At 40.9% G+C, this 115,725-nt stretch overlaps 1 protein-coding gene across 2 annotated transcripts; it reads left to right on the forward strand.

Moving 5' to 3' along the window:
- The first annotated feature begins 21,764 nt into the window (after positions 1 to 21,764).
- Positions 21,765 to 107,879, forward strand: foxp4 (forkhead box P4). 2 transcript variants are annotated; one of them, XM_041980332.1, is made up of 18 exons: positions 21,765 to 22,288; positions 53,534 to 53,713; positions 69,408 to 69,497; positions 79,405 to 79,527; positions 82,591 to 82,731; positions 86,371 to 86,509; positions 88,970 to 89,171; positions 89,651 to 89,749; positions 91,073 to 91,171; positions 93,816 to 93,903; positions 94,998 to 95,081; positions 96,813 to 97,038; positions 97,246 to 97,322; positions 97,409 to 97,510; positions 100,318 to 100,439; positions 100,959 to 101,025; positions 101,862 to 102,034; positions 102,324 to 107,879. In XM_041980332.1, exons 2-18 carry the CDS (start codon positions 53,543 to 53,545, stop codon positions 102,469 to 102,471), a joined length of 2,151 nt encoding a protein of 716 aa, XP_041836266.1. In that variant the 5' UTR covers positions 21,765 to 22,288; positions 53,534 to 53,542; the 3' UTR covers positions 102,472 to 107,879. The 2 variants fall into 2 exon arrangements, with proteins under 2 accessions (XP_041836266.1, XP_041836267.1); XM_041980333.1 differs by having other exon boundaries at positions 86,374 to 86,509.
- Positions 107,880 to 115,725: the final 7,846 nt, after the last annotated feature.

Genomic DNA, 115,725 nt, shown 5'->3' on the forward strand with positions numbered 1-115,725 from the left:
TATTTACCCTGAGATAGTCAGTGAATGCTACGTGGTTGAGACAAAAGGTTCCAAATCTTAGAGTACATAGTCAGTCTAGGCTAACAATGAATGAATGAACCCTGAATAAACTTTGTGTTGCAAACACAACAAGTTCGCTCTAGGATTATGAAAATTCTGAGAAGACAGCGTCACAACAGCCAGCCTCTGCAAGTGATGGATCAACTTTTCCAGTTCTGGGAATTTACAAATACATAGCACAATTTCATGAAACCGACTCAGTTTAGAGAAAGTATTTGTATTTTCTTTTAGATATAACTCTGTACATTTGTAAGTATGTGCACCCTTTTGAAATTTTGTCGAATGTTCAGTATTTATTGTGGCTTTTCATTGATCTACACCATGTGGGTATGAGCAGCATCTGTCTGCCTTTCTCCACCTGAAAAATTAGAGATACTTGAAAGTTTTCCCACCAAAAATTAAGTTATCCTCAAAGTCAAAGTGACAGAAAATGTTTATGGCAGATAGTAAATCATCTGCAGTTCAGATGCACTTTAGACTTGTTCTGCTTGTTGTCTGGAGGGAATGATTTATGATGATAAAGGGCCTAAAGGTTTTGCACAGGACTGTTGTAGGCATGCCGAAAAAAGAAGCACAGATGGTTGAAAAAACAAGAAGGGGAAAAAAAGGTAATCAACAACTGGACACAGAGTAAAACTGGTTAGGCTCATTTTAATCAGTTCAATAAAACAAACATTGTTTAGTGACAGGCACCAGGGTGTGTATGGGCCTGTTTGTGTGGGTGTTTATTTAGACTCTATGCGGCACCATGGGAAATGCAACAGGGAGTGTCACAAGACAAACAAAACCCTTAACCTCGATCTCACAGAGACCTTTTTTTTTTTATGGGTCATTTTCACAATGGTAAAGAAATAGTTTCTTTACTGTATTAAGCCACACAGAGCGACAGCTTTACTATTTGTTGACTAATTTTTGAGAAAATGTCCAGAATCCAAAGGAGATGAGCAAATTTTATTGGTACTCTTTGAGACAGATAAATGTTTTTTATGTGTCTAAGCAACTCCCTATGAGGTGAAGTGTATTTTATCAGAATATCTATTTATTTAAAAGCCATCAAACTTTTGTTGCATGGCGTTTTAAATAAGCCCATATAATGTTCACTTATACTTAAATATATATATATATATATATATATATATATATATATATATACATAGTTGTAGGACATTTTGTTACCTTCTCTCTAAAATCCCCCGAGGAGCTCACCTCCTCCTTTGAATTATCAGCTGATCATGTCGAAGGTGATTGAGTGTTTCTGGATCTATCCACTTATGACAAACATTCAGGTGGATTTAAACAGAAAAGCAGCAGATACATATTTCTGAGAAAAAAATATTAAGAACATTACAATGGTAAGAACATTGTAGTTTGGTTTCACAAAATCTAAGAATTATTTATTAAATTCCTTTTTTTTTTTTTTTTTTTTTTTTTGCTTACTCTAAAGATTTCCTGTTTCCTGTTTTACTTAGTTGTATTTATGTCTTTCAACAATTAAAGTTAAAATGATGTCCTGCAGATGACTAATTAAAAATCTTTGGACAATCAAAGTTGAGCTCTGAAGGTCTTCCACTCTTGAGGCTGCCACTGCTTTTTCACAGCCCCCTTTCCCTTTCCTGTCCTTTCCATCATGCTGAGCGACAGGGGTCTTTTCACAACTCATGGACACACATATGTAGGAACACATAAAAAAAAAACACATGCACACACGCACACATAAATGCAGTGCACCTTATTACTCTTTATTAATCTGCAGGGCGTTAATTGAAACCCCCCCTGAGTCGGAGCTTTACCTGCATTGCCTCTCTCATTATCAGTGAAGGTGCCTTTGGGGGATGCAGAGAGGGGGATGGTGTGGGAGGAAAGGATTCCCTGGTCTCTTGTGACTGGGCAGTTGCACCTCTGCAGATCTGGCTGAATTAAACTTAAGAGATGCCTGTTTTCTCTTTTAGTCAGGAAAGAAATTATACCTTGAGCAAAATATGCTAATTCATAATTCTGTGAATCCATAGTGTGTGCTGCTGTTGTTAGTGGTGGCCTCCAACTTGCATTAGTCTATCATTCCCTCCTACATGTGAGATCAGATGCAAGAAAGCCTTCTGAACTGTGAAATTATTTGGAAATCATCTTCTCTGTAAGACACCTTCGCTAACATTACACTGCTCATATTGTAATAGAGAGATCACAAATTACACCTCTGAAAACTAAACATAACATTTCACATCTGTTGTTGACATAGTCATTATCAAAAACATTCCAAACTGCAAGCAGGTACAATTTGTTTAACGTGATGTCTTTCTGTTTTTTCTCCCTCTTATGAGACTGTCAAAACACCAGCTGTCAACCAAGGTCTTCTGACAAGTGACACAATCACTGTGTCTAAAATTTCCCTGTGAATGTTTGTCAAACCTGAACCGAATGCATCTTTTTTTTTTTTTTTTTTTTTTTTTTATTGTTTGTTTTGTTTTTTCAGTATGGTTATTCTCCAACACCTGTAACGCATGACTGCTACAAGAAGGCTAATGCTATGAGAGTCTATGATAACTCAAAAGAAATTTAGAATAAGAGAGTGGTCTTTGCAGATGCAAGCCAAATGACTTCTTATCACAGGAATGGTTTGTTTGAGACAGGTTTAGTAAGGTTTGTGGTTTGAAAGAGCTAAAAGTGTTTAATAATTTATAGTATTTAAGGAGAGCAAATTATTAGAAGACCTTGAATAACTGCTAGGTTTTCATCTCCAGTGGATCATTTAAAAAGGTTTTAATGCAGTAATCGTCTTAGATTTTGTCATTAGCTGCGGTCCAACTAAATAATTTATAAACAAGGTAAGGGGTTAATTTTACACAGGTAAAGCTGGATATTAAGGTGCAAATATGTCATATAAGAGAGGAATAAGAGAGAATAAATTGTGTGCTTGCGATGTGTGCATGGATGTATACCAGGAGAGAAGAGGATCCGATTAGTACTACTCTGAAAGTAATTACCTTAATTAAAGCAGTAATGTGTGGAGACAGAGGGGAGGAGAGGAGGGGGGAGGCAGGGGAGAACCTGCCATCTTTTATGGGGCAGTTTAGGGACTCTGTGATTTAGGGGGCACACTCAACAGAGAGAGGGAGGAAGGGACAGAGAGATAGCTGAAAGAAAAATCAGGCTGAGAGGAGGAAAGTGGGACTTTGTTTTGTTTGTTATGAGAGAATAAAAAAACTGATGATAGACTAGTAGGTGATAGAAAAAAAAGATTTTTGGAGAAAAAAAACTTCTTATAGATTTAGCTTTTAAGACATCTTAACTTTTCTCTTATTCTTCTGTTGAGAAGCTTTTGTTTTTTCCTTACTGCTAACTATACTGTCTTCTTGAATTCATTAACATGAACACACACAGAAATATATATACACACTGGGATTCAAGTCATGTTACAAAGCACATTTGCTGGGTCTTATCTGGTCGAAGACATTACTGCACCCTGCTATAGCACACTTGCTAAACAGCCTTTTTCTTGCACTGAATCTCACACATAAACACACACACATTGCATGGACAGGTGCCAGGAACAAGGTCTGCTCAGATATTGTTCTACTTGTTTCACAAGCATGTCTTTGTTGCTCTGTGTGAGAACCAGGTAAAACCTGCAGGCCTTTATTGAGGTGAAGCCTGAAGCACCATCACAGCAGGCATGTTGTAGTGTGGGCTAAACATAATTTTATACATTGAGAATGAAAGAAATAATAATAATAAAATAAAAAAAAAATGAAATTGTGCTGGTGGTGCTGGAGAGTTGTGTAGAAGGGGCAAAGCACAATGCCATCACCAGCTCACTTTATTACAGATAAAATATTTTCTTATATTTTGTAAGGATGAGCATGTCATTGTTTGCATGTTTTTATACTGTCCAAGGTCCCACTCTGTGTAAAGTCTGTGGTTGGCACTGACCTTGCATGTGTGTGCTTACTTTGGGACATGTTTGTGTGTGATCTCCTGTCTTTAATGTCTGTACTATGTGTTCTGTAAAACAGACAAAGGGACAGAGAGCTGCTTGCACATTTGCATGAGTTGGAGGTCTCATTGTAATAGCTGGTTAATGGAAATCAAATAACAACCTACAGAACACAGTCAGCAGCATGTCCTTGCATCGCATACTATACAGCTTACAGGTGTGTGTGTGTCTGAATATGTGTGTGTACATGTCAGCATTTGAATCACATCTGAAATAGCATCTTTTTGATAAAGTGATAATGAAAATAATAACATCCCTGACAAAATATTCATAAAGGTAATGATGAATGCCATATTTCTCAGAGAGATACATCAGAAGCGTCTTGGTTAAAAGAAAACAGTGTCCGGCGTCTCCCACACCCTCAAATTATCCGCTGCTTTCATATTTTACTGATAGCATAGATGAGAGCTCAGGAAAATGGACACACAATTATGCTCACTTGTCGTATATTAATACTGCTTCTTGACATCTTCCATGGACCCTGAGCTGTCATCTCTTTGTCTGCTTTAATTGAAAATTAATGGTTAGTGCGTTGCCAAGGCAACAGAGGCAGTGGTGGTGGATAGCAAGCCACTCTCAGACAGACACCAGTGGCATTGTTTGTCCTGTCTGACCTTGGAAGTCAGAAAAAAGAGAGAAGAAAGGCTGAGGAGGACAAAAAACACATTAAAAGGAGAATAGAGATCTAAGGGTTGAATGTTGTCCATTGGAGCGAAGGAGAAAAATAAAATAAAGTTATTGTGGCCGTGTTTTGGCCAGGTACAGAAAGAGAAACTGTGGTGGGGCAACTGAAGATATGATGTCAAAATGCCAAATGGGGAGAATTATGTTTGAGTAAGAAAGCAGAAAAAGGCCTGGTGATTCTTCTCTGGAGAGACAGGATTACCTTTGTGCTGATGGAGTCAGAGGGCACTTTATAGCCCAGTAATCATCTGGACACAGGTGTGGGAGAGAGTGAGAGTAAGAGAGAGAGAAAATTGTGTGTGTGTGGCTTTGAGTATAGACATGTTGGTCCTAATGTTTACAAATCCATCAGTGTGGCCACAGTGCCAAATGGACACTGACTTCAAGGCCACGCATCTGTAGATTGACAGAGAAGCTTATGAACATCACACAATTTACTTTTGTAGTAAGTTCTCCTGTCCAAGATGAGCAGAGATGCGAGAGGTTACAGTAAGAATGATGAAAAACAATTTACAAAAAAATAAAAATCATTCACAGCTCGGATTTACTTTCAAAGACTTCATCTGGTACTGTCCTTTTCATCATTAGCAGATATAAATAAGGTTTTGGGAGAAAATAGATGGTACAATTGAATACATGTTCAAGAGGACTTTTTTTTTTTTTTTATAAATTCAAGCATGCAATAAAAAGAAGAACATTTTCTTTTACAGAGCATTAAGAGCTCATCAAAGGGACCAAGCTTCTGAGATGTAAAGATAGACAGAGGTTCACAAATCTGCAATAAAGTAGGTCTAAAATTGATAGAACAAGTTCAGAAAAATGTTCACCAACATAAAATTGCAAAGACCTTGAAGAGTCTACAATCTACAGTGTATATTATTATCAAAAGGTTCAGAGACAAGGCCAAAGGTTAAAACTGGATGCTTGTGATCTTAGGACCCCTTAGCAGCACTGCATATAAAGCAGGTTTGATTCTCTCCTGCAAATCACTCCATGGGTTCAGGAGCACTTCCAGAAATCAGTGTTTGTGACAGTTTACTCTGAAATCCACAAAAGCATGTTAAACTTCTATCATGCAAAGAAAAGTCTTATGTGAACATGATCCAGAAATGCTGCAGTCAACTCTGGACCAAAGCTCATTTTAAATGGTCTGAGGTAAAAAAGGAAACTGTTCTGTGGTCAAATGAGTCAAAATTTGAAATTCTTTTTGAAAACTACACAGTGTAGATGAAAGATGAGAAGGAGTATCCAGCTTGCATCTCTGATGGTAAGGGGTTGCAAAAGTGCCTATTTAGGCAGCTTACACATCTGTGAAATAACCATCAATCCTGAAAGTACATGGAGGTTTTAGAGCGACATCTGCTCCCATCCAGACATGTCTTTCAGGGAAGGTCTTGCATATTTCAGCAAGGCAATGCATCCATTGCACATATTGTATCCATCACAACAGTGACCTGTTTGCTGTCCAAAAACATTTGGGGTATCATGAAACCAAATAATTAAGCAATGAAGGTCTGGGACTGTAGAGCAGCTACGATCCTGCATCAGACCAGAATGGAACAACACTGATCTCTTAAAACTCCAGCAACTGGCCTCCTCACTTCTCAGTTGGGATGTTGTGTAATATACATATATATATATATATATGTTTGTTTTTTTTAAACAAAAATAAAAACATAATGCAATGATTTGCAATTGTCATTAAGTAATATTTCATTCCCAATAGACAGTTCTTAAAAGTAGAAAAGAGCCTACACAATGGTAAACATCACTCTGCTCCATCTTTTTTTAGGTGTTTTGCTGTCGTCAAATTCAAAATGAGCTAATATTTTCCATGAAATGGTAGAATGTCTCAGTTTTAACATCTGACATGTTGTTTATATTCTGTTGGGAAGAAAATATGGTTTTATGAGCTTAACAAATACATGATTTCTTCTATTGAACATTGAACTCAAGTTACCTGGAAAGAGTAAATGAAAAAAAAAAACAGAGACCAAGATTAGAAACTGAATACAACAAAAATAACACATCTGTGACCCGTAGAAAACTTGCCAAAACAAAACTTTATCCAGTAAACCCAACCACGCCTACTTGGTAATAAAATGACGCATGAACACCAGACTGTTTTTAGTTTTGGACCTTTTGAGCTGTATCCATCTGCATTTCTCCATCATTGGAAAGAATTTCGGCAAAATTAAAAAAAAGTTGGAAGATAAGCAACTAAGAATCATTGGAGCACTGCTGCAGCTATGTTCAGGAGGCAAAGGCCACAGGCACCACAGACAGAGTGCTATTGGACAATCCAGCTTAAGAAGTAAATGCACAAAGCGTTTCAGACTAGGCACCAGGGTTATTAAAGGGAAGATTCTGTGGTAGCTCACACAAAGTGAAAGATGCTGCTTGACATCAACTAGTCAACTCCATCCTCGACTGCATGTTTGGCATGAGCCTGTTTGGGAGTGAAAACCATGACCTGAGGAGAAATATTGCTGACTTGAATCTGATAGAATGTGTTTGGTTTATTTGAAAGAAAAAGGCACTCTGCACACATGGTACCATTTTTCTTATGGTCTTGAAGATTATTAAATAAAGGCTTATAATACTGTGAATCTAACAAACTCTATACATCAGGGCTAGTGGTCAGTTGTTTGTATTAGTATATGTTGGTGTGGAGAGATGTGTAAGTGTTTCTCTGTCCATATTTGTGTGTTGTCCATCACTGTGGCTAAGATTGAAAAACTCTCCATGGGCTGGAAGGTCATGGGACATTTATCGATTGAAACTTCCTTAAGCAGACGTATTGTGAAGGATGAGCGCTTTTCCATTCCCGTTGTGTATTCTGTTATAAATGTGACAGTACACTGCTCTTGACAGATCAGTTTGATTTGTTTTTTTTCTTGATTAAACTTTATAAGAATTTTCTTTACACAAAGTTCTTTCTGCCACAAGTCAAGTCAAAAGTACAGACAGTCTGTAACACACTCAAATTACAGGTATAATGTACAGCATCCAAATGTTAACGAAGCTCAGCATGTTCTGTCACTCTGAACCAAAGACAGCATCAGACACTTGATAAATCCTGAGTGACACCCTGACAGGCCACTGGGGCTGATGCATTTATTTTTGGTTTTATACTTATGTGTGTATTGCCTTATTTCCCTCTGCAAGGCTTGTCTATCTTTGTTCATGACTCTGAAGATCAATACCTGCTGGGAAACTGATGCAAGACTCAAAGATCAAGATAAATCTAAAGGTGGGCATAAATCCCAAAAAACGTTTGTGTGATATCCATCCAAAAATTTTATAATGGAAACATCTGTCAAAATTCAAACAAATTTCAAGTGATTTACTCCCTCTTTTATCCTGTATAAATAAAGATTATGTGTGTTTAACTGTCAGCGTGTGTGACCACAATAGATTAATATTAAAACTCTGAGAATGATGTTGTACTCTTGAACGGATCCCTTGGAAACCATTTTACTGGCATGTTAAACAGTTGAGTGCAACAGAAGAGTCTGATCAAATGTTAATTTAAGGAAGTCATTAACAAGTCTAACAAAGAGAATGAGCCTATTTAAAACAAAATTCCCCTTTCGTACCTTTATAAGTGAATTAATGAAATTAATGATGGATAAAACGTGACTGTAAAAAAGCATTGCTTCTGCAGCTGGAACATTACTGTTTTATTTTTTCAATCCTTTCATGAATAAACTATTTTTTAAAAGGGGTACTTTTTTGCACATACAATATTTTACTTCTAAGGACATGTGATATGATGGTAATATTTGTTATAATTTTAACATTTTTTTATTTTTATTTATTGGTCAGTGGATGGCAGTGTATTTGATGACTCAATAATATCTGCTGAAATGACTAATATGCAAGTACATTAACCCGATCCATGAATATACCAGAAGTGACGACTATCCATAAACAGGTTACGGTAACCAGCAGACAACAAATGATCATTATACAATAAAAAACCTTTTTATTGAGAGATTAGTAAATCTGACTCAGTTTACAGATCAATAGATGACTTGAAATGATGATGCACTTACATCACACTAGTGACAGGCTAATGTTGCTCTGCAGTCTTTGCACGCACTACGTAAATATGCATCCAAACGTGTAATCATATTTACTTTTCTCCCCCATAACATCTGTGTGAGTTTGCGTTGGTTACCTGATAACAACTATAGCAATCATAGAGTAAAAAGCAATACATGGCAATTACCTTTGCACAAGCTAGCATCAACATGTTAAATTTAACTGCAGTACAAGTAGCACAGTAACAGAGAAATATACACTATACAAGGGCATTTATGCACCGCACAGGAAAGCCTTTGTCATTTGCTCCTGAATTTTACAGTGAACTGTAACATCAAAACTACATGTTTTATTTTATTGGCAAAGTCAGACTTTTACAAACCAAAGAGAGTTGAAACAAAATGTTTTTTTAAGCTTTAAGTTAGTTTGTTACTTCACTTGTATTAACTTTCTGTTTGCTGCACTTATACTCGATCTCTACCAATATGATATCTTGCATATGCTATCAGTTCCATCAATAACTTGAGCAATTGAGATTAGAGAGTGAAAAAAGTAAAGAAAAAAAGAAAAAAAAGTCTCTTGAGATAACTGCTCATCAGTTTCCTTACAGGAAATGTAACAAATAGATAGATGTTATTAATCGAACGAAACTAAACCCATATTCATGCAATTAAGTGTTAAATAAAAAAAAAAGACATAATCACAGTATTAATGGTTTGTATAAATAATGACTATTATAATGTTGATAATAGCATCTGTATTCTACCTATGTATATCCATCAGTATGAGCAGTTTACGTTTCTTTCCTGCTCTGCTCTCATATATTGCATTTTAATGCAACTGAATTCCTTATAACTTAATAATGAATAATAGAATAATAACAATAATGAATAAGTAATAATGAATTCTTAATCATTTTACCAGACAACACAAAACACAATGAGTCAGAAATGACTGAAATAACAATAATCAGCAGTCTCTGATTTTACAAATATGGCATCTTCTGATAAAAACCTCCGTTACCAGCATCAGTGCTTTGATTTAACAATTTTGGGCTGAATTTGGGATGAGGGACGGATGTTTGTTAGTCATGATGACTTTAGAGAAAAATGAATGGGTTCATCTTCCAGTTGAATACAGACTGTCTAAAGCTTCTTCCAAATATATTTAAACTAAGTTTATTTAGGACATTTTGATTGATTGCAATCACACTCCTTACCTGCCTTGATCATTTTGATCTACTTGTTCAAAAATTAAATACCAGGATGTTGACTGAGCGATCCACTTTGATTTGATTACAAGTTTCATATACATGAAGAAATTTGGTACATTTAAATACCAGGTGTTGGTTCAAGATGTTAACGTACATGTTCTACTTATTGTTTAATAAGTCATGGGATCCCTGTCAAGATAAACAACTGCAAATTTAAGATGACATTCATTTGTTAGTGGTGGCAGTCATAAAACGTTTTGCCACATTAAATGTTTTGCCAATATCTTTAATGTCTTTTGAAAAACTACTAATAAAATTTAGCCACTGTTAACATCTGCTCTCTCTCAGCATCCATCTCTATTTCTTTAAGGTAAGGTAAGTAAGGTTAGGTCTTTTTTTTTATACTGGAAGGTAGATTTGATTTGCAGTACAAAAGAGAGGCCAGCCATTGTGGTGACAGGACATACATGCAAAAAAACAAAACAAAACACAGTAATAAACAAATCAAAATAACAAACACAGAAACACAAAACAAAGACACAACCACAAAAAAGTGGCTACTTGTCTCATCTAAGGCCAGGCCATACATGCACAAAAAAAGTTTAAAAACCATAAAGGAAGAATGAATAAAATAATAATTTACTGTTTTACATTGAAATACAAACATAAAATTCCACCTTTTCTTGGTTGCTCTTTGTGGACTGGATGTGCAGACTGGTTTATTTCCTCTACTGTGTCAGGGTCATATGGATTCATAACAGACAAACTGTACAGTATTTTTTCTCTTTTGTTCCAAAACTTAAGACATTTGTGAAGAAAATCACTGATTTTGTTTCCTACTGTTTTGTTTCCATGTAATAAACTCTACAGATGTGCACCAGCACAAACACACTGGGTGCCAGTAACAGTCTGTGTGAAACACAGTGACTACTGAGCAGGAGTGTAGTTGTGTGTATTATAAAGAGCAATAAAACAGCTTTTATTGTTGTTTATTTTTGTTTGTTTGTTTGTTTTGTTTGTTTGTTTGTTTGTTTGTTTGTTTTGTTTTTGTTGTTTTCTTTTGTAAATGAGTTGATTAAGTTACTTTGTGAGTTTTCAGTTACAGCCTTTACTTTGGCTATAAAATAGGTCAGAGATATTTCACTCAGTTCAATAACCAGTTAATAACCTATTTAGTTTAGTTAATATTGTATTAAAATATTATATAATCATGTCATAAACATATAAACTGAATTGTAAATTTACTAAAAGTAAAACCAAGTATAAAACTTATTGATTACAATTGGTAAAAACATTCAAGAAACTGGCCAACTTCAGCATCAAAGCAATAATATGTCAGTAATGTGAATACACTTATATAATAGAGTGTGTTCATTTTTAAATGCATCATTCTGCTTTAATTATAAATTGACCCTGCTAGTGTTTGACTTTAATTATGCAAAAATACATTTAATGCTGCACAAATGTTGACTTTTAGTTCCAGTGAAAAACAGGTTGATATTGAAAACCAATAGGAGAACATCAGCCTCTAACTTTGGACTAACGCTGAATTTTGATAAGATCGTTTATAAATAACTAAATGGTCTTCTGGTAATTTGACACTGAAACTTAAACCTAATAAAAATTTCAGCATCTGATACCAATTTGATGCTTTGTGGAAGTTGCACCATGATGTATGGCAGACAATGTGCTTTGGTTAACATTTCTTACCACTACAGGCTGATACTCTAAACTTAGGTGGTATTTTGAGCTTTTGATGTCTCAAGTTTAAATGTCATGCTGTTTTCAGTATTCTGCATCAAATTCTCATTGCCATTATATATTGCCCTTACACTGAGTTCTAGTGCACAAGCTTTACAGCCTACATTTAATCAGATCATGTTTAATGACATTGGCCAGCTTTAATTTATGAGTTAATGACCCTTATTTGCATCTAATCCTTTTTCATTTCTAAAAGAGCAAAATACCTCTTGCACCTCTTGATCCAAACAATGATTCTTGCTTCTGTGTATAGGATAAAAAATACTTTACCTGCATTTCTTAAATTCTATATATCTATTATTATGAGCACATTGGGAGGATTAAGTGTAAGATTTCAGTGTCTACCACAAAGACACATCGACATGTGAACTGAAAAGGCAGAGGATTAAACTACTGACCCTCTGCTTACTGTACAAGCTGCTTCACTGTGTCTCCTTCAAAGAAACGCTGAGACACATCCTCATAAAAAAATTTAAGCACTTATATGAAACAATCACACTGAGACACATGCAGCCATGTCTTACAACAGAATGAGAAATGTTACATCCAGAGATCTAAAATCACCACAGTTCAAACGTGATCATCCTCCTAATTCCAAGCAAATATGAGCAAATTTGCATTCAGACAGCTGTAGTTCTGATTCAGTGCTGCAAAAATAACTGAACAACTGGGATGAACCAAAAATAATAACATCAAGCTTGGGATCAGCACTGATGGAGTAATTGTAAGGAAATTGTGCTCAGTTGGCAAAGTGATGCCCAGTTAAGTGATGCAAATGGTGTATGATAAAAGTGATCATTTATGTTACTGCAGATACTTTGGCAATATTCTTAAAGATACACAAATGAAAGATATCACCTTGTTTAATGCCCACACTGATACAAATGCTGGAGGAAACTTTTTTGTTCAACAAAGTCAATACTTTTAAAAATTTATGGAATATATATAAACTCCATAAGGATTCAAATATTTTGTTTATTGATTCAGTTTAATAGATTGTTGATATTCTCTCAGTTGTACTGCAGCTCCTTATGGTCAAACTAGCCAAAAGAATCAGAAAAGCAGGAAGGAGGAAGTGATGTGAATGAATTAGAGGGGAAAAAGTAGTTGCATGCTGATGATATGGGAGTCTGAGGTAAGGAATTGGGGATGCAGAGATGATAGAGGGGAAAAAAAGAAGGATGGATCACTTTCCCATATTGCATGTGGAGCAGAATCCATCATCTTGGGGAGCCAGATGTGCGTCATTCACATCAAACTTTCCAAATTAAAGGGCCACCTCACTCCTCCACTCCCCTCTCTAATCCCGTCTCCATCTTTCCCTCTCTAACCAGTAAGTCTCATTTTGCTTTAACACACACAGACTAGGCTAGCAGACTTTGGTGCATACATGGATGCGCGATGTACTGACTTTTCTTTTCCAAGGAAAGTTGCTGAGAGGGCTCATTTGTGCTGTTTTGCAACAAAAGCGTAGCCTTAGGATGCAAAACACATCAGATGAGGCATGGCGGTTTATCTTATCTGATTTTAAAAAGGGTGGTGAATGTTATTTGCATGCTGCATTGATGTTCATATAGCAGTTTGAATGCTTCCTCAGCAGAGAAAGACTGTGATTGTATGGTTGGCGAGCAAACAAGTGTATCAGATGATATCAGCCTTGGCCTACTTAACTATACTGGGTAAGACATGAGTCTGTACCATAAAAACTTCACTGGGCTTATACTTTACATAGATCTTTCTCTAACTCCACCAACAGCTTTCTGCAGAGTAAAGTATGCGCATGTCTGCTCATGCATTCAAGTTCCCTGACCCCGCATCTGTTGCACTTTATGGCAGCTATATGTTAAGTACCTCATATTACAGCCATAAAAGGAAAGGTCTGTAAGTTGTTTGATGCAGTTTAAAGCTGCAGAGGTAATGCCGCTCTCTTTAGCCCGACACACCAGACACACACATGGCCCTGTTAACTGCCAAAGGCCATGTGTGCTGGTAACATGCACACAAAATGACAAGAGTGAAAGAAAGACAGAGTTGAGAGGATGGGAGATAAGTGCTTGTGGACAAGAGGAGAGCAGAAACAAGGAAAAAAGATGAAAGGAAAGGTGGAAGAAAGACAGTAATAAGGAGTTGAAAGTGTCTGAATAGTAAATGAGGAGATGACACTCTCGACAGCAGAGCAACTGGATGGACACATGATGGAACTTTCATCCATATCGTGTCATTACCCTGTTAAAAGGAAAGTGAGAGACATGCTTTTTTTCATTTTGGACCCAATTTTAGGTCCCAGAAAGGCCAGCCCCATGATAAGTGAAAAAGCAGAGAAACACCCTTACCTCAGGATCTCTTCGAATCTTTCTCTCACGCACTGACACGACCACAGTGATGAGACCAACTTTTCCTTACTTTGAGGGACTACTCTTAAACTGTACAGCCAGATGAGATTTGATACCTGCGATTCCCCGTTAATCCTAGTTAGAATTCAAATAGCAGGGAAATCATTGTCTTTCTCTTGCTCTCTTTTTCACTCTTTCTCCCTCTCTCAATCTCACTCCCTCTCCTTTTCTCTGGTGCCGGGCACAGAAAAAGCCTGACCTCTGCGTTTTCTCCCGTCCTTAAGATTGGTTTTAAATACTCAGCAGATTAAAGCACAGGCATGAAAGCTCACATTAGCTATATATTTAAAAATCCCCCTGGCCGATAATCCTTGTATTTGTCAGAATCAAACACAAGGGAATAGAAAAGGGACCAATGACATGATGAGTAGTCTGAGCCAGATGTATTGTGAAGGGGAATTAGAAAGAGAGAGATACATTTAGGAGAATGTGGCCCAAGACGAAAAGTCCTTCAGGATGATTATTGAAATTCACTCAAGACTGGCTCACACCAGCATTTGACAGGACAAAACGAACTGTAGCAATTTGACGACCTCTGATGGCCTTCAGAGTCTGTCTCATTTCTGGAGTGCGCGCACACACACACACACACACATACAACTGCCTGTAAATCTAATGCTTTTTTTTTTTTTTTTTGCATGGCTGTTCTTTCAGGACTCTCAAAGATGCATAAAGGTTATTGTTAATATGCCACAAGCCTGGGAACTTTAGCAAATCACTGTGGTGTTAAAAGTATTATTAACCCATAATAAACAAAATGTAAATGGTTAAGAATTAGCACTTGCTTTAGTTGAAAATTTGGGCTTCTTTTGATTATCTTATAATTAATCAGTCTTTGGAATAGCTTATTTTTCTCTTAACTTTTGCGTCAACACTTTATTTGATGCAGCTACAAGCAAAAAGAAGAGCTGAATAGATTAATGATGCAAGTTCATTTTTATAATTCTATGAACATTTGCAACAAATTACAAGGACAAGCTAGCAGATTTTCTTTTTTCTTTTTTGTTTTACAAGACAAAAAAAAACCTAATATTCATAAACAGTTGTTAGTGAAACTACTGGCATTAAGCAGGAGTGGGAAGTTAAAAAGAAGCAGATGAATAGTCTTGGAAGCTGACTTGTGTAGATCAAAAGAAATCATTGAGCCTTTCACAACTACAGTTCATATACACAAACAGATAGCATAAATGTCAGTAACCAGTCATAGTAAATGCTACATCCAAACTTGAATGAAAAGCATGTTGCTTTCAGTGGTGTGAATCCTTCAAGGTTGTGAAAACTACAGGACATTAAAAGTTTTTTATTTGATTTAGCTCAAATGAACGAACTTGTCATGAACTGACAAGAGCTTTTGATAACACAAGGAAAAAACAGAGAAAAGTGTGATGTCCTCCTCAATGGGTGGAGGGGTGAAGGGTGGAGGGAGGGAGTGACTTGTTTGAAATAAATTAAAAGAAATCTATTTATCTTCAATGTCAACAACATGCTTTAGTCAAAAGTTGTTTTTTGTGTGTGTATGTGTGTGCAGTGTCAAAGGGCAAAGAGTTGTACAGGCAGAGTGAAGTTTTTTTGTGCTGTAATGTGGATGTCTCATCGACATGGAGTTAACTATTATTATTGTTAATATCAATGTTTTATCACTTAATTCCTGGCATTGACATTCTTAAATTTAAGTTTTCTTTGATGATTAAGTTCCTCACCATACATTCTGACACAGTGTACTTTTGAATGTGCAAACACTTTCAGCTTTCAGTAACAAAATTCTGATCTGATTTTCGCTTTCTCTTCATGCATTTATGGATATGTTGCTCAGTATTTTGTTTCTTCTATCAACCATCTATCAGCCCATCTAGTCTTGAGCTGGCGATCGTCTCAGGGTTATTGGATATGTCAGCTTAAAACTGACAGCATCTGCTTCTATTGCATTAAAAATCTCCACCACAGCAAAGACCTGCTGCACATCACATCATCAGGAACACATATGCACATCCCCCCCCCCAACCAAAAAAAGAAAACCATGAAGCCAATTCTTCACAATCCCTTCGCTGCATCTCTCCATGCCTTCTCTCTCTCTTTCATTTCTTAAACCAGTTACTGACAGCACACAATGCAGAGGTAAAATCGCAGCGGCTTTTCCACATGTTCCTCTGTGTGTGTGTGTGTGTGTGTGTGTGTGTGAGAGAGAGAGAGAGAGAGAGAATGAGTGTGTGATGCTTTCAGAGACAAAGACCCCTGCTGTAGGGAGTCCTGTGGGAAAGGCGTGCGGCCGGAAGATGTGAGCGCGCTGGCGAGTGATAATGTCAGCTGGAGAGATACGGCGTGTCATTTTACACAACCACACATCAAAAAAGACAGTGGGGGGAGAGAGAGGAGAAGACAGCATATCATTTGTTTGCTTTGATACAAGATCGCAAGCGGGAGGGGTTAGAAGGCTCTGCAAATGCATGTGTGTGTGACTTTTTGACAGTGTGTTTTTATGTCCTGCATGTGAGTAGATGAAGGGAAAAGATTTTAGGGATATTTCGTAAATTTCTTGTATTAAATTACATTTAAACTGACACACATGATGACTGGAGCAGTTATGTCATGACTGGCTTGGGAGCTCCTCAACCTGCATGTAACATCACGGAGGCCCTGTCACACACAGCTTTAGTATTATGGGGCTTTTTTTGTTTGTTTGTTTTTTGTTTTTTAATTTTGTATTATTGTTATAACATATAAAAATGTACCAATCTTATTATTTATAGTATTATTTTCAGAATTTATTTTTCTAAAATCAAACTACTTGTCCTGAAAGTTAATCAAGTTTTTAACAGTGAATATTCACACTGCTGAGAACACTTGGAAATCAAAAGTGTGTCCATTCTTCAAATAACATTTGTTGTGACTTCTTTGCGATGCTGACTCAGTTTCGCTGGTGGTCAAAGTAAAGCTGTTGATCCTGATGAGCCATAGTGACACACAACAGAAGTCACTGTTGATGCAGACACAAAAAAAAAAAAACAATAACTGACATACATTCCCTGGGTTACATTTCCTCTGCTCAGGTCAGGCTGAATCAAACATGTGACTCGTGTGAGAAATTTGTGGTCCTTTTAACTCTTTGGATTGTGCAAATTTTAAGGTCGATAAACTCATGTTAGCAGTGAGTACTGCTCTGCTTAAAACAAAGTGATGCTTTTCAGTTACACGTAAGTCATATAGGAGACAGACTTCCCTTTCCTGACCTTTGGTACAAAAAACATGAATCAATGTTTCTTTAATTTGAAACCAAATATAGTACATTTAAATTCAATGAGCATATATCACAGCAATATATTCAATCTGAAATATGGTTATTTTTATATTGTTGTGGGCACAAAAAGTTCAAGTTTTACCTTAAGGCTATCACAGCAAAATTGTTAGGTGTAAAATCAATGAGTGTGTGATATTAAAATCTGGAACCTGCAAGAAAGCAGTGGCCAAAGGTGCAAAATATTCAAGCGTGCAAGAGTAAACTTGCCCATTACAGCTGAAACTCTGGCAGTTAAAATGAATAAAAGTAAAAAGCAGTCATGACATGCAATCAGACATGACTCCATCAGCGTTAGTTACAGTTAATATGCAGCGTGCATGTTTTATTTCCAACTGTTTGAAGTGAAATCATACCTGTCAGATAAGTTTTGCAGAGTTCAGAGTGCAGCATTTCCCACCTGAATACAGTGAAGTTAAAGTATAAACTGAAACTTAGATGCTTTAGTATGGTGCACATTCTAACATTTGTTTTATCAAGTATAATGTTTGAATACATTTTCTTACTTTTACTTGCCAATTTACAAAAGTTGAGTAGGTTGTGATGGTTTGGAACATTTTATAAGAATTTTGATTTTGGATGATAAACAGTGTCAAAACATCCAACATTTTCTTTAGAGTAATAGTAACACAGTGTAAACCCTGAGATTAACCTGTACACATTTCTCTGTCAATACTTAAAATCAAATACCAAATAACTGGACTGCACAACCGTGTTAAGTTTTGCATGACAAAGTACACACGGAAATTCAAGAATAGAAGCCAAAGAAGTAAAATCAATTAAGATATTAAAAGGACTTTTTAACTAAATCATAAAAAAAATCCAGATATAAATTTCTATTGTTCATTGATTCTTGTAAGTAGGCTGTATAATGCCAAAATTAACTCTAAACAAAGGAAAGTTAAAGAACTATTAGAAAACCATGATGACTCAAAAATTAATAATGAACGGTGGAGCTTAAAGCTCAAAAAGGCAACGCTGAAAATTGACTTTTCGTAAGAAAGTTAAAAGAAAATTACAGTTGAAATCCTTCCTCATCTTTAAGTCAACAGCCACTTGGACGCTTAATCCTTCATCCCTGCAAACGTTTCTTCTTTTTTTCTTAAGTAAAGATTCTGTATCTTTTTATGCTGACAATTTTGCTTCAAAGAGAATGAAGTTTCTGTAACTTGTGTCTTCAGTTCTGCTTTTTTTTTTTTTTTTTTGGTCTGTTATTAGATTTGCACACCAAACTGTTGGAGACTCAACTACTGGGCCAGAATTGCTTTAAAATGGAGTGACTCCTTGAGGCTTAGAATAAGCTCTCTCCTTGGCTGTTGCTGCATATGGAGAAGAAGTGTGTGTGAGTGTGTGTTAAAACAGCTTGTTAACACGTACACTACCGTTTTGGCTGGGCCTCCCTAATTATTGCCTTCTTTCAAAAGGCCAAGACAGAGAGAGAGCACTGATGAACACATTTTCTGAGCATGTCTCCCCCCCTTATTTCACCTCAGTGTGTCTATATGTGTGTGTGTGGTTGTGGGATGTGGAGCAACAGTGACAGTAAACATGTTTGTGAGCGGCTAATAGGAATCAGGTGATGAATGGTGATGATCTTCCCACCAACAATTGTGTATACATATTCAGAGATCTATGCAGATGCCATTGTCTGCAACAAGGCCACATGAACACAAATACACTTTGTCCACAGGTACTGTACTACAGGAGATGTGGAGAGCCTTTCTCTCGATGCCCTCGGTCAATTTTTACCTTGAGATGCTGTAGTTGGGTGCTTTACAGCCACAGTCTGCTGCTGTCTTTGCAAAACCACAGAGGCAGCAGTGGTATGTTTGGATGTGTGTGTTTATGTGTGCATATGCTGCCTTCCCACTTTGTCTTTATTTGTAAACATGCACACTCATATGTGTACCAGAGTGGGTGTGGGCACATCTAAGCGTGTTTGTGAATGTTTGGATAATTTGCTCTGTGCACTGCATTCCCGTTTTGGCTCTGTTTGTTTGTATGTGTGTGTGCTTGTGTGTGTTTGTGTGCATCTGTGTATGTTTGGGATTTCGCTTCAGGCTTGACTCTCAAGGCATTGTGGGGATTTTGTGGGAGTTGTTTGTAAACATCAACAGCTGTAAGTTTTATTTTATTGCAGCTTTATTTTACGACATTATTCCCAGATGGCTGTTTAAGCTCGCTGTTTTTCAAATGTCTGCCACACATCCTGAACTCCTTCAACTCTACACCGCCTCTCACATGCTTGTTGCTTTTGTATGCAAACAAATTACATGATTCAGGTCTGTACACAGCAGTGCAGAGTCAAAATACACATGCAGGCCAGAAACTCCACCTCTTTTTATCAGTCCAAAATCTCATGTTAAACTGATCAGAATGAGTTATTCAAGTTGGTGGCAGGAGGGCTTTTTTTCTCGTTTATACCAGCACTGTGACACTGTGGGTGAGCACTCCCATATTTCTCTTTAATTAAGCCAGGAAAAACCTTGTAGTACAGCCAACCCAGCTCATGTAGCCACTTATGTTTTAATTTAATTACCTGTCCACTTTGATAATTATTCCCTCTGATTAACAGAGAGGGAAAGGTTCCTAAATGGGATGGGAGATGGGTTAGAAGGCCAAACTGCATTTTCCTCCTTTCACCATGAATGAACAAGAATGAGGGTGTTGAATTTAGATGTTCAGGTCAGCTCCATATGATCCAGTTTCATATCTGGCCTTGCACAGTTCTGGACTGGCTCAGATGGCGCAGAAAACCAGATCCTCCTGAGCTTCTTGTGTTTTGTTTAATCTTGCAATTTTATGCAACCAGAAGCAAAAACAGCCAAACAACAACAACAAGATCATGATTCTGCAAGCAGGCGGTGGTGATTGATACTGTTAGTCAAAATGTCAACTGTTACACAACAACAAGCACAAGAGTGATTCGTTCTCTTTGCTCTCATTGTCTATCACACATTTACTCACTATATGCACAGCTGCTGGGATTTAGTAAACTTTCTCTTCATCACACGTTCTGACCTTTTTTTAGATCAAACTTGAAAGTGCATCTTACTGATAACAGCCACTTAGAAAAGCATCACTCATCACCTTCCAGTTGCTCACATTACCACCAATCAATTCTCCAGAGTTACTGAAGACACACGGCAAAGTCTTCCTGGCAAAACCTGTCATACTCAGAGGGGAAAGTAAGTGAGCAAAAGAGCTCACACACACAAATACACACCCAAACATCATGCACAGGCATATTTTTTTAGTGGTATTGATCGTCCTAATGAATGTGTTGTGATTTACTGCAGCCGTGGCTCATTGTTGGGTGGTGCTGTGATGGACTGACATCATTTTCTAAAGGTAAAAGCTTAGATAGGAAAGGCAGGAGGGCAAAATCCCATTTAACAGCCAAAGCAAAAATGATTCCAGGATCTTCTTTTGAATTATGGTATTTTTTTCTCCCTCTCTTTTCTTTTTTTGCAGTGACAGGTATGATGTAATTTCCAAATTTCATCAGTAATCTCAACACTGATTATGCTGTCAATTAGTAAATGAATGTGGTGGCAAGAAAAAAGAAGGTAATAACTCAGCAAAGGAGTTGTCAAGCCTCCAAAATACATAAAGGACGTAGTGAGGAAGGCAGAGAGCAAAATTTATGTAATCAGGATAACTGTCTAATTGCAAGGTAGGTGTATCACCAAAGGGAGCCCACTTAAACAGATTTCATACCTTTTTTCTTTTTTTTTTTTTTTTTTTTTTTTTTGTGGATTGAAGCATTTCTTACATTGGCATTAATCTTTGTAGCATAAATCAATAAAGTCCATCTTTCAGTGTTTGAAATTAAATTTATTTAACAATTCTGTCATGATGAATAATTATTTTGAAAGATATTAGTTTAGGTCTATACTTTTTGTCTCGAGCTAAAAATTGGGATTAGTTCCAGTTTTTGCTTTTGAAAAGCGCGGAAAGCCAATTATTTAACAGTAGAGTTGTGTTTGTGTGATCGTGCTTTGTTTCTGGCGATTTCTGAGCTCAAACTTTGTGGAGTGTAACATCTGTTCATCTCTGCCTCCACAATAGCGCAACTCAGCAAGGATGCAAAGCGAGGTCAAAAGATCAGTGCCTTCCCCTCACACACACACACACACACACACACACACACACGTTGGAAGAGCCACAGAGAGATGCCTCTCACTGGATGCTGTTTTATTGTGCGCCAGAACTTTGCGAGGATAGGCCAGCGTCGAAAATGCGCACCTGCTTTAGAAGCATTACGGTAGCGCAGCAAAACTGTCCCCCTGTAACACTCACACACACACACACACACTCGTATACACACACATACAGCTCTAGTGATTCAACCCTGATTTCCAACGAACGAGCGAGCAACAGACGGGATGCCAAAAAGTGAAGACCGGAGGAGAGGTTATACTCGCTGAATGAGCCTCCCGAAGAGATAGCCAGGGAAGCAGAAGCAACTAAACAAGAAGAAACCGCGTTGTTTCTCCGCGGCAACTTGCGCACAGTGCCAGAGTTTTAGCGGCAGTATTGTTCTGACTTCACTCCAGAGGGGCCACTCCGAGGAGAGAGACGCACACAAAAGGGAAAAGGAAAGGACTAACGACCACGCTTTGTCGCTTAAAGTAATGGTCCTGCGGTCTTAGTTCCTAGATTTCTCTGTCTCTCCCTCTCTTTCCTCTCTGTTCTTTTCCATTTTTTTTTTCGTCCCGTCGGTTTGTGTCCCCTTTGTCGCCGTGAGAGAGTGGACGCGTCGGGGTCTGAGGAGCAGAAGCGGGCTGTCCACATGGTCCAACCACTGGCGTGAAAGTTGACTTCTTCAGAAACCAAGAGAACAGGTTGATGCATTATCTACACTTTCCTTTTCCCCCTTTTATCTGACTCACTCTTCCTCCTTTCTGTGTTTCCAACGAAACTCTTGATACACGCATTTCTTCAGGAAATAAAAAAAGAAAGAAAAAAAAGAAAGAAAACGGCCGAACTTCAACTTTTCATCGCACATTGCTTTTGAAAGTCCTGCAAGTCTGTCTAATAAGATAATGGGCTATTAGAGTAGGTATTACTCAGCGGCCACGTTCAGGTTTTCCTCATCGAGACTTTTTTTCCGCCAGTGTTTTATTCTAACTTTTACTACTTTCTGAAGCGAAACTTTTTAGCTTTTCTAAACCGCTTGCAGTCTTTTGTTTGTTTGTTTTGTTTTTAATTACTAATCTTTAAAATATAACTGACGTCTCAACCTCATAGCTACTTTTTTAAAAAAGTCAAACATCCACTTTAGAAACCTGGGTTGTCTTAATAGAACATTGCAATTTAACACCTTTAGTTTATTTCTTAAAATGTTAATAACTCGTCGCTTCCGAAGCATGCTTTGATGAAAACAGAAAGTTTTCTTATTCTTTCATTTTTCGCCCCGGTTAGGAGAAACTAAGATTTCGGGAAATGGTTTTAAATGAGGAAACAAACTTTAACTTCGCCTCTTTGACAATAAGATATGTAAAGGGGATTTGATCGTGGGCAGCGACTGATAATGTGGTGATAATTTTACACAAACGTCCACATCGCGCTGAGAATTGTTTGATAGCTTTCATCTTTTTATACCTTTTTATACCTGCGCGGTCTTTTTACATATTTTTTTTTAAATCTAATAATTAAACAAAAAACGTTTAAAAATGAAAAAAGGCATTGGACCCGCTCACTTGAGATAATAGAGCCCTTGTCTCAAGAAGAGAGGAAAAAAAGCTTTCTTGAGTTGACATGGTCAATAGGTCTGGGGGACAATACTTTCTTTTCAAACGATTTTGACTTTTGAAACTGGAACCGCTGTGTGAGACCTCACCGAGGTTTGATGTTTCTGTGGTATTTTTCCTCAGACTTCTCCGGATTAAATAATTCCAGTCATTTGCAGCCGGTTGTTTTAAGAACTGAACGTGGAGAAAAGATGTAAAACTTGGGTTTTTATCGTAAATTTGGAGTTGATTAAATCTGCAGAGTGATGATGAGTGTATTACAGCGTCGATGCGTCATAGTTCTTTTTAATAATGCCTTCTGAGACTGATTGGATAAAGAAGAAAAAAATAGATAAAAAAGAAGAAAACACACATACGAGACTGCATTTTTTGAAACAAACTGCACAATTCATCGACATTTGGACCTGTCTTAGACGTATTTTAAAATATTAAGCTGATGATAATTTCAAGTCAAGCCTCTGAACCGTGTTTCTCCAACCTTTTAACTTACAAACTGAGTCAAAGTAGGCCTGCACCACCAAGGAAAATATATTTGTGTCCGATAAAAAAGGATGGGGGAGATTTATTTCCGGGATTGTGTTTATTTTTTCAAAGAATATATTCATGAGATAAACAGACACATTAAGCTTTTTATATATTTATAAATAGACGCCGAACCCAAAAGTATTAAAAAAAAACAGGATTAAGTTTTTATTGGAAAAAAAAAAACTAAAGTTCTGCAACTTTTTTTCTCCCGTAAAATTCCAATAATCAAATATCGAACATCTGCCAGAAGATTCCCTAGTGTCAAACTGATTCAGTTCCCGCATGACTGAAAACTGCAGACCCCCAAAAGAAGGAGAAATGAAATGACAATTAATTGCTGTTAGTTGTCCGTCATTCAGAGAAAAGCATACAGGCCGTGTGGGTGCACACTCTGACACAGGCATTATTGCCCTGTGATTGATGGGCGCGGGGGCATTTGGCATAATTAATTTTATTTACTGTGTCCTCTCTTCAGTTACCCCACCCCCCCCCCCCAAACACACACACACACACACACACACCCTCCCTGTCCTCTGTTGCGGCATTTTCGCGACGTGATGACACACTTTTAATTGCACTTTAATAGAATATCCAGCGGGAATGAAAAAACTCTTAATCACGTTTTACGACCTTGTCACAGTTGGTGTCAAACCGGAAAGCAGGTATTTTGTGGTGGCGCGTTGCCCCAGGTGTGCGCTGGAAGCCGAATGGGAAGGGAAAACCAACAAAAAACAATTAAAGATAGTTTATTTTACCCCACTGCGTTACACAGCAAGCTGGTGGCTTCATATAAATCTACACATCAGTTTTTTAGGGTACAGTCCCTCACATCACTATGATGTGGTTTATTTAAATTGTGAGAATTGGAACTTTCCTTTTTTAAAAGCTTGTTGATCTATTAATTTTCTCAAAGACTAAACACCTTCAATATTTTTTTCAGCAAACTTTTAGAAGTGCATACTCTTAAAATATTTAGCATTTCACTGTAATATTTAAAAAAAAATCTTGTTTACCTTATTATAATTTTAAATGAGATTAGGTTCATTTAAATGAGATTAATTGTTTCATAAAATCTGTAAAATATTTGTGAAACTGAGAGTTAGATTTTTCAAATAATAATTTTCATGGCTGCATGCTCGCTTGTGATTTATTTGTCTTTGAAGACTCAGCAGCAGAGTTTAATGGTTTGGATTTATGGACTTGAATTGCATGTATTTCACAAAGAAAATTCTAGAAAAGATAATTAAGTTCTTGTGTGATTTATATTTACAGTACTGACTATCACTTGCAAACCTCAAACAGAATCTCACAGAGTTGCGAGACACTGCTGAACAATAGAGGTTTCAGCTTTGATTCAAACTTAATAGCATTTACCAGCAGTATGAAATCACTGTAAAGTTGTCATTAGGTAATTCATTATGTCATTATGTATGTATGTAATTTGCTCATGGATATGCAACCTCTTCGGAGACACTACTTTTCATGAAAATATTTAAAAAGAAACAGTGAATTAAAAGAATGGAGGCAGAAGTAGTTATTTGTTTTTTTAAAAAAAAGGAGTGTATAAGTCAGAAGTGTCAGAGACAGATTGACTCTGCTCTCTGTCGGCTATTGTGTGCCCGAGTCTGTGTTTGCCTCAGCTTTGCCACCTTTTTCATCTGACTTGCTTCAACACTTTTCCGTCTTAGCTGTTTTTTTTTTCCTCCCCTCTCAACAGCTGTGTCTTTTCCATGTCCTGTTTTGATTCATTGTTTGTTGGAGTTGGTCATGTTCTGCAGATTTTTATCACTTTCAGCTTTTTTTTTTTCTTCACCAGACGATTGTTTCTGTTATGCTTACTGTCACATAATTGAAATGATGATTTTCAGCTTGGTCCTGTGTGTGTGTTTTAGCGTGTGGCAGGGTGTGACTGGAGCCATGTACGAGACTGTCTAGAGACAGGCAATAATGGCTGTGAATCTTATGTGCTTTCAAACCCCTTCAGCAGGATTAAAAGCCACCAACATGATTGTATTACTCCATAAACTCACTCAGAGAGTCCTTACCTACACGTGAATGTACGTGTGGAAGAGTGTATATATCTGAGTGCAGAAGAGAGCGTGTGTGTATGTGTATGAGAGTGCTTTTTTCTCAATTCACCTGTCCTGCTTGAGTGAAAATGGACAGTATTTGAAGTTTTAAATGTTCTGTGCGTCGGTAGTATTGATAGCTTGCATGTCCGTTTCTACATCTCTGGCACTCTCTTCATTAAAACCCTCCAGCTATCCCAAACCCACAAGTCTAAGTGGGCTTTTGGCTCCAAAGTGATGTTGAAGAGCACCTCATATACAACACATATACATGTAGGGTTTGACCTACAATAGATTTACTTCGATTGTATCATTTAAAGCATTACATGCTTAAAAGCTGAAATGGTTAAATTTTCAATATCCTTTAGGTGGGATTTGAGACGTGGAAAAAAAATTTTAAAATCTGCGCAGGCATTTGAAGTGTTGGTCTTGAAGCTGACATTATTGCAGCGTGGTGAGCTGAATATGGCTTTAGCTCTGTGGGACAAGAGCGGTAGATATTTTATGACAGTAAATTTGTTATTTTTTTTAATCATAATTAAACATACTTCAGTGTATTGTTGATTTTCTATGAAACAGAGCTGTTCTTTTTTTTCTTGTCTGTAATACCAGAAGTTATTAATTGAAATAAAATAGCGATTAAGGCTTGTTACTGCTTTAAAAAATGTTAATGAAATATAATTGAAAATTTAATGAGTGTTATTGCATATGGGCAGCCAACAAGTGGGGGAATGTTCTGGTTTTGTACGGAGGTGATTGACTGCACAGTGAAACTGCTGCCACATTGCTTTAGACTGAGGCCTGATTATACATGTGGTTCTAATTGAACCTGTTATTTAGGAGAAGCTGAGGGTTGAACACTTGTGTAAAAGTGTGTGTGTGTCTGCATGTGCCTATAGTAAATCCACACATTTTTCTAAGATTAGATGTGTTTTTTTGCGGTGGCTCACAGGACGATGTGGTAGAAGTAAATCAGCTGATGGACAATAGGGGAGGAGGAGAGCAGTGAGATGCTTCAGGAGGTTGACCACCTGTGAGATGGAGAGAATGTTGCTTAGTTCATTTTTGTTTTGCCTTTTGTGGCTTTTGAAAGAGCTGTCATTGGTCATGTGGTGACAGCAACTTTAGCTTAATTTTCTCACATTTAAGCACTCTCCTCTCTGATTGATAAGGTGATCATTTTGTCTGACAGTGGTTTAGTTTGTGGTCATTATAATTTTCTTTTTCTTTTTTTTTGTAATTAAATTTGTGTGTGGGGTGGCTGGGATGCAGGCTGGCTGAGAGATGTTTCACCAGCTCTACCAGAGCATTGGCCCATTAACAGCTGATGGATGTGGGAATAAGTGACCCAACAGTTCAGAGCGGAAGAGATGGTTTCCTATGGGTGGAGAGGGGGTGTGCCAGTAGGGACAGATAGAAAATATGAGGGAAAGCTGGATGATGTGAGGGAAGCAACTGTGTGAGGGTTACAGACGTAGGTTATTATAGTTGAGGAAGCATTAGATCAGCCTCTCCAGAGTGTGTTTGGCACCTGAGCCTGCAGCAGAGTTTGAGCTAAAAGAAAAGGGCTGTGGTGAGAGGTCTGGTAGTCTTAAAACATACCATGAAGTAAGACATTCAGAGATTAGTTTGATTTTAGGGAGATGGAGAGGAATTGGAGTTAAAGGGGATCTGAAGGTTAGCGGCACAATTCAGGTGGAGCACTTGAGATGGTCAATGCAAGCAGTGGTATACAAGAAAAGAGTTGTGCGCAGGCACTGAGAGGACGCCTGTTGTGTTCAAGCAGCATCTTCATGAAAAAGCTCTCATCGGTCGTTGTGTCCCCTGCTAACTCTGCATTGCTTCTGACAGCTGTATTTGTGTTATGGATTTTCCTTCACTCTATCCCATCTCTCTTTCCTTTTCCCCTGCCTCCCTCTCTCAGTAGTCGGCTCCCCTCCTCTCCGTCATCTCCACCCTATGACCTTTTGTAAGCACTTCATCAGAGAGCCGTTGGTGTTTTCTAAAGCTCCGCGACAAACTGACAGGGCAGCCGTCAATCGAGCGGGTAACCGAGGGAGCGGAGCAGTGGAAAGCTTCCCTCTGAACAATGTGCCTAAACTTTCTGCAGTGCTGCTTTAATGTGTATTGAAAGGATGGCAGAGAAGGGCTGGTGACAGCTGTAAGGCGATAGATTCTGAATACACAGACTTCCACATTTTGCAAATTTCATAAACCTTCTGGATTGGCATCATACAGTTCTTGAATACTTGTTTGTCTATCGTGCTGTGGCGAAAAAGAAATCTTCTGAGCAGATGAGTGAGTGTCCTGATGAAATGCTGAGATTCATAGTAATTACATTCAGGATTCACATGAAGGTCCATAAAGTCAGTCGCAAACTAAATATTCACTTCAAATATGGATTTCTGTGCTCATCAGTTAGCTTGTTTCATTCCTCTACTTTGCAATAGAGTTATCAAATAAGTTCAATCTAATGTATTTTAGCATTTTGGGGGGTTTTGATTTGCATCAGAATATTTGAATTAATTCAACTTGGAAGACTGCAGATTAACATATGATGATAGGAAATGAGCCATGCTGCGTTTCCCTTCATCCTAGTTCCTAACCGTCCTGTGCCAAAGAGGTAATAACCATTTAAATGCATCTCATTATGTTTTCTAATCCGTAAAGTATCGAGATGTTGGCTAACACAGGCGAAAGTGAGGCTGGAGCACTGGCGTGCTCTGCTCTTTTATGGTATTAGTATTTGTGGTATTAGTTCCAGGGGACATGGGATGCCTACTTAAGCTATTAGCATGTGAGGCGCCGCGGGATGATCCATCCCCTGACAGGACGAGCTGTTAGCCAGTGTTAAACCAAATCACAATAGACTGCCTGGGTTGACGGATTGACAGAGCTCCAGCACACCACTTGCCTGGCCTGCCCCTTCCTTCCTCCTCAACTACATAACATCATAAAGATTTATTTACATTAAATGGGAGCAGAGCTGGGGAATTTACTTTCTTTTAACTTCTGGAGAAAATAATCTGAAATATTCTTTTAGAGTAAATGTGATGCATGATGATCAGGCCTAAATGCAGTGTCTCTCTAAACTTCCTTCATTTTCCTCGTCTTCGTTCTGCTTTACCCTGACAGAGAAAGGAAGATGTTGGCTTTGCCCAATGGGTTTGGGACTCACTTAGTCTGCTTTCAAAAAGGGGACATTAAGGACGGATAGAGACTGCTGGAGCCACCGCTGTTGCTATTATTTTTAGGGTATTGCTCATGGATTCAAAGGATGTTAATGTGATCGGGCTGTGCTTTCCCTTATTGTGTGTGTGAGTGTGTGTGTGTACATCTAGCTGCAATTAAATGTCAATCAACTGGTGACCCTCCACCTCTCTCCTCCTCAGACAGAATTCCACAAGTTTTAGGTTTTGTTTTCCACACGGCTGCCGGATGGAAATAAAGCAAACAGGCCATCACTGCTCCAGCTTGTGTGTTTTTTACACATTTCATTGATGAGCAGAAAACAAGTTGTCTGTCTTTTTATATGGAGATGAATTCAAAATCCTTCAGAAGGCCAAAAAAAAAAAAGTTTTCCAGACAGGCCGAGGGAGCTGTGTGGTAAAGCAGCTCGTGCTGGTTCATCTGGAGCCGTTTTTTTTTTTTTTTTTGAGCGTGGCCGCTCGCTGAGCATTGAAACTCTGTTAGTGTGTATGCACATACACATGCACGCCTGTGTGTGGTGGGCATTGTTGACCGAGGGACATCTGCCACTAGATTATTCCCAGCTGTTATCTGAATAATTGTGTAATCCCCCCACCCCTTCCACACTCCCTCCCTCGTTTACTCCCTCCTCCTCGCTCTCCTCCTTGGCTCCCTTATTGCCCCCACGTCACTTCTTCCTCCAACTGATGAGAGGGAGAGTGATGAGTCTCTTCTCTGGATGGCACACCGGGCTGTTTCAAGAGTGTTTATGAGTGTGTGAGTTTTCGTCTGTGTATGTGTAAGTGTGTATCTCTGGTCACTGGTCGTTGTCTGACATTTGTAGAAGGATTTGATCACCCCCCCCCTCCCCGCCCTCTGCCCCAACATGCTCGCCTCCTTCCATCTCCTGCTTTCCTCCCCCGTGGCTCTCGGGGAAATAAAAGTAGCCTAATCCTGCCAGATCAAGACTGCTGTCCACCACAGCTCTACCAGCCTGTGAATTAGAGCCAGCTCTCATGTTCCTGAGGACAGAGGAGGGAGCGCATGTAGGTGGGTGTGTTTGCATTGTGGGCTGTTGGCCTGTGAAGCAGCTCTGTTTGCCGGGAGAGTCTTGGGCAGACGGCGATGGAAAGCAAGGCAGAGAGCAAGAAAAAGGAGCTTGTGTTAGTGTTGTTAGATGAGAAAAAAAGAAGGTGCTTTCTGTGATTTAAAACAACTAAATTCGACTTGCTGCATAAAAAACAGTTATTATATATATTTCTTTGTAAATAAAAATTTTCTGATTGTTTTTATATACATAGTTTTTCTTTTAAAACTTGCTTTACAATAGAAAAAAGTCTTTTGAAAGAATTAAAACAGTTTTTCTTAGGTTAAAAGAGAAATAAAACAAATTCAAACATACTAGTTTCACAGTATCTACAAAGGCACAAGGTTTAAACATATTTCCGTCACTTCGCTGTTAACTTTTTAATGAGAAATAATGAAAGAAAGCCTTTTTATTTAGATTTCAATAAACAGTCTGTTGCTTTTTGCTCTGCTTGAGTCTTCTCTCACTTTGCTCTCTAAAACATGTTAGGATAAATGTTTGTCACTCATAAGGCGACACACACAGACACAGCGTGTGTGTCTACAGATGCCGTGCTGCATTCATTTCTGATTCGTAGTTGGCTGGAAAGCATTATTTTCCCTGTTGGTACTCCGACGTCACTCAGTGTGAAGGACTGAACACTTGCCGTCTCTATTTTCTCCTTCTTGCTTCTTTTTGTGGTACACTTTCTCCTGTCCGTATACTCCCCCCCTCCCTACCCATCTCCCTCCCTCCCTATCCTCTCCTCCTCTCCTTGCCATGCCTGGTGTATAATTATCGATGCTCTGTGTTCCCTCTGCACTCTTCATTACATCCGAGATGTCATCACAGTTTACCTCCAACACTTGCTTCCTTTACTCAGGCCATAATTTAACAGGAATCTTTTTTTTGTCAATTAAATGACATACGTATGAGTGAGTGTGTGTCTTGGTGGTTAAAAAAAGAAAAAAAAAATTAAAAACCTTATGAATGATTCAAGAAGTGGCATATCAAGTTTTTTATGTTTAAAACTGTTAAAACATTTTGAATGACAAGAAAATGGAACATATTTAAGAAGGCAGGTAAATGTTACTGTCAAAAGTTATTTAACCATACTTCTACTCACTCCATTTTGTAAATGTGGTACACTTTTTTGAAAAGAAAAGATTGTTCTTCACAGATTTTAGCCAAGAAGTTCTTTACAAAAACGAAACCCTAAAGAAAGAAAAAAAAGATTTCTGCTTTGTATATGCAATGGATGATTGCGAGGCAACACAATGTTTATTTAAGTGGTGGAGAAAACACTGGGAATTTTCTTCTAAAAGTGAAGACATTTATTACCGGCTTGTAAGGTGGCCTCTGGGTTGTTAGATTAGCAGATGCCAGAATGCCCATTTGCCCACTGAAGGTCAGCTCTGCCAGATGCAACCTGTAGCCCTAATCGGCAACTTCTGCTGCAGCAGGTTTCCATTGTCTAAAGGTCAGTCAGGAACTGTGCGTTACCCTCGGAAAGTAGTTAGCATAAACGAGGGAGGGGATAGGGGGAGGAACCAAGGACTAAAGTACAAAAATGAGGACAGGAGGGAGGGTGCGTAGCAATGAAACCCCGGCGTGCTTTGTGGTGTCAGGCAGGCGTACGGCTTCTGGGGGCTTTGTGCAAAGTTTGCCTGCAAAACTTTGCTTAGGGCTGGGTTTGGTTTTCAGCAACTCCCCCGGGGGTTTGCTCAGGGAGTGGTTGGAGGGGAAAGAGGAGGTGGTAAAGGAAGTGAGAATGCAAAGAAGAGGAGGAGAGGGGAGCTGAGCATAAAAAGCAGGCATGCCATCATAGTTGTCCCTTGTAACGGGGGCGCAGGCCCTCAGTCGCTGATCTAAGAAGCATAACTCCTGGATCTGGTCTACTCCTCAGCCCTCCTCCTTTTCTGTGTCCTTACACTCCTCCCCTCTCTTTCACTCTGTTTTCCTTCATGCCGACCAGCCTCTCTGTCTTAACTTCAGCTTTCCACAGATCTACGTTGTGGTTTGAGCTCTACCGATTTACATACAGTCTTGCATTAGTGGAACACAGGCTGGGTCTATTTGCTGGTAATGAGCATAGGGGGCCTGTGCTGTATAGTAACTTATTTGACCTCAGATGGTAGGGTCAAGTTTGTCCTGAGGGGTTGTAATTCTCTCTCTTCTCAGCCACATGGCTGTGGCCTGGAGGAAGGATATATGGAGGGAGGGGAGCCGGACCGAAGTGGCCCTCTTCATGCCAAATTTGAATTTTTTTTTATCCCTTTCTCTGTTCTCTCCTTCCTCTCCCTTGTCCCCTCTCCTCCCACAGGGTTAATTGAAGGGGAAATTGATAGTTCTGTGCGGTAATTGTGGCTTTGAGAATTCTCTGACTCCCACAGAGAGAGATGAGGGCAGCTGTAGCAAAGACAGAGCAATGTGCTGTAAGAGAAAAATGGGGAGAAAAAATATAGTAAGAGAAACAGATGGACAAAAAAAAAAGACCCCATTCCTCTACCCTAGCACCCCCTGGGTGGGGGTTTGATTGGTTGATGAGGGAGCAGGTTGATTGGCTGATTGGTTGATGAACTGAGAATTTTTTGCGTAACTTTACTTGCTAGGCTCTAATAATCAATTCATTATCCAATCAGAGCAGCTCGCCACACTGCTTTGTATCCATACTGATTCTCCTTTTGACCCCCTCCTTCTCCAATCCTCCCATACCTCCCCGAGGAGTCCAGGATGGACAGATGAGCGGAGTGCACTGTATCTGTTCGGTTCTGCTCTGCTGCTTGCCGAAGCAGAGAGACAAAGTTATATTCCACTGATGCCAAAGCTGAATGGACTCTATGCCTCTTTCTTTCTCTCCTTCAAGAGGGGGCTTTTCTTTCCCAGGGGCAGAGCTTCGTAATTAGTCTTCTTCCAGAAATAGAAAACTAGTTTTCTGAGGTGAAGTCAACCTCTGATGCGTGATTTTTAAGGCACATTTGATTTGATAGAATTTGAAGGAAGGAATGGAAATCTGTTCCATATATTAGTAGGATTTACCACATTTCACTTATGGAATCTTAATGTTTAACTTTCTCAAATAGGCAGGTTTTTTTTTTTTTTTTTTTACAGATAAAAATGGCACAGAGTAAACGTGGTTACACATAAATTTTGCTCCTGTAGTAACAGCAGGTCTTGTTTTAGCTCCTGGCTTAGTTGTTTAGTCTCTTCTCAGGCCACCCCAAGGCTATCACCCAGGCAACATTGTGTGTGTGCGCTGTGTGTACTTGTGTTTCCATCCTATTATTTAATTTTTATCATTGCATCCTAAAATTTGTCAGTGTATTCATTTCTTTCTCAGACTTTATCTTTACCATTGATTCAGTTTTCTCTACCCTGTTTTTCCCACCTAACCCCCCCAAACCGTCCTTCAGCACCCACAGCCCCCCTCCCCACCACCTCTGCCTCTCCCCGACGCTCTCCTTTTCTCTTCAGCTCTTCCCCTCCCCTCTTCTTTCGCTTTCTCTGTCCGTTAATGAGAATGTGTTAACGAGAAAGAAAGATCTATTGGGTATAGCACAATTTATCAGAAAGGCAGAGGTTTGGTGGAAAAAAAAAGGCGGCGGGCCCTTCAAAGAAGTCCTATTCTTGTGGTTGTGAATGTTTGATGAGACAGTGAAAAGTTCCCCCTCTAACGTCATGGTGTCTGAACAGAAGAGAACAGAACCGTTCTAATCATGCCGCACAGAAAAAATGACTTCCAACCCGATTTAATTAACTGATAAGAAACGGCTTCAAATTAATTTTTCAAGGATGTTAGATTTTGATTAAGAAACTCCTAAAAGAAATAGACGAATAATCAATTTTTTAATCAACTTACCCAAATGGTAACTGGTTAATATGATAATTCCAGCAATTAGGGCAAATATTGTCAAGCAGCAGTTTTCTATGCATCCTGTTAAAGGAATTATAATATCTTTACATCTAATTATCGTGGTGATTTAATTTTTTTGTATGGCTACCTCTCAATTTTACCATTCATTTTTTTCATCCACCATAGTAGGGATAATCAAATGAGAGTCAAAAAGCGTAATAAGATGAAACTTTCATAAGGACTCCCCTGAATAAGGCTTTTTTGGATTAGATAGATATTTAGGAAAAGGAAGTGGGTTGCTCAGAATGACATTACTTCTGTTAGTTTAACATGCAAAGCTGAGTCGAGATCTTTAGACGTATGATTGTTGTATTTCATCTGCTGATTAAAGTAGCTAATAGTTCCTGGATTCTCTGTGTGTATTCCCTCTTATTCACAAGCAGGTTGGGCAGATCATGTATATGTTCACAGTTTCAAACCCAGAAAGTTTAAAATAATCTATTTAAGCCTGGGAGAGAAAAACAGTTTCAACTCTGAATGAAAGATAGATTTGGCTGTTCGCTTGCTAGTGGATATAAAATGTTGGGGATTGTAAGTGTGTGTGTGTTTCCCTAATTGGACAGGTATTGTAGCAGAGGTGAAGAGGGGCAGTTAAAGAGGAGGGAGGGGATCGGGGGGGGGGGGGGGGGGGGGGGGGGGGGGGGGGGGGGGCACAGAGACAGAGCTAGCAGGGGGTCTGAGGCTTTAGGAGAGCATCAGAGAGACAAGGTTCTTTACTTCAAAGAAGGCTTACAGCCTGGACAAACTCTAACCATGCTCATATGCTACCACAACACACACTCCACATCCAGTGGCTCTTTTACTTGTCATGAGATGAAGATCCATCCCCTCTCACACTCCTCTCTTGGTCTCCGCTGTATCCCTTTTGCTCCCTGTGTGCTGAACATCAGTGGAATCGTGCATTCAGAGGGAAATATTGACAAAGCATTTGGAGAGATGGAATGGCTCTTTTAATTATATGCTGCTCTTATGATGCGTACTGTTCCTGTCTGGCTGCTTACACACACAAACACATGCATGCATATACGCACACACTCAGGCGAGCTGATCAACTGAATAGGTATTCCTGGCACAAGCCCCTGTACTGAGCACACATATTCAATTAGCAAAACTCATTAGCAAAACTTGGCATTTGTTGTTGTTTTTTTCTCCTCCTTGCTCAGAATTAATGGTTTTGATATGCTAATTAGCGGGTAATTTAATTTCAAAAGGCCTCAATTAACAGCAGCGTTGTGGACACGAGGAAGTTAAGCAGCATAATCTAATTTGCATTAGTAACGAGCAGGGAGTAATTAGTCTCTAATTAGCCACTTCAGACAGCACTTGTGTTTACTTTCCTAATGAAGTGGAGGGGCTTGCTTTTTCATACAGGGAAGCCTGCATGGGTACATGCAAGTGTGTTTATGAGAGGACATCTGTGCGTGTGTTTTGTGCATGAATGGTAAAGGGGGGGGGGGGGGGGGGGGGGTATTGGGGTGGGGAAGTGGATGGCACCAGTTCCAAAGTGGCATATGGCTTACAGTTTGGCTCCAGTTACACACATCCACACAAACTAACACTTCCAGAAACATGAACACACACAAGGGTCAGCCCCTGCTGTCTTATGTGATTGGACACATACAATCAGTAGTTTACAATCCATTGAAACATCTCTGTGAGCTCGCTTACACATGCCACAAGGGATTGATTGTGTGTGTTTGAGGGGGTTTATCTCCATAGTGTTTCCCCTGATGTCATTTTCAGTGTTGCAATAGCTTGCAATGTTTTGTTTATTTCTCTTTTGTGTATCCAGACATTTGATGCATTCTGTCCCAGATTTTTTTTTTATTGTGGAAAGTATAAATTGTTGTGATGATTTTACAGTTATTGGCTACTGGCCGATTAAATATAGAGTTTATTTCAGGATATGGTCTGCCTGGGTTGACAACAGTGGAACTAAAAAAAAGAAGGGCAAAAAAGCAAGATGCATGAGGAAATTGATAAACAAAAATGAACTGCTTTACACCAATATGATTTTTTTCCCCATCTATTAATATCTTTTAAATGTGCACATCCTGGGCAAGATTCAAGGAAACAGTGTACAAACAAGTGCAACTGTTTCTAAATAGATGATCTTAAGAGTTTTACATTCAGAGCTGTTCAAAAACAGGTTGAAAACAACAGCCTTCCTTCTGAGCCCCTCTTTTTGGAAAGGGAGACAGGGTGGAAGGGTTTAAAAGGGAGCAGCCTAGTGGGCTTTGGGGAGGGGGACCAGCAGCTGCCCTATTAGTCCAAATCTGTTGTTCAGAGAAGGTGGGAGGAGGGTGGAGCAAAACTGCTGAGTTTCCACAAAAGAGTGCACACACTTTTTTCACTTTGTGTGCATAAAAGGCTATGTTCTCAGATTATGCCGCAAATTAAAGTACGTTTAACCCTTAACACCTCTTTGGGCGTGGATCTTGTCTTATTTTTACCCATAATCCAATGCATATAGGACAGAGGAGACCATGGGGACCCCAATAATTGACAGCTGCCCTGATGGAAGGTGTTTTTCTGAAGACTTTTCCTCAGCTGTCCCGGGGTTTATAATAAGAGAGGTCACCAAGCTGGGTGACTTCCTGCTGCAAAGAGCAGGGTCAGAGCGCAGGCTGGCAGAGGTTGTCAGCACTCTGTGGACATGACCAGGAATGCACACAAAAAAACACACACAGTGGACATCAAACCATTGTGAAGAACTCATATGATTTACACGATCCATGAGCAGAAGCTGGAAAGACTTCAATAAATATAATGAATGAAGGCGCTGTGGTGATTATGAGCCTATTTCCAAAGCTGACCTCTACCCGAACACACATCCTCATAGATTTATAGGCACAAACATCCACAGATATGCACATATACACACAAACACTCTCATACACATCCATAAATAGGCAACTGATTTACAAATGAGCTGACCTGTGTGTTGGCCTTGCTCTCAGATAGGCTCACACCCCCGCCAGGATGCATAAATCACACTGGATATGCATATGCATGAGCATCTGAGGAGGTGGGATAAGTGTGTGTCTGTATGTGCAAATGTGTGTGTGAAAACCAGCCAGCAGCAGCGTTTGTATCGATCATTGAGGCTTAGTTAAGTGCCTTTTATTTCACTGAGTTAAAGTCAAGGACCATGGACAGGCCTCTCTCCAGTGTGTGTGTGTGTGTGTGTGTGTGTGTGTGTGTGTGTGTGTATTGCTTTTAAATGGAGAGAAATTAAGAAAGCAAGAAAAAAGAGGAAAAAGAACACTTTAACTGTTCTTTTCTCCCTCTTTTTAGTGGCATCTAGGAAAAGCACATCACATTAATGGAACAGAGATGACGTTTCACATCTTGTCTCTCTCTGGAAGAAGTTGGACCTTTGCCTGATGCGTGTGTGTATGATGTGAGCTGCTTTAACCTCCTCTTGTTTTATGGACTTATACATGGCTCTGGATCTCACTGCTGCTAGATTAATTTACACACCACTCACACATGCTTGCCAAATCTTCCTTTCTTTCTCCCTTTCTCCTTCTCTCTAAAGACAGAGCAGAAATTGCCTGGTGAGGTAAATAAATTACTTCCATCGATTGTTGTAGTTGTAGAGTGACTTTATCACAATTTGACTTGTCCAGATACAGATCAGCAAGTGACAGCATGTTTTTATAATGTGCCATTCTCTCAGTCTGTGTGTGTCTTAGTTTAAATGTGTGTGTGTGTGTGTGTGTGTGTGTACGTGCGTGTAGGAGTGTCTGCAAAATCAGAGTAAAATCGAAATGATTGGTATCTCAACATATTAAAAGTTATGCTAAGGTAAGTGTGTTGGCCACAAGCTGTGTCTGAGTGTGTGCGTTTAACTGAAACAACCTACCTTGTGCATATTGAACAGCAGATAAATTAGTGTGGAATTATTACAACAGGACCTTACAGCCCACCCTGTGGCCATGCAGGTTGTTGCACTGGTCTCTGATAGCCTTGCTGATAGATAGCATCTTAATGCACCTATGTAGATACCTACCTCTGATCAGTTTTATCTGCATAATTGTTATGTGTGTGAAACCTTTTAGGCATTTTACATTTTACTTCAAAGAGAGAGGTTGACCGTTCGCCGAACACTGAGGTCTCGAGCGGGTGCGCTTGTGCATGTAAATGTGTGTAGCTGTGTGGGACACATGCTGTTTTAATAGTTGCCCGCTGACGTTGCTGCAGAGGCCAAGAAGCCACCGTTAAAATGACAGGATTTGGAAAAACATTGAGGAAAAGCCTCATTTGTTTGTATTAAACTGTGGAAGAACTGACCAGTCAGGCAGCAAATGAGCGGCAAACAGCTGAAATATATCTGATTTTCTGGCTATGACTTTCTCTACGGCTTTTCCTCCCTCCTTCTGTTTGACTTAAATTGATCAATAAGGACTTTTTTTTTTTTTTTATCTGAACAGTTTTACTATTTTTCTCATGTAAATTATAAACATTAGTCAAACATTTTCTTTTTATTTACTCTTGAATGATATTCTTTGTATTTTGCTCTGATCAGGCTGTCTGTCATTTACACTATCAGGTTATTTTCTGAATCAGATGCACCTGATTGAGAATTAATTAGGCAGTGCAGAAGCATCCGGGTTGGGAGTTTAGGTTTGTTCGCCAGCTATTTTAGTAGCTAATTACTGAGGGGGAGAGTGTTAATTGGAATTCTCTTAGATAATGTGAACTCCTCTTCCCCTTTCTCCCCCTCCTCTACTTAAGTTTAATAGAAAACCTCATCACTTAGCAGACTCTCCTGCTCAGACTTTATCTTTTATTTAAAATATACATACTTGTATTTGTGTTTCTGACTGAGTCTCAGCTGTTGCATCGTAAGATATGTTCTGATCATGATGGATCTATGCATGTTTTAATACCCTGTAAAATAAGTATTCATATTTCATAAAAACAGGTGATGGATGGGGGTGTATATTTTTATAGACAAAGGATTTGATTAAGATCCTCGTAAAATTCACAATTAATGTTAATTGCATTCAAATTCATGTAAAAGCAGAATTTTAATAAAAAAACCTTTTGAAAGGACATTCAATTTATTTATTTATTTCCTTCTTGCTTAACTTTTGCTGAACATCTAATGAACAAAACCTGCATTTTGACTTTCTCCATAGCCTGGGGAGGAAGGGTAAAATGCTAATTATGTGGGAAGTTGGAGCATAAAAATACAAAAAAAAAAAAAAGATTTTAATTTAAAAAAAGGTTTCAGATGAAACAATAGTTGCATTTGGATGTTGTTATAATTGGAGCGAATGGCTGACTAGATAAACAGACTTCTGATGGTGGTGTAGGGGTGCACACTTGGGGGTCTTTTTCATATCTGTGCTCTGTTTAAAAATTAAACTCCTAACCAGCATAAAGCAGAGAAGGAAAAAATTAATATACAGCGAGAAAAGACTAATCAGAGATATGTGGTTCTATTGTAGTTCCTCTGTTGTGCTTAACTGTAACAAAAACATAATTTAACATCTTTACCTCAGCTTCAGCCACTCAGAACGGCTTGGCATACACACAGAGAACCTTACAGTATTTTAATATCACTGCTTGCATATTCTAATCCTGACACCTCTTGAAATATAATTCTTTCCTCTATTTTAAATCGCGGATGTGAAATTGCATTAAAGCAGGAGTGTGTGGGCATAAAGCAGGGATGTTAAATGGACATATGAATGCAGGGGTGAATCCTAACCTATTAAGTACTTTCCTTATTATTTCTGAAAGTGGAGCGTGGTAATTAGTTTGGTAGAAATCCTATAGTGGGGTGGAGGTATGGGTCTCAATAGTTGAGCCAAATTAATTTCTTCTGTCACCTTGAGCATACGTTCCTCTTAATAGGTTTAATTTATTTCATGGTGATTATCTTTTTTTTAACACTTGACTGTGATGTGCATATTCACAGCAAAATCCACTTCAACCCTCTGCACATGAATGGTATATTCATACCTAAATATGATATATCTACACATTGTCATTTCTTCTTGGCTGCTGAGTCTGTGTGATCTAAGCAATGGCACTGTGCCGTTTTCCCAGGGGTCCATGCTGCTGCAGCCTAGTTGTCTTGTGATCTGTGTGTCTGGCTATGAGCTCTGTTTTTCTCAGGAGTCACTCCAAGTCTTTTTAGTCCTAAAAGTTAACAGTCATTCTTGATGTTAAATCCATCAGAAACTTCCATGTGCCACGAGGTCATCTTAATAATCTACCCTGTGAGTTTGAGTGTGTGAAAGTGTGTGTGTGTGTGTGTGGGTGTGTGTGTGTTGGGGTTATGGTGGGCCATGGGAAAGTGGCATACCTACATGGATTAAAATGATCCCGTGGACACTTTCCGTGGGACATGCTAAGATTTCTTGTAAATTCAAGCACATTGTCATTTCTTAACATCTCACACACCCGGGGCCTCTTTCCATTCCAAACAACCTAAGTCGCTGTAAGATGAGTGAACGTTGATGGTAAGCTGTGTGTGTGTGTTGTGCTTGTATTGTGCCCCACCCCAGTGTGTTTAGTTCACTTCTGATCTAGCAGGAATCACTCCGCTTGCCCTCTCTGGTTTCAACTTACACTGGTAAATTACACCCAATCACTGAAATTACATCCTATGGACTCTCCCCCATTCTGTGTGTGTATGCGTGCATGCCGTGATTGTTGACGTCACCTCACAGAGCTGTTCTCGATGTCAGTTTTGATTAGGCCGAACGAAGTCCAACTGTTTTTGTGTTTTCATCATTTAGGGGAAGTAAAATGGAAACGCAGCTGTTTAGTGTGTGTGTGCGTTGGAGGAAATTGCTTTGCGTTGTGTGGCGGTGAATGCGTAAGACTGGTTGTCAGCCGGTGAGCACTAGAGACGCTGCATAGAGAAGCTGATGCACGAGTCTCGATTTTCGTTTGAGTGGCCGCAGTACAGGAAGCTTGAAGGGACAAAACTCAGATAGAGGCTGCATCCTGCCAGTTAGCACACCAGATGTCAGTTATTGTTGGACTAGGATTATGGCAATAACTGTAACTGGCTGACGCTTATGAGCATGTGTGTGTGTGTGTGTGTGTGTGTAAGTGAACTAACTCCAATGTGATCAATTTCAAACGATCTTCTTTTCTGGACGTGCTCCTTTTTTTATTACTCTTCTGGCACCTGCAGTGTTTTTTAGAATTCCGTTTCTCTTCTTCAGTTTTTCAGCATTTTGGAAATGTAAACACTTCTAAAATACATCCAGATGTTACCAGCTGTGCTCCGCCACCACAAACACTGGGCAGACAGTGTATGCGCGCGTGTGCAGCTCAAAGACTTCTTTCTCAGCTTTTCATTCTCAGACAGTCAAAGTGATTGCCTGGTTTTGTCGTGGTTTGCTGCTGCTTTTCTTGACTGTAAGCAGGTTTTTACATGTGTGTGTGTGTTTATTGAAGATGATTACAGTGGTTGTTAGGAGCTGATGTGTGGCTTTATGAAAGAAGGAAAAGTCATAAGTGACACATTGTGACAAAGGCAGTGATTTCATATGGCCATTGACCTTACGGCAATCCCATAATGTGTCTCTCAGTCGCCTCCTATCCTGTGCTGACTCACACACATGCACATCAACACTCAAACTCTAATGAAACAAAGACGAGCATTTTGAATGGCTTCTCAGAGATTTGTTATTATAAGATATTTGACTCAATGTTGGCAACACTGAGAATGGTCTTTTTGTAAGATGACAGGTGAGAATGTGAGTTTACAAAATGCCATTTAACATATCTACACATGTATAACTACACACACACACACACACCTGTGTGGCATGGACCTAATTAGCAGATGCCCTTATAGCATCTTATAATGATATATTATTCCTGGTATTATTTTCATCTTCCCTTACACAATTGCTCCTATACACAACAGGTGAACACACTTAAATGTCAGCATCATGCGGCTTCAGATGTTTCACCGTACTGTATGTTTTTGTGCATGTGTGTGCACACAAGTGTGTATTTATTCATGCACCATGGTCATGCTGAAATCTTGCTCCTTGGGGAGTAATTACAGAAGAGGTTTTCTGGCCGTTTTCTCTCATTAATGTGAATATGGAGGGGAGTCGTAGAACCTTACTTAGCATGTGCAGCACACACACAAAACACACATAGGCGCGGTGTGCGTTAGGCACAAGTCCACACATGAGCACATTGCTGGAGCTAATGGCATGACTTAAGTCTGGAGGTACATGGTGCACTTCTTTCACCACAAGTCTATTTCAGCCATTGCTTCATTGTATACACTTGCACTGTGTGTTTGCACGTGTTTGTGTGTGTTTCTCCTGTTCTGCAGCATCTGGCCAGAGCCTAACTCGGCCCTTCAATTCAAACTTCAGGTTGTTTGTTTGGGTTTGTCCTTGCAAACACACCATTAGTCCTGCCCTCCGCGTTGAGGACTATTCCTGGCTTCGGTTTGACTTTAGCCCAGGCCTGCTGCCTGGATCCCTGGAGGTCCCTGGAGGCAAACTCCAGTCCTACTAGAATCCAGGAAGATTCGAACCACAGCGAACCGCCCAGCCACCACAGTGAAACTCTAGCAGCTTCAACCGGGGCCGCCCCACAGCAAGCCTTAAATGTCAACTGAGGGCTTCAATGCGTGTTTCCTACAATGTTTGTTTTCTGTTTGATGGTTAACAGGTCACGAGGCAACAGGTCCACCTATTTAGCAAACAAATAGGAATGGACAAGAAATAAGTCTGTGGCTAACACTCAACTGATGGAAAAAGATCTGAAAAAGAGACATGAAAAGTAAAGGGAAAAAAGAAAGAGAGTGAGAGTCCACAGAGAGAAGGAGAAAACAACAAAGGTGGTTAGGACAAAAGCAGAATTGTATCACTGAAATGACTTGCGAGTTGAAAGCCTTAAAAGTCCTCCCCTGAGCCAGATCATAAAGCCCATAGAGGGGTTTGGCAGCCGAGCTCAGAGCCAGACAGGCCTGGCAGTCGAGCCCGGAGAGCTTCCAGTAACAGGAGATGTAAAAATCAATTTGCCGTGAAAAGGGTAAACAATCGGAAATGACAAATATGCAGGTTCTTTCCACAACTCTTTTTTTCATCACTTTTAATTTTCAGTGTTATTACAGAAGACAAATGCAGGAGAATGACTAGTCAAGAGGGATGACAGAATACCCCCCCCCCCTCACCCCCACCCCCACCCCACTACCTTGAATAGTCAGCCTGACTTTTGGAGTTATTAGCTGAAATACACAAATCTGTATTAGCAGAGATGTCATCAGCACACCTCAAAGCACATGAGCATCGGTCAGCACTTCTGATTAAGAGGACAAGGTCGATAAAATCATGTGAATAGAGAAACAACTCAGGGATGAGGAGATGGCAGAAAGAAGGGGGAGTGAATCCTCGGGGGCCTGTTTGGTGGTTAGGGGCCCTTGGGGGTCCCAGAGGAGAGGTCCATTAGTTGAACGATCTGAGCCTGGGGGAGCTGGTACTGTGGCAGGCCTTCAAGGCAGGGGCTAGTCTGTTTAGCAGCAGTTTGTCTGCATTGCTCATGACATTGATCCAGTGTTGAGCTGCAACCGTAGGAAAGCTCTTTGCTGCTGAATAGGCCGAGCTGCACAGTATTGATAAGGCAGAGTGGACCAGTGGAGATCCCTGCACCCTGATGGTCATTTAGTTAAGACAGACAGATCTTGTTCAATACATACACCCCACAGCTACCCTATGGCATGTTAAATTGGTGCGTTTCTGTGTGAGTTAGTTTCTTTCTCTTTGTTATTTCTATTTGACATGTCAGCTGTGACAAGCTGGAAGAGAAATTAAAAGGGGGAAAATGATCAAGTGAGAAAATAAACATGTTTCCCAGGCCCATTATCCCACTTCTATTGCCCCAAGAAATTCCCCTACACACATGCACACACTTTCTGAAATTTGCTGAAACTTTAAAAAAAGGGTCACAACGGGGCATTGTGACTTGAGAGAGAGGTGAAGATGACGGAGGAGAAATACCCATTAGTGTCCTCTCTTAAATCTGTGTGTTTTAGATTAAAACACATTAGGAGGATGCTGTTAAACAGCGTGTGTGTGCGCATGTGAGGTTTCTGCTCTCATTTTAAAGCACCCATGTGGGTTTCCACTGTAGAATATGTATGTTTTGTGGTTGTTGTGTTTGTACAACATGAGTCGCTGGGCGCTCACAAACAAAACAGCTTGAATCCTCTGCACAGAAGCCATCAATTCTTAATGAGATAATGACATGCTAACATCCTCACAGCAGCAGCTCTGTTTACAGATGAAGACAAACCACAAACAAGACACAGACACACTGAGCCCTTTAAGCTTTCTTTCTTCACAGCTTTCTTTCCCCCCCTTCCCTTCTCTCTTGGTACGACTTTGTGCATTGGCCAAAAACCTTGTGAGGATAACAGGTGGAGAACATCTTGATGGTGTATGTTTGCATGTGTGTGTGTGTGTGTGCATGTGTGTATGCACAGTGTGTCTATCTAATAGGCAAGCACATACACAGTAATGAGACAGGCGCTGTAATGTGGCTGCAGACCAGATTCCCTAATAAGAGAAAAATGTTGTCCGTGGCATCCAGAGTTTTCCACTGGAATCACACATTCATCCAGCCTGTTTCCTGCCCTGAGGTCTTCCTCTCAACATGAGGAGATGAGGAGAGGGAACCCTCTGTCTCCTTCTCTGGCTCCCTGCTCCTCCCACTGTCCCTCTCCCGTCCCTGGCTATATCCTTTTTTTTCTCATCCTTTTCATCACTTTTTTCCACCCTCTTCTATCAGTAAGAGTTACTTAATGTGGGCTATTGAGCTCTGTCTTCTCTTTCTCTCTGATGGATTGAGTTAGTCAGCTTCTGGAGTGACACAAGCACATGACTCACAAAGTGAGTCAGGCCAATTCAGGCTCTATTCCTCAGGAAGTGGCGGTGGATTAGGCAAAAAGGTGTCTTTCTCAGACTGGTACAGGAAAACACACACATATGCACACATACAGCTAAGTAAGAATTAAAAAAAGGTGGTTCACTAAATCTTGGAATTAATGAAATTCTTAGTCTGGCTGCAGTGCAACTTTAAACAAACCAAGACAGAAGTTTAAAAATTCACATTCAAATACTTTAACCTTGAAATCTCCCCTTGCCAAGGCACCAGCTCCCTCTTTTTTTCATCTGTTAAATGTTTGAGTGTTTGATAGTTTGAGGTCTATAGCAGAACCCGCCCGGGAATTAATGTCATTCATATGCCCTGCGGAAATTACTTTTGAAATGCATATAATCTAAAACATGCAAATGAGGCTGACTTTGTGCACCCTGTTTAATATGAATTATCATTTTGTGAATACCTATTATTACTGCGTACATTTCTCCAATTATATTGTTCTTTTTTTGTCACTTTTGCAAAGGGACGCACATGAGCACATCACGAGCGCCGGGAACGAGCACATGCACATGCTTGGTCACATGCAGCAACTTTCACACTCACATACACACATGAAGAAATGTCTTTGTGATGGGTGCATTTTAATGAGTAGTAATAAGGATGGTAATGACCCAGTCCACTTCTCTCTCCCTCTACTTCTCTGCATCTTTTGCCCACAGCCTGTCACATGGCTGTTAGTTTACATAAAGCCAATGGGAAGAGATCATTTAAAAACTAAAGGCTACATGTAGCAGCATTTTGCAGATTTTGCACTAATTTACCATTCAAAAACTCTTTTAACAGCAAATGAAAATAACAAGGCAAGAAATACAAGTGTTGCTCATCCAATTTTCATTAAGTGACTGAAATATTGATGTGCTCTAAAAGTAAGCAGTGCATGTTTAGTTTGTCTCTTCCTTTTCTGTTCTGGTGAAAGAGCACTGTTATTAATGTCCTTGTCCAAGAGGCAGACATTTTTTTTTTTTTTTGCTCTCTCCTCCTAAATTGAATTGAAGGCATCCCTTTTTCAAATGCATTACTCTATTAATTTATTTATACTACGCCATAAATTATTCTATTAATATTAGCATGTTCCAAATTAGTATGAACTCTCTCAATGTTCCTTCTACTTCTATTAATTAGTATGCTTGTCACTATAACAAAGATTTTTCTTTCTCTGATAAATTATAAAGGAGACATTTTTTAATACAATGAGAACTGCCTGAGAAATTATTAATATTTTAGTTGCGGCCTGTAAGACAAAAGTAAGGAGAAAAGAGCAAAAAGAACAGAAAACTAACAATAACATGGAATATATTATAGGCTGGCATTGGTATGCAACAGTGTTGATTTTTATTTTGCTTTTTTAAAAGAAATGGGGTTGGGAGGGGTGGGGGATGCTCCCATGTGTGTGCTCAGCCATATTGAATGCTCAGGGATATCATCTTGTTTTAGCACTTTTGGATAGGATGTGAGTTAATTACCTCTGTAACAGCTTGGACCAAGTTCAAAAGTACTAAAATTCAATTAATTTGAGAACTGGACATGCTATCATTCTCTCTGCATGTCTCCTTTAAAGTCTAGCCTGTTTTTACTGTGGACTTATTCAATTATATTTGATTAAACTCGCTCTGATCCAATCTATTAATTAACTAGGAAATGCAAAGTGCCCAACTTGAAAGCCGATGTATAAAATTATATCATGTCCACTTTGATATTTATTTATTTATAATTTTTTTTAACACCACTATTTTTAAACCCGTTGTAACCCTTTATTATTGTACGTTGCTGTTGCCCATTTTTCAGGTAATATTAAATCTGTTCATTTTATCTGCCTTGTAATGCAAATTTTGATCATAAATGAAATTATTTCTCTCCTAAAGGCAACTGCGGCACATTTACGTCTTCATAGAAAACGTCTCCCTTTTCTGTTTCTTTCACAATTTTGCCTTTCAATAAAATATAATTTGTCCCATGTAATTAAATTTAGGGACTTGGTAATGTATTCAGTGACGGTAGAGGAAATCAGTGTCAGGAGTGGATCACTTTCTTGTTAAAATATTAACTGAAGGAAATTCCACTTTTCACACACACCTGCGAAAGACATGCACATGCATTTCTTTCTATCAGATGTAAAAAAGACATAGGGACTCCAGCCTGTAATTGTGTTTGCATTTGGGCATTTATGAATTCTAGCTCCGAGAATCAAATAGTTCACATTCCCTACACACAGTTTACATGTCACATCTGTCGCTCAAACACAAAAATTAAATCTCAATCCACTTAAGTTTGGGTTTATTCATCTATTTTACGTTCATGTCACGTGTCCGTTTCCCCACTGACGCCTTGCCTGTGTTTTCTGAAGAATTTCTCTTCTTTTCCCTTTCTCACCCCCCCACCCTCTCTGCCCCACAACCCCCTTTCACAGTGAAGGTCATTCTAATAAAGAGCTCTCATAGGACAGAGCTGCTAATTGCTCCGCGGCACTCTAGCTGGTTTCAGATCTAAATAAAGGCACATTGCCTTTTTTTCAAAAGCTCTTTTTCTTTTTGCCCTGCATTCCTTCTCACCCCTGTTCCACCGTTTTCAGTACAATCTGAGTTACATCTGTGTGGACTGTCACACCTTGACCATAGCCCTCTCTGCTTCTTAGGACAGAGGGGAGAGATGAAGGTGGAAGCTGGAATTTTTCACCTTCCTGATCACAGCATGGTTTTCAGTATGCAAACTAGAGCACACACATGCACACGTCTGAGCTTTACCTCTTTAGGAATGTACAACCCGTGATTTCGAGCTCAGATAAATGAGGTGTGCATGAAGTCCTCTCCTTCTACAAATATTTGTGTGTATCTTTGTGTCTGTCTCCATTATTTTGAACAGACAGCAGTCTGCATGCTGGTAAATCACTTACTGCACTCTAAAAGAAGGGTCGAGGTGAAGGCAGGAGTGAATGTTTGCCCCGGTCATACACACATACGGAACGATCTCATCGGTGCGGAATGTGCTGTGTGTTTACCTATGGCTCCAGAACCCACCTGACCGAGGGAGGCTAATCTTTATGGGCTCTGTAAACAGGGACTTTGTCTTCAGAGAACTGCAGGCAGCCAAGCAGACTCCCAATTCACACATGCGTATGCATATACATATGACTGCTATAGTGGAGGTGGGGGTGAGGGGTGTGGTGGGAGAACAGATAAAATAGATTACTGTACAACAATACAGACAGAAACTACAGACAGTTGCCAGGAATTTACTTACATGATTTAAAGCACTCAGTCAAAAGAAATGCCATTAGGTGAACAGTCTTGCAAAAGTAAAAAAGAACTCACCATTATAACTTCATGGAGGATTGTCTTATCACAATCACCTCTTCCCTTTACTTTTCAGCATAACCAGTGGTATCTTAGCCAGCTGCACAACACACTGGAAGTCATACCTGCATACCTGTAGGTCAGTGCAGCTTACCTCTCTTTCGATGTAGGTGATACTCTTTGAAGCCAGCCAGCCAACCAGCCAGTTGTACATATTGGCCCACATCTAACCGACTATCTGTCTGTGGGATAATGGAGTTCACCTGTTAGCACTGGAGCTGGGCCAGGGCAGCCACAAACATCTTGTATTAGCCCTTTGCTGTTAGCCAACCTGTTAGCGATGGCTGGCAGCCAACGTAGCCTGGAGCAGTACTATTAGCTGCTAGCTGTAGCCCCGTCTGCAAGTCTACCTGGCTGATCTGGTCTTGTATGCTGCTGCAAATTTGACGGGTTTATAGTTACAGCCAGCTGCTAAAGAAACAGCCCAAGTTGGGAAGGTAAATGATGGAAAACTATTTTTTGCACTGTGATGACATGTGTATGCAAACTTCTGTGTTTTATTTAATTTCTTTTTACTTTTCCCTGACCTAATTCTTTTTTATTGATGCTAAAACATGTTAGTTCACAAGCACCACATAGATGTCTCTAATCCCACCACTCTATTTCTTTTTCTTCCTTTGTCATCCGTTTAAAGTCAAAGAATAGAGTTGCTGGGATACCTAGATTTTTTTTTTTTTTTTTTTTTTTTTTTTTCTTGTAGACAAAAAAAGAAAAAACAAAACAAAATGACTAAAAGTCATCTGTATCACAGCAATGCAGGTCTGGGTCTGGGAATATGTTTTAAAAATGCATGAAGTGTCTGACAGACATTCATTTAATTGCATTAAATTGTTGTGAACAACTCCTTTCCACATGCTTTGGCATGCACATAATATCCTTATTAGTTAAATAGTCAATTATCCACTTGCATGGGAAGGTAAAGAGGAAGGTGGTTGTGCAGCAGTATATGCTGTTTAAGAGCTTCAGAGCTGAAGTCAAAACTCTGAGACTATGATTGTACAAGAACGCCTCTCTTTAATGGTCAAATGGTTGCTACTGCATTTGCAGCAAAATTAATAATGCAAGACATATTTACTCATTTTTTGTTTTCTACACACAGCACCATAACGTACTACAGTTTTCCTTTAAATGAAATATTTTCCTAGATCTGGTAGTTGGGTTTGTTCTGGGGTTTGGGGTTATGTTAGATTCCCTCAGGGCCAGTGTAACCGTTTACTTAGTGGAGGATTCTTTTCCAGATTGCAAAGCAAGATTGGGAGAATGTGGGTGAGTGACTTGTGTTTATTAAATTGTGATCGGTCTTTATATGTCAACATTCATGTCCCTGTCAGAGCATATATACAGAAGAGAAGCTAAGAATCATTGTAATGCCTCTTCAGAGACAAAACCCCGAGCTGCTCTACTGACAGTTAATAGGAGATTTTTGTGGACACAGTGATGGCAACCACAGTTATTTCTTTCTTTTTAAAATCCATGATTGCTAGTTGTAATGAAATTAAGTCCCTTTGGGTGTAATAGACAAATGTTTTATAAATCCACAAAGTCCCTCACTGTCAACAGAGGCTCCTCAAATTTCTGTTTCCTGATTACAAAACAGGTTAGAGCTCCTGCTTCTCTGATACGTTGTCTCTAGAAGAGTGTTTCTCTTGCTCACAAATATTGATTGAACTATCAGAGATCATAGGAATAACCTATGTGGATTCTATTTCAGGGTGATGACTTTAATGTTTTCCAGGATTGAACCTGCCACTATAACCAGAGGGAGAAAGACAGCAAGCAGAGTGCAGGAGAGATAATTCAATAGTCAGATGAAAGTAGATGGATGATGGAGTGTAGATACTGGTACAGACATTTTTTCCTAACCCCCTCCCTCCTCTGCTCCCTCTGCCTCCCACCCTTATTCCCTTAGTTCTTTGCCTAATAAGCAGCGTTCCTGTGAGCTGATGCAAGGCGGAGGAAACAGAACAGGCGTTCTGGGACTGCTGGAAATATTCCCACATGAGGCATAACATGATAAAGACTTATTATCTCACTAAGCTGCTGTAAACACAGATGCACACATAAATACTGTACACAACTCCCTCTGCTTCACACACAAACACGTGGAAAGTGAAACTGGCCCAGCTTAATGTTTCTGACGAGCAGTGACCAGGAGGAATCTGACAGAGCCAATCCCTCGGACAAAGCCTGAGAGGCAGCCGTGGTGAGCCTGCTCACTGGGCATTTGGCTCGGCTCGTTTGAACTCCACACACTGAGAGTGGTGGGAAGGAACAGGGAGAGTTGAGTTCTGATTATTATTAGGGCAACATTTTCGGGAACTTCTGAACAAGCAACGTGTCTTAACAGGACTCATCTTAACTCCTCTCCGCTCATCAATCACACCAGACACACACATAAACACATGCACCCAGCATTTGCAGTGAGCTAATCCATTAAAGTACAAAGGTAGGTGTCAGCCTCTTAGACAAACACACACACGTATACATACACCAGAGTCATCAGAAACATGTTGAGTCCCATTTCCCTTCTTCTCTTCTCCATCCCAATTAAAAGGCAAAGGAGGCCTTTTATTTTCCTCTCTTCCAAACACATTCTTTATCTCTCTGATCTGCGCTCCTCCCTCCCTCGCTCAGTCCCCTCGGGGTAGTGGGAATGTCTCTCCCCACACACTCTCAGGTCAGGGGTTCAGCTAGAGAGGGTTTGAGCTTGTATGGGATTGGGAGTGCGAGAAAAAGACACAGAGAGAGTGAGCAGCGGGTTGAGGCAGGCCTCTGCATGGGCAGCTCCTCTTTGCTGCCAGAAACACTTAAACTTATAGCTCTGTGCGTGCGCGCGCATGTGCGTATCATAACCCTAATCAGAGACTTCGGGGTAGATTTATGCCCCTGCCTTTTTCTCGACCTCCATTACACTAGCTTATATACACCCATTACAGGATATGACAGAGTACACACCCTTTAGACGAGCATACCACCACACTGCCTGCGTGTGAAAAGAGGGCACTCCCCATTTCCCCATTAGGTCCTTGTCCACCTGCAAGCTCTGTCTCTTGGCCTGTCTTTATCTCTCTTCCCCTCATTGCTAATAAGGTCAATGAGAAAGAGTAAGAAGCAGATGGGTTTACAGTACATTACTGCACAGCACAGTATAGCTTGGGCTAGATAGCGGCTGATGATTCATGCTTAGTGAGATGTGTGATGATGTGAGGAGTTTCTATTGCAGTGCAAAGTCACTGGACTGTGCGGCAAGATCTGTTGATCACTCAGCACTATGCACTGCTTCCTAATATTACCTTAGGGAGTAGTTTGAACTATCAGGGGTCTGGATGAAGTAGGAAGGGGATGGGAGGAGGGAAAATGAATGAGGAAGAAAAAAGGAGTAAGGTGGGAGATTAAGTGACTAGCTTTAAATGTCACAATAACGCTCTACTTCTCACTCCTAACATCACAGGCGGCTGGGTGCCAGGAGGGAGAGTCAATGGGGAGAAAAAAATATTGCTGTAAGATTTGTGGCTCTCAAGTGGTGCGGCTTGTTGGGGAGAAGCCTTGAACTGGTAAAATCTGTTAGCAAATCAAACAGCTTATTATCTTTAGAACAAGACATACAAAAGCTCATATATGACTTTGTACAGAGCCGTTAACAAAGATAGTCTCACCACATAGTCGACTCAGTATCAGTTGTTTGCAGTTTTAGAAGGTTTCACTGTTTAACATCTTTTGTGGTTATCTAAACGAAGAGCATGTAAAATCTCAGACCTTTTCACTGAAGCAGTGATGACTGCTTTAGGCATGACTTGTCATCCTGATCAACATCTAGATGGAGGTAAGGCTTGTTGTTTTTAAGGTGCAGACTCATGTTGATTTAGCATATTGCCTGCCTATTTCTTTACGCAAAAGAGTTACAAATTTTTGGTCATTTTACATATTTCTCTGAGGTGAAGCTGAGTATCATTTCCCAAAATAAGACACATACACGGTCATGTTATATCTAAAAAAAACACTTGGAAAATATAACCAAGCAATTAGCTTAGCAAAGTGCAGCTTGAGTAAGAATAAATATTTTTGTAATTTGAGTGAAGAAGTTTTTTTTTTTTAACAAGTAAGCCCACCAAACTATCTGCATGCACACACCTGTATCACACACATACACAAACATGCTCATGTTCCTGACCATCTGCAAGCATCTGGCAAAATTCCATTAACAAAGCCACCAGCGATCTCTCACACCCTCACCTGCTGTCAGTCTCAACAGATTTGAAAATATATGCATGTACACACACATACACACACACAGAGGTTCACACACTCTTGCCTCAGAGGAAAAGAAAAGTTAGATTCTCTCATGAAATGGCTTTTATTGTTTCCCCAGAAGGCATGGGTTGTGTGCCTCTGAAACACACACAGTCTCACACAGACAGCGGGTAGAATGCCTCGATGGCGTTTTGTGTACCCACTCAGGGTTGCCGAAATAAAAGCTGCAGAACTTTCCCCTTTAAAAGTATGCACTTGTGTGTGTGTGTGTGTGTTAATTTCTAAAACTGGATGAGGCAGAAAGACGAGATTGAGCTCGTCATTAGCTGTTCACAGCCTGCGTGCTTGTATGAAGGTTTGTTTTGTTTTGTATTAGCTGACTCGTGTGTGAGCTCTGCACACGGAAATGTGTGTCTCTGTGTCTCGACTCTCCCACGCTCAAACGGCTAACGATGGCAAATGCTCCTGTGTGTTTGTGAGGCGTTGTTTCTCAAAAACAACAACACATCCAGGAACAGCTCGTTTTGTCAGGTTTTGTGGAAGGAACACGCTCTAATTAGAGAGGCCCTCTGAAGGAGCATCAAATAGATCTGTCTCAAAGACCAACCTACTCCTGGCTCACACACAGCGCACACATGCCACCTCTGATTATTGGAGAAATGTGTGTGTTATTTAACTATATAGCAGAGTATTAACAGCCTTGTCAGTTTAGATTTGCTGCTTATCTGATCCTAATCCATGAGTGCGTTCCTATACACACATTCACATGCATACAGAAGAGTGTCAGCTATAGGTGTTGCTTTGTGACCTCTTGGGGATGTTTGTATGTAGATGGTTCATGACCAAAAGCCCTTTTTAACAAAGTAGACATGTGCACGTTTAAACACACATAATTCAACTCTTTATCTTTTCTTATAATTACTTTCGTTTGCTGCTTTGTTTGTTTAAACAGGTGAGAGCAGGCATTCTGCTCAAGCTGCCCAGGCCAGTTTTGTTCAATCTTTGCTGTGTTGTCATCCACTTTCCTCTCAGGTGCCAGTGATGATGGTGGAATCAGCTTCTGAGACCATTCGAACAACACCGTCCAACCAGAACGGAGTCAGCAGCCTTAGCAGCCAGTCAGATGGAGGGGGAGGTAGAGAGGGTGGGTCCAACGGAGACACCAATGGAGAGATCAGCCCGGTCGACTTACTGCATCTACAACAGCAACAGGTGTGTGTGTGTGTGTGTGTGTGGTGCTTGCTGATTGCGCATGTTTCGAGGCCTTTGTGTGTTCTTGTGCGCATGTCAAGCATGCATTTGGGATTATGCTTACCAGGTGGACATGTTTTGCAACACCTCCCAATTGTGCAACTTATGAACAAATGTACTTTACATTTTGTAGGACAGCATGTACACACTGGGTTGTTATATAACATACAGATGTGTCAACCCTTATTTGGCTAGACTCTGGTAACTGTCACTTTTTCTTATACGTGCATTGAAAAGCTCTGACAAGTTGGCTCATCACTGCTTTAATTATCCACTTCATAGTCTGCCAGCTAATTCCACTGGGACACAATTCACCATAAGAATTCATACACATGACGTTCTCACTCATATATTATTACATTGTGTGAAAATAAGAAGCAGTACCTGTTTAGATGGGAAAAAAACAGGTTTGCATTGTGGGAATTGCCCACACACAATCCATGTATACCAGACTTGGCTGCTTAAGGAGTGTGAATGTGTATTAAAGTTGGGGGAGTCAACTCTTACTTTTTTATTCTAACTGATCCATGAAAGCATTGCTTAGTAGTGTTAGTTATGCTTTTTATCTCCTTTTCCTCAGTCTTACTCCAAGTCTTGCTTACACACACACACACACACACACACACTTGCTGGCCACTGTGTCAAATGGAATTTCCAAACTTTTCCCGGAACGTCTTGGATCAAATTCTTCATTGTATTTCTCATTCCCTTTAAAATACACATAACTCTGCTGATTGCTCTCTGAAGGACCTTGGCCTTCACAGAGACCACACATACATACACACACACACACACACACACAGCACTTCAAAAATATTTTTTCATCCAGAGGTCTCCATATTAGTCATTTTTCCATAACCGAACAAAAATGTCCGCTGGTCAGCTAATGATGGAAACCTGCTGATTCATGTTTTTCAGTCACTTGTGTGGCATTTGCTGAAAGATGACACACATTTACTGATTAGTTCTTCTCTTATTTATTTTTCAAGCATATTTAAGCTTATAGGCAATGTGTGTTTTTATGTGTCCACCCTTCACATAGGGTCAGTCTAAGTTCTGGGCTCATCACCTGAATCTGTAATTGAGGAAACCCAGGGGCAAAAAAAATCAGGGTTTCCTCCCTGCTGCTAAAATTATTCCCTCTAATTATAATGACGGAGCCTTAGGTGGATGAAGAACACTCAGAGCCCTTCACTCTCCCTCCTCCTTCCTCTGACTGCATCCTCACCCTGCTTCCTCAGCAACCTTCAGCCGAGGACACACACATATGCACACATATTAACACCAAACCTCAAACTCATACAAAGCAGGTCTTTATTCTCCTGGACGGGCCTATGCTCTCTATGTTTTTGCACCTGTGTGTGTGTGTGTGTGTGTGTGTGTGTGTGTGTGCACCCTGGTATTTCCTCTCTTGAGCGGGTTACCAACCACAAACATAGCTCCCTCTCTCTTTCCATCTTTTTCTCTTCCTCTCATGCACTGTACTTCTTTTTCCTTCTATCTGCTATAGACCACAAAAGACAAGCACAACCTTTCCTCCAGATCCCAAAACTCACTTCACAAGAAGTATTACATCTACATACATGTGTCTGAACGGTCACATTCATTTCAGTTCCCATTTAAGAATTCTTTCTTTAAAGCTTTAACGAGTAGTGTGAGTTTTCTTTAAAGATTATACTACCATTCAAAAGTTTGGGGTCACTTCCCTATTGAATCCCATGGCAAAGTAACCCCAAACTTTTGAACGGTAGTGTATATATATATATATATATATATATATATATATATATATATATATATATATATATATATATATATAATATGTGCAATGATCTGTCTATTTAGAATCAGTAATGAACTTTTGAAAAACAGAAAAGTGAGTTAAGTCAAACTTTTTAAATAGAAATTGGAATACCACAAAAATCCCTCAACTGACATGTGCAGATAATTTCCTCTTTCTGTAAGAGACATTTGCCTTTCATTCATAATTCCATTACATCTCTGGTTTATACAGTTTTGCCGTGGTAGAGCTGGGTGGCCTTAGATGCTTTATATTTAGCCAGAGCCTCCCACCTGAATGTCTTGGATATACTTCTTCCTCCTTCTCTTGCTTCTTCCTCCTCCACGCTTCAGTCTCTCACCTGAAGGTGTAGTGCAGGCCACTGTTTGTGCCTAAACACCATGCCGGTGTGCGCTGGAGCAGAAAAAACACACAGACACTCTTGCACACACTGACACACAGAACTCCTGACAGTGTGGTGGTGTCAGAACACAAAGACGTCTTTTCCTCAGGGCCCTTGGGAACCTGAAAGAAATCGCAGCCATAGTCAGTCATCAAACCCTAAGCTGGCTTCTGTCTGTGTTCTGCACATTCGATAGATAGATAGATAGATAGATAGATAGATAGATAGATAGATAGATAGATAGATAGATAGATAGATAGATAGATAGATAGATAGATAGATAGATAGATAGATAGATAGATAGACAGACAGACAGACAGACAGACAGACAGACAGATACATAGATAGATAGATACATAAATACATAGATACATAAATACATAGATACATAGATAGGGAACTGGGTGAGGGGAGAGGGGGGTACTGGAGAGAAGGGACAACCCGTTGGAGGAAATGAAGGTAAAAGGACAGGCAAAGAGGCAGCACGGGGGGGTGGGGGAGATGGGGGCATTTGTGGGCTGGAAAGAAGAAACAGAGGGATGAGGGAGGGGTGTAAAGCTGAGACGTGTCAGAAAAGGGCGCCTGGGCCTCCCTGTGGAATGTGGCCTGTCTGCCTCCCCAGAAAGAACAGAGCGGGAAAGTAGGAAGATAGAAAGAGAGAAGAAAGTAAAGAGGGAGGCAAAGACCAGTTTTGCCCCATCATCGAAGGAGCGAGAGATGAGGGAGGAAAAACAAGGCGGAGAGCTGCAGAGTGTAGAGGAGGAAGAAGAAGTGAAAAGTGAGAGTGCAAGGGAGAGTGTATGGCACTTTGTTGAGGTGCCGGGTGTGGACGTGAAATGATGCATAGCAGAGGAGAAATGTAAGCAGGATAAATCCTAACAAACCTCAAAGTGTTTGTGTGTGTGAGTGTGTGTGGTTGGGTGGAGGGTGCTCTGACGAGAACCAGGTGTCTTCAATTCTCTCTGTGTCTTCAAGTCTCTACTACCTTTTTTTTACTTTGCAGATGTGAGTCCACACTATGTACTTCCACTCCCCCCTCTTTCCTCAGTTTTCAACCATTGCTGTCTCCTCCTTTTTCTTCACCATCAATTAATGGCCTCTTATGTTCCAGCAGCTACAGTAGTAGCTGGTAGTGATGAGGTAAAGAGGAAAAAGTAGGAGGGAAAAGGAAAGAGACGGTGGCGGAAAGGTGCCATTTCCTCTTGGGAGTGCCACTCATCAGTCAGCTAAACCAGCCTGAGAGTCTCTCCCCCCCTCTTTCCTCTGTCTTTTCTCTCTCCCTTGCACTCTTCCACACAAATAGAAAGTGAGAGGCTGACTGTAGCAGTGGTCTCCCCTCCCTGGGGGTTTAAAAGGAACATTGGTTTTAAAAAAGGCAGTTTTAGAAATTGGTTTGGAGCTTCGATCCCCTCTCCCATTTGTCATGTTCTAGTTTTCCTCAGTGCTTGCCTTGTTTCGTTCTCTCATGTGTCCACACACATACCAGCAATCTTTGTTTCTCTTCCACTCTCATATGGGCACACACACACTGATACTTACACACTTGCACAGAGCTGATGTGAGTTAATGAAGGGTGTAATTAAGAAGCCACAATGATGACTGGAGATCAGGGGGAACCGATACAGATCTCAGATATACACAAACACTGATGAAAGATAGCTTTTTGTGTGTAAGAGTGTGTATTTGTCGACAGTACTTTGGGACAGATGTATGAGTGTGGTGTGTGTGTGTGCTAACAGACGGAGAGAAATGCTGGATGCTTAAGATAACGTATGGCTTCCTGTTAGATTGGCTAGACTCAGTAATTGGCCTGTATGGATGGAGGTGGGGAGGTTTGGAGGGGTATGCGATTCTCCAGCTTTGCTAAATTATGAGAGGTGAATGTTGGTCACTGGGACAGTTATGTCTTGTTTGACCTCCAGCTCTCCACTGAGTTCACTTTCAGGTCAGCAGTGGAAAGGAGATAAAGGTGACGGGGTGACTTGAGAAGGGAAGGAATAGAAAAGAGATTTTCCTGATTTATTAGGATTCAGGTTATTAAATTAGGCCTGTATTTTTTATTTTATTTATTTATTTATTTATTTGGGTGATGTGACAGGTTGTATCTCTTATCTGGCTCTGTTTGCACCTATACATCCGCCTGCATGCGGAAATCAGTGTGTGTGTTTTGCATGTGTCAGCCCGTCCGTTCCTCTATCGTTTGTGTCGGCTAGTAAATCAGTCCAGGGCCTGTCCCTGAGTGCTGTCACCTCCTAAAAGCCTCCCCGTGGTCTGGACCAGGCCTTCCTCTTTATGTTTAAGGTCAGCACAGTGCACAGGTTACAAGAGGTCACAATGAGACAGAGGAGGGGGAAGTGGGGTTGCCTAGCATCACAGAACACCCACTGCTGTTAGCATAGTGTTACAAAAACACCTATAGAGCACCAACTTCCTCTAGAAGTCTCAAAATCAAGAGCAGCTCTATTTATCCAAATTCTGACTTTTGCTTTATTTGTAATATATGAACAACTTGTCGTATTTATTAAAGACAGTTGTGTGATACTTCATGCAGGACATTACCAATTTTTACTCTTTGTTTGATCTTGGTCACAAGCGCAATGATGCATCAAACACACTTGCACATAAAAGCTCACTAATGTTTAATGACTTTCACATGACTCCCTCGCTCCATCAATCTCATTCAGTTATTTTTTCACACATTGAGACCCAATATTAAGATGCTGAGATGTTGCATTTATGAGTGCTTATAAAACTTTTTTTTTACTGCTTTCTCTAGCCAGGCCATTAAATGGTAGAGAATCCACTGAGAGTTGAGAGGGGATTTTTGTTCACATTACCAATTTATTTTTAGTTCTGTTGCTTTTGCTTTTCTCTAATCAAGAACCTCTAATTGCCAATGAATGGCTGACCATAATTTGATGCATTTCTGGAATCACAGCTGATTTTACATAGTCATTTTTTCATTGCCTCGACTTAAACAGTAAAACATACTTAACAATGAGGTTTGCTATCTAAAAAGTACTTGCAATGGAGCTACATCTTACTTGGTTAAAAAAAGCAGATGGCCAGAAGACATGGTCCACTAGGCCAGAGCAGCCAGCGTGGACACAGTCACAAATGATTGGTGTAGCCAGTTGAGAGGCTTGGAGACAAGAATAGACATATCCTGGCAAAGAAAGAATTTTTGTATGTGCAACAGTGTGTGTTTTGTCCTGTTTCTGTTGTGGAAACTGAGTTACACACATACCTGGATACCTGAAGGGGTTAGGTTTGGTTTTGTTGCCATGGGAGTGTTTGGAAGCACTCAAACTGGGTAGACCTGACTATGCTGTCTAGTAACAAAAAAAAAAAAAAAACATACATACATACATGGTCATGCATGATCTGAGACAGACACTCCTTATGAAGAATTTTCTGTATTGACTAGGGGAAAAATCAGTTGTTGGCTTTTAGTTCTCAAAAGGTCAGTTATCACCATGATTACTGAGGCTGTTTTAGAGGCCACAGGTCACCCAGCAGAGCTGAGTGACCTCATTGCTATTACTGGTCAGTGACAGTGGGCTGCAACTATGTGTGTGTGCTGGTGCCTATTCATACCGGTCTACTGGTTTCTCTATCAAAAAGCAGCAGCCATAATTGGTTTTAATTGACATGTGCTCAGATAACGTGCTTCAGAGTTCTTTAGAGGCACAGCACTGATACAAAAATGCAATAGTTTGCAACCCCCCAACCCGCACATTCACATAGGTCATCCCAAGCCTAGGGTCCTCTCTTTTCTTTAAGCCACTACTCCTTCATTCCTCCACTCCAAACTCACAGAAAGAGATGGACACAGCAAGGGGAACAAGAGAAAGCAAAGAATAAAGACAAAATGTGCAACGCTTGCTAGGCAAGCAGTTACCCTGGAAACAGTTGAGAGCCCGGGATGCACACAATGAACACGCACGCATACACACCACACATTCAAAAGCTGCAGAGGCCTAAAGTGTTGCTAATTAGCTAGTCGGCTCTGGCTCTTTGTGTGAGCCATTTTAAAGGAGAGATTAGAGTCAACAGGGAGGAGGAGAGGAATGTAGCTCTTCTTTTTCTCTTGTTTGCCTTCTTCTTGAGCTCAGGAAGAGAGCATGGCGGCCTTTTTTCACCTGATAGACAGAGTGCGTTTGTTGTTTTGTTACTTAAGATTTCCATAACAAAAACAAAAAACACATCAAAAAGTGTTAAATAATAGTGGAAGTACGGTGAAACCTCATTGGAAAATAAGTCCAGTACCCTTTCAAATTATGAAGACTTAAATGAATTATGAAAAATTATATGAACAAATCTTAAATTTTGTCCATTTGTTTTGCCTATTTCCAACATCATTTATACCTGTAAATAATATGTAGCTATTGAAAGAAATTACTTGTTTTCTGTCTTGTCACACACTTCAAAAATGCCATACACACTTACCACGCCTCATCATTTCTCCTGACTTTGTAATAGTTATCACATAAAGTAACTTTCTTCACAAAGCAATGGAACCACGCTGAGAGAATATTGAAGTGAGCACTTAACCACAGAAACTTTGTTAACATTGCGGTTACGTTTGTTTTGTTTCTGAACTTCCTAATGAATTAAGTCAGTTCCTAAGACTTGAATACTTGTGTAAAAACATTGTATAAACCTTTTTTGGTGAGGAAAATGTTACTTCATCCCAAGGAAAAAAAATATGGTGAACAAATATTAAGCTTTGTCAAATATAGTTTTAAAAGACTGAGAATAGAAAAGATAGTCATGCTGGGCATTCTATTGTTTAACCAGAAGTCTCTCTTTACATCTGGATAGATTGACCCTGATACTAAATCATACAGTCCAGCACACATTTCACATTTCCCCTTTTAAGAGCACTCTCCACCCCTGCGTCTCATTTGGGGAAGTTAAAGATTTTGTACTTTTTTAGAAGTTTAACTTCTTGTACACTAACCAGCCTTTGTTGTGCCTGCCCACTTCCGGTGTTTGTGTGTGTGTGTGTGTGTGTGTGGTAAGGGTGGGTGTGAGGGTGTGTCTGTCTCAATCCCCGCAGCCACAACCAGGTGTACAAACCCTCTGAACCAAGAAACATGGAAGATTTTATTTCCATTGAAGCAGGCAGGCAGACTAAAACTTTTCACAGACCAATCGCTTTAAGTGTGTTTTTCTGTTTAACCAATAGGTGTCTGAGTGTGCGTGTGTTGATCTTCTTGTGTGTATGTGTTTGTGTCTGCATGCACACACGGCAGACAGTCTGTTTGTGTATGTATGTGTTTTCCTTCTGCCTCTGAGTCGAGTCTTGGCAGTGTCTTGCATGTGTTATTAGTTTGCTTTTTTTCTTTTTTTTTCTTTTTTTTGGGGGTTATTAATAATAAGAGTTAAACAGTTTCCATATGTGAGGCCTGGTTGCCAGGCTAGTGCTATCCTCATCACAGACTGGCCTCGCACAGTCTCCCCTCTCACAAGTTCCTTATGTTGAACAGAAGAAAAAACTTAAACTCTGGAGGTCGCCCAACTTAGACCTAACACCTAAGTGGCCTTGTCTTCCCAAACTACTTAACTGTCCTGCCTTATACAAGAAGGGGGCTAAATATTACAAGGCACACTGTCCATGTATGTGTGTGTGTTTTCCTCTATGGGCTGGGTCTGTCTGGAGTGAGACCTTCCTCTCCTGCCAAACGAGCTGTGTTGAAAACCGCAGGGAAACTGCATATGTGTATATAACGTATGACGTGTATGCATGTGTGTGTGTGTGTGTGTGTGTGTGTAAGGAAACTGCTGTAGAGCTATTTGCCATCAATTAGCCGCCTGGACTGAGATGAGGCCTGCAGTACAGAGGGAGCTGTTTTTATATTCCCACTAAGGGAGTTCCTCTCTTTTTCTGTCCCTGCTCACCTCATCATTATCTTTAAGTGTCTTATTTCTTGATGCCCTCTCACTTGACTTGACAGGAAAAAAGAGGGCCACAAACATCTCCTTAGGAAGCTGCAGATTTTTTTCCATGTGTGAATTTAAGATGTGTGTGGATGATGATGAATTGTGTCATGATATAAAGCAGTCCTGGGTATTCAGTCAGCTCCTTTTTATGACTATGCATATACCCCCGTGAATCAATAGAAACATTAGATGAGTGTTGGGATGAAGTTGAAGGAGAGAGGTTTTCAAGCTTCACAAAACAGTTTTGAACTGAAGAGAACCATCTGGAAAACGGCAGGGTCCCTAGAGTTTAGAACAGGTCCCTTTTGTGAAAAATAGTATATGAAAAAAAAATCTAAAATAAGCCAGAGTTTTTAAACATTACAGCATATTTTGAAGTTCTTTTGGAGTTTGTGAGTTTTTATTGCACTGGCTCTTGCATGCGGTCTTTCCTCTCTTTAATGGTCAGTCTGGGCCCAGAGTAGCTTGCTTCAGCCGTTTTAAAACCTCAGCTCTCAAACGGTGCCTTTATATTGCGGAAACATTACATTAAATAGCTAAAAGGGATTGCCGCTGGCTGCTGGTTTCCAAGGTGTCCCGAATTGTTCCCCCTCGGCGGCATCCTAAACAGATTGAGGCATTCAGTGCTGCTTAAGCTTAGTTATTTTGGTGGACAATTGGTTTGAAGTCCACGTTTCTGACGGTGAAAACAAATCGCAGGAAAGCTGGTGTGTGTGTGTGTGTGTGTTTGTGTGTCTCACTAGAGGTGGGGGGGGCGGGTGATTAATACCAGAAAAAGAGAAGGCTTATGTGAGGAAGAGTCAGAGGAAAGGAGTAAACTTCTGGAAAAGCGTAGTTTATTTGTAACCCACCGTGAAATCGACAGGCTTTAGAAAGGATTTGGTTCAAGCTGCCCCTTCCCTCTATGTATATGTTTAACCCTAAGAAACTATTGATATTGCCTAAATATACATATCATTCCCTCAAAACGTAATAGAAAAAAACAGTTTGTGACCTGCTTAATGACTAGGATTACAAAAATATTGTTAGTTCTTTGTTTTTTTTCTAGTTAGTATGAGAACATAATCGCTCATTCTTCCTGCAGCTGCTGCTATCTGCTCAGCAGACTTTCCCCTTTCTGTTGCTACAGAGCGACTTGTGCTTCTGTATTAATAAAACGCTGCAAATTTCTCACTAAATTTAATGTCTGGTGGAAATTATGAACAAAAGTGAAATCAGCTGCTATAATGTTGGGCTGGAATGAAAACTTCCACTCTACTTTGTGGTTGACGACAACAGTATTATGAAAACTTAGAGACTACAAATCTTTCCAGCATTTAATAGTGTCGGTGCAAAATGCTGCAAATATATTACAACCAGGCGTTATCATTTTTACAAGCACATGCGATATATACAGCTTTACCTTTAGCCTGTAGCTAGCCATCGCTGTAGTGGTGTTAACCTGAGTCAGTGGAAGGCGAGGGTCCCCTCATAAGGCCAACAGCTGCATTCACAAGACTCCCATTAGTAAGTCTGGGCAATCTATTTTAGGACTCTCTTGAAGCCATATCTGCTGTCAAAATTTACTGTGGTGAATGAGTGTATGGGCAACAGATTTGCAGAGATGAGAGGGGAGGGGTCAGGGCTCAAGAAAATCAGAGTGCTTGAAAAGAAATGCTACACAAACTTTTTTAAGCATTATGCATTATATAGAGAGGCAAAGAGAAGGCAAGAGACAGATCGGGTGATGTGGATAGAGAGAAATAAAGGAGGAGTGATCTGGGAAAGCAATCTGGTTTTTGTGGTGACTGACAGTGATGTATTTGATATACGAGATTCAACTGTGGCTGTAACCAAGCCGTCAGACACATATGCCCCAAAGTCATATAACAGTCTTACTAACTGTCACCTCCTTAGTGATGTCACTTTGTGTACTGTGTGTGTGTGTGTGTGTGTGTGTGTCTGTGTGTGTGTGAATACCTTTAGAAAGTGAGCTGGCACCAATATTGTGTATCATCATCCTTTTAGTAAATTAACATGCTTAGCAGATTGTATTACATCTCAGTCTTGTTTCATCTTCTCTCTGATCGTGCCTTCCTCTGAGTATCCAGAGAAAGAAAAGGAATCAAAGATAAAGGAGATTAAGAGACAAGAAAACCTGTAGAGCAGTAAAGAACAAGGCAGAGGGAGAGAGCAAATAAAAGTAGCACAGGGTTTTATGGAGTTTGAAAGGGTTTTTTTGGTGCCAAAGAAAGAAGAAGTAGTGCACATGGATACAAGAGATCACAGGGATGACCCAAGAGGATGGCAGCATTGCCACAGCTTTAGCTTGGTGTTCAGCTTCAATGACAGCCCTTCAGGAAGGAGATACTGAAAAAAGGATGTGGAGAAAAAAGAAAGAAAGATCCACTGCTTCTTTCTGAACCCAGTCTCTCCCACTGATCCAAAATCAGAAAGCATGCAGACCTGTAGAGAATCAGCTGGGTGTGACGAGCGCTTTCCTGCATCTTCACCCTGAGTCTGTTTAGCAGTCTTTCTAGCTGTCGCTCTCTCCTGGGGAAGAGTGCAGAGCAAGGAAAGGGAGCAGAGGTGCATTACAAGCCTCTCTTCCCTGGCTGTTGAGCCTGTGAGGTAGGCTGGGGATATTTGTTTGGTGTTGGAGAGATCAGATGCTGCTGCTGAAACAGCTAGCCGAGCCTAGTTTGGCTCCTCGGTGGACACATGAAACAATGAGCTTCTCTCTCATCCTCACTTGTGCTCTTTTTTTCTTCTTGTCGGCCTAAAAGCAAAGAAACCTGATACCACCTGCCTCCCCCCTTTGCCCTTTCTAACTCCCTCCCCCTTCTCCCCCAAAGACAGCCCACTGTCTGCCCCGAAGGCTGTTTATCTATGGGGGGGAGATGAGGAGGAGAGGGTAAAAGGGGGGACGGGTTTGTTTCGTTTCGGCCGTCAACAATGGACCCCAGTCAGTGCTGACGGATTACTCCAACATATGGTACCCACCTGTCTCTTTCTCTCTCCCTCTGACCCCCCACCCCCTCAACTCCTTTTCCTTTGCTATGCCTTTCTGTTTAGATTTCTTCGCTTATTCCTGCCTTCTCTCTCCCTGTGTCACCCAAACACACTGGGCGGATTAGAGGCCAGATTCATCACACACACAGACCTGTTTGCTTTAGCAACCTGAGCCAGGCACACACACACACCCACATACACAAACTGAACTAAAGAGGCCCGTCGGTTACCTTTTTGTTCTTATTTAGCATTAAACACATAATCACAGGTCTTATTCTTGTCACATATAGCTTAGCAGACTTTTTCACACATTTGCTGCATGACGATCATGCACATTTGATTTAGTGAAATGAAATTTTCCAGAATTTCTAGCATTTTTTAATGGATTTTTTTAACTGGCCCACCAACCCTCTCTTCTTTCAGAGAAACACAGTTGTCTGCCATTTTTCGGAGTTAAGAAGAGAAAGTAGTCGTTACTGTGGTTTTGTGTGTGTGTGTGTGTGTGTGCATGTATGTGCGTGTCTGACCCTGCTGAATTAAAAAATGCACTGTTATTAAAGGCTGTGTCAGAGGCGATGATTTACAGAGAGGAGCGATGACAAGTCAGAAGAACTCACACACCGAACTGACATACACACTTGTGCACTCACACTGCGCTCTCAGGCCTCCAAGCTGAGCGGTGACCTCCTCACCCCTCCTTCCCCTTCCTCCTCCTCCCTCCCTCTCTCACTCTAATAAAACCTGTCTGACACCACTGATGTGTGCATATGTGTGTGTGTGTGTGTGTGCATGTTTGCGTATACGTGTGTGTGCTCCGCGGCAGCACAAAGACTCTGTTGTTGGGCCTCCCTCTTAGGCCTCCCTCATATTTTCTTTAAAGGTGCAGTGCGCCCCCAAGAATGCCACAGGGGGAAGGGGGAGTTGGGTGGGGAGTCTTGGAGGAGCTGGTGTGAGTGTGTGTGCGTGAGTGGGTTGGTTAAGGGATGGGTGAAGGGGTGGATGTCTCGTAGAGAAAAAGGCAAGGAGTGAGTATGAAGAGTAGAAATAAAAGAGAAGGGTCAAAAAGAGAAGTGCTTCTTGACAAAGTAGACATGAGAGGTTTTGGCCCTGGTTGCTGGTGGTATTTGTGTATGTTAGTGTGTGTCCATACAGTATGTGGGTGCGACAAACCTGCTATTATTTTTTGCATGTTGTTCATAAATTAAAATACAAGGTTTCATTTATTCATTTGTATAATAACTGAGATGATAGTGCCCCATCTTCAGCAAAAGCTGATTACAGCCCAACCAAAGCAGAAATAAGCTCCTGTTTTGAAGCCGTGGGGTTAACGTTTTCCCACCTACTTGTAAAAGACGTCATCTGATTTTAGTTACATAAAACACTAACGAATTACAAGTGATGGTGAAAAATAAATTAGCATATGTCTTTCTAGCGTTAGGGTGTTCAAGATACTAGTTTCCGAGCCAGAATGTTAGCAGGCTGACGTATCAGTCACTGTGCAAGTAAATTGCGATATTAGCACAGAAGCATTTATACCAGGGACCGAAGGAAACTCTCCTCACTGTAGTTTTTAATCCAAACAGTAGGTGGCTCTGCTGAGAAAATGAAACTGACACACTTCAGGAATAGAAGCAGTTGTACAGGAAGTATATAAGTACACAGTTACATCAAAGTTTTACTTTTAAGTAGTAACAAGTACTTGATGCTTTTGTAGCACTTGCAGTATATTTACTTGCTTTAGTTTTGACAGGTCACACACATTTCCCTTTTTTTTTAACATGTCACTTGTGTAGTGCACAGTTAAAAATTTGTTGGTAAACACTGCGTCAGTTGAAAAACTGAACCTGCATGGATGTTATTAAGACATCAGTTTTGGTGTGAGGTAAAAAAAAATCTTTAATAATCCAAGCTTAAGGCAGACATGCTAAAAACTCAAGTTCCTCAAATTGCCACGTTGTTCCAAAAGTTAATCGTTCTCTTTAAATCTTTGTCTTAAAATGCCTGACTTATCTTATTTAACTTAACGAAAACTATATGATAAAAAAAAGGTATAAAGAATTGTTTAAAAATTGGTTTTTATTTTTCACAGCTTATTTTCCAAGCTATAGAAGTGAAGGGGTGTGTATAATGTCCTCATGTTGTCAAGCAAAATTGTCCCTAATGAGATACATCAGGCACCAAACGCTCACAATAACAAAACTTCAAGTTTCAAAATAATAACTATGTAACACCACTGTAGCTATATGCATTTTTTAGGAACAGCATAGAATTTCTCCCAAGTCAAAGAAACTCTTTAAGCTTGTAGTTCTGTTTGTGGAGTTACGTAAAGTGATGTAGAGCAACTGCTTTGTGATTATCAGAAGTTAAGTTTTCAAGCAGCCTTGTTATAGTGAAACAATTATAATAATATAGTCAATAAATTATCAAAGGAAGCACAGGATGGGATTATGATTGCATATTTGTTATAGTTTCATCAAAACAATTGTAAAGTTAAGAATACTGTGATTGGGAGCAGATCAAGTTACTGTCTTAAGGTATGGATCTTTCAGCCAGTAGCAGATGTTATATTTGCTTTTTATAGTGCAAAACAACGCAATAAAAAGTAATCTTCATTTAAACAACTTGCTTACTAGATTATGTTTACATAAGTCACTTATCATGTTTGAAATGCATTGAAAGTTAAATGCAGTAAGGATATGATTTCTTGTTAGTTGTCTTATTTCTTCTTGTCTTTCAAATGCACACACACACACACATCCATGGATAGGGGCATAGGAGAGGAGACAGGCATCACCTCTGCTTGGTTGTAGCGTTTATGAAAGCCATAAATGGCTCTTTAATATAGTGGTAATCAGGGTGGTAATTTGGATGGAATTGTCCCTTATTGTTGCCAGACATGCCTCCTCAACTCCTGCCAACATACACTCATGCTCACACACACAGACAAACGCACACACGCTCACTCTTGGGCAGACGGGGTGTTCAAGGAGTAATTCACACCACATGCCAACAAACTGGGCGGTTGTGTTTGTCTGCGTGTGCATATGTGTGTGTGTGTGTGTGTGTGTGCTTGCTGAGGTCAAACCAGCCAAGGGAGGGGGTTCCCGAGATTCTTGTCAAAGTGTTAAAATTCATGTGTGTGTCTGCGCGTCCATGTGTGTGTGTGTGTTGTAATTGCGGTCTCAGCAAAAGTAGCAAGTGTGCGCGATACAGATGGTTTTCATCACTGCGACTGCACACAGAACTTCTCGCCCTCTCCGGCTCGCTCTAATCTCTCCTCTCTGTGTTTGTAATTAAACATTACTTAATGCAGCCGCCTTTCTAATTTGACAATTCGTTGAATGAGTGACAGCTTTGTTTCACAGTGTTACAGTTTTCTGCAGTTGTGAAATGATGGAGTTGTGCTGATTTCTTCTGTTGGGTGGTTGAGTAAGAGCTTCCATGCTAAAGAACATCCCTTATTTTGGCTGTTAATTTGCCACACACACACACAAAAATGCGCACACACATACACACTAACAGGGACTTTCATAAATCAATATTTACTAAGGAACCTTTCCCTTTTGAGTCAGAGGAAGCAAATGTGCATCCTGCTGTCTCTGCTCTCTAACCCTCTGCCATGAGGTTGTGCTTGTATTTGTGTGCATATGTGTGTGTGTTTGACTGTGTGCTTACTGTAAGGGCAATACTGCTCTTGTGTTTTGAGATGGGTGTTTTCTTATTTTGTTTTTGGGGCCATTCAAACATTCCAACAAAAATGCCTGTTCCTCAGGGACAGATTTTTCCTGATGATGGGCGATTCGCTTAACACCGAGACAATCAGCACGGCGAAGAAAAAAAGGAACATGAAATAAAGGAAAGGAAGGTAGCAGGAAAGAGAAGGATGTGCTTAGAAAGCAGGAGGGATGGCTTACTTTGCAGTACTGGAGGGATGAATCGGCAACACTCAAGGACAGAGTGAAAGAATGGAAACAGAGCTGGTGAGCGATGGTGTCACTGGTTTAGATGGAAAGCGCTGGAGGGCAGACAAGGGAGAAACGGGAAAAGGAGGGGGAATAAAAAAAACGTGGGTGGTGGCTAGTCTTAGCTCTTCAGGGCACATCAGGGCATACAGTTTCTTGCATCACTGTGACACACAAACACAGTACACATGAAGATACGCTGACATACTTCTGCCTCAGAGGATGTGGAAAACCCACTTTGCAACATCCTTTGCAAAGAGAGAAGGAGGAAAGGGGTGTGGAAGAGAGAGTAAAACAGAGTGGAGGACGGAGAAGGAAAGAAGGTTTTGAAAACAAAATGTTTTAAATGTGATGATTTCAGACACTGATATACTCCCTCAGTCATGCTCACCAGAGTTACTGAAACAAAGGGATACTGAAAGTAGCCAGTATAGCTTTTGTTTTGGTTGTTTTACTTCCATTCTACATACTTATTTAAATATGCACACCTGCACTTTTTTCAGTTTGTGAGGCATGTCTCTGAAAGTTGGTTCCTTTTATGCATCTGATCATCCACTTTTCTCTCTTTCATAGGCACTCCAGGCAGCCAGACAGTTCCTCCTCCAGCAGGCCTCTGGCCTCAACTCCCCTGGCAGCAACGAGGTCAAGCAGAGCCCAGTGCAGGTCAGAGCACGCACACACAGATGCACAACCTTAATTTTGCTTTATCAGGGTTTCTAATTGCCACATTATACTTTGCTTTTTTTTTTTAATCAATCTGTCTGTGTGATGTGCACATGTGCTTTACTATCTCATATGTCTCCCCCTTCTGTGGGTGAGTACATGTATGTCTGTGTGCCTGATTGTTAATGTGTGAGTGAATGAGGCCTTTGTAGTTTCGGGGTATGAGCTGTTTTCTGAGTTGAATTCCACAGTAAGCAGAGAGAGTGGGGTTAGCTCAAGTGCAGGATCCCTAGTGAAAGACGCTGGAGGAGGCTATACACACTCACACACAGGCAGGACATATGCATCATTACTAACAGTGTATGTTGATACATATCACAAAATACATTTGGTAGGTTTTTTTTGCAATTATATGATATGCTGAGTACATGCAGAATAATAATATTAAGCTGTGTTTTGTAACAATGGAGTTGGGCCAGGGGCCTATTAGAGTAGTAAGCACTCTGGTTATTGCATTACTCCTGTCGTTAGCATGTCACATGATAAACGGACAGCTGCATCATCACAGAGGGGCAGAGATAGAGGAGTTTAAAATAAACATGTAAGACATAACTGAGGATAAAGGCGGTTTTAATTTGCAGTGTCTGAAGCCAGCGAGGAGCTGAGAGAGAAAAACTTTTCAGATTTCTTTATGTGAGAAAATTTCATATCATTGTGTGGAAAATTGTATTAGAATCATGTGCTTCTGCACATCATACAAGTAAAGTAAGTGTAACATTTATACAAGTACTTTTGTTTGTTCTTACAAGTGTTTGGTGATGGATCATTTTTTGCACAAAACAAAGGAAAACCTTTAACATCTTTGGCTGCAGCAATGTAAAGTTGTTGAGAATAAAAAGGAATAACTTTGTAATCATTCTGGACTGCTGTGTGCTTTATGACAGAACAGGAAAGGAAAAAGAAAAATGTCACATAAAACTCAGACATCCTCCACAAAAAGACAAACCACAAAGATCGGTTACACAGTTTAATTGCTAACTGACCTCTGCGAAGTGCAGAAATGCCACAGAACAAAAGCCATCTTATTACTCATGATGTAAAAAAAAATTAAACGATGTCTGAAAAGTAGGATTTACAGATTACACTTTCATCAAAACTTGAATTGGATCAGGTTTGCTTTATTTAATTTTAATAGTACCAGCAGTTGCTGAAATTAAACTAACTTTAAATGATAAGGGAATAAAATCTTGGTGCTTTTCCTGCAAGGTGCTGCCTCGAAAAGCACCATATAAATCTAATTATTATAATTATTATTATTAAAATAAAAAGGGTTCTATATATCTTTATTTAGTAAAGTATTTCAGTGATTAATATTATATATCAACTGTAAATCCAACCAAAATGCTGCATATGTGGAATACATTCATCGTGCTGCTTCGGTGAGCGTTTACACCAGGGATTGGCTCATTTTCCAAAGAGCGGTGTTGAGTCTGTGAACAAGCATTTACACATGAACGCGGCAAAATGCAGGTCAGACATGCATTCAGCTGACCTGCTTCATCGTCACATCTTATATGAAACGAGCATAACCTTCCCCCTCTTTCTCTTTTCTCAAACACGCATACAAATACCACTCTACCCCTCCTCTACTCTCTCCATCTCTGTCTTGTTGTCCTGTTTGTTGCTGCCTGACCTGGCTAGCCTCTCTCTACTCTCCAGGGCACCCGTGCTACATCTCTGTTGTCTGAGCTGTCAACTAGCATGGCCCCAGGCGTCCTACCAACTCAAACGTACAGACACAGCTAAATTTACATGTGTGTGCTTGTGCTCACAGTCCCACAGGACAAACTTGGACGCGAACACCAAAGTTCCACTTTGAAGCCGGTTGTTGTTTGTGTACCTGTAGCTCCTAAGTTAAGCTTATGAGACTTCACAATGTAAACCTGACCACTAAGTGGTGGGTGGACATCTCTTAATTACTATGATTTCCTGCTTTATGATCACCTTTAATCGCAGCTCCATTTGCCACAGAGAGAGGGTGACTGAATGCTGGAATGAGGAAAGCTAGACAATTAATGTGGTCATTTCTAAAGGTGACAATAAGCCACAGCACAGTGGCTCACATCAGGCACAAAATGGCCGTCCTCAGGTTGGCTCCTGCTGGGCTGCTCTCACACATGCAAATGAGCCTTAGCCAATAATGAGATCTTTAGGAGCTCGATAATTAGATTTTTCCCTTCTCTCTGAGGGCGAATGGCAGAAGCAGACAGGGTGAGCGGGAGGACTTTTTTTCATGCCTTTACTTCTCTGGAGAAACCTCAGTCTCCAATGACAAGCTCCCGCCTACTTCTCCACACACCCCACACGCTGCCACCCCTCCATCATATTTCTTTTCTTTATTCATAATAGAGGGGAGGATCTGAGCAGAGAGCAAAAGAAACTCTGAGATTGTATCTGCGTTTTGATTGGTTGCTCAGAGATAGTCTCTCTGTTTGACTGGCTGTGTGAGATGGTATCAATCTACTTTGTGTGCATGTGTGTCACACTGTCGTATGTCAAGTTCAGGAGAAACTCCACAATAGCTCCAGTCTGTAGCTGAGCAATAGCAGGGGAATAAAAAAAGAAAAAAAAAAGAATGTCTGGAGCAAAACTACAGCCACAGCAGCTGCAGAGGAGAAAATGTTATCAGAGTTGTTTGTTTAATTGTCAGTGGAAGTAAAAACAAAACAAAAACTTAAAAAAGATAGATTGCAAAAGTTCTTTATAGTCCTGTGGTCCTTTTATTTGGATTTTATTTCCAATATTTTCTGCTAAATGTAATATTTATTGAAATAGATACAAACCAAACATGCAAACACAATCTGTCTTAATCCTTTGTATGAAAACAGGCTTGAAAGATAACTAACCCACTCTGGAATTTGGGTAATTTCCCACGTTAGATGTGGTTTTGTCATAGATGTAAGACATAATTGGCCACAGTTACCTTAATTGCTTGTGGCATGAGTGCTACTGAGAGAATTGGTGGGCACACAGCTGGCAGACAGAGTAGCAATTGGTGGATTACCCAGCATGATAGGTAGCATGTCTCCATGACCTGCCACACGATCTTTACAATGAACTCGCTTGGCACACATTCGCACGCTGTGTGGGCACAAGCAGACACATATGCACCACTTGGCAGACGCACGCCTGGCACACTTAACACACTGGCACTTGGCATGCACACATACAGATTAAGGCACGTGCTTTGGCTGAGGCCCATATGTATGTAATTGAATAGTGTGGTGTCCTGTTTTCATGTATTATTGAGGAGCTCGTTTAATTAGGGGAAAAAATGAAAAGACTCATTAGAGATATGTTAATTAGCTTGGCTTCCCACTCTCTGGAGAGGGCTGACACCAGCGCAGTGGGATGGAGGTAGAGAGGAAGCCACGGAGGAGAGGTGAGAGGAGGAAACTGAGTCATGTCACTAATAAGACAGAGATTTTGTTGAACTTTTTGTCCATTTTGCAATCCTTTTTTGCTTTTAGATTTTCTGTAAATCACCAGATGTTTTTTTTCCTTCCTGAAAAAAATTAAACATAGGCATTTTGGGTTGGTTTAAAGTCTTTTCAGTAATCAGTAAAAGTATGTGGAAAGATGAACATTTCAGCCTCCAGAGTCCACAGAACTGAAGCAGCTCCTTCTCTCATTCTCTTTTATTTCCCTTTAAAGTGTTTTCCCCAAAGCACTCCTTTTGTCCACTCAATGAAAGTGCTTAGTTGGCAGTTTCTCTCATTTGATGTGGAGGGAATTGTGGCTGTGTTTGCAGGTTGGTGTGTGTGAGTGTGTTGGGTTGGTAGTATGGGATCCTGACAGTTTGTGAAGGGCGTATGGGGGCAGGCTGAGCAGCCAGTGAATTGGGTTCGGCTCTGGACTGAGGAGTGGACAGACAGACGAGGAGGATGGAGAGGAAAGGTTTGGGTCTAGCCACTCAAGTGTGAAACTCTTATTTTGTGATTTGAAACATGAGTGAAATCAGTAATGAAATATGGTCGATAACGGCTCCTCACACTTCCCAATGAAGTGCCCTGCCTGTGTGTGTGTCCGTGTGTTTCTGGAAATGTGTTGTCATTTTTATTCTGAAGCACTGGGGCGTTAGATGGAGGGAGGCAGCGGAGGAGGATGAGGAGGAGTGGGGGTGGGGAGGTGGGGGGGGATTATCCACTTGAACTTGTTGGCCTCTCACTGTCCTTTTTTTAAGTTTTTTTTTTTTTTTTTTTTCATCTGGCCCCTTGTCTTTAAAAGCTGTTTTCTAATTTCTTACTGCGCTGTTTGCGTGTGAGGTTGCAGGACCCAAACTCACTGTTCCCAGCCTTATTTTCTCTGATCATCCTGTTTACTCTTAAAAAAAAAAAAAACTGCCAGTGAAGACGCATGTTATTACATTTAATGGTTATAGATCCATCAAATGTTTTTAGAACTGCCTCATCTCAGCTCAGAGCTCAGAGGCAGCTCACGTAATTGTTGATTAAAATCATAGTTAAAAGAATCTATTGTATTAATAGATTTAAGGGATTAAAGTCAGTAAACCCTTTAACTGTAAGGCTGTTTCTTACTTTTATCTGAAAACTTCCTTAAATTCAATAGAAGGGCTACAAAACTGTAAAGAAACTAAACTGGTTTAGGTTCTATGGATAAAAGACAATTAGGAAACGGAAAGACAGTCTACTTATCAAAGTGCCCACACCATATTTGAATTTAAATTGGAAAAGAAAAAATCTACAAATGTCAACATTTCTCCTTCTACTTAATCAAAATTGGAACTTAAAGAGCAAAGTTAGCGATGGTCATTTTATTTAACCAGTTAAGAAAAATCCCAACTGCAAATCTACACATTTTAGCTGTAATGAAACTGAAGATTATAAACACAATAAAGGTTTCATCATTTTTATTATTTATCGAACAAAATAACAACTTGCAGCCTCGTGGTTGACTGGGATATGCTGAGAAACCTTTGAAAAATTGCATCTTCTAAATCTGACAACATGCTTCATTTGTTGTTAACACATTTTTCAGGATGCAGAGGCCTTAATGATAGAAGAGGTTCAACTTCTATAAATGAAAGATAAAGAAAAACCTTTATTATCTAGAATTATTTAATTATTTTTCAAACTGAAAGGGAAATTATTTGTGCAGAAAATGAAGTTAATACTTCATTTGTGGGGTAAGTTCAGCTAAATGCCTGTCAGGTCATTTCTTTCCTTTTCATGTTCTCTTCTTCTTGGTGTCATGACATTTTCCCATTAAGAAGTTTTGGAAAACCATAAAGAAATACAGAATCGTTCAGTTCATATTGACATTGGAGAGTTAAAATATTCACAGCTATGTAAACTTCACATGAAGAAATATTAAATTAACAAAAAGAAATTCAATGAAAACAAAAAAGTTCCTCTGGCACACTTATAGCCACAGACAGAAACATTACTCAGCAAAAAAGTTTGAACTCTGAAGCTCTATGTCGCCTCTATCATCCCCAACCCCACCTGGCTTCGCTCATCAGTTTTCCCCAGAGCAATGTGGCCCCTGGCCCTGCTTCAGATTGGCTGGAGGAGGGGTACTCACCGCACACAATGGGACTCTTTTACTTCCAGTGGAGGCCTAGACCTGAGCTCCAAACAACACACTCAGCACAGTGGGCACTTCTTGCATTTTTTTTTTTCACTCAAATGCTTCTTTCTTCTGCCTCTTTCTTCTCCCCCCGCCCCTCCTTCAGTCCCACCCCGTGATCTCCTCTCATTTCTTTGCATGATGAGCTCAGACAGGCTGTTTACCTGGAGGGACTGGGAGATGGGAAGAGCGATGGGGGTGATAGCTGGTGAATAAACAAATCCTGAATCAACAAGAATCATTTACACATCAACAAGCTGCACAGTGCTGACACACACTGACACACAGCTACCCTGTGAAGTAACAAAAAGAGCAGAGATTTCTGTTTTCCTCCTAGTGATGTGAGGTGTCAAACTTTTACTAATGCCTAATCAAAACAGGCAGAAGAGCTGTGATATATTTAACACTATTTGACAAATATGCCACTAAAACGATTATGCTGTAAATAAAACGATGTTAGGACAGAGGGAGATCCTTATTTACCTCTAGATGTTTGTGTGTCTCAGTGTGTGTATGACAGGGAGGTAGACAAGGAGTCAGTCAGTTCCAGGGTGAGGTGGTAATGCTCTGTGACAAGGATAAACAGCACTGGGGTTTGCTCCTACCAAGAGAGGGGGTGAGGAGGTGAAGAAGGAGAAGGAGGAGGAGGAGGACTTTGTCAGCTTCTCTCTTCCTCCTGCTCTCTACTTGTCATTTTTTCAATTATCCTTCTCTCCTATGTGTCCCTATAGACCCAGAGGCAGAGTCTGCATCATTTAGACTGAGAACCTGTTTAGATTCTGATTATAGCTTCCTTTCTTCTCACCACTCTCTGCCATCTCACACACACACATACACACACACACACACAAATTCACACTTACTGTCTGCACACTTTTGAGCAAACATGTGGTGAATAAATGCAGAAGTAGACTTCTTTGCCAATGAAGCTACAAGAGATGTTGACGGGACACTTACTTTCTGATAAACTGCCATATGACTTGTGTGATTCTTGTGTCACACTGTTTAAATGTGTGTTTCAAGGGTCTGCGACAACCTTGTTTTGTTTCCAGTATGATCATTTTTGTGCATAATGATGTATAAAAATAAATGTGTTGGTTAAGGGTTCTGTGTTTTTATTTGTTTTCTGGTCTCAGATTGAAAGGAAAATGTGACATACTAAGCTCACTAAGTTGGAGAAGATACCGACATTTAAAAGATTGTCCAGGAGCTGCACTAGGCCTGTTCACCGTGACTCCCAGCTGGTTTAATATCAGAAAGCAATCCCACTTCCCTTCTCGAGGTTCCATCTGAAATGGAAAGTGGTGAAAGGCTTTCCTCCTTGTTAGAATGAAAAGTCATCAAGGGAGGAGAGGAGAGAGGGATGGAGCCTCATTGAAATGCATGTTACATCCCCCTATTTCTCTCTCTTCTCTCCTCTGGGATCTCATGCCTTTCTCCTCCATCTCCTTCCCATCTTTTGGGCACTCCCTAGCTCCCTCTCTTCCTTTGTTAATCAGTTAAACTCCCTCTTCAAACAACCCCTCTAATTACCCCTCCGTTCTCTGTAAACGACAGGGCTGTCTCCTGCTTCTCTTCTCTTCTCTCCATCCCTTCCTCCCCCAACTCCCTCCATCCATGGCAGGGGTTGACCCCTGTCAGCCACTGACCCTTCAGAAGTGTGCGTCAACCAGTGCGTGCGTGTATTGTGAGTCCACTTGCGAATGATTCTTGCATGTTAATAATATGAGCGATATCTCAGGGTTGTTTTTTTTTATCTTGCTATCATTAGTGGTTGTGCTTGATAGTGAGTGTATGCATGCAAGTGTGTTGATGATACATCTTTTGCTTCAGCCTGTGGGCCATCCTTTTCTCCTCTTCAAACATCTGTGTTATTTCACAAACTTCCATTTTATTTCTTACTATTATTTTCCATTTCTGCCTCCTTTCTCGCTCCTTTTATCCTTTGCCTGCTTGCACCTACACTGCCCCCCTCCCAGCTTCACCTTTCTCCCACTAATCTATCATGCATCTCTCTCTTTTAAATTAACATGCTACATGAAAAAAAAAAAAAAAAACAGGGACGACAGCGAGAAAAAAATTAAATGCATTTAATAAATGGCTGACTTCAAATCGCCCGGCTTTTCAGGCTCTCCCTATTCACAGTCCAATGAAAGGGGAGAAATCATTCACCAGGAGAGACAAAGCCGAATGAAAATATAATTCTGCATTGTGAAGCTCTTTTGTCCTGGCCCGTCAAATCGCTAATGGCGAGGCTTTTGTTTTGTGGCGGGGCTCTGAGGCTGGCGGTGTCGTATGGCGGTGGCAACGCATGCCCCATAATCACCACGCTTTGTGATATTAGATTATAGGGGCAATTAATGGCGTCAAACCTTAACTACTCAACATTCAGCCTGCCACACACACACACGCTCACAGATACAGTAGAGTATATGTGCAATTGCACACAGGCACGCACATGTGGTTCTGGCATCAGAAACGTCAGTCGACACACAGAAAGGTGTTATAACTCCAGTAATTATTACGCCTGTGACTTGAAAATGTTGACGGCGGTGTGTATAAAATAGAATGTATGAGTTGTCAGGGAGGAAGAATGGGATGCACAAGAGCAATTAATTACAGCTTTTCATTTGGCAGCTTAGACTGACAAGGCCCAGCGGCGGGGGCAAGCTGGCATGACGCCAAGCAGCACCCATCACAACCCCCATCTTACTCTGTATTCCACTTCCCTCTCATCTCCCTTGCCTTTTCCTTTACCAACTGCCACAGTGCCACCCTTCCCCTCACTCACTCCCCCACTTCGACACAGTTGTTTCTTCATCTTCTCCTGTTTTTACACCTCAAACACACACTACAGCACATCCACCTATGTGTCCTGTCACACTCTTCTTCTGTCCAGTCCCAGATCCACCTGTCTCTAGCTCTTCTCTAACTTTCCTTCATCACTTCATCCTGAATAGATGGAAGATGGTGTTGGTATTTATAGCCAACTTTGTTTACAAAGTACAATCGGCTATTTACAGATTTAATTTACAAGTGACACAGCTCACCCTCTCTCACACACTGCCATCCCCTCAGGTAGGGACTGGGTAGACTCCACTACAACAAGCTATGCACACACACACACACACACACACACATTGCACACGTACAGATGGTTTTACCATAAGGGAGATTAAATATTTCTAATTTCAAGAAGTGAAAAGAGATAAATAATCTAATTGCTGCATTTTTCTCTGTGAAGTAGCTATCATCATGTAAAGACATTTAAAAGTATCACAGTTTATTGATGTGCAGCCAGTGAAGGAAGGCCTAGTCATCCTTCAATGCATAAATAAAATGAGAAAATACAACCTTTAAAAAAATCTACAGCCCTCTCCAGATATCGTTTTGCTCTGTCCTTCTCCTCCTTAACTGTATCTATTAACGGCTGTTGTTGCAGCCGTTAATAGGTACTAAACTGCTTTGTCAGCAGGATTTGCTGTTATGTTTTTTTCACATATTGTGTCTGCATTTACACTCTCAGTTTCAAATTTATGCACTAAGTTTGTCCTCAGTGTTGCAGTGTTTGTTATCAGATAAGCATCTCTGCACATCTCTGTGTACAGTGCACCAACATTACAACTGCTTGCACAACACATCTGCAAAAATCACAACTCGGTCCTCTGTCTCAGTCTTGTTTCTTTTGCTGCCTGCAGCTTTATCTCATGAGATATTCATCTCATCAGATATCCACTTTGTTGTTCCTTTCCTCTTAGCCAGGCCTGACTGTGTGGAGAGAGAAAATCAGAGGCCATCATAATCATGTGTTTATAAAAGCAGATAAGATTTTATATTTGGCTGGGAGATTACATATCTGTCCTTTTATCTCTGACTGCTGCCAAAGAAACTGACAGTTTTTAACAGTGCCAGCTTTGTGCAGGAAAGTGTCAACAATAAGTGTTTTTTAGCTTCTCTATTTATCATTAAATTGAGGCGTGTGTTGCCAGCCTTTTTTAACAGTGACTGACAACAGAGAATAAGAATGGCACATCTGTCTAACTTAGCTGTCCATACCAGCAAACTGTGTTACCACCGTGTGGATTGTTTGTTTTGAGTTGACCATTGAGTTGCAGGCACAGTCATGCTTAAGGCTCGTGTTGCTGTTTGGGCCTTTACATACAAGCTTCACCCACTGACTGACTGAGCTGTCCTAGTTCTGCAAGCTAAAGATGTGTGAGGAATTTAAAATGTGCATGTACCCCTCTTCTGTCTTCAGGTGCCTGTGTCCATGGCTATGATGAGTCCACAGATGATCACTCCTCAGCAGATGCAACAGATCCTTTCTCCCCCTCAACTCCAGGCCTTGCTGCAGCAACAGCAAGCTCTTATGCTACAGCAGGTAACACACACACACACACTTTCTGTGTGGACTAAGTTCAAGAATGACACGTTTGAATGTGTGAGTGTTTAAGCAAGTGATGACAAATACTGGGCATGATTGTGTCTTATTCAGTGCTCAATGATCTTTGAAGATAAGCACACATCCACATTTGCGTGCATTGCAGTTTCGCTGTTGCCTCTGTAGCATTGTTGTTAAGAGGATGCAGGTACTCATATGCACACCTACAAACACATGGATGCTTTTTAGCATCAGCCAGTGAATCACAGTGAATCAGGAGTATGTGTTGATGCCTGGCCCTCGATAGAGGGGTTGCCATGTCGACACCAACCAATAAACACTTCATCTGTAATAGATTTGTCAAATATTTAACTGCACGAACTCGTCACCTCCTACCTACACAAGCAAAGCACACATGCCGCCTTGTAAAGGTTGCGAATATGACTGTTAACAGTGTGGTGATAGAGAAGTAATTGCATAGTAGAGGATGTCTAGAAAACATGTACATACACACTCAGGCAAAGTAGAGAATACTGTAGATTTAATAAGGAGCAGTAGCTTTAGGCTAGTATAAATTGCAGTGGGAAGATCTGACAACATGTTTTATAATGGAAATGTGAAATGTGCTGGCTTTCTGGAAAAAGACATGCAGATGGCTTAGAACCTCTTCACCAGCTCTTTTTTTCTGTAATGAGGATAAAGGAGATGGAGGGAAAGGGGTTGATAATGCACTCACACTCACTGCACTGCTAATAAAAACCACTGAGTTTAACATTGCTCTCCCACTTAATTAACCACAGTATGGACTGCAAACTTAGTGTATATCTGCAAATCAGGCACTTTTACACACAGACACACACACACACAGAGAGAGAACAATCAACCAACATATCACTCACTGGAGCATTAAATTTCATATCCCCATGGCAATAGTGCCTTGTGTAAGAGTGTGTAAGTAAGTTTTACAGCCCATTGCTACAAAGGAGTTGTGTGTTTGTATGGGCACTGATTTGTGGATCCTCATATGTGTTTGTGTGTTAACCTTTAAGTTTCCTCTAACCTTTACTTATGCTACGGCTGTTTTGCTTTTCTATCTTGGTGTGTTCACTAAAGTCAAGGTCATGGTAATAGGCTAGAGAGGTGAGTGCCTCACTTACACATGCTCTTAATGCACAGAGCCACTGAATCAAATCATTAAAAAGACCTTAATTATCACTTAATTATTCCCTCAACTCACCACTCTCCAGCCGAGTATGTATATATGTGTGTGTGTATGCATGCGTGCCGGTGCGTGTGTGTGCTTGCATATGCATTTGTCTGTGTGATTAGGAGGCGATTGGGGCTAGTGACGCAGAAAAGAGAGATTAACTCCGCCTAAGGAGCGATAAAAGAGAGGAAAGACAGATGGAAAAGACAGAAGGATCTGCAAGTAGGAATGAGCCCTGCATTTAAACTAAATTAAGGACAAGACGGAACATCATTGGAGAAAAGCTGTAAATTACGAAAAAAAATGAAAGTACAACTGGGATAAGATTACTGGATAATGTGAAACAGCTTTGCTCAAAAGGAGCATTACATTGCAATGGGTGTGTGGCAAGGATGGGCAGCGGTGTGCAGTCTGCTCGATGTAGGGTCAGACGGATGAAAGACCGAAGCAACTGCAGCACTGTGAAGTCATTCTCTCCTGAAAAGCCTCTTTGAACATTTGATGCACCATGAAACAAAGACAAACTGCAGACAGACACATGTACAAGCTGTTCTCAAGAGGATACCCCCCCTCCACAACCACAACACACACACGCTCACTCACAGAATAACACACACTGTGGTCAGTGAGAGTTTTCCTCTTTGCATTACTCTCCTCTCAGCAAGATTGTAATCTTAATGGAGCTTCCTGGGTAAATTAATGATTACTAACTCAAACAAACAGACAAGCTGTGGCCAGTCAGAGGATACTGTGTGTGTTTGTGTGAATGTATGTGTGTGTGTTTGTGTGTGTGTGTTTGTGTGTGTGTTCCGATGAACACTACAATGTTAAATGCAATAATTTTTGGTTATTGCACTTTGCTCAGTCATGTAAAAAACATAGAATCTTCAGTAGAAATCGTCACTCACTGCATCAACCTGTAACTATAGCAGATGATGGGCAGCCTATAACTAACCACACATAACCTGGGGCCACTTCTCTTATCTGCACATGGTATGAAAACAGCCTATTTAAGATTTACTGTCTGAAACCCTTAGCTGTAAAATATAGGAACGCTCGTACCGAGCAGGTGTTGCATGACATCAGTCTTACTAAAAACTGTACAAGCCTGCTAAAAGTGTCTCAATGACAAATATCCACACATGCATTTAATTGCCTGTAAGTTTAGAACAATCGTGTTCAGTCTTGTAGGCTGTGTGTATGTGTGTGTGTGTGTGTGTGTGTGTGTGTGTGTGTGTGTGTGTGTGTGTGTGTGTGTGTGTGTGTGTGTGTGTGTGTGTGTGTGTGTGGGGGGGGGGGTGTGTTTACTCATCAGATCTTCAGATGTATATGTTTTATATGTTTTGGTCATGCTGTCGTCCTCTTTACAATACATTCATCTGCAGGTGCATTTCTGGTTCGTTGCTTGTGTGTCTGTCTGCATTGTGCCACAATCAGTTCCTTCTTTACAGAGCTTGAACTCTGTGAATAATCCAAGGGGGCTTAGCTTTGACATACACAATTGCCTTGCCACACAGCTTGACACACCACAACAGCTGTATAATGTACCTCAGCAGCCGTTGTCAGGTGTGTGTTTGCTTGTTGCGTGTGGTTTGTCAATAAACCACACACCGCCACAACAATACACTGCGGCCCTGACTGAGAGCAGAGGCCTCGACAGAAACTGCATTATTTCAGACTCCTATTCAAGTCACAATATGTTGTCTGACAATTGTGAGTGATTGCAATGTCAGAAATCTGTAGTTGTATTGTTGAGTTCCATAGAAAGTGTGTTGTAACTCACTCACCTCATATTTTTCCACCCTTTTCTCCACCTTCTCTTCAACCTGTCGCTCCCTTTTTGTGTCCGTCTTTAGTTACAGGAGTACTACAAAAAGCAGCAGGAGCAGTTACATCTCCAGCTTCTGACTCAGCAGCAGCAGCAGCAGCAGCAGCAGCAGCAACAGCAGCAGCAGCAGCAACAGCAACAGCAGGCTGGGAAGCAAGCAGCAAAAGAGGTGAACTTCACCAAGTATACTCTCACTCAGCTCAAGCACACTCTGAAGTACAGAAGTACTATTAAATGCAGTAAAAGTGGTTAAAATGAAAGGAGGCTGAAGAAAAATAATCTAATCTAAAGAACATTGGAAGCAAATAGAACCATTTTTCTTTTCATCCCCCAACTTCCAAGTTGGTTAATGTGTACAAACTTAGCTACAAAACGAAAGCAAATGCTCTGACAATGTATTTTTAAGCCTATTCCTCTTAGATGGATGGAGAAACTGTAGGTGGTGTCTGCCATTCTTTTAACTGTCTACTAATCCTACCAAAATTACAAACCTCCCTACTCTCACTTGTTCTCTTCGACATAAATACACATGAACACACACACATTGTGCCAGATTTAACCACCCATGTGGTACAGTAGGATATCAAAGGATCAACTAGGATTGCAATGTGGCTCAAAAAGAGGATCTGAATCAATCAGACATGATTATTGTCATAACCTGTGTGTGCAAGAAGTTGTTTGTGTGTCTGTGCACTTTTGTGTAAATGCTTCTAAGCCAAACACATAGATGACTCTGCAGGAGAAAGACTTTGAGAGTTAGACTTTTCTGATAAACGCATGAGGAAACACATTCTAGATTTGTCTTTCTCTTCCTCCGATCGCCTCTGTCCTCTTCTCCCAGTGGGCAGAGCCCCCCCACCCCCCCTTCACTGACAGCGGTCAACCAACTCGACCGTGACCAAAGCAAACCAGTTGTGGTTGAGTTACATGTTGAGAGGGTGCCTCAAACGCTTTCTGTTTCTCCCTGCGCTCTGCCACTGTCCCAGTTTTCAGGTTGCTCGTCCTGTAACAAGGAGACAAGTGCAAACACTGGTCATACAGCTACACATACATGCAGACAGAGAGGGAGAGGCTTGATGTGTGATGGATCACTGCACAAACACATACACCTGGGGGAATATGCCTCCCTGCTTCATACAACTCATGTGACTAAGGTCCCCTCCAGCAGTCAATGGTTCTCAGTTACTGTGGGGTGTCAATCACCACCTTTGTAGTCATTTCTGACATTTCTTCTGGTCAGACAAATGTTGTGCATTGAAAGGTTTGTGTATTTGTCAGCCTCCACAAAGCTGTAATGCTGCAGCTTATATTTACTCTGCAGCCAAGCCAAGTTGGTAGTTCCAACCAGCAAAGAGGAAGAAAAAAATAGTAGATGGACAAAACTGTGGAGGAAGGACGAGAAATAAAATAAAATCTCTGTGCATCAGTGCCTCTGACTTTTTTGGCCTTTTCCCTCTCTGCTACAATTCCTTTTCACTTTCATGTCTGCGTGAAAGTGATGCATTGAAAGGAAAACTACGTATGTGTGTGCTGAGGCAGTGTTTTGTGTGTCGGCGGAGCATTTGGGACTGGTCAGGAGTCAGCTTAATGAAGTGACTCTGACCATCACAGGAGCTGCTTGCCTGTGTGTGTGTGTGTGTGTGTGTGTGTGTGTGTGTCTTTGGGTGTCCATCTAGAGTATGTCTGTGCATCCTCTGTGTGTGTGTTTGTGTGCACATGTGTGCATCTGTGTGACTGGCAGGCTCAGACAGTGTGTGATGTGCTCATAAATCACATTGACAGCCTGTTACTGCGCTAGCTTTGGCCACTCAGCCACAGCTAATGTAAACAGAACACAGGCACACATACACACTCATGTAATGTGTGTGTTTTAAAGAATCGTAGCCATGTCTCTAGAGGGAATGAAAGACAGAGGAAGGAGGGGAACAAATAAAGTGGACAGACAAGTTTGAAAAAAAAAAGGGGGGGGGGGGGGGTGGAAAGAGAGAGAGAGAAGGATAAAGCACTTCAGTCAGGACATTCTGATCTTGATAAACCATTTATTGCAACTAATGAGAATTTGGCAATCCACTTCAAAGAGCTGAACTATGTAAGCATGACACAAACTTTGTCCAGGCTCACAACACATCTCACATCAGCTTAAGAGTCTGATTTTCCTAGTTTTATGCTTATGATACACCTTTAACTAATAACATCAACGTTGCCCTCTCAGCAATTATATCGGATCTACTGGACTCACAAAGTGACTGAACAGTTTTGGACTAGAAGCCGTTACTGACTGTTCTAAATTTTTTCAAGCTCTGAACAGCAAAAGCTTCAAGGAAGGAACAACATTGCCATTACCAGTTGCAGATGTTTTTTTTTTTTTTGTTTTTTGTCTTGCTTCCTGTAAGTTGTGTACTTGAAAAAAATGTTTAGCTATTCAGCCTTGAGACCCCTCCCTCCAAATACAGCCTTGAAAATGTGCCAGTGGATAATGCCATCCACAAATGGCCAATCACGTCCTGTGGTGGACAAGTTTATGTGACTGATGCTGGGAAAACCTGTTACTGCGGCGTTCTGCTGGGCTTCATCCATGACATTGTGGAAAAGTAAAAACATCTAAGCATCATGAATGTCATCTGTTTGGTCTTGCAATTGTCTCTACTACTAAGTTATTTTATTCACCTCAAAATGTCCTTATCCATTTTTATCAATAAACCAAGATCAAAGGTGTGTTTTCACTGAACGTGTAGATTTTTTCTCAATGAGATCATTTCCTTTTCAAGTAATAACTGGTTGGAGCATTTGAGAGCAACAGTCATTTGTAACTTTTGAGGCTGACTTTGTGCAAGTAGTGTTTGCAAATTGCTTCTGTAGAAGCAGCCCCAAATTTCCAGTAAATCATATAATGTGATTTACTTAAACCATTAAATTATCCAGGTAAAGAAAAGATGTGCTGATAATTGTCGTTTCCACCCAAAAAAAGCACACACAAACACACTACCACCACACTTCTCTTCCCCAGAGACCAAGTCTGAAAGGAAATGACCTATTTGCCCTTCCTGTGAGTTTTCTCTGTTCAAAGAGGTCCAGGCCGCCACTCTCTTTCACACACAATGAGATGTTGTATTTATTTATTTTTCCTCCCCACCAGTTATCTGTGAAAGATAAAGTACATCTCTCTCAGGGGTTGGTTGTGCAGGGTCAGGTTTGGGAGGGGCTTTCAAATAGCACTGCACAGTCCAGGTCTGCCCCAGACTGGGACAGCAGGAAAGGGGACATTTATCACAGTAACACACACAGACATTATCACCACATGCTCTGGAGGCCTCTCCACTCTCCCGTTAACCTCCTTTAATCCCTTTGCCCCTTCTTAACGTCCTCAGGGTCCTCACAGTTTGGAATCAGGCTTCTTTACTTTTTATAAAATGAGTGTAATTTTACTTCTCAACTTTCTAACTTTATGTATTTTGTTTGCATATTTTCCTACAAGTTTACTTACTTTGTACTTGAATAGATTAATACTAACTGATGTCATGGGATAAACAGTCCATATGACATAGTAAAAGTTATTTTCTAATTTAATTAATTTTCAGTAACTTTATCACGCCAAGTTAAAACTGTTACTGAAATGAACTATTTGTTACATTACAATGAAATATTTTGCATTATGTTTAAAAAATCTTTTAAAGGCAAGATGGAGGAGTGTGTGTGTGTGTGTTGTCCCTTTAATATCCTAGCTCTTTGCACTAAATAACAGAAAATGGAACTATTACTTGTCTAACCTAATTTTTATGTGTGTATGTGTTTGTCCTCTGGCTTGCAGCAGTTAGGCAGTAAGCAGCTGGCCTTCCAGCAGCAGCTGATCCAAATGCAGCAGCTTCAGCAGCAGCACATCCTCAACCTCCAGAGACAAGGCCTGGTTCCGTTGCAGCCCACCGCCGCCATGCAATCTCTGCAGCAAGGTACGTGCTCACACACATGTAGAACAGAGCCTTAAACATGCAACTCTTTGTGACACACATCCTGGCCCTAACTGCAAACACACATACACACACTCACGCAGGCCTGTACCCAGCGCTGCCTGTGAAGCCTGTTAAGTTAATCAGCCTATAAAAGATAAAAGGAAACCTGATTGGTGGGTTTGTGGAAAGTACTCATTTGGATAATAGGTAAAATATGCTACTAAGCCTCCTGCTTAGAGATGTATGCGTGTGTGTGTTTGTACTTGAGTTTAGCCAGACACAAGAATATTGTCACTTTGCTATTGCTGTGCCCACTGAATTTTTGTCTTTTCCTATGTGTAACTTCACCCACAGTCCCTTAAAATTATCAGTAGAGTTTTAGAATGATTAATGTTGACTGTTGCAAGCCCGCCCTTAGTGACCATGCGTGTGTTTGTAAATGCCCACTATTGTCTGTGGACGTGCACATCAACGCACACACATGCACGTTATCTCACTCACCGAGAATGCCTTCAGGGCTCTAAAGTGCCCATAACATTGCTAAAGCGCTGACTGAGTTGACCAAACAGACCTGTTTCCTTCCCTCTGTCTCTGATCTCTGCCTTTTTTCCCCCTGATGCAGCCTCACTTTCAGTCACACACACATATACACACATACATCACAAAAAAAGAAAAAAAAAATCAATGAAAGTTTGGAAAAGTTCATTTCGGATAAATTTTGTAAATATACAAGGTCCATCAGAGGACAAACTGATTTCCCGGTCTACAGAGAAATGACTGGATAAGAGGATACAGTTGTGCTAGGAGAGTCTAATTTTTCAGACAGTTGCAAACATTTGGCTTTGGCGTCTCCTTCTCTTTCTTTCTCTCGCTCTGTATTAGAGTGGAATTTCCCTGCAGTGTGAAAGAGCTGGTCCATTGTGACGGCTCAGCCAGGCGTGAGCCAGAGCATTCCTCTGACCGGCCATGCCACACAAACACACAAACACTCATGCATAAACACATGGACCTACACACACAAATGCACACATTGTTGCCCCGCCTCAAAGGACTGTTGTGTTCGGTGTATAGGTAGGGGGAGACATGAGGGGTCCTGCTTGGGTTTTTGTTTATTCCTATGATAGTGGTTAAAATGGAGGCACTTTGTAGACCTCTTGTAACTTCCCTTTTATAAAATCCAACAAGTTCCTTGATGAAAATAAATTAAAAAGGACAAAACTTGTAAAAAAAAAAAGTACAGCTTTTATACAAATTATTTTGCTTGATTTGTCTCCATCTATTTAGAACCTGCCTTTTATGAAACTTTTATAACACTTCCCAAAATGTTTATTTTGTTTACAGACTTCACTGAAAAGTAAAAACGACCTTGTTAGCCTAATATGGGTTACCAGAAGCACTCTCATGTTCTCAAATTCATTGTTTCTGACACCCATAGCTGGAGAAAATCGTAAGAGCAGTTTTCAAGTCATGATTTTTTTTTTTTTATTACAAATCTGTTCTTCTGCTTTGGCTTGCGCTCATCGGTAAACTGCTTTCATCTGGTTTCTCTAATGTTACATATTTATTTTAAATTGAATAGACTTATGGTATGAGCTACTTGACATAACAATCTTGATCTACTTTACCATTTCACTTTCTGAGCATGTCTACAGATTGGTTGGGTTTCTTGGATAACACACACACAGACACAAACACAATTACAGAAGTCCATGCACACACCACCTCATTCTTTCAGGGTGAGAATTTTTGTTTTGGCGGGCTTGTAGAAGAATGCAGACAAAGCAGACATAATATTTGGATTGCTGCGAGGTCTTTGTGTGTGTATGTGCAAATGTGTGCACGCATGTGTGTGCATGCTAAGATCCATCAGAGTAGGCTGTGGCGTCTTTGCCTCACTCCTTTCCTTCATTGGACCTGAAGTAACAAAGCTGCAACTAGAAGGCGCTCAAACTGTGCACACACTTTTCACACAAATAGTGTTACTGATAAAGTTCTTATATGGAAATCTCACCATTGTGACATCATTTCAGGCCCTTATTTTGGGCTAATAAGACCTATCTCTGAGTAGAGTGAGTAGTACTTTTTTAAAAGTGACATTAGCAACTTTTGATGGGGAAGATGGGAAATTAAGGAACTGTGTCTGTCTGTGAGGTTGACATATAAATCACCCTCTTCACTGTTTAAGTTTGCCTTGTATTTCACTCTTCATCACAGCAGCTGTAATAGTAGTGTAGTGTTTATGTGGATGAGAATAATTGGGTACAGCTACAGCATTTGTGTCATCAGTTTATTTATAGTCTGTCTGCGTGTATCTGATTTATCGATAACATTATTTCCTCCAAGCTCAATTTCAATTAGCTTAATTCAAACATTCTGTCATCACATTTGCATGGAACATGTGAAAATTATCAAGACGTTACATGATATCTGCTGCTAAGTTAACTTTGTCCTCTTGTGCAGCGATGTGTCCGTCAGACCTCCAACAGCTGTGGAAGGAAGTGTCGGGGGTGCCGAGCAGCGAGGAGGCCCTCAAACAGGCCGAGGGCCTGGACTTGAGCACCAACAGCTCCAATTCTACCTCAGCCTTCCCCAAAGCTGCCAGTGCTCACATTCCTCTGCACAGCCTGCCCAATGGACAGAGCCACACCCCAAAGAGAGACAGGTAAAAAGAAACACACTCTTCCAATAAACTTATTGAGATTCTGTCGGTTCTCTGTTTGACTTCCACTCTCTCTCATTCAGTTTTATTCTGTCTTGTCGGATGTAACTTTTAAGCTTCTAGTTGTGCTTTTGCACACACAAACACGCACACACATAGAAACACAGTTGAAAAACTTACACATATGGTGTATCACACATCACCAGGGTGTAAACATCTCTCAGCTCATTTGATAGGACGTGTGTTGGGCTCAGTATGCTCTGCCAGTATGCTGTCAACCACATTTTGACATGACAGGATGGTGTGGAGGAGATGTGAGGAGTGGAGAGGGTGGTGGATTCAGGAGAAGTAGAAAAAGATGGTGGTGCAGTCATTTCAAAATACAATGTGGCTGTATTCAGGGATGTATGTTCCATGTGTATTTGTAAAGTGCATACTTTGTGGCTGTGTTGGCTGCTCATGGGCTTGTCTCCATCTTTAAGAGCCAGACTGTTTGAGTGGATATCATCCTTCACCAAGGCAGACAGCGGAGATGACCATGTCCCTCTTTACCCCAAAGGCAGCCAACCTCCCAGCAGCCAGTGAGTAGCATATACATGTACACAAGCACACACATGAGAGGACAAGATCAAGTTAGAAGTACATAGAGGAGAGTGGTGTCCTTTAGCACTGATTCACTGCTTGCGCCAAGAGCATTGTTGACCCTGACTTCTGACCTCATTTTGGAAGGGGTCAGAGTGGGTGGACAAGTGTTAATTAAAAGAGGTTCCACCAGCTGCATGAAGATGTCACACACTGTCATACCACAGCTACAGCCTGTTGCTGGTATTCCAACAGAGTTGGCAAAAACAGTAGCATTACTGTGTTAGCCTGCTAAGCTAATGCATGGCTGATGTGGAGAAGAATGTGGTTGCCAGCCGTTTGTCATGTCTGCTGTCTGAGCTGCTTCTGAGTTGACTAAACCACAGCCAGCACACACACAGACAGACGCACACACACAAAGCATACACTCCAGCCTGCACATCTGATCAGGAAGAGGCGAAGAGTGAGACACAGGGACATATTTCCATCTGCAAGACAAATGGTTTTTGTTAGACAACCTTCTGATGTTGATTTGGGAGAATCCCCATCCCATCCAGCACACACACTATACACTCACACACATACACACATACAAATACACCCGTACATAGTCATGTAAATATATGTGGAGACAGCAGTCGAAGGCAAAGGTCCAGGTCTAAACCACATCTGCTACCGGACCTGCCGTACACACACAGATACGTTTATTGTATCCTGAGTCCAAACCAAACCTGGCCCAATCTTTCATCATCACACTCATATAGAAATACACACACACACATAAATATGAACAGATACACACACAAAAACACACACATAGGCTTACCACAAAAGAACAACCAGCATATGACGGCAACCGCCACCAATCAGTCATGGCTGGTTGGTCCTGTGCCGGCTCCGTGTCAACTCCTGAAACAGTAGAACACACACTAACTTCAATACACAAACACACATGCAAAACACACGCCAATGAGAGAAAAACAGGTCATGGACTTCAAAATGTGACTCTGAGGTTGTTGGACCAATTCCCTTGTTTGCCTGGCTTCTGTAACTGACCCCACTCTGCTCTATCCTCCTTTCCGTGCACTTAGCTTCAAGACCTGCACAAACTAATCACAGCTAACCACGCTCAGATGTTGCACTGATGCTGCTGTGGTTACTTTTAGTTTTTTTTTGTGTGCATGTGTTTGAAAGTGTGGCATATTAAGGCTTTGCCTCACTCTAAGAATGCATATGATCTTTTTTTTGTATGTATTATATAACATCTGTTGTACAAACTCACTGCTGTCTCTTTGTGTGTGTGTGTGTGCGCGCATCTACAGTCATGAGGAGCATGCTGGCTCCCATCCGCTCTACGGCCATGGAGAGTGTAAATGGCCTGGCTGTGAAGCACTGTGTGAGGACATGGGACAGTTTATCAAGTGAGTCAACCACACCCAGAAATAACATACATAATAAACAGTTGCTAATGAGTACCTACAAAATATGCATTTGATACCACAACTAGGAAAAACATGCTGTGGCAAAGGTTTTGTTTTAACTGGGACTTGTCTTCCATGTGTACACCCCCCGATGGCTTTAAAATTGTTTATTTTAAGGATGTGTTTATAGTTTCTGAGTGGAAGTCATAGACTCAGTATTTCCAGGTCCATACACATGACATAATTATTGTTTCTTCGCCAGACTTTTTTATCATCAGTGTCTTTTTCTTGCTTGCTTTCAGTTTAAGGTTTCATAAAAGCATTATTAAAGTTTAAGATCAAACTCAAACTTTAGTTTTATAACACACAATAACACACAGTGCCTGTTTTTCATGAAGATCGATTAAATTAAGTCATATTAAAATTACATAAAAAGGCAGGAAAATACATTATTTCCTTTAGATTTTCTGTATAAAGTAAAAAGAAGGAAAACTGAAGCTTTGTAAGTAATGTACACTTCAATCAAACACATCACTGGAGTTCTGCATCCCTGATGTTTCCTGATTTCCTAATTCAGCTGTTGCCATCTATTGCATCACATTTGCTCAGAGGCCCATACATGTTTGCACACACAACAACTGTGAGCACATCGGTACAAACATCCACTTTGTCGTGTGTGAATTCTTTGCTTTCAAAAGATCTTTAGGCAGTTTTACTACTATGAGTTGATGTGTGTCTTTGCTTCATTTCAATCTTTAAATTTTTTTTTTGTTTGTTGTTTTTTCCACTTTATTCTTTTCTTTTTGTTCACTCACTTCTCATCCTCTTATTCCCTCTCATCTTCACTTCCACTCTTCACGTGTTATGTGACAATTTAGAGTAATATTGTGATGTTTAAGTAGTGTTGCTTTGACACAGTCCTACCTCCTCTTCTGTCACTCCGAGTACAGTGGACTTCCCTGTGGGACTAAGACTTCTAACGAAGGTTTCGCAAGCCCATAATGAAGCCCTAAACAAACTTACACTCATTACCAATCTGGGGCTCTTAGCTGTTTGAACAGGGGAGATATTAATAAGCCAGGGTGATGAAATCTGTATTCACACGCGCGCGCACATAATCACAGAAGTGTGCGTTGTGATTGTGATGGCATCGGACAGTCAGATCAAAGCTCGCAGGCAGGCTGGGAAAGTTTGGAGAGGAAAGCTGTTGTTTGGTGTCTCATTTCACGTAGCCCCGGGGCAGATGGAAGGAGAGCTAGAGTGAAAGAGTGTGTATGTGTGTGTAAGAAAGACAGGGATGAAAAAAAAAAAAAGAGGCTGTGACAGATAATGCCGTCAGTCCAACGGCGCGCTCCCTCCCAGCGAGCCTTAGTCATCGCTCCAGGAGGGGAAAAGGGTAAAGCAGAAGAACAGAGGAGGGAGACACTTCACTATTTCAGGTCTTTCTTCTCTTCTATTCCCTCTGCCCACCTCCCCTCCCGCCTCCTCCCTGTCCTCTGGTATAATGCTCCGGCTGTGGTCGCCGAAGCTGGGTGTAATGTGGGTTAAAGCCTTGTCTGCCAGCACTCAGAGGAGTAAACAGAGCCTCATTGTCGGGACACATTGAAAAAAAAAAATCCCTGCTACTGTTTATGGCCCAGCTATAGAGAGAGGGGAGGGTGCTGGGGGCAGATTTGGTTGGAATAAGTGTGAATCATAGGCATTTACGGAGTTGCGGGGGAAGAGGAGTGGGAAGGGGAGAGTGGACAGAAGTGACGAAGAGAGAGCGAGAGAGTTACAGAAAGAGAGAGGGGGTGAGATCATGTTTTTGTTATTATCATGCACTTGCGTTGAGCCATCTATCTGCCTAGATTAGCCATGCCATGACATCATTGTTTTTGTTTCATTTTAGTCTTCGCCTCATGTTGCCTAACTTCTCTCTCAAACACACACACATACTGTACGCACACACACATACATATTAACATGAAACAAGTCAGAGAAGTGGCTTATGAAGACAGAAAGTTAACACACAAGTATACTTCCACTACAATATAGATGAGCCCTCATTCTCATACACACTGCCCAGGCAGCAGCAACCTGTGAATAACCTTGGCGATGACAGAGGGGAGACAGGGAGGGGCGCGCTGGGAAAGATCAGAAGGTCTCAGGTCCTCCCACATTTGAGGAAGCAAACAGCGCCACTATTCCCACATACACACACATCTAAGCATATGCACACACACAAGTGAATGTTGCACCAGTGTTAATAAGTGGAGTGAAGTTTAGCTAACAGAGAGTCTTAAGATAAGGCTCTGTGTGATAACACATGAGCTCATATCCAGGTGGTTGTCTTGGATCATGGCTCACTGAGCACCAGTGGAGTATAAACACACAAAACACAGCTGCTGCGTCCTTCACTAGACAAAATGAACCTCCGAGATTAGGATTTATTTTTGTAGCACTGAAACAGCTCATAACTCAGTCTATATAAAACGGGGAAGAGCTTAGATCTGCTACCTCTTCATTCCCAATCAGTGGATTGGTGTAATAATTCTCTTGACTTAAAAATCTTGTGAACAGCAACAAACAATCTCATAGGTATCCATTAACTTGCTTTCCAAGAAGTGACTGAGTGTTGATCTTTTCCCCCCTTCTTCTTTAGGCACTTGAACAATGAGCACGCCCTGGATGACCGCAGCACTGCTCAGTGCAGAGTACAGATGCAGGTGGTTCAGCAACTGGAGATACAGGTGGGTCATGCACAGCACACACTTCATTTTCATTTACTCACAAACAAAGTCATGAAGGCTGTTTCAGCCTGTCAATGGCGGTAACTTGTCTGAGTCGGGCCAGAGTTTATGGAGAGCAGTGGAGCTTGTAATTTATAAGGAGCAGTCAGCAGGGAAGCTGCCATCGCCGCTCCAATTATAAAGCGTCTCTGGTCACCAGCAGGAGAGAGTGGAGGAGGGAGAGAAAAGAGAAAGACACAAGCAAGAGAAGGCTGTGAGAAGTATCTTGTTCTCAAAGTGGTTCACATGTGAAATGCTCTTGAAACATCTGCAGCAAAAGAAAACCAACATAATCTGATAATAATGAGACATGAAATGGTAACTTCGAGCAGTACTTTACTTATTTAAAAAAGTTCCAAACAAAGTGAAAACATTGTCTTGGTTTCTTGAAAATAGCACCACTTTGCTATTTGGGTGTGTGTGTGTGTGTGTGTGTGTGTGTGTGTGTGTGTGTGTCCAGCATTAGGGTTAGCTTTTGTGTTTGCCCGTAGTGGTAAACATCGTTTAGCTGAGCCCCTGAAGCCACCACCAGGGAACACAAAGTGACAGAGAGGCAGCTGTTGTCACATCACATCAGGACAGCCGTCTCTCCCTCCTTGACATGTCACTTCATCCCTTAACAGTCCACAGGAAGCCCACCACTTTGCCCTCGCACACGTACCATCACAAACGCTGGCATTGTGTTTAAACTTCTCTTCTTTCTGGACCGATGCACATAGTATAGATGGTATTGGAGTATGTTAATGGTGCTGTCTGCCTCAACATAGATCTGTTATTTCTGGGGGCTACACATGTACGGGTGCACAAACACGCACACAAAGTATTCAGTGTTTCCCCAGACTGTAACAGCACCCATTAAACAGCAGTTAGATGAGGACGAGTGTGTCTTCAGGGTAGTGGAAGTGTGTGAAAGAGCTGCGGGTGCTGAAATGGTTATCTCATGTTCCTCTTTGCTTGAGGTGTAATTGGTGTAATGCTAGGTCAATACCACATTAGATCAATCTAATGAGATGAAGAATATTTTATAAATATCCACTCTTGTGTGTGTTTTTCAGCTGGCAAAAGAGAGTGAACGACTTCAGGCCATGATGACCCACCTGCACATGCGCCCCTCGGAGCCAAAGCCTTTTAACCAACCTGTAAGTAATCACTGACACCCCATTTACTACTGAACCCAAACCTTATCATTTACTATGTTTTCCTACTTTTTTACCCACTAGTTCCTCTTAATTTATCAGGTTCTTTACGTTTGCATGTCTTGGGAGTTCACATTCATCCACTTCTCTCTAGCTTGGTGTCTATGCCCCCTATTGACCAATGAGGGTTAATGTGTTATTTCTAAATCCAAAAGGCCTGTTTCCTGTCTCTCTTATACTTCTCTACACTCAAATTTAGTCTTTTTGTCTCCCCCATTTTTCCCTTGGTCTTAAACTTTCCATCTGTGTTAATGCATTGTATTTGTGAGAAAACATTACTTTCATAATCTTCTAATTCCTCAGATGGAATCATAAATTGAAGCTTTTCAAACATTCACATCACCCAATCAATTCTGCCACAGTTTTTTTTCTTTTTTTTTTTCCAGAAAGTACTGACAAATAGACATTTATGTGGTTTGTATTTCTCTGTATATGTGTTCACACCGGCTGGTGTGGTTGCTATTAGAAATCTAATGAATATTTCATTATTCAGATTGACGAGGAGTCTTATTAAAATATGAAGATGTTGAAATTAATTGTCAATTAGGCGAAGAGTGTCTTAATTTGAGGATATAAATGGGTGCAGCTGAGTGGCAGTGCGTGTGCGCGTGTTTCTATGTTCCAGTGTGTCTAGATGATGTGTTGATCGCAGGGGGATCAGCTGCCATTATCATCTAATGGGAAATCAGGAAGAGGCGTGTTCTGTCACCACTGGAGACGAGCCTCGGGGTCAGGGATTGGAGAAGGAGGGGGCAGAGGAGGAGCATCAGGAATGGAAACAAAGCTTGGCCTCAATTAACAGTGTTCGACTGTTGCCGTGGTGATGGGGCAGGGTTGCAGCTTTAATGAAGTACCTGTTAAACAGCCCCGCCCCCTCCAGTCAGCTTAAATGGTACAGAGAAGGGTCAGAGTAAAGAGAAGGAGATTCACACATTTTTACATACATCTCAACAAACACACACACAAATACACGCACAGTGGTTTTAATTAGTTCTAAACTACCAGCCCTGCAATGGCTCTCCCAGAGTGACTGGGAATACTGGTTCTGTGTGTGTGTGCGTGCGCGCGTGTGTGTGTGTGCAAAGCTCTGCCTAATTGGGCCGAATTGGTCCGTGAAGACTTTGCCACCGCAGAGTGCATGTGTGTGTTCCCTTTTTACAAACATGCTGTCGTGTGGTTTTGTTTTTGTAAGCTCAGGGTTAATTGCAGCCAGTGCCGTGTGTATAAATATATGTGCATATTCAGACCATGCAAGCATGTGTGGTTCGGTGCAGATGACAGGGCCATATATTCATAAGAAGCGTTGAAGGCCTCATTTTCTATCTGAGTTAACATTAGCAGTACTTTCTTAAAAAAACACTGAATACTAGCAAGGTAAATAATTTCATGTTTAATGGTTGGAACAACTTACAGTTCAGGAGAAAGTAAGTGAGCTGGTCAATGTGTTTGCATCATTTCTGTGTTCAAATACAATAGAATTTTTTAGTAAACACTTCAATTCACCTCTATGTCTGTCTTTAAAAAGAAAAATTGTTCAGGGTGACGTTTCAGTATTTTTTTAGGCCTCGTCATGTGACTTATCTATGAAGAAGTTAGTCGGCTTGTGTATTTTAAAAACAACACTGGAAAGATTTAGGAAATCTCTATTGTGCGCGTGTGTGTTTCTGTTCCTAGCTGAACCTGGCTTCCAGTGGCTCCCTTTTAAAGCGGGACAGTGAGGTCTACCCAGAGGGTCTTCCTCACCCCCCCACCTCAGCTGCCACCCCAATCACCCCTCTGCGCCAGGGACCCTCTGTCATCAGCTCTTCCAGCCTGCACGCACACTCCCACTCCCACACGCACGCCGTCGGACCCATACGTAGGCGCAACTCCGACAAGTACTGCACCCCTATCGCCTCAGGTAGGCTGTAACAGAAATCTTCAACTCACTATTACTCACAAGGGATTTTACACTTTATGCTGGTATTATACATGCACTGCTTACAGAGTTTTATTAATTAACTGATTTTTAAATGTGTGCCTCACAATGTTAAATTCATTCACATCGTTGTTGCAAAACTCTGCAAAAGATCACTTTATTTGAAACATGACTTTTTTCATTCGTCAGAGCTCGCTCAGAACTGTGAGTTCTACAAGAACGCTGATGTCAGGCCTCCCTTTACTTACGCCTCTCTAATACGTCATGTAAGTCTTGCCATTGATCCTTCTCACTGCCTCTCCACTGATCGGATTTCCTCATCTTACATATATCCTGTTCCTCTCCTTATCAGGCCATTCTGGAGTCTCCAGACAGACAGTTGACTCTCAATGAGATCTACAACTGGTTTACACGAAAGTTTGCCTATTTCAGGAGAAATACAGCCACGTGGAAGGTAAAATAATCCCATATGCAAAAATTTCAATTTAACTTACATATTATAAATTCTTAATCTTCTCTGAGTAGCTGAAAAAGGTGTTCATTTTCACCATCTGGATTCAGGTTGTCATGCAGGATATTATTTGGTAAAATTATGATTTAATTGATGGTAAATGTGAATCAGATTATTAACAAATTATTCAGGAGTTGTTTAGATGACAAAGCAGAGCCATATGGAAGTTTCAGCTGCAGAGCTGTCTGCACCATACTTTGTCCAAAACTAAAATATGGAATTCAGCTCTGACTAATTGATTGCCGGAAAGTAATTTTGGTTTCTGCTCGGTGGTTAAGCCCCTAACTCAAGCTGATCCCACCTGAGACGTGTTAGGGCACAATGAAAGAAACAGCATTTGGAGGCAGGTTTTACTGTGTTATTTGGAACATTTGCCAAAATGACCTCACATTACAGAATATGTAGTCACTCTGAAGGCTCAAATTTAACACTTTTACAATGATATGAGTGCTCCAGAACTTAAAGACACATATTTCAAAACTGACCTTGCTCTGATTTGACATTTATTGTCAGTTTCTGTCCTTTATATGAGACATTCTTTCTATCATTCTGGTTTTTTCCTTATGCTTTCCTTTATACCCTCCTTATATGCACTCACGCTCAGGCCTGAGAAAGTTTCAGGCCCAGTAAAGTAACATCTAGCAGCTACCCACCCTCAATCCAGAAAAGCACATGCAGATCTAACATGCAATGCTCATGATCACACCCTGATGTGTGGCTTTCTCCCTCTTCATTCTTGTATCTAATGCACACACTTAGGCTGATCCCACCCCTACAAATACAGAAACCTCACACTAATGTGGGTATTGGACTGTGGGAACATGAGGGAATGAGGAAAAGACTGAGAAAGGGGTTGATGACATCCTCTTTCTAATAGCCCTAATGAAAGAAGAAGGGATGAGAAGGATGAAGTAGGGAGAGGTGCTGCGAAGGTTAGGAGACAGTGCTGGAGGAATATCTTAACTTCCTCATCTTACTTTTATGAATTTTAACTATTAATGCCTGGTGTCTGCTTTCTCTGCCATTCACCTGGAGGACCTTTAAATATAGCTCAGCATGGCCTTATGTATTTATATTGCAGCTCAGTGAGTCAAATAGGGCCGTGGAGATGTATGTCCTTTAATAAGCCGTTATATTTCATGAGGAGAGCAGCAGTGTCAGGGTGTGGAAGTCATTGATCAGAGATACAGAAGTGCAGAAAATGAGGTAGAGACAGAAGAGAGGGGGAAAAAAGGGATGACAGAGAGGGGAGTGCTAAGTGTGAATTCAAGGTGCAGCATGATGGGTTAAGGTTTATTTTTACCAAGCACCTTTTTTCCTTTTTTATTTAATTTTTATAGTTGACATTATGTTTAAAAATTATAACTAAAGGAAACTAAATGAAATACATGTTATTTTTACAAGTTCTGCAATTTTGTACAAATTTGAGACATGAAAATTAGCACAGAGGTACAAATTTTTCACATACTCTCCATAACTCCACTTAAACCAACTACATAAGTAAAACTATATTTAGTCACAAAATTGTTAGTAATTATAATTGAATATGAAATTTAAAAGTCAAACTTCCAAGTGGGCCAAGTTTTTATCCATCATCTGCATTTAAGTACACATTTCTAACACCATTGCTTTTACTCGAGCTTGCAAGTTTTTTACAGTATTTTTACTTAAATAAAATATCTAAATTCTCTTTCTTCTCCTAATTAGCATAAATCCTATGAAAGTTGCCACAAACGTGACTGTTCACTGACTTGGTTTCTTAAAGTGTAATTTCACCTGCTTAAATGTATAAAGAGAAACAGACTGATCAGTTTTTGGATCACTGAACAATAAAACAGCTATGACCCCAAAGTACATGTATGCTGTGCTTTATTTTTTCTTTCCCTTTTCTGCTTTCAGTTGTTGTCCCCCCCCTTCCCACCTCCTTTCCTCCCCTCAGTTCGAGGGAGTGGAGATGAGTGGCACATGTGCTGTGACCCACTGTAAATGACTGCTAATGTTTTAACTGGGAGAATTAGGCTTTCATCACGGAGACGAATGCAAATAGCACTGCAAAAGCACCGGTGTCCGTGCATGTGTGTTTGTGTGTGTGTGTGTGTTTGCACTGTCAGGGTGGCGGGCGGAGATTGGGGTCAGACTCATTTACAAAACTTAGCATCACGGCTCGGGGGGTTGAGGGGATGCGGGGGAGAAAGGGTTCCTCCGCTGATTATGGCTCGTGTAATTACGCGTATATGTTTGTGTATGTGTGTGTGTGTGTGTATCTGCGTGTGTAATTACGGCAAAGAGTGATGCATGCCTGGCCTGTCCCTCCCTCTCGGCTTAGAACAGCGTGTCAGAGAGAATATGCAGGATTTAATTATAGACGAATTAAAATTGGTAATGAAATTGGGCATGAACAAACTACAAATAGCAGATGAAAAGGGAGGCCTGTCCCTGGGGGGTTGAGACGAAGATAGCGGTGTGCCTGCCTGCTTGGCTGTCTGAGTGCCTGTGGATGTGTGTGTGTCTCTGTGTGTGCGCTGATGATGACTGATTAGAAACATTCTGAGATAACATAACGCTTCTAGAAAACTGCTGCTTTATATTAGCACTGTGCTGGGAGCTACCGTGAAGACACTAGCAATGGCTGAAAAAGTAAATTTAAGGTTGAAAAAAACTTCCTTTTCCACAGGTCTTACTACTTATAAACTTGTAAGGGAAAGTATTGCTCAAACCGAACTTGAAAAGTGCCCTTGTCCTCTTCCCAGAATGCTGTGCGCCACAACCTGAGTCTGCACAAGTGCTTTGTTCGTGTTGAGAACGTCAAGGGCGCTGTGTGGACTGTGGATGAAGTTGAATACCAAAAGAGGAGACCACCAAAGATGACCGGGTAAGAGTCCAAACACCAGAAAAGTTTAAGTTTGCTTCTTTGGGTGTACAGTTAAGTTTGACGAGAGTGTGAGCTTATGAATGCTGGCACTATGATTGCTTAAATGGATCTGCTACTATTACCGAGAGGCAGTCTCCCAAATTGCATAAAACAAAGGTGGGGTTGGGGGCTGCTGGCTTATGAAGTGCTGTATACGTGTGTGTGTTTTCCTGTTTGTCGACACCATTAGTAAGCAGCTGTGTGAGATGCAAGACAAGAAAAAACCTTGTTAGCTTGTGTAAACAGATGTTCTCTCCAACCATCAGGGATAATTACGCACACACACCTGCACGCCAGATATCAGACGCTTTCATATGTGTGTTTTAGCAGCTGTTTACAGTCTGTGAATGTTTCTGTCTGTGAAGTATTTGCAAAATTTGTCATAGTGCTTTGATTGAGGTGACATCTTTTCACATGTGTGCGCAATCTGTGAATCTCACTCCCACCTCTCTTTCTCTCCCTGTGTGTGCACACATGTAGAAGTCCCACTCTGGTGAAAAACATGATTTCAGGCCTGGGCTTTGGTTCCCTAAACGCCAGCTACCAGGTAAGGCTTGTCCTCTTCTTTTCCCATATCTTTTAATTTCTCTCTCACATTCTCTGTCTTTCTCTCCCTCACACACACACGCACATATAGTAACCAGTCATAATCAAGGACACTAATATCAATTCCCTCTTATAATTAGCCGATTCCCTAACGGCATTCACAACACCTCCCTCCGCCCCCACATAAACGCACCCTCTCACCTCCCACCTCACTTTCTCACACATGTTCCACCACCATCAAATACACACACTCGCCTCATCACTTCACTTTAGTGCAGACACATCAAATGCACTTTTGCGACTGAGATGATTTATAGCATCAAGTAGTTGTCAATTAAGGTTACCGCATAAAATTATCGCCTGTCCCAGAAAAATCCACCTCTGAGCCAGAGAGAATTCTTTTTGTCATTTTTTTTGTCCGGTGTAAGAGGGGAGGTGGGATGAGTCTGCCAGCTGGCGTCTAACCTGTCTCATCCAGCCTTTGGATGTGAGAATAGCGGCAGGAGCTGCTCTTGTTGGCTCTGTTGTTTTTCTCTTCTGCAGACACAGATGTTGCACTTATGTTTCCGTGTCTAAGTTGAGGTTGTGGCTCAGTCTCATTCAACATTCCTTTTGAGACTATTGTGTGATCAAACACACTTTTAAAGGAAACTTGAATGTGGAAGAACAGCTCTTGAGATGTAAAGTACTGTATATAAGTGCCCCCTAGTGGATTATCATGATGTTCACTAGTACTTTTATTAAAGGATACAAAAGCCCTCCATATGAATGCCATATGGAGGGCCAAAACAAAAAAAACAAAACAACAAAAGACCATTCGCCTCTGTGTACCTATAGGCGGCTTTGGCAGAAAGCAGTCTGTCCTTGCTGAACAGCCCTCCCTTGATGACCCCGCCATCTGCAGCCAGCCTGAACATGCTTCATGTGGGCCATGATGATGTCAGCTCAACGGTGGAGCAGGTCAACAGCAATGGTAGCTGCAGCCCAACACTCAGCCCTCAACAGTACAGGTATGCATGGACACTCACGTGAACATGCACACAAACACACACCAGGTGCAAGGCAGCAAATCTTCAACACCATGCTCGTCTACTAAGCACATTACATTTACTTTGCTAAAAGACATAGAGCAGCATACCAAACTGATGTTACCTGAATTTAATGATAATATTTAACTTAAATATTTAAATGTAAATTTGACATTGATGTGACTGAAACATCTATATCGTACATATGAAGATTCTGCCTTTAAAATTCCATCCATGACTTCAATGGCAGCTCTCTGCTCTATCTCTGCAGCCACCCGGTTCATGTGAAGGAGGAGCCCACTGAGTTGGAAGAGGACAGTCGGCCAGTATCCCTCCTTGCTGGCGTCACACACAGTCTGCCACTGCCCAGTGACGAGCGTGACCTGGAGGAGGATCTTCCCACCGAGGAGCTGGAGTAGGACAGATCCACTGCGGAGCAGAGGGATGGGACTTTCACAGATCAATCCCCAAGCCCTCTCGCCAGTGTGAAGAGGAAAAGATAGCAACAGTACACTCATAAGCAAAGAGAAAAGAGAGAAAAAAAGAGAATGTTTTTGTTTGTTTTTAAGAAAATTCAAGCAACCAAGGATGACATTGAAAAAAAAACAGGGTTAGATGAATTTTGTTACTTTCAGACGCAAAAAGAAGACTGTGGAGCACTGCTTTACCTCCATGTGTTGCTTTTACAACACTTGGCTCAGAGGTGTAACACCACTTAATACACACTCACATAAAACACATGCACACACACACTCGTTTACTTGTCAAACCATGTTTTGTCACCCTCCCTGGAAAAATCACCCGATATGTAGAGACCCCGATAGGTGTGGACACACACTCTCCATCTTGCATACACCCTCCTATCTGTGGTCTCTGACTGCCATTTTGTCTTAGTGGAGAAGACACACAGATGTGTGTGTTTGAAAGAAGAAGACACACACACACACACATAGGGTCATGTGTATATAGATTTGGAGCAGTCACCAGTGGCGACATACCCCTCCTTCTTCTCCTCTTTGAATCAGTCCCTTGCTTTTTTTTTTTAATTTTCATCAATTTGATTAAAATGAAACCGATGGGCTTCGAGATGGGGAGGAAAGAAGAGAGTTTCAAAGATTACCTCCAACACTTGTGCACCTGTGTGTGTGAGCGCGCAACAAGGCTGACCGGACTGAAGCGGTGTGACCCTGGTCCCTGCCCAAACCTCTGCCAGCAGGAAGACACTTAGCGTGGGACATTGTTTAAAACTCTTTTCTTCTAAGTAGAAAAAAGGAAAGAAGACTTTTTCACCCCACCACCCCACCCACCCCCATCCCCAAGAAGACTGCAGGAATAGGACCGTATGGTGCTGTCCTTCTTCTCTGCTCCATCTGCAGATGGAGTGATAAGCATTGAACATTTTGGAGAAAAAGAAGGGGAAGCAGTGACAAACGAGGGAGGATGCGTCTACAGAAACTTTGTGACTAAAAAAAACAAGAAAAAAGAAAACTGTTGATTATGGAATATAACAAGAAAAATGTGTGGTAGCTTTTGTCATTTCTTTGTTTTTTTTTTTTTTATTTTGATGTTATTATCATTGTTTATTTTTGAGGATCAATATTTCCAAGGTGGAGTTCTGTTTTGACGTACCTTTTCTACAGATGCTGTTTTTGTTTTTGTATTGTGTTTGATTTACTGTGGTTGTTCACACCATTCCAAATAAGTATTGGCAAAAAAAACAAACAAAAAAAAAACTACATCAACAACAAGCGCAGTATTGTCCCAACCTTACCTGTCCCTGTCCCAAGTGTAGCAGGCAAAATTGGAAAAAGCACTTAAAAGTTGCCACTATCCAGACAGATTATTTAACAGCTGAATCTTTTTTTTTCTTTTAATTCTCTCACTCTCACTTGTTTTTTTTTTTTCTTTTTGTTTATTTGGTGTATTTAGTTGAAAAATATCTGTAATGCTTTAAAAGAAATATAGAAATATATATTATTACTGCAGTCAGAGAATACCTCATCCCACAAAGGTTCTGCCCAGAACTGTGTCCAAATTGATAAAGAACTTAGGGGGAATTCTTTCTGTGGGACACCAAATGTGGCAACTCTGCTCAGCTTCGATTCAAAGCTCTATGGTTGTTATGGTTACTGTGTAGAAACTATCTGCATTCACTGTGTGAGTTTGTGTTAAAGGAATAGTATGTGAGATTTGTTTCTTTGTTTTCTGTGAGCATCAAAGCATTACTTTTCTCTACAGTGCCATACCAAATTTAACATTTATTTTAATCTATTATCTGCTTATTCCCATTTATTTTTGTTACAGGTAACCAAAGAAATATGTAGAAAACCAAAAACCCCGTTGTTTAATTTGCCCTTTGTCTTTATATCTTTTTTTATATTCTAAAGAACTGGCCAAAAGACAACAAACCAGGAGTTTAAATTCATATTATTGTATTCATATAATTATTTTCTTGGAATTACATGACCTACAGTGCTGATCATTCCAGAAACCAAAGCATAGCTAAAATTCGGAGATGGTTATAAACAGCTCAAATTTTTTATGGGGCCAAAAACTTGTAATAACAAACCTCGCACAGTTCCTCTGAAAAGAAATTCTAGAAAAGTAAATAGCACTTAAAAGATAAAACCCTCTCTCTTCTAGGCTCAACTGTGTTTCAAACACACCCCCAGGAATGGCCCTGCAATTAAGCATTTAAATATAACATTGACAAATGCTGATTACAAAAAGAGAAGCAAAATCAAATTTTTGGCTCTCATTAAACACCTAGTGATACAAGGTACTTTTTTTGTAATGAATATTTAGTGTTCTGAAATGTGAGAGAAAAAAAATCTAAATAAGTACCGTAATGATCTGTATGTGCTGTTCATGTGACGAGGAAGTGTACTGTAATGGGTTTAAGATAGTCTCATCTTTGAATAGGGAGAAAATATTCTAAATATCTTTTAAGACAACAAAGAGGGAACAACTAAAACAATGAAAATAAAGCGATGTAAAAGGAAAACAACCAAGGGACGTCATGTAATTTCAAGTTGAGTTCATGTCTTGTGTCAAACTATCTCTTGCACTTCAGACCTTATTTTTCTTATTCAATGAAAGAACCTTTCCGATGACTTTGTTCAAACAGGACTGTTTCCTGTCACATTCGAGACTGGTTGTCTTACAGAGTACAAAAAGTGGTAGACAGACATCTTGAAATGAGATAAAAAAACCAAAAATAACACTACCTCCTCTTCAAAAACTGTTCAACACCTAGCCAGTGCAAAACTAAACTCTCTTAGAGGTTTTTTCCTAACACTCATCCTCAATGATTACAATGAATGCCAAACTTGTTGTTACACTTACTGTATGACTGACAAAACCTAAAAAGAAAAAAAAAGCTATTTGGTTATCTGGACTCCCTTACACATCTGCTTGAGCCCAAAAACAGAGTTGTTTTACATTACATATGATTAAGAATGACTACCTCTCCTTAAACCACATTTAACGCACTCTCCACATCTCAAAATGTGTTGTGAAGTTTTCACTATACACATATATACATACACATATATGTAAATGACCAGTTTTCTATCAGCTGTTAAAAACTGACCACCCGGTTAGCACTGAGCTCTGTGAACAGCCTCTCAGCTGTGTGCTTTTGCTGTACGTGTGCATATTCGTGATCAGGCTTAGCTCTTAAAGGCTGGTCATTAATGGATATGCATTGTTGCAGGGAGCTGGTTGTCAGAAGTAGTGATGGGCTGAATATGACAGTGCACACACTTGCACTTGTGCACGCACACAGTGGTACAACAGAAGCTTAGAATCGGGGCTATGGGTTAGTACAAACGGAGGCTTCGACCATCCAGATTTCCAAAGACCCAAAACACAGCAGTACCCCTTCACCCAAACACTCACAGAGACGTTGAGAGGGCTCACACACGTATTGAAACTTATCACTACTACTTGTAAGATCCAAACCAAGAGGAACTGCTGCATCCAGTACATTGATGATATCTGACTTGTGCTTTAAGGTACACCTGTAAACAAAACTGTTTTATAAAGATGTAGATTGTTCACAGGTCACCGCATAACACTTCTGTTCTTTCTCCAGCTTGGCATAACATGATGTATTGTTGTTTATTAATGTTTGGCTAATCTCTCCAGGGCTTTCTTTTCCATTTTTTCCTTTGAGTTTCTTTGCTCCTTTGGGGTTTCTTTTTTTTTGCACCTGTTAAGCTATTGTAAAGCTTTCAGCTCGGATTTCTATGCTGTTCTGCTAATGCTGAATATATGTATTTATCATTTTAAGTGCTGCAGGTAACTTGGTTTAATAGTTTTGTTTGGCTTTTTTTTTTCTTTTATTTGTTTTTTTCTGTTTTTCATTTCATCATAAAACGTCTGGGACGCTGATTTTTTTTAAGTGTGTTATCAAAAAAAAAGAAAAAAAGAAAAGAATTAAAGTTAGATCAGTGGTTTAGGTAACACCTGTTTGTATATTTATCTTAGCTAGATCTATTTTGATACTTTTTTGTCTCTGTACTGCATTTATGCATTTTTAAGGTAAGAAAAAAAACAACAAATGGAAAACAAACTAAAAAGTTTCTTCATTATGTATTGATACCTCAGAAGGACTTTTTCTCAAAGACAGGACCAAAACCTCTGAAAAGAAAAAGAAAAAGAGGAAAAAGTGTAAGAATATGTAGCCCCTCTCTTGCTTTAAAGAAATAAAATGCAGAGTTGTAGAGAAGTATTGCTGTTGGTCCTTCCAGGGGCCAATATGTGTCCTTGCTCCCTGTGACCCCTCCCTCTGACCCCTGACCCCTGTCATTCCTGCGCTGAACTCCGACCCGCAGAGCTGTCAATCATCGGCAGGTGCCGTGGGGCTGTTGCTGAGTCTAACACCTGGCAGGTGGTGACCAGCCACAAAGCTCATCTCCCACTCCCAGTCACAGAGGGAGATCAAAGACTGACGCTGTTGTTGCATTTTTGATACTCCTCTTCTTGTGTAGTCTCAATACCAAAATGTGGAATGGCTCTCAGAGATGCAGCTCATCCTCTGACTACCAAAGGCATTGCGAGCCAACATTGCTTAGTCCAAACACATGAACTGTAACCAAACTGTAACCAAACCAATGCCACAACTTTTAACCAACCAAAAAGCAAGCTACTTCCAAAACTCTCCATCGACTTCACTGATCACCTTTACTGACAGCCGTTATCCCTCTTACATCTACATAACTGCTGTTGGAGCAGCCTGCATCCCGCTGGCTGGTGTCCAACTTAGAGGACGCAGGGAGATCGAATCCTGATGTGTGATTGGTCAGTTCTGAGGTGTCATTTGAGGGGGAAGGGACTCTCAAAGTGGAGCATTGCCTGATGGTGTTGTGAAACAGCGAGAAATTGATGGAACTACCACTTCAGCGCTCCTCTGGTTAAACCTTAGGAATGTGTGTACATTTTCAGCAGTGACTCTCTTTATTGATTCTTAGTTCAGTTTACCTGTTTACCTCCCTTTATCCTTTGGTTTTTGTTATTTTTCTTGTTATTTGAAAGTGTGACCCGAGGAAGACGTGGGAACAGGGACTGGGTGGTGGCTTTAGACGGACAGTGGAACCCAGCCCTATGACCCTCCACCCCGGGGTAGCCATGTAATGCCAGTCACTGCCCTTTCCTTCATGCTGTATAAAAACACACACATTTATCTGTGTATTTGTAACCTGAATCTTCTTGTGTCTGTCCATGCAGACAATAAAAAACTGTACAGTAGGTCTAGTTGCATGTAATCTGTACTAATTATTGACAATGGCATTATAAAATGCAATAAAATACTTATTACACTGTCTTATGCTGCACCCTTTTTTCTTCTCCAGTTGCATTAAGTCTTACACAACTACAGAAATATAGAGAGCTGGTATAACTTTCTAGAATTAATTTCAGTTTCCTATTTGAAACCTTTTATTTAACATTTTATAAACTTCAGTTCTCTTGAATAATAAAAATGTTTAAGAACACAAAAAGCTAATTATACATACTTAATAATATTAAGCCCTTCAGCCATATTATCAAGTTTATTATAACCTTAAATCGCAAAGTATTTTAACCAGCCATGACAATGATTTGAGTTGCTCAATCAATTTTAGTTAATTATTTGTTAATACTTGAGAAAATTTACATGTGAACCTACAGTTTTAAGAATATTAAATGCTTTGTTCAAAATGGCATTGTATATCAAACCAATAACTGATGTAATTTGCCAAAAATGACCAGTCATAAAATCATTTAAGAATTAATCAATTAAACAAGTGGCCCAGAGATTACATAAACTCACTTGCTGCTCCTCGGAGCAATCTTCAATAATGTGGGAGTTCAGCTTGTGTCAGCCCTGGAGACCATCTGAAGAGGTCAGCATGTGCTGTGATACAGCAAGTGGCCACCAGGAGGGGTAAACAAACCAGACAACACAAGCTGCATCTCATATAAACACAAACCCAGCAACAAAAACATTGCTGGATTCCACTGACATGATATGACCAACAGGGTGGGCCAGAGGGTGCAGAACTTACACCAAATAAGCCGTTTGCACCACATATGAAGATGTAACCTGCATGAATACAGGTGGATGAACACGTTTTAAGGTTTACACAATTGATAGATTATATTTTGCCTGCAATTTAAAAAAATGAACATTTTTTGTGTCCTATGAGTTAAATTACTCACATTCACTGTTTTCTCCCTGCTATGCCTGTGTCTGTCTACCTTGCAGCGTTGCTACATACCCTACAGCTCATCTTTAAACCTCCGCCCTGCATCATGGATGTGTTGCCACAGGGAGAAAAAATGGAAAGTTGTTAGATGCTTTTTGGAAAGTTGAAACTTTGTTTAATCTTGTGCTTTTAGTGAAGTTTGCTGTTAGTCCGCTGAGAGGAAACTCACTCTTGGCGCTTAAACCCCTGTGACATTTGGTTTTGGGAGAGCCCCTTTCTTTAAGCCCATTATAAACCCACAAGTGCACATGCACACAGAAATACACACTCACTGGCAAACACACATCATGAATACAGAGCAGAAACTAAGTACAATATCCTTGTACAAGGTGAGCCAGGGTGCAGAGTAACAGACAAAGGGGTTATTCTTGGCGTTATACTGTAGTGTTTGGCACAAATCTGAGGCTGTACATATTTCTTAATGCTCATCTGGACAGAGTAAGGACAAGGTGTGTGCATATGACTGTGGATTGTATATTTGTTCATCCGGGGGTTGATTTACACTATCACATCTGCTGGTCCATCCATGTGTGTGGAATTGAGTTGGTAAATCAATATGCATGTTTGCATGATTGGGTGTATGGGTGGGTGTGAAGAGCTTGGAGTCCCAACAGCATGGAGAGCACTGAGGTCCAGGCAGACCCTATGAGTCACAAAATAAATTCACTGAGAGCCATGCTCACATCTCTCCCCTGTTCACTCACCCCGCCATCCCTCTCCCTTCTTCCCTTCCATGTCTGTGGCTAAAGAAGTGGGCCGTACTCCAAACAGAATACTGACTCACTCAAAACAACACAACATACAGTATTGTGTATACGCTGCTGCAGGCATCCACATGGATCCGCTTCTTCTTTCATTTTTTTCTTAGCCAGCAAGCTTTGACATTTTTTGACTCTCAGTTTGGCCTCAAATGAACACAGTAACTAAGCGTTGGTCATTTTTGCTTATATCACAATAACAATAATATCCATCCATCCATCCATTCATTTTCTGCCGCTTATCTGGGGTCGGGTCGCGGGGGCAGCTGCCTAAGCAGGGAAACCCAGACTTCCCTCTTCTCTGCCACATTCACCAGCTCATCCGGAGGGATCCCGAGGTGTTCCCAGGCCAGCCGAGAGATGTAGTCCGTCCAACGCTTCCTAGGTGTTCCCTGGTGCCTCTTTCTGGTGGGATGTGCCCGGGGGGAGTCCAGGAGGAATCCTAACCAGATGCCTGAAACACCTCATCTGGCTCCTCTCAATGCGGAGGAGCAGCGGCTCTACTCTGAGCCCCTCCCGGATCACTGAGCTTCTCACCCTATCTCTAAGGGAGAGCCCGGCCACCCTGCTGAGAAAACTCATTTAGGCCGCTTGTATTCGTGATCTTGTTCTTTCGGTCACTACCCACAGCTCATGACCATAGGTGAGGGTAGGAACATAGATCAACCGGTAAATCGAGAGCTTTGCCTTTTGGCTCAGCTCCCTCTTCACCATGACAGATCGATGCAGAGTCCGCACCACTGCAAACGCCGCACCGATCCGCCTGTCGATCTCCCTCTCCATCCTTCCCTCACTCGTGTACAAGACGCCGAGATACGTGAACTCCTCCATTTGGGGCAGGACCCTATTGCAGACCCGAAGAGAGCACTCCACCCTTTTCCAGCTGAGGACCATGGTCTCGGACTTGTAGGTGCTGATTCTCATCCCAGTCGCTACACACTCTGCTGCGAATCGCTCCAGTGAGAGCTGAAGATCTTGGCCCGATGAAGCCAACAGAACCACATCATCTGCAAAGATCAGAGACCCAATCCTGAGGCCACCGAACCGGATCCCCTCAACGCCTCGGCTGCGCCTAGAAATTTGGTCCATAAAGGTTATGAACAGAATCGGTGACAAAGGGCAGCCTTGACGGAGTCCAACCTGCACTGGAAACGATTCTGATTTACTGCCGGCAATGCAGACCAAGCTCTGACACCGGTTGTACAGGGACCGGACAGCTCATACAAGCGAGTCCGGCACTCCCGGAGTACCCCCCACAGGAGTCCACAGGGGACACGATTGAATGCCTTCTCCAAGTCCACAAAGCACATGTAGATTGGTTGGGCAAACTCCCATGCCCCCTCAAAGACCCTGAAGAGGGTGTAGAGCTGGTCCTGGTTCCAAAACCAGGAAGAAAACCACTCTGCTCCTCCTCAATCCAAGGTTCGACTATCCGATGGATCCTCCTCTCAAGCACCCCTGAATAGACCTTACCAGGGAGGCTGAGAAGTGTGATCTCCCTGTAGTTGGAGCACACCCTCCGGTTCCCCTTTTTGAAGAGGAGGGCCACTACCCAAGTCTGCCAATACAGGGGAACTGTCCCTAATGTCCATGCGATGCTGCAGAGGCGTGTCAGCCAAGACAGCCCTACAGCATCCAGAGCCTTAAGGAACTCTGGGCGGACCTCATCCACTCCCGGGGCCTTGCCACCGAGGAGCTTTTTAACCACCTCAGCGACCTCAGGCCCAGAGATAGGAGAGCCAACATCAGCTACCCCAGACTCTGCTTCCTCATTGGATGATGTGTTGGTGGGATTGAGAAGGTCTTCGAAGTATTCCTTCCATCGCCTCACAACATCCCGAGTCGAGGTCAGCTGCCCCCCATCCCCACTGTACACAGTGTTGATGAAGCACTGCTTTCCCCTCCTGAGCCCCCGGATGGTGGACCAGAATCTCCTCGAAGCCGTCCAGAAGTCATTCTTCATGGCCTCTCCAAACTCCTCCCATGCCCAAGTTTTTGCTACGATTTTTTATTTTTTTTTTTTGCTCCGATACCCAATAGCTGCCTCTGGAGTTCCACAGGCCAAAAAGGCCCGACAGGACTCCTTCTTCAGCTTGATGGCATCCCTTACTGTCGGTGTCCACCAACAAGTTCAGGGGTTACCGCCATGACAGGCACCAACGACCTTACGGCCACAGCTGCAGCTGGCCGCCTCGACAATAGAGGCACAGAAGTCCAACAACAAAACACCACTCGGATTTAGATTAGGGGGGCCTTTCCTCCCAATCATGCCCCTCCAGGTCTCACTGTCATCACCCACGTGAGCATTGAAGTCCCCCAGCAGAACTAGGGAGTCGCCGGAAGGAGTGCTCTCCAACACCCCCTCCAAGGAGTCCAAAAAGGGTGGATACTCTGAACTGCTATTTGGTGCATAAACACAAACAACAGTCAGGACCTGAAGGTGGAGGGAGGCTACCCTTTCGTCCACCGGGGTAAACCCCAACGTACAGTCGCCAAGTCGGGGGGCAATGAGCATGCCCACACCTGCTCGGCGCCTCTCACCGGGAGCAACTCCAGAATGGAAGAGGGTCCAGCCAATCTCAAGGACAGTGGTTCCAGAGCCTAAGCCGTGAGTCAAGGTGAGTCCAACTATATCTAGCCGGAACAGCTCAACCTCGCGCACCAGCTCAGGCTCCTTCCCCGCTAGAGAGGTGACATTCCAAGTCCCTAGAGCTAGCTTTTGCAGCCGAGGATCAGACCACCAGGGTCCCCGCATGCAGGTGATGAGCCCACGGGAGGAGAGGCCCATGTCACCCTTTCGGGCTGAGCCCAACCGGGCCCCATGGGCAAAGGCCCGGCCACCAGGCGCTCGCCTCCGTGCCCCACCTCCAGGCCTGGCTCCAGAGGGGGACCCCGGTGACACACGTCCGGGCAAGGGAAACCTTGGACCTTGCTTTCTCATCATCATAGGGGTGATTTGAGCCGCCCTTCGTCTGGTCCCTCCCCTAGACACCTGTTTGCCATGGGTAACCCTACCAGGGGCATGAGCCCCCGACAGCATAGCCGCTAGGATCATCAGGATGCACAAACTCCTCCACCACGATAAGGTGGAGAATAACAGGGAGAATAACAATAATATTCTGAAGAAAAGTAAAATGGAACATATATTTAATTATTTTTGATTCAGATGAAAAAAATATGTCTAGCAGTGATAATTTCTTAAAATTGTATGTATTTGTTCAGTTTTGTATTAGACATGAATTAAGTATAAGGCCCAGTCATTCTATCAGTAGGTCCACTGGATTCCATCTAAAACCTCATTGTAGCAACGATTCCACAGATAAAAAAGATTCAAAGCAGATGCAATAAACTGATGTAATCTCATGAATTGCTAAGATTGGCTCAACACCATTAGAGCCTGGTATTCCACAGCCTATTTGTAAGGGGGAAAAAATAATTTTGCCATTTGATATGGATTCCTTCTTAATAATTCCTAACATCTAAAAACCCAACCGCTTTGTCTCTCTTTTTAACAACATATGAATTTATTACTTTACATATTATTAATGCATGCACTATGTTATGAAGACAAATGTGTAAGTTTTGTTTAAAAAGTAACTAAAGGACAAAAACACTATGTTTTATTCTATAAAATATAACTGTTGTAGGGGTAACATTTAACTTTAGAAGGATTGCTTCTAAAGCTTAACTTTAGAAGTAATCCTTGTAAAATTAAGAAAACGTAATGAATTAGTAAGGGTTTTTTTTTTCATTTATTTAATTAATTAATTTATTTATTTGTTGTTGTTGTTGTTTTTATTGTTGTTGTTGTTGTTGTTGTTGTTTTGTGAAACAATTACCTGAAAATCATTTCTGCAGCTTCAAGTACAAACTGAAAAACTGGACTCTGGAAGTCTTTTTATCCTTATAACCAAAACAAAAAGAAATCTGAGAAGCAAAAAAATCTTAATTTCTTGAAAGTTGTAGTAATGAACCTCTGCAAAAGTTAGGTCCATAAAAAAATCTAAAAAGTTGATCAACAGCTGCCTCTTTGGTGAATTTGCCAAATGTGTATTAACTACTTTTGATACTATTGATATGCCTTTCTGAATGAAAACACTTCCTGAGTTTCCCCAACTGAACAAGGAAGAAAATAGCCATCAACACTGTTCTTTTTGGAGGGTCAGCAATCCAACATGCATTTAATCGTCATTAGATGATGCTTGGTTGTCCATCACAGAGAACATGAGAGACAAACAACCATGCACATTCACACTTGTATAGAAACACTGATTAAAGTAACATGCATGGCTTTGGAAATGGGTGCACCTAGAACAAAAAACCACCGATGGTAAAAGCACATAATCTCCACATAAAAAGCAAGAACATTTTACAAAAACTCAAGATTTCAGAAATACACAGGTTACACAGCGTATGTCTGAGTGTCACCCTGCTTCTTAACAAACTGACATCCAGCTGTGAGTTTCTCACAGGTAAGCCTGTGTTTTTCCTCCCTTGGAAGCCTTGCCTGAGAGACCATGAGTCTGATGAGAAAGTGGATGAAGCTATGTGACTTCATGTGTGGCAGAAAGAGCCAGAGAGGGAGAGAGAGAGACAGAGGGCCCCAGCCACAGAACAAAAGCATCTTTGTGAGTGATTGGAACCACATTTCACTCTCCCGTCTCTCTCTCCCTCATACTAACTCTTCCTCAAGCTCTCTCCTTCTACCAGTAATCATACCTTTCAGAAACATTGAAAAAAATCAAAAGTTTAGAACAACACTCAGAGATGGACACCTACTCTGAGAGGCTCCGGTTTCATTTCTCTGGGAGCTCACCTCTGCCCACGAAAACTTGTGTGTGTGTGTGTGTGTGTGTGTGTGTGTGTGTGTGTGTGTGTGTGTGTGTGTGTGTGTGTGTGTGTGTGTGTGTGTGCGTGCGTGGCTTTCTCTCTTTCTCTGTATTCTCTCTCTCAATCTCTTTCTCTCTGCTTCTGTCCTCCCACAGCATGAGATTTCATCAAGTCTGGTCAGACAAGCTTAAAGAAGCGGGGCAGGGCTCAGCGCAATCCTCCAGCAACCTGTTCTTTCTCCCCTGATTCTTAGAGAACTGCAGAGCATCTGAACCCTTGGCGGTCTTAACCAAACAAGAACCAGGTCTGACAAGAAGATTGCCTTTGGACAATTTGCACTTGGTTCAGCTTCAAACAGAGTTTATACATAAGTAGCTGCACTTTCTCAGGTAAAGTTAAAAGTTTTATGTACTGTAAAATGCCACCCGATTGATAGTCATAAATACAATGAGACAGAATATTGTATCATTTTTCAGATGGAGCTGCATTAATTATCCAACAAAGCAATGACAGTCTAACAATAAAACCTGTGCAGAACTTATGAATCATCATCTTATCATATTAGAGTTAATTTTAGCCAATTGACACACACCTAGATAGATAGATAGATAGATAGATAGATAGATAGATAGATAGATAGATAGATAGATAGATAGATAGATAGATAGATAGATAGATAGATAGATAGATAGATAGATAGATAGATCAAAATATTAAGATACTAATACTTACAAAGTGTAACATGTAGAATTATGTCTAATATTTCTTTACCAAACCCATAAAAATTAAAAATAAAAAAACAAAGAAAAAATAAGTCTGACCTTCACATTCAGACTGACCACCTGATCACAAATCCTTCAAACATTTCAGTGAAGTCAGGTTTATTTTGTACATGCAAATTATTTTGATGGTGTTGGAGTCTAATTTGAAAAGTGATTTAATGTCAGTCCTGTTGAAAGGTATGCAGGTCATGCTCCTGTCATACCTTCTAACACAGAAAATACACTCTTAAGTTAACCTCCAGGTGCTGTACTACTGTCTTATACCAGGCATTTTTTCATCTGTATTTTAACAGAACATATTCTTCCCAGAGCAGATTATTTACCACAGATGTGTCAACATATCCATGACATATTCATGCATTTACTCACGAAAATCCTCCATGACTGTGTTTATACATTTTTTAAATACAACAAAACAGTTCAAAATCTCTTAATTGCATGCTAATATCTGCTAGTATTTGTTACAATTAGGTTGACTGAGTAGTTTCAAAAAGTAGTACTTATTATAGTAAATTTTCTAAAGGAGTCTGTTGTCTGTGTAGCAGACTTTTTAC

The sequence above is a fragment of the Melanotaenia boesemani genome, chromosome 3 (genome assembly GCF_017639745.1).
Source record: "Melanotaenia boesemani isolate fMelBoe1 chromosome 3, fMelBoe1.pri, whole genome shotgun sequence".
NCBI classification, from domain to species: domain Eukaryota; kingdom Metazoa; phylum Chordata; class Actinopteri; order Atheriniformes; family Melanotaeniidae; genus Melanotaenia; species Melanotaenia boesemani.

Excerpts from the sequence above, each read along its gene's own strand:
- foxp4 (XM_041980332.1), top strand. The coding sequence starts at position 53,543 with ATGATGGTGGAATCAGCTTCTGAGACCATTCGAACAACACCGTCCAAC. Across the intron at positions 89,172-89,650 it reads CACACCCCAAAGAGAGACAG|AGCCAGACTGTTTGAGTGGA; the intron begins GTAAAAAGAAAC and ends TCCATCTTTAAG. Across the intron at positions 91,172-93,815 it reads GACATGGGACAGTTTATCAA|GCACTTGAACAATGAGCACG; the intron begins GTGAGTCAACCA and ends CTTCTTCTTTAG.